At 41.9% G+C, this 144,179-nt stretch overlaps 2 protein-coding genes across 8 annotated transcripts; one reads left to right on the forward strand and one right to left on the reverse strand.

Moving 5' to 3' along the window:
- Positions 1-448: 448 nt before the first annotated feature.
- On the forward strand, positions 449-54,108 carry LOC134359833 (uncharacterized). Of its 2 annotated transcripts, none has more exons than XM_063073557.1 (3): positions 449-547; positions 36,436-36,659; positions 52,309-54,108. In XM_063073557.1, exons 2-3 carry the CDS (start codon positions 36,437-36,439, stop codon positions 52,530-52,532), a joined length of 447 nt encoding a protein of 148 aa, XP_062929627.1. In that variant the 5' UTR covers positions 449-547; position 36,436; the 3' UTR covers positions 52,533-54,108. The 2 variants fall into 2 exon arrangements, with proteins under 2 accessions (XP_062929627.1, XP_062929626.1); XM_063073556.1 differs by lacking the exon at positions 449-547 and adding an exon at positions 25,733-25,975.
- Positions 8,286-105,372, reverse strand: fubp3 (far upstream element (FUSE) binding protein 3). 6 transcript variants are annotated; one of them, XM_063073552.1, is made up of 21 exons: positions 105,216-105,350; positions 88,982-89,154; positions 69,852-69,957; positions 64,201-64,231; positions 63,289-63,338; positions 58,463-58,534; positions 57,205-57,262; positions 55,759-55,924; positions 54,135-54,233; positions 51,965-52,063; positions 50,190-50,292; positions 49,449-49,549; positions 46,768-46,912; positions 36,813-36,976; positions 35,755-35,828; positions 34,835-34,914; positions 32,569-32,685; positions 31,318-31,434; positions 27,324-27,392; positions 10,877-11,016; positions 8,286-9,948 (listed from the first exon to the last, which is right to left on the reverse strand). In XM_063073552.1, the coding sequence occupies exons 2-21, from the start codon at positions 89,009-89,011 to the stop codon at positions 9,940-9,942; spliced, it is 1,830 nt and encodes a 609-aa protein (XP_062929622.1). In that variant the 5' UTR covers positions 89,012-89,154; positions 105,216-105,350; the 3' UTR covers positions 8,286-9,939. The 6 variants fall into 6 exon arrangements, with proteins under 6 accessions (XP_062929622.1, XP_062929620.1, XP_062929624.1 ...); XM_063073550.1 differs by lacking the exon at positions 88,982-89,154 and having other exon boundaries at positions 105,216-105,372; XM_063073554.1 differs by lacking the exons at positions 88,982-89,154; positions 105,216-105,350 and adding an exon at positions 85,309-85,452.
- Positions 105,373-144,179: the final 38,807 nt, after the last annotated feature.

Genomic DNA, 144,179 nt, shown 5'->3' on the forward strand with positions numbered 1-144,179 from the left:
TTATTGTTTTACCTTGTCCTATCTCAATGCACTGTTTACTGATTGGATCTATATGAACAGTATGCAAGACTAGCTTTTTTACTGCATCTCAGTACACGTGACAATAATAAATCAATTCCAAATTATTGATACCTTATCTTTAAGAAAGCCTTCTGCTACATTCACTTCAACAAAAACTCAAATCAACACTTACTCTGAAGCTGCAGCTACTCTGGAATACAACCAATGACACGCAGTTCATGCACACAACCATTTGGAAATACTTCAACGATGAATCAGCAGGAATCAGTCCTGATGCAATATATGAGAGTTTTGCACGAGCTTTTGCCCCCTCGCTTGAAAGTCAGTACTCATGACAGCAGATTATAACCTTTCCTCGAGCCTATTTATATCTCCAAGGTACTGTGGTAATAGGTCACGCAATACAAACCAGAACGTCCTCATGTCCGTCTCTCGTTCTGTGCTTATGAACAGGTTTGCATCCTGAACTTGTACTCAAGATTGGATACGAAAACTGCCGCAATTGAAAAGACGAAGCGCCAGCACTGTAAGTAGCCATTCAGCTCAGCATGCCAATGCGAACTCCAGAAAAGACCCACCCAATTTAGTGCAACATTGCAGATTTTTCATCATCTTACAAATTATCTCATAATACGCATACTTGATGAAAGATCATACAACGTCGAATTATTAAAACTATTAAAGCTCTCTGAAAACGTTGGAGGAACTCAGCAGGTCAGGCAGCATCTAATGGAAATGAATAACCCAGTCGATGTTTCGGGACGAGACCCTTCTTCAGGATTGAGAAGGAAGAAGGAAATCGCCAGAATAAAAAAAGTGTTGGGGGGTGGGGGAAGGTGATAGGTGAAGTCGGGTGGGTGGGAAGGAGGAATCCGATGGGAGAGTGGACCACAGAAGGGAAGGAGAATGGGGTCCAAGGGGAAGTAATAGGCAGGTGAGAAGAGGTAAAAGGTCGGAGTGGAGAGTACAGGAAGGTTGGGGGTGGGGGTGGGGAGGAATTTTGGTTTTAACTGGAAGGAGAAATCGATTCACGCCATCAGTTTGCGGACTATCCAGGCGGAATATAAGGTATTGCTCCTCCGCCCCGAGGGTGGACTCATCTTGGCACAAGAGGAGGCCATGGACCGACACGCCGGAATGGGAATTAAAAAGTGCCGCTTGTGTCGGATAGAGCGGATCTTTTTTTTATCCATGTCACCCATCTTATAGCCTTTATCCTCTTCAATTCCGCTCGATACAATTGGTAGGTTTTTTTTTCGTACGTAAGGTTTTAGTTCCAACGTTGGAAATTAAAGCCAGTAAAGAATTTTAAATCTTGTAAATTTATTAACTCAAAACTGTATTCCCAATTCTCAGTTCCAGAACATTTATGTAAGCAATTGGTAGTTCCAGTAGAAAAGCCTGGAGATTCATTACGCGCTAATAACCAATCTGTGATCCACTGTACTTGATGCTCCGCAGCCTGCAGTGCAAGTTACCACCAATGATTTCATTCAAACTGTTCCCAAGAATGTCAATTGGCCTCCCAGCAGTTAAATAGGCACATCATTGTTAGGGCAATTTCCAGCAGAATAATCCACAAAATAGTTCCACCTAAGACACTCATTAGTATACATAACCCCAAAGTCAACATAGATCAGGGGTTCCCAATCTTTTTATCATGCCATGGACCCCTACTATTAACCGGAGTGTTCGTAGACCCAGGTTGGGAACCCCTGACATTGATTCATTTACTGATTATTCCTAAAGATGGAATAGCTCCCTGCTCCCGAAATTACCACTCAATAACCAAGTGATCCTTACCTTAACCTTTTCTGAGTGTTGCTCATAGTCACAAAGATACTATAAGCTAACCTCCATCTGATCCAAAACAGCAGTGCTAATAAAAAGACAACATGTGATTCATATGTAGAAGACATGTACTTTCAGTGGCTCCCCTCCCCCTACTCCACGTGAAGGAGTGACAAGCCAACTGTACATGCAAAGCCAATGCTCGCACCCAACCAAAACTCAAACGAACAATCCTTGTCCTCGCACTGGGGAAGCAAGTTCACACCGGCACAAGAGAATTATGTCGACAGTTTTGGTGAACAACACAAGTCAATTTTCAAACGTCTTTAAAGATTTCATGTCTACAAAAATCATGGCTAGAAGGGCATATTCCAATGCCAATAGAGTTATTCACCTTTTGAATAAAATGTTAAATAGAACAAGTCAGATAAATCTAATAGAGCCCAGAGCAGTATTTCAAAGGAGAAGAACCCCTCTCCAGTGTCTTGGTCAATAATCATCACGGCCATCTGTGCTGGAACTGGTCAGCAGCAGAATATTGTTTGTGGGATCTTGCTATGAAAATTGGCTGGCATTTCCAAGGAACTGCCAAGTATTGAGCTGACCTGAAGTAATTGAACAAGTGATGCAAATATAAGTACCTTATGAAGTAAAAAAGGGCATTTCAAATCACATACCCAATGACTCCCACAGCTGAGGCTTGAAAGTTAAAGGTGGAATACATACTAACCTATGATCCAAATTAACAGAAGTTTAAATGACTTTCTTCACTAGCCTGTTTCCTGATTGCAAGGCCATGGACATAGTTTATTCAACACTAATTTGGGATTACAGCCATCATCTGATAAATTGCAAGGGAACTTGGGCAGAGTCCCACTAACTGCCTAACTGCACTTGGAGAATGGTCAGTGTTAGTGATGAGAAGCAAAAAAAAACTCAAGAAACACAACTTGTACACTACCTACATAAAATCTTAAAGTAAGATAGTTCCAGGCACTTCACAGGCAGAAAAGAACATAAAATGATACTAACGTAGATCTGGGTATTAGGGAAGTTGACATAAAGCATTGCAAAAGGTAGCTTTCATGCGATATTTGATTCTGCAGATGCTGAAAATCTTATGCAAGACACACAAGATTCTGGAGGAACTGAGCAGGTCAGGCAGGATCTGTGGAGGGAAATAGACAGTGAACATTTCAGACCAAGACCTTTCATCAGGACTGACTTCATGAACCATCTTAGTTGAGGAAGGAGAAGTAGAGGATTCTGAGGAAGGAGAAGTAGAGGATTCTTAGGAAGGAAAATGAAGCAGCTGAAGGAATGGCTTTTAATAATGGAGCATTTAAATTCAGGGAGAGAGAGGAATGTTAGGAACTTCAAGGGTTCTGTGGCAAGAGAAGGGCATAGAAATAGCGAAGGCTGAGGTGAATTTATAAAGGGCTGAGAATTGTAAAGCGTTGCTTAACTGGAGCCTGTTGCCAGGAAACAAAGTTAAATCCTAAAACATGAGCAAAAAAAAAGAATGAAAAATGTTCACACTTGACAATGAAAGAAATATGTTGAATTATTATAACATTTCTCATTTCACTCTTCACCCGGTTTTACTGTAAATGAAACACTTTGGTTTCGAAATGTAGATACTTTTATTATTTGCAGGATTCAGCAGCCTTGATGATGTAAATAGCAGCCCGGTGATGTAAAAAGGCCACTTTTAGCATTGGTCAGAACACAAATGATGAGCTATTTGATTTTGATGAGCAGAGGTAAAAACACTTTACACCTGTCCCAGATATAACAGGCTAAAATTCTATAAGGGTTTGTGCTCATGACAATGCTCACTAGAAAGAATACTTGAGGACAGTGTTGGGTCCTATTGCGATGTCCCAGGTTGCTGATGCTCATACACAAATCAGTGCCACCAAGTACAAGACTATAACAGTATATAACCTGGAAAGGGAGTAAAATGAAAACGAGGGAGAGAAGAGGTTAGATGTGAGGTGGGGGGTTGCAAGGAGAGTTATAAAATTGCTTTTTATGTTATTAAAACATGCTGAGAAAATCCCTTCTGTGCCTGACCATAACAGCAAGACAGCACAGCAGACAGCCCCCAAACTGGTGCAATATCACCTCAACCAGCTGATCTTCAGTAACAATTGAATGGACAGAAGTAATCCTGCAGTAAGCACAGGTTGGAGGCGCCAGGACTATGACCCTGGCTGACAGCACAGAGAAAAGGAAAGGCAGTCTGCCTGCCACCTGCACCCGGCCACTAACTATGTCTTAAGACATATCCAATCAAAAAGAGATAAGCATCTCTTTCATGTTACAATGGGATTTCCTTCTGATAAGAGTAGCCCCTGGATAATCGGATCACCAGTCAGTACAATTATTACACTCATTGCCTAGGCTTCAAGGAAGAAATTACAAGTGGATTATTAAGTGCGGCCGTTTATCCAAAGGACACCAATGGCACAGTATCAGTTCTTCCATAAGGCAACCAAGAGTTTTCTTCTTGTCACAAAGCAGAATCTAAATGGAAAATACCTCATTGCTTCCTTGGAGAGTAGTTCACTCCTGTAAGCAGATACCCAGAATTGTCTTAAATTCAAATAAATATCCAGTTCCAGCCAAGAATTCCACAACATCCCACAACTCCACTAGGGAAAATAACTGAACAATGCAAGTAATCCAAGCATCTTACACTTATAAATAAGTGGTTTCTGGAGGAGTCACTGGTGATTTATTACCTAGCAATGATAGCAAAAAAAAAATCACAGTAATCCAATATCTTCCCTTCTTCCCTGAAAATGCTGAAAACAAGTGGACTAAAAGGGTCCCCAGACTTTCCCCGAGAACCAGTCTGTTGGCTGGGTACCTACAGACATCATGGACAATCTCCATCACAAACAAGATTCAAGATAAGTCACTGACAGTAATTAAAAGTGAGCAGGCTAGCACATTTCAGGCTTTCCCGTTAGACCATTCCATTTTGAAGGTAAGCGGGCTTATTTTTACTGCTGTGTGTCAGCAACACTTGGATCATTATTTCAGCTACTAAACTTTTGTGGAGTTTATACGCATTTAAAAAAAAACTTTCCTATAGCTAGCTCCCATCACTTTCACTTGAGTTACCTCTTGGAATGGAGATAAACTCAGTAGACCAGCCCCCTTCTCTCCAATAACATTGCATACATTTACTTACATAAACTACATGCAACCCACATACAAGTAGTCAAACTCCACTGAATTCAATCAAGACGTCCCCATCTCATCCCTCATCACTAAAGAGGTCACTCTCAGGTTCCTGTGTACAATTTGACTGTCTCCCTTCCTCAAGTACATAAATGCAAGTATTCCTTTTCTCATTACTGACAAAATTGCACTTTTAGGGTGGGTTTCTGCATAATTAAGTCCATCAGATGTCCAGAAAAATGTTGCAGTGTATTGCTGCTTCTTGAGATCGGAACTGGGAAGAATCCACTGAGACACAACTGCCTTGGAATTTCCCCTCTAGCTGGCATCACATCCAAGAAATAAACTAGATTAATAAATGAGATTTTTTCATTATTGAACACCAAACTGAAGTACATGGCCTTGAAAATTCAAATAGAGCATAACATGTATTGGATCACAGTTGTGCTCCTCATGACAAACCAGAGTCCTTTTCTGGTAAGGAAATGACACAGTGTATGTGACTATCCTCAGATGGAAAAATGTTTTAACAAGGGCAAAGTGAGAATTCAAGTTTTAAAGATTTGAAATACACAAATGCTTATTTTAAGGAATATCTTCAATATCATATCCCCATTGAGATTACTATCAACTGCTGCTTAAATAACCAACAGACATTCTGATTACTAGAAATAAACAAATTTGAGTAATTATTCCTCAATATCCAGCAGTTTCCACCAATATTGCAATATTGTGCAGTGAGGCTATTGCTCAAGGAATACTATAACATTGGGGTAAATACTAGAACATAGGACAGCACAAGAACAGGCCCTTCAGCCTACAATGCTGTGCTGAACCAAATAATAATCAAATGGCCAACTGGAACTAATCCCTTATGCCTACACAATGTCCATATCCTTCCACTTTCCTCACATTCATGTGCTTATCTAAACTTGCCCTCACATTTCTTCTCATCTTCAATGCAAGCCTTCTAGTATTTGACATTTTGACCACGGGAAAACGATATTGCCTGTCTGTCTATCTATTCTTCTCAAACTTGTGGATCTCCCTCAGATCCCCCTCAACCTCTGCCACTCCAGAGAAAACAACCCAAGTTTGTCCAACCTCTTGTTATAGCATGTGCACTCTAACCCAGGCAAAGGTTTCCTGGTAAACCTCTTCTGCACCCTCTCCAAAATTTCAACATCCTTCCTATAAAGGGTTGACCAGAACTGCATGCAGCAATCCAGATGTGGTCTAACTAGAGTTTTATAAAGTGGCCACATAACTTTGACTTTTGAACTCAAAATTGTTTAAGCTGTGCCATTACATTACTCATGCAAATTTATGCTCAACTCTAAATACAGTCCAACTCTTTCCCCGCCTATTCTCTGCCTGCTCACAATCTCCTGCCCCATTAGATCCCTTCCCCTCCACCACAGCTGCATACTGACCCTTCCCACAATTTTGAAATAATCGTTTACTTTTGGACTTGCAGTAGTGTGAGGAGCAACTCAACTGGGACTAGATCAAAAGTCAGACTATGCATCTTTCTGGAAGACACTAGTTGAGAACATTCAAGTTTTTAAAGCATTCCTTGGCAGCGGGCTGTCCAACATACAGTAGTGCTAAAATGTTTGTGACCCCTGTAGAATTTTCTCTATTTCTACATAACTTAAAATGTGATCAGATCTTCACACAACTCCTAAAACTAGACAAACTAAAACCCAATTAAATAAGCAGCATACATTATATTTGTTCATTTATTTGTTGAGAAAAATTATCTAGTATTATATGTATTACTGGAAAAAGTATGTGAACCTCTGGTGTAATGCCTTTTACAAAAGCTATTTGGAGTCAGCTGTTCCAAACAATGAGATGAGATTGGAGGTGTGGGTTGTAGGGGTGCCCTGCCCTATAAGAAAGACACAAAAGTCAGCTTACTGACAAAACCAGCTCTTCAAGAAAGATCTGTTTATGTGCACCATGCCTCGATCAAAACAACTTTGAGGACCTTCGAAGAATTGTAGAGATGCACGAAGCTGGAAAAGGCTACAAAAGCATTTCTAAAGACCCGAGTGTTCATCAGTGCAAAGAGAAATTGTCTACAAATGGAGGAAATTCAGTACTGTTGTTACTCTGCCCAAAAGTGGGCATCCTGCAAAGATCACACCAAGAGTACAACATGCAATGCTGAAGAAGGTGAAAAAGAACCCAGGGGTAACAGCAAAAACCTGCAGAAATCCTTAGAACTTGCTAAAGTCTTATACTGGACACAAGAACAAAGAAAAACACTGAACAAGAATGGTGTTCATGGAAGGACACCAGAGAGGAAACCATTGCTCCCCCCACCCCAAACAAAAACTGCTGCACATTTTAAGTTTGCAAAAGACCACCAGGATGTTCTACAACATTTCTGGGACAACGTTCTGTGTATAGATGAGACATATTGAAATTTCTGGCAGAAATGCACATTGCTATGCTTGGAGGAAGAAGGGCACTGCACACCAACACCTCATCATAACTACGAAGCACAGTGGAAGGAGCATCATGGTTTGGGCCTGCTTTGCTGCCTCAGGGGCTGGATAGCTTGCAATCATTGAGGGAACAGTGAATTCAAAATTGCAACAATACATTTTACAGGAGACTATCAGGATAGGAGTCCGTCACCTGAAGCTTAATGGAAGTTGGATAATGCAACAAGACAATGATCTGAAACACATGAGTAAATCAGCAGAATGATTTAAAAAGAAGAAATTAGTGTTTTGGAATGGCCAAGTCAATGTCCTGACCTTAATCTTATAGAAATGTTGTGGAAGGACTTGAAGCAAGCAGTTCATGCAAGGAAGCCCACCATATCCCAGAGTTGAAGCAGTTTTGTAAGGAGGAATGCATAAAATTCCTTCAAGCTGATGTGCAGGACTGATCAAAGTTACCAGAAATATTTGGTTGAAGTTATTGCTGGACAAAGGGGTTATACCAGTTACTGAAAGCAAAGGTTCACATACTTTTTCCAACAAATGCATGCAATAGTGGATCATGTTTCTGAATAAGTAAATGAAGTATAATGTTTTTTTGTGTTAATTTATTTAATTGGGTTCTCTTTTTCTAGTTTTAGGACGCATGAAGATCTGATCACATTTTAAGTCATATTTATACAGAAATAGAGAAAATTCTACAGGGTTCACAAGCTTTTTAGCATGACTGTAGCATCTGACAGATATCTGCAAAGGAAGGGATAATGTCATTTATCAGAGGGGGTTTTTGGCATCCACCAGAAAATTAATTAAGCAAAACCAAAGTCAGGCCAAATTTCCCACAAAGAAATGTTGTGGACATTTTATTATAGAGTGTAAAATGCACGTGTCAGTAAAATAAAAGGGATACATCTCTTTAACATGCTGCACAGAGCTGTTCTTTTTTTTTTAAACCTGTTGCACTTCCCAAAGTTAGATATCTCAAGCATTAATAGAAAAAAATCAGTACAATTTAAACGGAATGTCCAGTAAACTTCAGATCATTAAAAACAGAACTGGAGTTCCTGGTTATCTACACTGTTAACTGTACAAAGGCAAATACTACAAGTTAAACAGCTTCAACTTAATAACCATCCCTTTTTAATCAATGTAATTTTTGTTTCACATACGTAATTAATACTAGAATTCATTCACTTGCTAAACATAATCATACATATTAGATCACACCACTTAAGAATAAGAATTAAAAAATAGTCATTAGCATGGCTCGTGGAGACTTTGTCGAGTCCATATCTGAGAGGTGTATACCAAACACAACCAACCATTTTTGGTTTTTATTCATACTAAAAAATAAAACCTGTAGTTCCATTTATTTATCTTTTCAGGCAATTATACAGACAGGCGCAATCTAATTGCAGCACAAATCAAAGAATATGATCAAGTCTTTAACTCATTAGGGGGGCCTCTTTCAGGCCAGGATGTTCTTTTGAAGTGGGGGGGAGGGAAAACGGGGTGGAAGGCAGGCTAAAATGTGAGTGGCAGTGCTCTTCCCTTACATCCACGTACAGATGTGCATCCTGCTGCTGTTCAGTTCCATTTATCAATTACAAAATGTGCCTAAATTTGTTTTTTTTTCTTGTTTTTTTTTATATAACATTTTTTAAAATCTCGTCTTTGCCAACAGTCACCTACGTAAAACATGTATTTTGGAAAAAAGCATTAAATTATTATTCACAGTTCTCATTTTAACTCCTTATAAAAAGAAGTATTTGTGCTAACTTCCTTTTTCTTTGTTTCTCCTCCTTCCCCACATAATAGAATTAATGGACCAGTACAAAAATTTACCAGTCCAACACAGTTTTGCATTTAGTGCCCAGTCACATAGGGATGGAGGCACAGTTTCACAAAAGTGAGACATATTATAAATATATATATAATATATATTATATATATATACTGTGGTCGTTAGTACCATTCGGTCAATACTGTACAAAACTCTAGACCGATAACCTGTGACTCATTGCTTTGCCGTCACTGAGTATCAGGAATTGCAGTACCAGCACCAGTATTCCTACCCATCTATCATAGGGATGTATATATTTCAACAATGCACCACCTTTGAGCCCCACATCCACACTACAATTATACTTTCAAAACTTATCTTGTAGTGCAGATAACGTAGGGGAGTAATTAAAAAAATTAAAAACAGAACAAGTAGCCATTTGCATTTTAGCCTGTCCAAATCTGGTATGGGTTTAAGGTTCCCCGAGCGATCAATCCATAACATCTGCACCCCTCGACTTCACTATTACTCCATTAATGGTAAATCTAGAAAGTTATCGTAATAAGTATTTTTTCCTCTAGTGTTCAGAAACAAAAGTATAAGATTTTCTTCAAGGCGTCATAAATCCTTTTTAACCCTTTATTATAAAAGGCTCCACATCCATAATGATTCAAATCTCTTGACAAGGACATCGAATTATTGATCCTGCAACAGAAAGACAATGAAGGTTAATATTATGATTGCCCAGGGCAGTGTGCAACAAGTATTGTGAAGACATCAAAAGATACCCAAATTTCTTCAAAGCATTCACTATTATTTGTTCATGAAATGCTCCTTGATCTCCTACCCAGAGTAACAGAGATATCGCAATCTATTCTAATCCAAGCTCCACACATTAAACATATTCCCCAGTATGAAACACTGATCAGGAGCAGGCTGCTTTTATTTAATCTTTTGCAAAGATTAAACTCTAGTGACTCTGCAGTCAATAACAAACCAACAAGGAATTCAGGTGAAAATTCCAGAGAATGGCCAAGGTGTCTAATATATAAAGGGAAATGGAATACTTTTGTGATGCTTATATAATTAGAAGCTCATGTGGAAGAAAATCTTAATGGACAGAATGGACCATTCCTACAATACATACTTAAAAACCCTGTGAAGCATGTCAATGCTTAGATGTTTAAACAGAATGGCATTAGCCAAACACATGACCAAAATCTCAGAGATGGGTTTTAATAGCATCACAGAGAAAAAAGCAGTAGTATGCCTCAGACTGTCAGTTGTAGGCTTAAATTCAAAGCTTTCAAAAATAGTTTTACTTTGACAAAACTAATATCTGCACAAAGTTAAATTAGTGCCTCCAACCTAACATCAGCATAAACAACCAATGCAAGAATATGGAAAGCCAGCTTGCTCTAAAAAATGATGCTCAAGGGTCAAGTATTGAAGAGTTGCCTTAGCCTCAGACTGCCCCTTCCCCCAGGCAAGAACTGCACTTTGGACCACCTTTCAGTGACCCAGCCAGGATTGAGGACTCAAGGGGGCAAGTGGCAGCTGGCAGTACTCTGTCAGAGCAGACTGCAAAGGGAGCTTTCTCTTCAGCGCGATGGCGATCAGCACCAATGCATACCTGATGACCAGGGGCCTGCCCTTGTTGTGTGGCCTGTCCATAGTACGCCGCTTGCTGTCGGTAGTACTCTGCCCAGGCTGCACTATAATCTGGCTGTGAACTCTGCTGGGGAGTCCCTGGAGCAGTTCCTGTCGCCTGAGCTGGTAAAAAGCAAAACAGAAACAGTATGATTACACATAATCAGAGCACCAAAATGTTAAAAATGGAAGTGAAAATAATTTACAATGAACTGAAGCAATGAAGCAAAGATCATATTTCTATTAGGAAGGTGGAATAGAAATTAAAGGGGGAGGGTTATTGCAGGAGAAAGGAAGGTAGGTAAAGGTGCTGTGAGAAATAACCCAGTGAAGGAGAAGAGAAGCTGTCGCTAATTAGCATGCTGCAACTTTCTACTAGAATACAAATCAGCCAATTGCCCCATTAAGCTGGATTTTTTTTGCTAGTCTTCAACTTCACGTTCTATAACATAGAAACATAGAAACATAGAAAATAGGTGCAGGAGTAGGCCATTCGGCCCTTCGAGCCTGCACCGCCATTTATTATGATCATGGCTGATCATCCAACTCAGAACCCAGCCTTCCCTCCATACCCCCTGACCCCTGTAGCCACAAGGGCCATATCTAACTTCCTTTTAAACATAGCTAATGAACTGGCCTCAACAGTTTGCTGTGGCAGAGAATTCCACAGATTCACCACTCTCTGTGTGAAGAAGTTTTTCCTAACCTCGGTCCTAAAAGGCTTCCCCTCTATCCTCAAACTGTGACCCCTCGTTCTAGACCTCCCCAACATCGGGAACAATCTTCCTGCATCTAGCCTGTCCAATCCCTTTAGGATCTTATACGTTTCAATCAGATCCCCCCTCAATCTTCTAAATTCCAACGAGTACAAGCCCAGTTCATCCAGTCTTTCTTCATATGAAAGACCTGCCATCCCAGGAATCAATCTGGTGAACCTTCTTTGTACTCCCTCTATGGCAAAGATGTCTTTCCTCAGATTAGGGGACCAAAACTGCACACAATACTCCAGGTGTGGTCTCACCAAGGCCTTGTACAACTGCAGTAGTACCTCCCTGCTCCTGTACTCGAATCCTCTCGCTATAAATGCCAGCATACCGTTCGCCTTTTTCACCGCCTGCTGTACCTGCATGCCCACTTTCAATGACTGGTGTATAATGACACCCAGGTCTCGTTGCACCTCCCCTTTTCCTAATCGGCCACCATTCAGATAATAATCTGTTTTCCTATTTTTGCCACCAAAGTGGATAACTTCACATTTATCCACATTAAATTGCATCTGCCATGAGTTTGCCCACTCACCCAACCTATCCAAGTCACCCTGCATCCTCTTAGCATCCTCCTCACTGCTAACACTGCCACCCAGCTTCGTGTCATCCGCAAACTTGGAGATGCTGCATTTAATTCCCTCATCCAAGTCATTAATATATATTGTAAACAACTGGGGTCCCAGCACTGAGCCTTGCGGTACCCCACTAGTCACCGCCTGCCATTCTGAAAAGGTCCCGTTTATTTCCACTCTTTGCTTCCTGTCTGCTAACCAATTCTCCACCCACACCAATACCTTACCCCCAATACCGTGTGCTTTAAGTTTGCACACTAATCTCCTATGTGGGACCTTGTCAAAAGCCTTTTGAAAATCCAAATATACCACATCCACTGGTTCTCCCCTATCCACTCTACTAGTTACATCCTCAAAAAATTCTATGAGATTCGTCAGACATGATTTTCCTTTCACAAATCCATGCTGACTTTGTCCGATCATTTCACCGCTTTCCAAATGTGCTGTTATCACATCCTTGATAACTGACTCCAGCAGTTTCCCCACCACCGACGTTAGGCTAACCGGCCTATAATTCCCCGGTTTCTCTCTCCCTCCTTTTTTAAAAAGTGGGGTTACATTAGCCACCCTCCAATCCTCAGGAACTAGTCCAGAATCTAACGAGTTTTGAAAAATTATCACTAATGCATCCACTATTTCTTGGGCCACTTCCTTAAGCACTCTGGGATGCAGACCATCTGGCCCTGGGGATTTATCTGCCTTCAATCCCTTCAATTTACCTAACACCACTTCCCTACTAACATGTATTTCGCTCAGCTCCTCCATCTCACTGGACCCTCTGTCCCTTACTATTTCTGGAAGATTATTTATGTCCTCCTTAGTGAAGACAGAACCAAAGTAATTATTCAATTGGTCTGCCATGTCCTTGCTCCCCATAATCAATTCACCTGTTTCTGTTTGCAGGGGACCTACATTTGTCTTTATCAGTCTTTTCCTTTTTACATATCTATAAAAGCTTTTACAGTCCGTTTTTATGTTCTCTGCCAGTTTTCTCTCATAATCTTTTTTCCCCTTCCTAATTAAGCCCTTTGTCCTCCTCTGCTGAACTCTGAATTTCTCCCAGTCCTCAGGTGAGCCACTTTCTCTGGCTAATTTGTATGCTACTTCTTTGGAATTGATACTATCCCTAATTTCTCTTGTCAGCCACGGGTGCACTACCTTCCTTGATTTATTCTTTTGCCAAACTGGGATGAACAATTGTTGTAGTTCATCCATGCAACCTTTAAATGCCTGCCATTGCATATCCACCGTCAATCCTTGAAGTGTCATTTGCCAGTCTATCTTAGCTAATTCATGTCTCATACCTTCAAAGTTACCCCTCTTTAAGTTCAGAACTTTTGTTTCTGAATTAACTACGTCACTCTCAATTACAATCTTCCAATCATGACGACTTACAATTTCCCTCAACAATGATACAAAATAACCCCAAGTACTGTTTCCAGAAACTTCCCCATGGGGAGCTACGGTAGCATAGAGGTTAGCTGCAAGATGGGGTTCAATTCTCGCTGTTGTCCTTAAGGAGTTTGTATCTTCTCCCTGTGGTCATGTGCGTTTCCTTTAGGTGTTTTGGTTTACTCCAACATTCCAAAGGTGGCATTTACAATTTTCAAAGCAACTTTATTTCACTAATGATTAAGTACTCGAAGTATAATGTATTCAGCATTAAGGATGCCTTCAGACATGTGGGGCCCCACTGGGCACAGAAGGCCTCAAGCTTGCGGGTAAACTGCATACTCTGAAGGATCTCCCATCATGATTGGAAGGCGGGCTGACAGGTTTTGGGTTACATGAAGCAGTAAAGGGCTACATCATAGTTCATTATCAGTTTGCTCTTCCTACTTAACAACTCAAAAGCTCAAAGTCTGAAGTGTAACCAAAAACTTGGAACAGACCCCACAGCCTCTCTAGCCGAACCGATGTGCAAAATTGCTTCCCCCAGGATGCAGAAAAATCAGAAAAGAACAGTCTCGAAGTCTATGAACACAGTTAAGAATAAGCTGCCTGGCACTACTGTATGCATCACTCTCCAACCTAGTTACCAACATGAAAAGAGCCTTCTGCATAGACAGCTCCTCCACTGGGGAACAACCTTGCCACTAGATGTCAAAATGGATCATCATGGTGTTGCTAAGTAGCAAAGAGACAGAGAGCAGACAAGTGCTCATCCGTAATGTGGAATGGCATAAAAGAGGCTCCTAAAATACAGTTCAAGTGGCTACCATCTGCCACTGATGGTTTTGGGGGCTGGACCGAACAGGAATTCTAGCCAAGCAAGGTCAGCCCACTCAACAAGTGAAGCCTCAGCACTCAGTTCTCTGGAATCTTCGCTGTGAGCCTCAGTGTCATTAAGAACACTGTGTGCTGCATATGTTTAGTGTGATAAAAGCAATTTTGCCAACTGTTTGTTCAACATATATCAAATCAAGGTGAACCCAAATAAAGGCACAGAAGTCTGTTCTGACAGTCAAAGAGCTCTGGTTGCAGGCAACTGTTAGAAATGGAACTCCCAGAGAGTTAACTTGCCATTGAGAACAGTGTTTCTGTGAAATCATGGCTAAGCATGAGAGGAGGAAAAACATCACCAGCACACATCTTGGAGGAGGTTCTATAGACGATCTCTATAGTGTCACACTCTGGGTGCAGATGCACCACCAGTGACCAAATACCATCTTCAGTCAGCAGAATCAGAATTACATAAGTGTTTCATTGAATGAAAAATACCCTCAGGTACTGCTTCCAAAATCTTTCCCGCAATATCCTGCAGGACAACTTGGGTCAACCACACCATGAAATATACAAAATAACCATTACCCTAGTGTTCCACAGGATTAAATAGATTCTTCCTACATCAACCAAGGTGCAAATGTTTTACTCCTATTCTGGCTTCCCTTTTACCCTTCTTATCTGTTCTTCACCTCCCTCTGGTGCCCCTCCTCCTTCCCCTTCTCCATTGGTCCACTCTCCTCTATCAGATTCCTTCAGCTCTTTACAGCTCTTCCACCCATTACTTCCTAGCTTCTCACACCACCCCCATTCTCCCACCACTCAACTTCACCTCATCTATCACATCCCAGCTTGTACTCCCTTCCCCTCCCACCTTCTCACTCTGGCCTTTTCCCCCGTCCTTTCCAGCCCTGACTCAGGGTATCAGCCCGAAACATTGTCTGCTTATTCCCCTCCATAGATGCTGCCTCACTGGACAAGTTCCTCTAGCATTTCTGTGTTCTCCAGATTTCCAGCATCTGCAGAGTATCCTGTGATTTTTATTTTAAATATTTTCCATTTACTCTAGACACTACTAGATAAACTAGAAAACCCCTTTCACAAACCCATGACCTACAACAGTAATTTTTTTTAAAGTGGCTGCAGTGCAAGAAAATGTGGCAGCCAATTTGCATAACACCCATGCTTCTTCCAAATAGAGGGAGGGATTCTCAGTCTAAATTTTTCTTCATAAGGAAAGCAACTCCAACAATTTACCTGCAACACAAGTACTGGCATTTGATTATGTGCAAATTTGTCAAGTTGGTCTTAAATGCATTTACAACATTAAATTAATATTACTTACTGGTAGCTAAATTAAATATTTAATGATAATAAACTTTTTCTTGGGTCAACTTCCGAGTTAAAAGGATTGCAATATTGTTGCAAATAAAATGTAAAACCTATTCTTACTCTGATGTGCAAAGAAAATATATTAGTTATATTCTTGAACAACTTACGGTAAGTCCAGACAAAAAGGAACAGTCTTCTGTACCCTCATTTGGGTTTATCTTAATTTAATATATGTAGAACAGACAGTTGCCAAAATTGTTTTGATCACACTAAACATATGCAGCACACCATATTCTGAAAAATAGCTTGTTGGAAGATACCCTTTAAAATTGAATGTCTTGGGCTTCAATAAAACCAAAGTGAATCTAAAGAGTAGCAGCATTGGTGAAAACAGGAAGACTGCTGTCACCATTTCTTCCAGAAACTGTAAGAATTATTTTGCAATTGCTAATCTAAGCACAGGATTCCCAACAGTTAAGGTCCTTGCTAGAGCTACAGAGATAGGTTGAGGGCAAGCACTGTATTTCTGGGGGAAAACCTCAAACATATGGCTCCAGTCTTTTGTAAAGTTACATACAGACAATAACATACAGAAGTTCCCAGGTTATAACAGGATTTCATTCCTGAGGATTGCCTGTAACCAGAACCATTCGTAAGGTGTAAATGAAAATAAAATCAGCAAGTGGTAGAAGGCCACAGAGCAGCTGTCATGGGTGGCTACTAGCCACCCTACTAACCCTTGAGGGAGCAAGTCTGCTTGGTTCAAACCAGTCCAATTGTTGTAGCTCCATGAGGAAAAGGTGGTACACAGAGATGCTCCATTCACATCCAGAGATGCCTGCAGCTATACAACAGCCAGCAAATCCATCCCCATCCATCTAGCCTGTATAGACCACAAGACCATAAGATATGAGCAGAATTAGCCGTTTGGCCCTTTGAGTCTGCTCTGCCATTTCACCATGGCTGATCCATTTTTCCTCTCAGCCCCACAGGTTTCAATGAGATCACCAATCTTCTGAATTCTAGTAAATACAGGCTTACAGCCATCAGATGCTCTTCATATAACAAGCCTTTCAATCCTGGAATCATTTTTGTGAACCTCTCTTGAACCCTCTCCAGTTTCAGCACATCCTTTCAAAGATAAAGGGCCCAAACCTGCTCTCAAAGTGAGGCCTCACCAGTGCTTTATAAAGTCTCAACATTACATCCTTGTTTTTATATTCTAGTCCTCTTGAATGAATGCTAACATCTCAATTGCCTTCCTCACCACAGACTCAACCTGCAAATTAACCTTTAGGGAATCCTACACGAGGACTCCCAAGTCCCTCTGCACCTCAGTTTTTTAAAATCTTCTCTCCATTTAGAAAATAGTCAACCCTTTATTCTATCAAAGTGCATGACCATACACTTCCTGACACTATTCCACCTACCTCTTTGCCCATTCTCATAATCCAAGTCCTTCTGTAGCCTATTTCCTGAAAACTACCTGCCCTTCTACCCATCTTTGCATCATCTGAAAACTTTGCAACAAAGCTATCAATTCCATCATCCAAATCATTGACATAAAATCAGTCCCAACACAGACCCCTGTAGAATACCAGTAATCAACGACAGTCAACCAAAAAAGGCTCTGTTTATTTGCACTCTTTGCCTGCTACCAGTCAGCTACTGCTTTATCCATGCTAGAATCTTTCCTGTAATACCATGGGCTCATAACTTAAGCAGCTTCATGTGTGGCAACTTTCTGAAAATCGAAGTACACAACATTAACTGATTCTTCTTTGTGTCTCCTGCTTGTTATTTCTTCAAAGAATTCCAACAGATTTGTCTGGCAAGATTTCCCTTGAGGAAACCATGCTGACTGCAGCCTATTTTAACATGTGCCTTCATGTACCTGGAAACCACATCCTTAACAATTGACTCCAACATCTTCCCAACCATTGAGGTCAGACTAACTGGCCTATATTTTCATTTCTTCTGCATCTTTCCCTTCTTGAGCGGAGTGACATTTGCAAACTCTTGTGTGCATGCATTTTTAACTCAGGAAGGAGCTATTGTCAGGGAGGGGAACTGACCCAGATTTTTAATAACTTTCATCCTTCCACTAACTCTAAAATGTACCATAAATCTGGCAACATTCAGTATTTACAGTAATGATCACTGAGCACTAGTAAATAAAATCCCTACTCACTACATGACAACTTTGACTGATAGCAACGCCTGTAAGACCACTGAAACAAGGATATTTAGAACTGTCAATTAGATTTTAGTTAGCATATAATTCCAATCCTACACTCATACTGTAGCAGTTATCTAATTTATTTCATTAGATTTTTGCCTCTTCCTCTTACCCCTGCAGATGTCTTACATATGTGGATGTTAAAATATATCCATGGGTTGACATCAACTTTGATAGACAAGTATTTCCTACAATTAATGCTGTTTCTTTTTTTCTCCAAAATCAAAGGAAGAATAATATTCAAAAGGAAGTGTAGACACTGACCTTTCAGACATTTGCACTGTTTTGATGGTGACTTAACTGAGCTTGGTTTACACATATTGGATCATTTTGGTTCACTTGGCTAAGAGCACATGCAAGTTAATCTAAGGCAGCTCTAAGGAATGCAGGACTTAAAAATTATGCCACCACTTAATGCCACATCCTTGAGAACGGTTTTAAAGAGACTATACTTGTGAATTCAAATGACATACCAGGTACATTATGTAGAGATTTAAAATCTATTAGATCATTTAAATTAGGGTAGTAAGTCCCATATCTTGAAATAAAGCAATTATCTCAGTCTGGAACACACGGAAGCTGTTGGTGTTTCACAAAAACAAAGGGTTATGGAGAAATGAAGTGAGTTACCTGGATCTCTGGCAGTCATCACAGATTACACAACTAAGGTGTGGTAAGATTTTAAGATGCCATACTTCTAATGTAGAAAAATATCCCATGGCATAACAAGAGTGATCAGTGCCAACAAGAGAGTTTGTTGAGTACATGGTTGGAGAACTGGATTTTAAGTCACAGAGGAGTAGTAACAAATATGCAAATAGATTTAGGGCAATAACTCCAGAATGTGGAGCTTGTGTATACCACCTTGCATGTGATATGGAGAATTATACAAAAGACTGGAAGTGAACAAAGTTGTGAAGGGTAGGATACAGTATGATAAATAGACTGCAAGATGACACAGTGTCAATATTAAAAGGAAATTTACGAAATCTACTGCAAGGATTGGCATTAAATGTACATCATCAAGGATGGCTTTGTGGTAACACTTGACACAGGTGTAAGTGTTTGAATGAGTGGAAGCTTACAGATAAATCTGCTTGTAAAGTTCCACAATGGTGGCAATGTCACAGAGATGCTGTTTTTGAGATGGAGAGGATATGGACTCAGACTCTACGGTGGTAAGATTAGAAAGAGATGCAAGCTGATTTCAGCAATCCAGCAGGTGCAGCATGTTCCAGAGACTCAAATTTAGGGACAGGAGGATAAAATGAGCTGAAGGGCTTGTTTCTGTGCTGTTGTGCTCTATGACTCCAATTGAAGCTGATATTTTGGGTGCATTCACACTTCCGATTTAATTAACAGACGAAGTACCTAAATACAAACAATCACCCTTTACTAAATGAGCATTACAAATGTGAGATGACCAGCTTCCGAAGTGCCACTAACCTGATCATCAACACATTTGATGCTTGGGATTTAGCAAATCGAGTTTTCCTTGCTCAGCTGAAAGATTCAAATTGAATGTTACAGGGATGGAATTTGGAATGTGAATGAATACATTCACATACAATTGCTCCCCTCAACCTGCATCAGAACTCAGCTGGCCTTCAATATGCCTATGCAAATTGGAGTGATAAAACTTCAGGATCAGTCTGAAAGCTGCCACATCTATTCCAAATACAGAGTCCGATTCAGGACATTGCTCTCCCCCAGTATTCAATGAATACTTTCACTTAGTAATTATAAATACTTCACACTTAGAGTTGAGAAATGCAAAACTTCTCCCTGATAAAGGGTCTTTGACCTAAAGCATTAATGGCTGCTCTTTCCAGATGCTGCCCAGTTTGCTGAGTGTTTCGAGCAATTTGTTTTTATTTCAGATACATGGCATGTGTTTTTTTTAAATTTTCATTGTCTCATGCCCTCAGGGTTACTCAATATGTTTCAAAGCTAATCAATTATTTTTGAAGTGCAGTCACTGACAAATTGTCAGTGAGGTGAATGACTTTTTTGGCTGAGTGGTGCTTGCTGAAGGAAGAGGCAGAGTACGAGAAAACTCAATTTTAATGTACTGAGGGTTTCTGCAACATACAAAGAGGGCCTTAGTTTTAATACACTAGGGCTAGTTGAGATTATAGCAGAAAGGATTCGGACAACTGATTATGTCGAAAACTTTGTTGGTACCATATTTGCATCTGGTACTGTACTTCAGAAGTTCAGATGTCTCAACATCCTGTAAATGAACACTGTTAGTGCCATTCAATAAGACAACATAAAACCATCACTCGTAACCAAATGCAAAGGGATACAAGGATGATTTACCCCACATTGCTTAAGAGATATGCACTTATTCTTCAAGGGTTCAAATGTGAACAAAGCAGGAATTGAAATAGGTCTTCCAGTGTTTTAGCTGCACTACATCACATGCAAAGAATCAGCTAAAAACTTCCTAAGCTCTGCATTTAAAATTTTCCAGTAATCTATAGCCGCATTTTGTGCAAAGTTAATGGGCAAACACTGTAAAATACTATTCACATGTTATGTATTGTTTCCTTACTCTCTCCACAAGGCCTAAGATATGTGTTTGAATGTTCAGAGACACAAGTATACATTTTACCACCTCAAAGTTATACAAATTTTCACGTGTGCTTTGGTGCACGTCAGCATTTACTGCCCTTTTTTTGAGCCACTTTTTAAAACCACAGTAGTCCTTTTGATGGTACTTCTACAACGAAGATAGATAGACCAGGAGTTAAAGACTTAGATTCAGCGATGACAGAGTGGCAATGCATTCCAAGTCAGAATGGAATTCAGCTTGAAAGTGAACCTCCAGGTGGTGCATGTATCCTACTTTGGGTTGAGATCAAGGGTATCGGACATACAGATAGAATGGCCTAGGGAGGTGACTACTGTGGATTTTAGCAGACGGTACACATCAGTTGTAAGCATACCAGTGTCTGATGGATTTTGGGTGGTGTAAATACTTAGTAGTGGATGGGCTACCAATCAAGCTTTCAGCTGAACAGTGTCAAGCTCCTTGAACATTGTTGAAAATGGACTCGGGTGGACAGCATTCTAAGTTCAAGTTCATGCTTCTGACTTGTGCCATGCAATTGGTGAAAAGGCTGCTGTAACTAAGACATTTGGCAAAGGACACTCAGCTACTGACCTACTGTAATTGTCACACATATGCATCTAGTCTAGGGGTTCCTAACCTAGGGTCCATGGAGCCCTCAGTTAATAGTAGTGTCCATGGCATAAAAAAAGTTGGGAACCCTTGATCTGGTCCAAAATGTAACCTCTAGCATCTTCATGGTTGGGGATAACAGCAATACTGTTGAATGTTGAGGGTATGCCTTTAAACTATTTTTGTGGGTGATTATTGCCAGTATCTTTGTGTCACTAATCTAATTTGTCCCCTATCAACCCACACCTCAACGTAATCTAGGTCTTGCTGTATGCAGACATGGGCATTCACATCCCTCTGAACATCAACATCTTAAGTTTACATACTAATTAATCAGCTGCCTTTATTTTTCTACCATCCAGATGAAGGGTCTCAATGGAAGCCAATGACTGTTCCCCTCCATCAATACTGTCTGACCCACTGAGACACTCCAGCATTGTTATAACATCACATTTGTCTACATTACATCCCATCAGCTCTGTACTTACATTTTCACTTATCCAACTATCCCTGAAATCTCTTTGCACCTTCCTCACAGCTCGTAATACCAACTTACTTACATTAACAAACTCAGATATATAATGCTTAATCCCCTCTTCCACATATTTATGTCCAACTACAGATCCCTGCGGCATGCCAACGATCACAGGTTCCCAATGTGAAAATGGCCTATTTATTCCTCCTTTTTCTGTCCACAAACCAATCTTCAATGCACACAAGTATACTGTGTACTTGCCCTCTCATTTTGTGTCATATTCCAAGCGGCACCCAATTAAAAACCTTCTAAAAGTATAAGTGCGTGTAAATCCTGTTCTTTGATATACCAAATGCTGCTCCTAGCACATCTTTAGCCTTTGGGATTCCTCCAGCTCAGTTAGTGATGATACTGTCAGCTAATAATGATGGACATTGAGATCATTGAAGAGTATGTTGCGTCAGTGCAGCACTTCACCCCAGCATTGTTTAACACGGAGCAGCACCAATTCATTATCTAAGAGCAGAAGGTATTCAGAAGTTCTCTCGCCAGTATTCAATCTAACAAGATGAAAGGTCCGGAGTCAATGTTAAGGATTCTCAGAGTTATTATTGCCTACCTGTATATACTGTGCTACCATTTCTGATTGGTCTTTTCTGTTGATGGACCAGATACAAGTAGGGAGGATAATTGAGAAATCAAGCACATGTACTTGTGGTTATTACACTTAGTACTTATGTTTCAAATACAAATCCTTGGACGCCATTCACCAGGTTATATCCTGATCTTTGAACTAGTTTTTTGCATCAATATGATGATTTTTTAATACACTTATTCTTAAACTGGACCCTCTTCCTCGACTTATTTTTGCTGCATCTTAATCATTTTAGTTTGTTGTTCTTCAGTTTACTGCAGCAAACAACTTCTAGTAATCTATCCCAACTGGTCTCGTCTAGGGGCTAGTGCACTTGAAAATTATTTGAGAATGTTTGGCTGGGCCATTTAGCAATGAATCCTGGACAAATCGAACAAAATTTCACTTACTCATTAAACAGATACTGATTGATGTTTGCAACAGTGGAAACTTGTTTGATACACATCTGAGCCACTTGGCAGAGATGACCACGTGATAAGCTTTTCAGGGTAATAAAACATGGAGATAATTTTATGCCAGATGTTTCCATTCAGTAAAGTGTCAGTGTGACAACAGATGAAGCGTTCTGGTGATAATGAGGTCATAACCCATGATGATTCATGGGGATTACATTTATGAACATAACAGCCAAGTAGCTGTGCTAACAGCCACAATTCAACAATGCTCCCATTGTAACTGAACATACTACCCTTAAACAGTTACATGAAGTGAGAGTAGAGTGCAACAGTAAAATACTGTACTATTCATCCTGATTCCAATGAGCCACCAATACCATTTACCATAGGTGGGTTTCTAATCTGCATGCCCCATCTTCAAACATAGAAACACATGTTCTACATACTTCTCTCTATGCTGTGAAAAAGTGAGCCAACGAGGGATACTAAACAGATCAGATATAAACAGTACCTCACAGCTTTGTACTATAAATTGCTACTCAAGTTGCTTTTTCTCTCACCCAAATAAAGTAGTATTAAATGATGCACTGTTCATTGTTCTTGGGAACTCTGATGCAGCATATGCGATGAAGATGCATGCAATGCATCTCATTCTGGTCCAGATAAGTACTTTCTTGCCCTGTATTCACAATCACTTTGGGATTATATAAAAACACTGGTTATTCTGACCAACGAGTGAATTATGTACAAAGCTTAGACATAGGTTCTTGAAATGACTAGCACAAAACCCCACAAGCATGTTTAAAACTATACAATGAAATGGCTTCAAAATGCAGCACAGAATGACACTGCTGAATCACTGATTTCCAAGGGGATAAAAGTAATTTTACTTGCAATGAAAGGCAGGTGGCAGATTACCACTGCAAGATGCAGGAAACAAAACTACAGGCAAGTATTAGAACATTTCTGAACAAAGGAATATAACACACGAAATCAGAAAAAGTTAAAAAATCTGTTGAAGTACAACTCAGTAAATGAAACTAATCCATGTTTACTACAGTACAGCTCCAATTATTTGGTACCCTTGGGCCTTTGGTGTACTAAACAAGTCCCCCTCCCCCGCCCAGATTATTGGTTGTTAATACACCAACAGACCCAGTTCACTTTATGCACTATAATATTCCAGTGAACCCGATGAGCTTAAAGGGAGCAGGATATTTCAAATTACAAGTTTTAGATGGTGTTTCAGATTGTGAAGCACGTAAGTACTCCTGACCCAGGGTCTGGTCACTCACTTGGATCATACTCAAGTTACTAGCTCCAGCCACTCACCTGGCCCACTCCCCAAATCCCTGGGCTTGTACTCCAGGCTAATTAGTGAGCAAGATACTGTAACCATAGGTATTTCTGAATTATCAGATAGCTTTACTCAAAACTGTAGCAATACTACTGTTCTACTCCTCTCACTTTAAATGCCCTTGGTAGTTCTGTATGAAATTGTGTGAAGATACTCTCCAATGTTTTGGGATGAGTTTCACACAAACCAGAATTACAAGTTTCTATACACATCTTCCAGGGCAAGCAGCAGTGTGAGAATGTTTTTAATCCTTCATCTATTGAATAGATCTTCTGCAGTAACAATTTCATTCCTCACTCCCTCAGGTGCCATCTCAGATCGCAACTGTTCAAATAGCAATGTAACAACAGAAGTGATCACTCCTCACAAGGTAAAATGCAGTGCAACACGATGCAGACTGTAAACTCTAGACTTAGTTTCGACTGTGCAATGGGTGGGATTATAGAATAAGAATGATGAGTTGGAACTATAGCTGGTTGCTCGTCTCAGCAGCCATGAGGATCAAAAATTGTCAAATCCCAAATTAATTGCTTACAGGTTACAAAATGATAATTAAACAATTGACAGTTTTGCCAAGTTTGCAGACAATAGTAAATAGTAGGGTTTGAAACAGCTTTCGTAACTACCAGGCAACCCCAAATATAGCAAGTTTTTCTAAGTATTCTGAACATGCGATTTTAAACAATATTTAATAAAGCTGGAGATAAAAGCAAATCAATTTTAAAAGAGAATTTTACATAGAGCATGCTTAAAATCTGTGCAATCAATTGAAAATGCCTCAAAAACAGCTTAATTATGTCATATATTCAAACTTGTTTCACAAAGTCCATAGCTCAATTTCACAGAGCAAAGGACAAAGGTAGTGGGCACAAACATAATTCTTTCCAGCAAAGTAGCTAGCATTTGGCCTTGGGACACAGCGAAACAACCTTAAATAAGCAACAGACAATATCAGCAGCCAGAAGATGGCACAAGTCACCAGCAGGCGTGGACCCCAGTAGCATTCACAATAAACCCTCAACATGAATAGCTCAGAGTCCTTTCCCCTGTCTTTTGAAGAGCGTAGTGCTGTTTTGACCCTGAAGGACTTCTATCCCTCAGACCAGCTACAAATGGCATTAAAGTGGGGGAAGGGAGCATCGAAACATAAAAGGCTGTAGAAGGACAAGGAAAAAAAATCTGAGGGCAAGTGGTTTGGCCATAGTCATAGGACAAGACCCTACAAAAGGAAGGTTAGGACCAACTACAGGTTCCACCTGCTAGAGGCAACAAAAGATTCTTCATGAGTTTTCTGTTTCAAAACAAAACTCAAATATTTAACATTCAGAACAAGCAAAGCACTAAATGTGTGTAACAATATCTGCAGTAAAGAGGATATAGAAAATTAAAATTACTGTTTAATTGAGGTAACTAAATTCTTAGATTAGGCTCTCATATGGACACTCCTTAAGCAAGTTCTCAGGTATGGAGAACAAAGTCATCATAAAACACATCGCCTTTAACAAATTATGTTTGGCAAGTGATGGAACCACTAAGCCAATAATTTCCTAAAGGTAACGAAATGTGTTCAAATGTTCACATTCATAATTACAAGAAAGCATTTCAGATAGCAAGTGCTGACCATATGATCTGATGATCTCTGCAGGGGACAACACAGATTTTCACTCTACTGCTCCAAGCTACCCAGATCTGATGAGAATAGCCAGAAAAGGCACTACTGCTGAATCACACATTTCCAGTAATCAGATATTAATCATTAATGCAAACTTGTTCAGCAAAGTAAACCTTCAATTGCTGCAGCCGACTGGAACTTTCATTACAACAGAAAACAGATATGACTGCAAAAATCCGGACAAAACTTTCCAATCATCACCATGCTAGTAAGTAATGGCCTTAAACTCGCAAGTTGGATTGTTGGGAGAGATTAACAATTTCATAACAAAGCCTCAGAACACTTAGTCTAAGCTTGGTGTAAGCAAAACATGGAATTTATTAAAAAAGGCATGGGGGGGAAAGGAGAACTTACCAATTGTTTAGCTTTTATAAAGAGCTAGTACAGGTCATATGCACTTTACAAATGCATTCTATGGTGCAAAACTTATTTTCTCAAACTGAATGAACTGAACTACAACTCCATTCTATTGGCAATACTAAACTGGCTATAACAAGTAACACAGAAGGTAGCTAGTAATCACCCCAATCCACCCACTTCAATAAATCCCAACCAGTCACAAGGTATTGAGCTTGTGGACAAGTATGTCAGCCTTCGGATATCAAAGCAATTCCGGAAAAATATTCCCTTGGCTTATCTTGTGGCAAGTGGTGACGTTGCCACTGCCTGTGTCACTTTTGGCCACATGACAAATAAAATGCCACTGCTCAATAACCTATACATACAGTCATTCCCTGGTTGGAATAAAATAAATCATTTTCACCCATCACCTCCAAGCTTCTCACTTCATCTCTATGCTCCTTCCCCCTCATGTGGTTTCACCTATCACCTGCCAGCTCGTGCTCCTCTTGCCCTGCTTTTTCTGGCTCACCGCCCCCCCCCAACTTTGCAGTCCTGATGAAGGGTCTTGGCTTGAAACATCGATTATTTATTCCTCTCCATAGATGCTGGCCGACCTGCTGAGTTCCTCCAGCATTTTGTGTGTTTTGCTCTGGATTTCCAATATTTTGTAGAGTCTCTTGTGATTAAATTTGCATCCAGCAGGGTTTTGGAATTAGCTATCCAAAGTAAATAAAGTATACTGCACAGAAGGTGGATCCATATCCCTCCCACATAATTGATTTATTTCTAGTTGCAGTTCCGTAATAGAGACCCTATGGATTAGTCCTGGACTCCTCAACTAGAATATCTTGCACTCCTATATCGCTCAGTTTGACTGATGTACCATACTGGAGACCATTTCTGTATAATACCTTTTGCCATCCTCCAAGCAGTAGAATTCAGTGAACAAATCACAATAACCACTTACGTATTCATAATTCACTCCTTATAAAACAGCACAGAAGATATCCGCTTACTCAACTGGAAAAGCAGAAGCTCAACCAAAGCAAGATTATAAATACTTGAAGCAAGAAGGGACAGAGGTGGGGTTGGAAGAGTTAGTAAGAGGTGGGGAAGGAGGGAATTCTCTATTCCACAGTAGCTGCTTTGTGCAAATACTCTTGAGAAGGTAACTCAAAAATATTATAGAATATCAGTCCAAGAAAAGTGCATACCAAGTATTTTGTAGTAATCTTCCCAGGCTTTGGAATAATCCATCTGACCAGTTTGGCCACCATTCTGATCTGTGGGCAGGTTTAAAAAAATTACATTTCACAAATCGATAAAAAGACATTTTTCAGAAAAAGATAAGGGATTCTTTTGCAAAGAAAAAGGAGACCCAGCTTTCAGAATAGCTTCAGACCAAGGATACTTACAGTAAATAGGTGTTTTGTTACTTTGCATAATTAGCAAGTGTTACTAATAACTACACAAGATTCAATTTCAACCAAGTTTGCTCAAAGACAATTCAGAACATAGTCCAAACAGGATTAGATGATTTTTGATTGTCAAGGTTGGGAGGAGCATTTAGGTACTGGGATATAATCTCCCAACGCATCGTCCTAGACAGCTCCATTTTACCATGTGGTTCTGAACTTATTTTAATAATTTCCACACACAGGTTGTTCATAATTTAATACTTGGCCTTGTGGATCTCAGCCTTATCAAACAGGCAGTGAGCCAAGCCCAAGCATTTTCTGGAGTGAAAAAATATATTTACACAGGAACATCAGAAAAGACTTGCAATCTTAGCAGACTTTTTTCTTCTCCATAACTAAACTGTACATCTGCAATTATATTTATGCTATCTATACTTTGGGAGTGGGGTGGAGACGAAGGCAGTTAGTGCATGAAAATGAGAAACAGCAATTCTCTTTCCCAAGGAAAAAAAAAGTTATATTTGCCAAGGTAAACAGATCAAATTCCAGATGATTGCATCAACAGCTTCATCATGTAGTCAAGACACATACAAAGATCTATTGGAAGACTGGATTTTCTTGACAAATCTTACAAGATTTGGTATTGCTTTCAATGAGCCTTTAGCAGAACTAAATGTTGAAATACAGAAAATATCGCTACATAGCAATTAATGAAAGAAAACTGGGAAGGAACAGTGCTACAGTTTTGAGGGTGTTAAAAAGGAAGGCCCAGACTCAATGCAATTCGAAGTTAATAGCTCAGAAGGATCAGTGGAAACCTCACTTCGATTTCCAGACTTTCAAACCAGTTGGAATTGCAAGGAGCAGCCCACACTTTGAGGTTGGTGAATGGAAAACAATCAAGTTATACAACTGGAGGATAACCAATCAGAAAAGTGACGAAGCATTCCAGATCAGAATATAACTAATGGGTTGTGAGAAAGAAAGACACCAAGGAATTCCCTGAACTGTTACAGTGTTGGAGTAATGAGTTTCAAATTACCTTAATTTAGAACTTTTGTAGAAGTTACAAATCCCACTCTCAGTTATGGAACATTCTATTTGCAAGTAAGGCTAACTAGCAATGAAAGATTCAGCAAAACAGCTTCGTAACAAACATTTATGTACAGGTTTTCTCTATGCATCTTAAAATGACTCATTGGCTTTGGGATATTTAAAGCGGCTATAAAAATGCTACATTTCCTTCAAACCTAATACAGCACCACATATTCATAGCTTCACTGAGCTTTAGTACAAGGTCTGAAAATCAGCCTTCATTTAATGAAGAACATTCAGTTGAAGGGGTTAGCTACTATTATAGACCAAGTAAAGCATACCGAAGAAAAGCTTGTATCTGGTACCACAATGCACAACTCTTACAATAGCAGATACATTTAGTGCAAGGCTGAGAAAAAAGGGTAGCTTTTAAAATGCACATTAATAATGGCTAAATGGTGCTAATGTTAGTTATGCTACAGTACATCAATAAACAATGATCTTGACAGAAATATCTACTTCAGCATTTCTGTGAAAATGTATTTTTAAAAGCAACATTTATAACTGAAGCACAGTGCAGTTAATACTACTTGCTGGTTGAACTTCGCAGTCAAGGCTGCAATGGGATTTTCAGGATGTTATTGAGTTCTTCTGCAATTCTAACTGATGAGAGCCTCTTTGATAAAACTTAAATGGCACAGTTCAGAGTCATGATCAGTGATGTGCAGCTCAATACAATAATTAACAGAGCTTGCTGGAGCAATAGAAACCAAAACTGCTCCAGAAAAGTCTAACAGAGGTTTAAGCAACTCACCTTCTGAATAGACACCAAATTCAGCAACCAGCTTTTACAGAACTGCCCTGTTCTGATGAAAGATCAGCCTATAACATTAATTCAGTTATATTCTCTCCACAGATGCTGCCAGGCCTGCATTGTATTTCTAGTATTCTTTTGTATTTCAGATTTCCAGTGATTACTGATTTGTGTCTCATGTTTGCAGCATTTCTCGCCAATCACACCCTCCCAAATCTTCATCTATCTTCCTTTCTTTACATTTCCTCCTCCTGATACATCACCTGTGATCAATGTGGTTGAAGTACTCTCATTCAGCAGTGTTACTTGTGTCATTCAGTCACTCCCAGTTTCACTCATTCTTCTTGCTCTCTCCACTACCACCCCTTGTCCAACACTTAAAGTACTGTGCAACAGTCTCAAGCAGCCTAGCAATATATATGTGCCTAAGAATTTTGCACAGTACTGTAGTAATTTTATGTATTGTTCCCACAAAAAAAAAAATTTCATGACATAGTTGAGTGATGATAAATTTGATTCTGATATGGGTCTGTATTGTGGACTGAGAGTGGGAAGGGGACAGGGAGAGGGGAATCATGGCTGGGAATTGGGGAAGAGAGAGGGGAGGGAGCAGGATTCTGTAATGATCACTATACCAACTGTGAATTCATACGACCTTGCCTGGTGTCTCAGGGCTGGATGTATCTTCATCTGCACCCCCCTCCCAGCACTTCAATGCAAGCTACCCTCCCGCGGCGCTCCACCCTTGCATTCCAAGATCCTTTGCTCCCATCAAATTTACAAACTTGCTCTTTGCTCCAAGTACAGTATGGTGTTTATGACTTTTGCACAGTACTGTACATTTTTAAAAATCTTCGATTTCCATCATTTCTTGCTTCTTATGAAAAATATCACTGAGCTGAAACATCCTCTGGCTCTCTACAGATGCTGCTTTTATTTCGAAGCTTCTTCCTTTCTGATTATCAAGCAACCACCATGAATGACTAATTACAGAAAGTTTTAAGGGCAAGGTACCCTACAAAACTATACAGGAATCCATATAGGGCAACATACAGCATAGAAATTTTGATAGACACACGATTAACTGTATAATAACTTTTTAGCAATCTGATTTGCGATCAAGTTATAAATAACTGATGGTTTTGCTTGCAATACATTAAGATACCCATCTACATGACATGCTAGAAATGGGCTCCCATCTCCAACATTTTTCAAATGTTTTGATTTAACTGCAGATTCTTTAAGCATATAAATGCACTACAAAAACCTTGCAAAGTGAAACTGGATGTGATCCAAGCCCATTTTGCAAAGGGAAACTTTAACCTTAGATACAGAACAAATTCCATTTACCCTGACGTCACAATCCACTTTGCTTCCAATCATGAAGACAGTTTTCCCAACAATACTACTGAAACAGCAACATCAGGAAATACTGGACATTATCAACCCAGCAGGATTTTCCCCACTGTTAACAGTCCAAATAAATTGTAGGCCAAAAAAGAAAATACTGCAAAACTACAGCTATCCAGGAGCAGTGTTAGCACACTGAGTCGAGAACCCTCCTGATAAATTGTATTCAGGCAACAGAACTAAATAGCGACAGCTAAGGGGCAAAGGAAGAGAAAAACTGGAGAGAGAGATATAAAGATAGAGTTTGAGAAAGTCATTTGGGTTCTTCCATACTAAAGTGTATGAGGCTACCTTTAACTCACAGCACCCTTAGCCAACAGACAAAGAACTTAAAATCAGAATTTTGATAATGCTTAGAATCAAGTGAGAGAACAGCCTTAGAGAGCATATTCGCTGCCCCTCTCACATTAGTGAGGATAAAGGAGAGCATTAATGTTGATTCTGGAATTGCAGAGGTAGCAAGTGCTGGGCCGCAGGAAGTGGAATGCATATGCTCGCATTGTTGAAATAGTTCTCTTCACAAATACACACCTGAATTTGGTTGCGAGTTCTGCCCCATTGTTGCTTGCTGTTGCTGGCTAGGCTGCTGGTAAAACTGGGAGATGTAGGCTGACCAGGCTGCTGAACCCAAATGCTGTGCAGCTTTACCTAGACACACACAGTGTGACAGTAACGATCACTGACTAATTTTAATAGCTTTAACTCGTGTGGTAGGAATAGTTCATAATGCAGTGGGCATGACTGCTTGGATTTCAATGTCTAAGCTTTAAGGACCAACTCTGAACTATTTGAAAATAAACCCACCACCCAACCAAAAAGACAAGTGTATCCAAATGAATCAGAGTCCAAGTACCTCCCCCGTTAATGCCTTCTTGGTCGCCTCCAGTGATATTAGATTTGATCCTTCTCTTACTGAATTCTTCTTTACAGGAAAGATCACTGGCAAGGCCAATATTAATCACCTCAATACATCCACCAGTCACAAGATGTTTTAGTAAAAGCTTAAAAAAGCGATGACAGGATAAAATGTTTAGTGAGCCAAGTGACTGGGCTTTCAAATAGCTTTGTCAGAAGTAAATACATGGTTTTGGGAGGAGAGGAAGCAAAGCCTCATTGAAACCTTCCCATAGCATACATAACAGGCATGTGCTAAATGCTACTACACTGATGGAACCCAAGATAGTACAGAGCAAATTCCATTTATCCTGATGTAACAACCCATTTTACTTCCAATCACAGAAAACAGAATTGACAACCATACCACTGAAGTGACATTAGCAGAAAGTATTGGATACCATCAACCCAGGAGATTTTTCCACTGCAGACTAGCACGTAGTAAAAGCAAAACAAAGCAAACCAAAAAAAACTGAAACTACAGCCATCCTGGAGCAATGTTAGCAGAGAGTCAAGAACCCTCCTGATAAATGGTATTCAATCAACAGGGTGTAATAACGACAACTAAGAAGCGAGGAAGGAGAAAAACTGAGGGAGATATAAAGAATAAGATAGTTTGGGTTGTTCCATACTAAAGTGTATGAGGCTACATTTAACTCAACACCCTTAGCCAACAGACAAAGAATTTAAAATCAAAAGTTTGATAATGCTTAGAATCAAGCGAGAGAACAGCCTTAGAGAGCATATTCGCTGCCCCTCTCACATTAGTGAGGATAAAGGAGAGCACTAATGTTGATTCTGGAATTGCAGAGGTAGCAAGTGCTGGGCCGCAGGAAGTGGAATGCATATGCTCGCATTGTTGAAATAGTTCTCTTCACAAATACACACCTGAATTTGGTTGCGAGTTCTGCCCCATTGTTGCTTGCTGTTGCTGGCTAGGCTGCTGGTAAAACTGGGAGATGTAGGCTGACCAGGCTGCTGAACCCAAATGCTGTGCAGCTTTACCTAGACACACACAGTGTGACAGTAACGATCACTGACTAATTTTGATAGCTTTAACTCGTGTGGTAGGAATAGTTCATAATGCTGTGGCGTTACTGCTTTTGATGTCAAAGTCTTAAAGAAATAATTTTGAACCATTTGAATATAAACCCACCACCCAACCAAAAAGACAAGTGTATCCAAATGAATCAGAGTCCAAGTACCTCCCCCGTTAATGCCTTCTTGGTCGCCTCCAGTGATATTAGATTTGATCCTTCTCTTACTGAATTCTTCTTTACAGGAGGATCACCGGCAAGGCCAATATTAATCACCTCAATACATCCACCCAGTCACAAGATGACTTTGTAAAAGTAACAATAAGTGATGATAGAATAAAATGATTAGTGAGCCAAATGACTGGGCTTTCAAATGGTTTTGTCAAGTGAATGCATGGTTTTGGGAGGAGAGGAAGCAAAGCCTCATTGAAGGCTTCCTGTAACTTCCATAGGCTTCCATTCCTTTGATGGGTAAGAGCTACTACACTGAGTCTAATCCGAGATATTTCATAACTTCTACTGAAAAGGCACCCTCAGCGAGGTTAGATAAAGTGAACAAAGCAGTTAACTGCTTCTGTAATGGAATTAATCAGGGATGGAAGCACGCAAACTGAGGACAGTTTAGAATGCTCCATGTACAACTCCAGAACAGTAGTTAACTAGGGAAAAAAAGCAAACCCAGTCAGGATAGAAGAGATGCTTTCATATTCCTTGGAAGAATCCATACCCACATTACTGAATCCTGCACAGCAGTTGATTCAGTATCTTCAAGCCCCATCCAAAACCTAAGTTTGTCACATTTTGGCTTAAGACTTTTCATCACCCTTTAATCTCTATTTTCGCTTGCTGTATTTCACTAGACTACTGGCACATTAACATGCTGGAGTGATATTTAAACATTAGAGAAAACAATTTGGGGCATACAACTAAGCAAAGTTTAAAATTAGAAAGAAAATCCTGGAGAAACTTTTTTTATATATATATGTTAAAGACTATTTTTACACCCAAGATTCCCTTAAAAATAGAATGCTCTTCAGTTAATGGGAAATTGACCTCGTTCTCTGCCATAATTCTGTGACTGTAGTGATTAAACCTACTCTTCTGCTCAGTGTTGTGAGGACTGGTCTTTATTTCTTTGTTTTCCCTCTCCACACCTTGTGGTACATCCGATGGCAACCTTGCCATTTCTTTAGCACGTCTGTGTTTTTTTTAAACAAGACCAAGTTGCCAGCTCGAAGTTCAACCGAGCATGGAAGAAAAGTACGCAAGGAGCTGGTTGGATTCGAACCTGAAACCACTCGCCTCAAAGTCCAGTGTGGCATACACCACCGGCTGGCATCCCTGTCATAAAGGGTTTCCGGAGGATCATAGTGCTAACAAACAAATAAATCCAACCACAATACATTTTAAAATGTGCATTCATTCCCAGAGTATTACACAATTTCAACATTAGCCCTGGTATCTACTGTTTCACTGAGTTATTGAAGACTGATTGCCAAATTTTACAAGGTTACACTGCTGAATGAAGAGTTGGTCAGATGTTTTCTTGTCCTCCCTCTCCTCTTACGCCATTCACCAAACGCTGGGTTTGTTTGCACAAGGTCAAGTTACAATTCTGGATGCTATGCTCTTGGGGGAAGAAAATGATTTTAATAATCTACTTCTCAAAGGAGGAAAATAGGAGAAGAACATCAATATGATTGCAAGAACACAATGAATATGATTAAACTGTCCTATGGTAGGCAAGTTTACTTTAAATAGTCCAAGGTTTGCCACATATAAACCTGAGGTTGCTGGCTGTTAAATAAAAAATATACTGCAGATGGATTATAACAAACTGGTAAATAATTATACTAAATCCAACTGAGGTTACTAAAACAGGTTTTGTGGGTACCAGAACTATAGAGCAGAAAGGATGAATGAAACAACACTGATTAGTATTTGAGATTTCTATACATGCCTATGCAGTGTGTTTTTTTAATACTCCAAGGGTGATGAAAAGCCTGTTTTATCCGGCCTGTGGAGCACATGAGAAAGGAGATCAAAATGTGCTCAGCCAATACCACAATGTACAAGAAAAGCAAAGACTTTTTGCTGAAAGCAAACAAGATACTCACTTGGATCCTGCTGCCCTTGCTGCTGCCAGGGTTGGTATGCACTTCCCCATCCCTGTGTCATAAAGGCTTGTGGAGGACCACTATGTTTGGAGAAAGAATAGATTCAACCAAACTTGTATAATTTGTACATTGGCTCTGCTATCTACTTAACCTATGGGTTAAATACCGACATATGAAAATGGGGACAATTAATTCAACTCCAAACAATACAGGAAACAAAAAGCTAGAAATTCAGCTAACTTTTCATGGCAGGCTTGGCACTGACAATCAAAGTAGGCAAGGCTGCAGCCTTCGACTCTCACCAGTATGGTGCACAACATAGATTTAAAAGGGAAACATTTTGGTGCAAGTATTGTGGGATGAAGATTGGGAAGGGGGGGGGAAGAAGGGAAGGAAGTGGAGTCAAAAGGAGGAGGAAACAAGGAGAAAATTTACTACTCGCTCATGCAGGTGAGCAGTGTTGTGTTAGGTTGTAGGTTTAAAGCTGGGAGAGAGATGGATTACAGTAGCTGGAAAATTAAAGGGGACTCAAAGTAAACCGATTTTATAGGTTTTGGCTAAAACCCCTGGGAATCTCTGCTTTAGGTTGGATATTTTATAAGTCTTAACAAAGTTGTGAGATACTCGAAAGAATAGATTTTGTATGTGCATGTTATATCAGGCAAGGATTTCTCAGAAGGTAAGCAGCTTCCACTCCTATGACTAAATATGGACTCAAAATCCCAGAATAAGATACTAAGCCTCAGAAATAAATCAAGCCACATATGGTGGGACAGAAGTACATGACTAACACTGGAAATGACCTAACATCTTCCATCCCAAAACAAAAGCTTGTTAGTTCAAGAGTACAAATGTCAACTGATCAGTTCTGTTCATTAAAAGGAAACCGTGCAAGGGTAAAATACTAATACGATTCTTACTTTTGGTGGTGGCCAGGTGGTCCTTGACTGTAAGGGTTCGTGTTAAATCCTCCAGGGCCGCCAGGACCAGGACCCTAAAAGTGTACAAAGAACACTAAAGTGAAAGAGGTTGAAGTTATTTAATACTTTCCACAAATTCACATCTATTGAGCATCCAAATTGTTAGATGAAGGTAAATTTCAAGACCTGTAGGCAGGGGAGTCTCTTTAAGTGCTATCGAATTCAAGGTAAAGTTTCTTCAGGGGATTGCAGCCAGAGCCAAATCCATCATACCACACATGACTCACATACAATGGGAGGAAGAACATGTAACAAGGGCTTCACGTTACTGAGACAGATGACCTTTCCTGTAGCCACGTATACAATTCCACAGTGGCACATCACCTCCCTTAAGTCAAGGTCAAAAATGGCACGAAGTGGATGCAAAATATTCCAGGTGGAATGTGTATTACCAGATGTTGTGGTCATAATCTGTACTCATGAGGTAGATAGGAGGATTAGGCCTTGCATACAATTTAGAAGAATGACAAATTAAAAAATCAGAATATAAAGGGATAGAGCAGATGAGGAAGGAGGTTTTGCCCACTCATGGGATATTGGGACTGATTTTGATGTCCTCCTGCACCTCATTGGTGCACCGGGCGGCAAACTAACCATTTCTTTTACCATTTGTCTGTTTAGCATGATTCTGAGCCCAGCACGGATGGAAAGCATGCAAGGAGCCGGCCGGATTCCAACCTGGGATCACTCGCCCCGAAGTCTGGTGCGGATGCCACTATACCAGTGGCCGGCGCATTTGATGACAATGGAGCGTGCAAATGTTGGAGGTCATTCTGTGAATCACTGCACCAAAGGTGGATGCAAAGTGCATCAGCAGAAGAGGAAACATACAAGAATTGACATGGGTCAGTTCTGCTGAAGTTAGAAGGGTCCTGACCCTTCAACTTACAAGAACACGAGATAAGGTCCAATTTTTGGATGCAGTTTCTGTGAAGTGAATTTGAAGTGAAATGAAAAGGTTGAATGCATTTTAAATGGAAGAACTAAAGAAAGCTCACCCCGTTGATTTTTTCTTCTATTAATTGTCTAGCATGTTCAATTTGTTGTAGAGCTCCACGAATGATGAATATTCGAATATTAGGATCAGAATTTGGTGGTGGGTTTCTCTGTAATTCTACATGTGCTCCTGTTTGTTGGTTAATGCTTTTGATAGTCTCTCCACCTGAAGAACAAAATGGAAATATTAACATGCCTGAACAGATTAACTGCTTGCTGAAAATCGTAAAGCTAGTGTATTCTCATGTTCATTAGCTTAAATTTTGTTGTAATTTTAGTCACCTGCAATATACTTAAATACTGACATCCAAATATTGGGAAAGTTTGAGAAAAGTCTCAATATGAACACCAAGCCCTAAAAAGTATTAATTACTCCCTGTGAATTTTTCCTTGTGAGTATTTCAAACGATTGAATTGAAATTAGTTTTCAAGAATTCTCAGGAATTCTCTGAAGCCTAGTTTAAAAGAGAGCAGCATAACCCTTTTATTTAAGGAAAGAGGGACAAAAGCAGGAATATATAAACCAGTGATTGCAAAAATCCCTCAAACCTATCATTAGCAACATATCTATTAGATTAGTAAAGAAAATATGACCACATGGTGATATGAAAAGGGAAACTGTTTTGACAAATCAAGAATGTATTTTGGAACTATCCTGGTAAACTCGAGGACTGGATTATTTCAAAATCCAAAAAGCTTTTAATAAAGGGAATCATTCTAAAAGTTATTCCACAAAACTTGCCCAGGTAATTGGGGAAATTATAAGCACTGAATGAGTTATTCGTAAAACAGAAAATAAAGTTCAAGAATTTGTGAGTCACTTTCAAGTTAGCAGGTTGTAAATGTGGAATATCACAAGGATATGTTACAGCTATACAAGACCTTGGTCAGACCCCACTTGGAGTACTGTGTTCAGTTCTAGTCACCTCAATACAGGAAGGATGGGGATACTATAGAGAGAGTGCAGAGAAGATTTACAAGGATGTTGCCTGGATTGGAGGGCATACCTTATGAGAATAGGTTGAGTGAACTTGGCCTTTTCTCCTTGGAGCGATGGAGGATGAGAGGTGACCTGACAGAGGTGTACAAGATGATGAGAGGCATTGATTGTGTGGATAGCCAGAGGCTGCTTCCCAGGGCTGAAATGGCTAACATGAGGGGGGATAGTTTTAAGGTGTTTGAAAATAGGTACTGAGGGAATGCCAGGGGCAAGTTTTTCTAAACGGAGTGGTGGGTGCATGGAATGCACTGCCAGCGGCAGTGGAATTAGATACAATAGGGTCTTTTAAGAGCTTTCTAGATAGGCATATGGAGCTTAGAAAAATAGAGGGCTATGTGCTAGGGAAACTCTAGGCAGCTTCTAGAGTAGGTTACACGGTCAGCACAACATTGCGGGACTGTGATGTACTGTAGATTTCTATGTTCTGTGATAAGTGCTGAGATCTCAGATCTTTGCAATCTATTTCATTAAGGAGAACAGAGTCACAGTAAACCTATTACCAAAGTATACAGTAGGTGACCAAAAAATTTCAAAAACTTTTCAAAAATAATGCAGGTGAAGACAGCAGCATCCTAACAATCTTGAGATTCATTTTCTTGCAGGTGTTTACAGGAAGAAAAGTTAAAGGTAAAGCAAGTGTAGCATATTCCAGCCTGTTTGTAATATAAAGCCTGACAGGAAAACAAGCTGCAAGGATAACAGAAGTTATGCACCTTGGAGAAAATAGAAAAGAACTTTTATTAAAATAATTTAAAATAAGAAATTAAAGTATTCAGAGGGACCTGGATTTCCTTGTACAGAAAGCATGTAATAACCAGATACCATATACAATTAAGTAAAACAATGTTAAATTCTGTACAAAAGGATCAGATCGCAAAAATAATTTTACTGCAATCATGCAAGGCCTTGGCAAGACCACACGTGGAGAACTGCAAGTGTGCATAATCTTACCCAAGCAAGGATAAAGTTACTTTAGAGTGCAAACAGGCCCATTGAATAAAACCACTTTCATACGAGGAGAAATTGAGTATACATCCTTTTTTAATAACAAAATTCTTAGGGGACCTGGCAGGTTGATTTTGGCTGAGATCTCATGAACAAAAGTCTCACAGGTAGTGAGCCAATTAGGTGTAAGAGGAGAAATTTCATCTACAAGTGACAAATCTTTCGAGGGGTGTAGATGCTCACGTATTCTGCACGTTCAATACAGAGTCTTGGAAATTAGGGGAAAATGAAAGGATACGAAGTGTTGAAATGTGATCAGCTAGTCTTACTCAGCAGAGCAGAGCATTCAGAAGGACTAGATGCCCTGCTGTTGCTTCCTTTGTTCTCTATAAAAAAAACAAACACAGAACTCAAACCACACCAAAAGGTGGGAAGTTCCCATTTTTTGAACTTTAAACATGGGATATGGGCATTGCTAGCATTTCAGGACCATAACCCTAATGCAGTGAGTAAACAAGACTATTTCAAAAATAATTCAAGTGAAGACAGCAGCACCCTGACTTAATCAAGGCAATTCTTATTCACAGCAAATGCCTTTCCTTTGTTTTATAATTAAGGGTACTAAGATTTCTCACTGACCAAAACCAAAGAACTTGCTCTTAAGTTGTACACAGTAGTTTATTTACACAGAACCAGTTTTAAAAAGTTATTGCACCACATTAAAATTTTAGGTTAATTTTCCTTCTTTTTCCTTAATCAGAGGGCAAGAAATTGAGATTGAAAAGATAGAGGTGACTAACAATAGCTCTTGATGGAAACAATTTTCTTTGAAAATATTGACAGGTGAATAGCTCATTTAGACCAAAGCAGAAAATACAATATTCCCATAACAAAATGAATCACACACTGCAAAATTCATAACACAGAATAAATGGGAATAAAATGCAAGTTGAGAATATTTTAAATGAGGATAGCATTTATCATGAACAATTAAAGAATGAGCCGTCACTATAGCAAATTTATGTGACCAGAACGAGCTAACATGTTAACAATTCCTGTGACAAAAATCAGGTCAGGACTTTTGACTTATACCAACAATTGTAAAGGCCAAGCAAAAAATCTTGATGAACAATGGTGCTAACTTTATTTATGCAGTAGGTTGCAGATTTGACAACACTCTAAAATTCAGTAACATGATACCGGAATATGAAAACTATTAGCAGATTGGAACAAGCTGGAGACACTTAAGTAATACAGAGCATTGAATTGAATCCGGCTACAATCACGACAATTAAACAAAATCAAAGCGTTAAGGTGCAGAGTTTAATTTGGATTGTGCTTCATTTACTATTGCAAAACAAAAGATTAATCTGCACTGAAAACAAAATGCCTACAACAGAATTTAAGTGATCAAAAAACCCTGCTAACAATTACTACAGTGATATTAATGTAAAAGAAATTTATAAGGATTTCTCTCCATGAATTCTTATCCGCCCCCAGTTACAGTGCAGAATGCATTTAAATTGCTCCCCTTTTGTAATGTTGTTAGAAACCAGGAATAGTACCTGTTAAACATATGGAAGCCCGGGAACTTTTACAAAAAAAGGCTATTCCCCTACAAAATCAATTAAAGCATGGCCTTCCTAGATGTAGCCAATTTACGCCTTCCCTTCACAGCTTTATTCATTGAACAATCTGAACTCAAAGCCTTTTCAAACTTGCATGCTGATTAAAATCTAATGTTTATGTCCTAACATCAATTACATCTCTTGTGTGTGCTTGCTCTGGCTGCTTCACTCACTCAATTTCTCGCCCCCACCCCCTCTGCAGTGTCTCTAAAGGGATGCCCTTGGTGGTTAATGCACCCACTGGGGGGAGGTCACTCACAAGACGCTTGGTGGCCAGTCACAGACACGTTCAACAGTCAGTCTATTCTTCCGCCTGACAGGGATGCAATGTGAAACCGACTGCAATGGTACTTGATGAAAATTGTAAAGCAATTAATCAAATCACTAAAAAGACAGCAATGACACTGCCCAGCACTGGGGAATTATCCATCAATTTTTTTTTATCATGGTAATATCGTGAAGAGAAGTAACGATTTATCTTCCAGCTCCTGCCTTCACGCAACATAGAAAGCACTTGACGTTTCTATTGCCTCGATGCCTTTTCAGGATTCTTTCAGCTGGTCAGAGCCACTGAAAAGGCAATGCCGGACATCAACTTTAGAGACTGGGAGATAGAGTGATCCTGAAAAGACCCATGAAACATTGGTTATGCAGTCGGATTTCAATTGCAGTCTGTCCAAAGGAGGACAAGAGTGGGGGGTAGGGGTTGTTGGAGAGAGGAGAGATTCACACAAGATCATGAACCGAAACCTCAACCACCAACAATTAATGTCACATTAGCTTCAGTATATTGTAAGTCACATTAAGCTAAAGATGTGAACAATGAGGCACTGGGTTTTCAAAGCGTGTGCTTCTTCATCCGCCCCTGTTCTCACAACCACTATATAGTCAAATGAACTGGTCTTTTTTTATGTGGGTTTTGTAGGGTGGAGGGGAGGTAGGGAAAAGAGAACTGATTTTGGGCGATTGGAGTCACGTTTCATCTTAAAAACAGCTCCATTCAGCCATTACTAGTTTAGTTAAAACAGGTCAAGGGTTGTGTCAGAAATTTAAGCCACTTCATTATTCTCTTCATGAAAATGTAAAGGAGTCCTAACAAAGTTTAACTCTCCAAAAGAACAAACAGGCTTCAAAGATTTCACAGACTTTACCGGGGGGGGGGGGGGATGTCGTTCATATTTCTAAAACTTTTAGTCACTTTCTTTGCATTTTGCTTCTTTTTAAATTGAAGGCCAAGACTGATGTAGATCACTAACTTCATACATTGGCCACTAATAAAAAAATAACATTTTAACACAGCTAGAGCATTTGGCACCTCAGAGCAATAAAGAGAGATTTGTTAAAGACAGCATACTGAACATTTCCTGACGTTAAGAGAATAAACAGAACAAACCGAAAAAAAATTACCGGTTGACAACTATTTTCAAATTTCAAATGAGCCAGACTCATTTTCAAATTAGAGCATCAGTTCTGACTACAACTCAACCAGCGACTTTTTGTAAACCTGTCATTCAGTATACATTATTCACAGTTGTCAACAGATCTCCAGTTTACAAATCCCTAAATTCAGCAAGAATGAGCAAGTCTCATTTAGTCTATTAATAGTTGGAAAAAAAGACTCACTTTTAACCAATACGTAGAGGTATTTGGTGGAAAATACAGAACAATTAACTAATTTGGTTTTAAAATCCCTTTTACTTCCCTGCCATGTTGACATAATTTACAAAACATCTACCTTCTGGCTTCTGCCATAAAGAACTTGCTATTTTTGTTACTTCCTTAACCTTTTTGAACACAGTTTAGGATTAAGCAGCAATGCAATTGCACTTCTTTCAACATAGTAAACTTTATAATGTGCAATCTATTACAATGAAGAAATCTTTATGCACATTAGGTGACAATATGTGAAAACAAATGGTCCTAAAGTGACGTGGGATTCCACTTTAGTTCTCCGTCTGTTTCCCCACTGTGATCTGATATTTTCCCCAGACTGTTCAAATGAGACCCAAGGAACAGCAGCACCTTGGGTCTTCAGACAGTGGGATGAGAAGTGAATTTGTTTATATATTCACTTGCTGTTTGTTCAAGTAGGTGGTATGATTAGTAAGCTCAGCTAAAAATTGATGGTGCTCAGAGTGGGGTGGGTTGGGGTTGGTAGTGGTCAGGGTCCTTGGCTGCAGAATGACATTGAATTGATAAAGTGGGAATGGTAAATGAAATTTAATACTGAAAAATGTGAGACTAACACCATATAAACTGCTGGAGGAATTCAGCAGGTCTGGCACAGGAAATGGAAAGTTTCACATCAAAATCCTTTGCATTTTAGAAAAGGGCACAAAGATATACATAATGGATGTCAGGGCCCAAGGGAATACCAAGGACCTTTGATTTACATGCTCATTGTTCCCTGAATGCAAACAGATCCAATTTGTCAGATTGTCCTTGATCACCTGGGCTCTTACTGTTTGAACAACTGTCCCTTATGTGAACTAAATTTGAGTGAAATCTGCATGGACTGCATCAGTCACAGTAGACTCAAGCACTATTACAGCACTTCCCCAGCTTATGGCAGGGTTCTGCTCCTGACAACTATACATAACCTGAGCTTTGCAAGTTGGATATGTAGCTGTCCAGCAAAATATTTAAATAGGCCAACCAAGTATGAAGTTTAAACCTGAGCATTTAACTCAACTGTTCAGATACTGCCATGAACCACATCCTGACATAGCAGAAGATGCTTGCAGCAGCCAGTAAATCCAACCTGGGATGGACTCCAAATACTCCTTATAATGTGTATGCAGAGCCAGAGTGACAACAGAGTAGTAGGATTATATGTTTTTACTGAGTTATGTAAGTTGAGGTACATGCTGGACAACTTACAACATGGGAGCTTTGAACCGAGCCCACAAAGATGAAAATATGTGGACTTGGAAAAACTGGAAAGTGAGTGCTTCCCAAATACTGGAGACTCAATCAATGCACTGTATGATCAATCAATGTTTGCACACTTGCCATATTCTCACAATCGATCTGATACAGTTCAATCTGTTGCAGGTATCAGTTGTAAACAAGTCAGGTGTTTATCACCTGGCGAGGTCTTGTGCTCTCATTTCAAATGCTTCAGTGAGAGTGCTGATGGTCCACTGATACCCAATGCCTACCTGGTAATCTCATTTTGAGAGTGTGCAGGGTAATATTCATGCTTTGAGAGTCTGCTGTTGGGTGTGCAAACAATGTAATCTGCCCAAGAAAACTGAATTTAATTGGGGTAACAATTTTGGGAATGTTAGTTCATTTCTCCTTCCAGTGGATTTGGGGTGTTATATAAATCCACAACTGGGAAGAAAACAATATTCCAAGGGATCTCAAATACCACAACAATGAACATCTTCAAGAAAGCAGACAACTCTGACTGTTGTAACTAGAAGCTTGCCTCAGTCTGGCAGAGGAACAAGCATCAATGTATTAACTGCCTTCTTGCAGTAGTTAAAGAACTGCTCTCTAAATGTTGGTGTACTTTCTGCCTATCCTTGTTTTGCCAGTTCCTGCACATTGCTGGCAGGGCTGTCTATCCTAATTGCCCTTGAAGTGATATTAATGAGAGACCTTCTTGAACCACTACAGCTCTCCTGGTGATGGTGCTCCCTTGGTGTTGGGTGGGAGGTGCTGAATTTAGAAGCAGAGTTAACAAGAATATACAGTGGTTCCAGATAATCAGGCCATTGGTTAATTGGGGCAGCTGCTTATTTGGGACACAATGCCTCTTAATTGGGACAGGCCACTGCCAAAATTAGTCATGTGCATTTGTGTGGCCATTATAGACACAGCACTGTGCTTAGAATGAACAGTTTTTAAAATAGCGTCAGTTGGGTGTGTGTTTGTGTTCAAAAACCAGTGATTCTTGTCACTGATAATTGGTGAGAAATAAATAGTAAGACTATTCAGTAACAACAGGAATTCTGCAGATGCTGGAAATTCAAGCAACACACATCAAAGTTGCTGGTGAACGCAGCAGGCCAGGCAGCATCTCTAGGAAGAGGTACAGTCGACGTTTCAGGCCGAGTCAGGACTAACTGAAGGAAGAATTAGTAAGAGATTTGAAAGTGAGAGGGGGAGAGGGAGATCCAAAATGATAGGAGAAGACAGGAGGGGGAGGGATGGAGCCAAGAGTTGGACAGGTGATTGGCAAAGGGGATATGAGAGGATCATGGGACAGGAGACGGGGGGGGCAGAAACAGAGGATGGGCAAGGGGTATAGTCAGAGGGACAGAGGGAGAAAATGGAGAGTGAGAGAAAGAATGTATGTATAAAAATAAATAACGGATGGGGTACTAGGGGGAGGTGGGGCACTAGCGGAAGTTAGAGAAGTCGATGTTCATGCCATCAGGTCGGAGGCTACCCAGACGGAATATAAGGTGTTGTTCCTCCAACCTGAGTGTGGCTTCATCTTTACAGTAGAGGAGGCCGTGGAGGGACATGTCAGAATGGGAATGGGACGTGGAATTAAAATGTGTGGCCACTGGGAGATCCTGCTTTCTCTGGCGGACAGAGTGTAGGTGTTCAACAAAGCGGTCTCCCAGTCTGCGTTGGGTCTCGTCAATATATAGAAGGCCACATCAGGAGCACCGGACGCAGTATATCACCCCAGCCGACTCACAGGTGAAGTGTCGCCTCACCTGGAAGGACTGTCTGGGGCCCTGAATGGTGGTAAGGGAGGAAGTGTAGGGGCATGTGTAGCACTTGTTCCGCTTACAAGGATAAGTGCCAGGAGGGAGATCAGTGGGGAGGGATGGGGGGGACGAATGGACAAGGGAGTTGCGTAGGGAGCGATCCCTGCGGAAAGCAGGGGGGGGGAGGGAAAGATGTGCTTAGTGGTGGGATCCCGTTGGAGGTGGCGGAAGTTGCGGAGAATAATATGTTGGACCCGGAGGCTGGTGGGGTGGTAGGTGAGGACCAGGGGAACCCTATTGTTAGTGGGGCGGCAAGAGGATGGAGTGAGAGCAGATGTGCGTGAAATGGGGGAGATGCGTTTAAGAGCAGAGTTGATAGTGGAGGAAGGGAAGCCTTTCTTTAAAAAAAGAGGACATCTCCCTCGTCCTCACTACTTCACTACTTTAGCAAACTAAGAACTATGAAGAATTTGAAGTTTATTGACAATTATCTTGAATGGTGTAATGAAAATGAAGATTGGAGGGATGCAATAATCAACTGCATTGCATGAAAACAGTGTGTCTGTGCTATTTTGTTCATTTACAGTCAAAAGAACACAGCAGCACATACCAGATGAATTCCTCCATCGACAACTATTATGAACTAATACAATTTTATAGTACTGTAGAGGTTCTGATAAGTGTTCTAATTTGTTCTGTACTTCATTTACTCAGTTAAACGGTAGTTTATTATTTTTTAAAAAAATACCCTTCTAACTATTTCCATGAAACTTATGTTAATTGGGGCAGCAACTTAACTGGGCCAAAATGTACTGGTCCTGATGTGTCCCACTTAACCGAAATACACCATTCCAAGTCAAGATATTTTATGTACTGGAGGTAGATGGTGATGTTCCCATGACCTATTATCTTTGCTTTGGTGGTAGAAGTCACAGCTTTGGAAGATGCTGTTGGGGTTAGCATTGACAAGTAAATGCCAAGCATTCTCTAAATGGTACAGACACCAGGCACTGGTGGAAAGAATAGATGTTTCAGGGTGACTGATGAGGGAATGCCTTGCTCTGGATGGCACTGAGCTTGAGTGTTGCTGCAGCAGCGACACATTCCTGACTTGTAGATGGGGAGGCTCAGGAGTGTGTTCAGGCTTGGTTCTTGAGAAGAGAAAAGATAGAGTTGAACCTTAAGTCAAAAAAGCTTTCATAACTTTTCTCGCAAGTTCTCAAAGGGCTGGCCAAAGCCATCAGGAAACATAGTAACATTCCCAAATAGAATTTAAGCATTCAGTCTTTCATTGACTGAAGGCTTCCTCAGTGAGAAGCTTAAAAATTGCAGTATTTCAGCACCGCTCCCAACAACATTACTCCCACAGCTTGAAGGAATGGTATCTTCAATGGCAAGTCTTGACATGGTAGAGGATGAGATGACAGAGTTTAAATGGACACTCTGTATAGTTGGGGAAAGTGGTTTACCTCTGTATAGTTGGGGGAAGTAGTTTAAGCTGGTCTGTCCCTGAGCTACCACTGTAAAAATCTTAGAGTACACCAAGCTTTCCAACCAACATGTACCGACCATGAACAAATGCCAATGCAAGTCGCTTTACCCACCTTTATCAAAAAGGAGAGAAATGGTTTGCTATCTTTGATTTTCCTATATTCAGAAACTCCCGGTCAATGTAGTGTGAAATGTTAAGTTAATTATATTTAATTGATCATACCTCTTCCAATAACTAAGCCACATTTATCAGCGGGTATTGTGTATGTTATTTCCTGCATGCCACCTGGAGGTCCCACATTCCAGTCACTACGACCCCTACCCCGGCCTCTTCCGGGACCACCAAAGCCGGATTGACCATCTCGCTCCTGAAAGAATAAAGAGTTAAATAAAAAGTGAAGAGCAGAACTACACAGACATTTTCATTCAAATATCAAGTAGAATTTAAATGCGACATGGAGAACAAAAATATGTCCTTATCCTTAGGGCAGACAGTTAGTTTAATGGCGCAAGAGCTGACAGTATACCGACTTTACAAGACACTACTGCCTTTAATAGTTTTATTTCCTGTAGCAGTCATATGAATTGTGAAAGTACACTCCATCTAATGGAACTAAACTAGTATTACAACATTACACTTCGCAGATGCAATAGTTTGCTAACGTTTTAGTGGGTTCTACTAAGTCTATTAGAATTCACAATTGTTTAACGTAAAAACTTAGACATGATAAAGGCAAAGAAAAAAAGGAAGAGCATTTTTTTAACCAACATTTTTGCCCACTATATTGTACAAATGCTCACGTCTATAACACTTTACAAGATCTGACAAGGATTCCAGATCATATGAAGAGACATTTGACAGGAAATAATTATGCAATTACAATTCAGTTTCTACTTTCAAGATATGCATCTTGCCCTTTGATGGTATTAGTTGAAATGCAAAATGTTGGAAAATTTAAAAGCAGATCAGGTTGAAGTACAGGGATGGATGTTTCTAATCTTCTAAATAGAACATAGGTGTTTATACTACTTCCCCACCCTCCAAAGAACAGGCTGATTGGCCAACCACATCAGCATTAACATGAAATATTACATAAAATGCCAGATCCTATTAAATCAGTTTGCCTTGATGTGATTAGATACAAATATGAGCCAAAAAAAAAGTGGGGGATGTACCTATGGAACGTAGAAACAAAGTAGTCCAGGTGAAGAGGGGATAAAATCATTGATGCAAAATTAAACAAAGCTACATAAGAATACATAATCAACTGATAGTCTAAACCAGAGATGGCCAACCTATGGCGCATGTGCCAACAGTGGCGCACTGGATAATTAGAAGTGGTGCACTGCACCCCAGTGATAATAATAAAAAAGTAAGCCTACTCATGCAAAAAGTATTAACCAAAAACCGATTTGTAGAGAAAAAAATCCTAACAGGAATTCAAGTAGCTTAGAGCAAGGAATGGATTTTACTGAGAATAAATCTAAAACTTAGCAATTGTTTTTAGTGATTTTATTATTTTGTGCACATCTTTTGGCGAATGTTATCTCTGTTTTCAATTTTAAAAAAATATTCAATGAGTCAAACTAGGAATGAAGGACTTTTGTTCTGCAGTCGTTCCATAACTCTTCAATACACGTTTGATACTTGTTTGATCCTGAGGCGCCAGGCGTCTGTACCAGCGTTGCGTCACAGGTTTTTGCCAGTTTACAATTGACACGTGTGCTACGGAGTTGTGCTTTGTCCGTACTTTGTGAACATTTGTAGTTTTGTACTTTTTCGAAAATTAAGCCTTGTTTTTACCCATCACAGTGCAAAAGAAGAAAGTGACAGTAAGCGTGAATTCAATGAACAGTGGGAAAATGAGTTCTTATTTATAGTGGGTCCGTCAGGAAAACCGTTGTGCATTGTTTGTGAAAAAACTTTCTCACATAATAGAAGCCGTGATCTTAATAGACACTATAAAACACAACATCAGACTGAAATAGAAGGAAAATTGAAGCTAGTGCTTAGGTCTGAGTTACGGAAAGAATATGTAATTAAGAAAAAAGAAGAAATCAAAAAACAAAATATATTTGTTAAAAGAAGTCTTTTAAGGTAAGTAATGTTTAACTTGTTTTTATATTAAATAAATATATGTAAAAATGCTAAATATGTCTATATTAGCTTATTTTTACAAGAATTGAATGGGGGTACAAAAGTTGTATGGCACATCTGAACTCGTGTGTGAAAACATTGACGCATGGAATGTAAAAGGTTGGCCACCCCTGGTCTAAACTATAACCATTATGGGCAGTTTAAACATTGTAGCTAAAAATGTTTGAAAATTCTGATTGAATGATAATATATTATTAAAATACATGTGCTCAATGGCAAAGAAAATATTTCTTAAACCACATTACTTCACTTTTGGATAGAGTATTTTTTTGCCATTAATAGAATGCCTTCATGTATTCCAGTATGGTGACTTGATGCTGTTTTATTAACATGACTAAAATAGACTTAAGAAGTAGATTTTGCTAAGGATATTCAATCCTTCACCTGTGAGTAAACTGACCATAAATCTTGCACTGAACCATTTAATGTTCTCAGTATGCCTTAGCAAATTAAACTTTGAGATTAAGACTTTTTAAAAAACATGTCCACCAGCAGCAACATGCCTGAGAAACAAAATCCGATTGCTTCAAAAACCTAGGGACATTGGCAGTTTTGTGAAAACGTCCAGTTCGCATAAATTAGATTCCAAACACCGATCAAGGAAACCACTAGTATACTGGGCTAATTTTGAAAACACTCAACTTTGGAGTATCGAAACCTACGCGCGCCCCCCAACCCCGGATTGTACTGGAATGATAGAAACTCCAGTTTTGTGTGTACTATCAGTTAGACTATTGTTTCCTCACCTGGGCAGTGTGAATAAGTTCGTTAATCATATGAGCAGCATTTTGACACCTATCTGGAGGTCCCATCACCTGAGCAATTCTGTCTGGCATAACACCATCATCTAGAAAAAGAAACAAGTTAGTGAGAGACATACAATTCCTGGTGCCCTTTCCAAATATAATGGCTAAGCAGTTAAATGCTTCATGTCAAGAACGATAACATGCTCCAATATTATCCCAGAATGACAGTGCTAACATTTTAGACAATTATATTTCTGTTACTTTCAGCACAGTACAACATCCTTTAAATGGTGATTAACTTGGGCAACTACTGCAAACCCTCACTATCAAATAAAGCAGTGGACAAGTGCAGCACCTCAAATAAATAGCAAAACTTTTTTCCAGCGATGCCTTCACTGGGGCACTTACTGATCTGAAGAATTTTCAGGAATGTTTAGGATTACAGTTGCACCCACTTGACCAATTAACATAACCCATAGTTTTTATGTGGGAGCAAACCATGCGTTCATGGGGAAAACGTACAAATTCTTGACAATGGCAGAATCGTGCCTAGGTTGTAACAGTGTTACGCTACCATACAGACATTACCAGGCAAAGGGAAATTATGGTTAAACAACTTGTGGGCAATCTTTGTATCCTCAACTGCAGACAATTTAACAAATCTACTACGAATAGTAGCACTCAACAGGCCTCTTCAGAAAACTGCCCAACAGCCAACACAAACTGAATCTGTTGCGTTACCTGGCTTAAACTGAATCCTGACACCAGCGTCATTCTGAATCTTTTTTATCATTTCACCATTTCTTCCTATTACGATACCAACAGCAAATCTAGGTACAGCAACCTAAGAAAAAGATAAAAGTCTGAACTCCATTTATACAAGAACACAGTTGTGTGAGAGAGAGTGAGAGAGAGAGAGAGAGAGAGAGAGAGAGAGAGAGAGAGAGAGAGAGAGAGAGAGAGAGAGTGAGAGAGTGAGAGAGTGAGAGAGTGAGAGAGTGAGAGAGTGAGAGAGTGAGAGAGTGAGTGAGAGAGTGAGAGAGTGAGAGTGAGAGAGTGAGAGAGTGAGAGAGTGAGAGAGTGAGAGAGTGAGAGAGTGAGAGAGTGAGAGAGTGAGAGAGTGAGAGAGTGAGAGAGTGAGAGAGAGAGAGAGAGAGAGAGAGAGAATGTATGTATGTATGTGTGTGTACATGTATGTGTATATATATCGCTCTGGCAAAGTACAGACTACAATGCAAGTATTTTAATAAAAAAACTTTTAATCCATCAAACCAATGTGTTTGGACTACTGTAAAGACCACTAACAATAATTCAAGCAACCAAATATATATGTTAGCTTTGCATAATATGTAGATTTGTGATTTTGTCACTTTCATCACCACCCTGTAGGATCAGAGTTTTTGGTGAGTTATAGACCTCAAGATGTAGAAGAATTAGACCATTCAGCCCATTGAGTCTGCTGCCATTCCATCATGGCTGATTTATTATTTTCTCAGCCCCGTTCTCCTGACTGCTCCCTGTAACCTTTCACACCCGGACTAATCAAGAACCTATCAATCTCTTTTTTAAATGTACCCAATGACTTGGTCTCCACAGCCATCTTGTAGCAATGAATTCCACATATTCACTACCCTCTAACTAAAGAAATTACCTCTCCATCTGTTCTAAATGGACATCCCTCTACTCTGAGGCAGTGCCCCCTAGTCCCAGACTCCCCCACTACAGGAAACATCCTCTCCAAATAAATATCTAGGCCTTTCAATATTTCACAGATTTCCATGAGATTCCCTCCCACCATTCTAAAAAAATAAAACTGTAATATATAAATTTTAGTTTAATTAATTTGTCCACCTGACTGTTGGTTATGATTGCACTTTTCAATCACAGGACATAAGAACCAGGCCCAATTTGATCCCAATGTCTACTTCTGACATGGGCTACTGTTTGGGGAATAGAAAGAATTGTGTTAACTTTCAATACCACCTCTCAAGGTGGTGAAATTATGGTGCTGGTGACTATGGGTTAGTTCAGCAACCAGGAGTTACACCTGGACTCTGCTTGTTTAGCTAATTGATCCATGCTACCAAAGCCATTGTGGAGTTAGCTATATTTGCCTCTTAAACATGCAAAATCCCTTAAAAAACAATCAAGCCTTCATTAATAGGATCTGGACTTGAAGAAATAAGCACAGCACCATTTTCAGCATACTTAAATTCATATTAGTCATGATAATCTGAAGTGTTTTTCATTGAATGTTTAACATTAGCCTGGAGAGATGAATTATTTTCACCACTGCTTACACACAGACACCTCATGGTAACAAATCAGAAGTGAATGCAGTGGGTGTACCCTGGCTATTTAAAACTTGAATATATTTTCTGACACGAAAAACTACATCCATGCCACTTACTTTGTATATCCAATAAATAAGTCTTATGGTATAGATCTAATCTAATACAAAGCAAAACTGATGCATAAACTTTGTAACTTCAATTCACAATTAAAGCAGTACTTACATCTATACTATTTCCACCCAATCTGGAACCAAATTCATTCCGCCTGAAATCACCTTGATCTTTATCTCTGATTATTTCCAAGACCATCTCCTTAGCTTGCTGCAGGAATGATATTAGGGCAAGGCAGGGAGGAGGTTAAAAGCCAACATTGTTATTGGAGATAGATAAATCATTTGTGCAAGCATTTTGTATCCTGAAAAATCCACACAGCAAACATTCATTGCAAATTATAAGACAATGCTGTAAAACTGAAATGCATTACGTTAAAGGCGGGAGGAGAAGATGGCGGCGCGCCGCGCGTGTGCAGCTCTCCGGTGAAAAATGATGTTGTATCTGTTAAATAGGGGCCGTGGACAATTCTGATTTGATGGAGAATGGACGTGAAAGCACAGAGGAACATCTGGAAAAATTTCTGAAACGCTCGTTCGCTGCTGTCATTACTGCGTGGTCGGGAACCTTTCGGAGAGTAGGCCTCAAAATCCCCGGCCTTGCCTGCTTTGGGCGACCGAGAAAGAGGTCGAATCGCTCGGACAGAGATGCCGCTCAGTACTCTGTGTCGGAGAGCTGATCAGAGCTCGAAGTTTTCGGGTGACTCAGAGTCGGATTGTGGTCGGCATGGCAGGGAGAGTTTTTCTTCCTTCTCCCATCTGCGTGAGATGTGGGATATTTGAGAAACTTTGAACTTTACTGTGCTCACAGGCTGTTCTTCATCAAGTTATGGTATTGTGCACTGTTGTAACTATATGTTATAATTATGTGATTTTGTCAGTTTTTTTAGTATTGGTTTGTTCTGTGTTTTGTGATATCACACCGGAGGAAATAATGTATCATTTCTTAATGCATGCATTACTAAATGACAATAAAAGAGGACTACGTGTCTTCGTAATCTATTAATATTAAACAGCATAATTACAGAGCTACAAGTGGAACACGCATTTTCTCATCTACATTTTCACTGCTAGCAGTTGACCAGGTGCAGTATTTTCTCTGAAAAGCTAAAAATTACAGATATTGAAAATATGAAGTTAAATTGAAACCCTGGAAAGAATTACGTCAAGCAATATTGTGTTCATTTGAATGAGGAGCATTTTTTATTTGCTCCCTTTAAAGAAAGTTATAGAATCACACAGACTTATAGCACTGAAACGGGCCCTTTGGCCCATCTGGTCTGTGTCAAATTTAATTTGCCTAGCCCTCCATATCCTTCCCATCCATGTACCTTTCCACATTTCTCTTAAATGTTGAAATCTCAAAGTCTCTGAACTTTGTTGTCAGGGTTACCTCCAAGCAAAGGATTTCAAAAACAGCACCATCAACCACAATATGCTGGTGGCGGGAGGACTAAATGTTTCAAGTTGAATTTCTAAGTGTGCAACCAGCAGGCTACATTCTTTTCAGTGAGCACTGCTTCTAGGCTTCCGTCACCCAGGTAAATGTTCTAGTGCAAACCTGACTTAGATATTGAAGATGACCATCAACTTGAAATGTTAACTGCATCTCTCTGCACAAATGCAGTGACTTGCTGAATATTTCTGGCATTTGTTTTCTTAGCTCAACTAACTGCTGAAAATATGTTCCAATACAGAGCCTACTACGGCTGTTAGATTCATAAATACTAACATGTTTTTGATCTTCCAGAGAATTACTGCACCTGCAAGCATGGATATATACACACAATTCCACATAAATATACTGCAAGTACAAAGACATTTAAAGATATGGGCATTGGAGAACCTAAAGACAGCAAAAATCAGGAACGTGTACTGCAAAATAATAAAATGCACAGATTAATTTTTTGCATTTGCACTAAATTAATGTTCAACTGTTAAATGTTCGAGATCCAGCATCCTTGACGTGTTCCAAATTGTCAAAGGGTACTTTGGTATTGTTACAATGAATATTGTTACTTCCAATGTCCTAGAACTAGTAGTTTTCAATTTGCACTTTACCAATGGTCAAACAGTCAACAATGATAAGGTAACCAGCAAGTTGAAAAAGGAACTAGAGATTAAACCAAAGTTAGTGTGCTTACAAACTTAAGCACAAGAGCTTAAGTATTCACTTAGACACAATTTTAAAGCACAGTATGACAAAGTGCAGTGGGATAAATTGCAAAAAAAATGTACTAATCAGCTTTCTTAATGTTAACTGGATACATAGTTGAACTCACTTGAACTTTGTATGGATCTCCTGTAATCCTCAGTGGTTTATCTGCACCTGTGGGAAGTGGTCCATCCTGAATCATGATCATTTTTACACCTGTTCTCTCCTGTAAAAAAAAACAAAGATCACACTTCCACATGTAGACAAAACACTCCCAATGGTTTTAATGTCTAAACTTACATACTTTTCTTGTCACTGAAACACTGATGACTTTCTACATTTTTGGTTAGGATGTGAAGAATTCAAGAAACAAACAATTTTAAAGAAATTATCAGACTCAGAATTATAAAAATAAGGGTGGTCACTTATATTTGCCATAGTAGGAGATACAATTGGCGAGAGATCAATAATTAGCAAATTTCATAGAAGGTTAGTGCTGGATAGTGAAGGTTGGCATGTGAATGTCAATGAACCACATCCCAGCAACAAAAGAATTCAGTCCAATACACCAAACAACAATGCACTTGGTTCACATTAGGAAACTTTTAGAAAAATATACGTTAGATCATGTTTTGCATGTTTTTTTTACAATAGCTGATGTTATGGACAGCTTCCAATCGAGAAAAGTTCAATTCATACCATAAGACAAAGGAATAAAATTGGGTCTTTAGGCCCCCTGAGCCTGCTCTGCCATTCCACCATGGCTGATTTATTATCTCTCTTGACCCATTCTCCTGCCTTCTCCCCATAACCTTTGATGCCCTTATTAATCAAGAAGCTTCTAACCTTCACTTTAAATACTTGTGCTCAAGGAAATACTTGAAACTAAGACTGGAACCAGGTACAGTGTGCTGCTCAATATAATTAGATATTCAGATTAAAAGTGAAAAGGAGATGATTTGTTTCTTGATTTGGATTTGGCTGTGAAGTAGGAACACTGCACCACTGGACACTCATCCAGACCACCCCAGTTCATTCTTCACTACTCAGTATAGGACACTGCAACCCAAGTCTTAATTGATGACACAAGTCTCTCTGAAAGGTCACCCAAAGTGCCAAAGATATCTTTGAATGAACCAGAAACCATAGCCCATCTCAACATACTTTTCCCCCTGAAATTTCTAAATGCCACAATCCTTATTTGTACCCAGAAACTCCAAATGTAGAAAATATTGAAATGTTATCATTGCTCTGACTTAATATATTCCACTTTTAATCCTTTATGAAAGTATGACAAAAAATGACGGTGTAATTAAAATGAAAAACTAATTGAATGCAAGTGACTCTGAAGTACTTTTAATATCTGCAACAGTGTAGACTGGATGGCATAACTGAATTTTGAATGACTCAATGTTACCTTTGCCAAACTGCTATGATTGCTTATTAGGGAAACGGAATTTATTTTTAATTTCTACCAGCCTAACAGAATATAGTTAAACTATATTAAAATAAAATTTGAATTTTGATAAATGTTATTCAGAAGTTTGGTCACAATGCACAATTAACTTTATCTATACTGCACAAATGAATTCAGGTCAACACAACATTGCGTCCCCTGTGCTTCATGTCCAGATAAAGAGAATATGTCTAGCAACTCAGTAGGAATCCCATAGGATTCTTAAACTGCGAGGCGATATTTTGTTGTAATTGAAGATGTAATGACTCCACAATATTCTCAAGAGTTTTCTTACCTGCAGCTGCTTAATTGTTTCTCCTCCTTTCCCTATGACTAGACCCACTTTGCTAGCTGGAATTTGTATTTCTTGTATAGCACTGTTGGAACCATCAATGTCATTGTGAAAGCCAGGTCCATTCCGACATCGATCCACAATCTGTCCTAAGAGCCTTTTCGCTTCTCTGATTAATAAAACAATAGTTATTGGCCAGTCATGATAGTATATAGATATAACATTTAAAATATTTCACAAAGATTGAATTAAATTACTTTAAACACAATTTGAAGGAAATGTCAAAAATAGACTGATCTAACTCTTGCTGTAATTGTTCAGTTTTGCTGTTACCTAGTTTAATACCATTGAGAAAATAAGTCTTCACGGGATTGTTAGAAAGGCGATTCTAACAAAATCCAATTCACTTCAGGCAGGTACTTGTGAACTCCATTTCAATCTCATTGGGATGGATTTTTAAACATAAGAGGGTTCTACTTTGATTATGCACAGGACAAATGCACAGTTTGATTCTCAGTTTCACTTCTAATTATGTCCCGGTGCTGCCTTACATTTTGAAATGCTATGGTGAAAGAAAAATAAACACAAACCACTTAGCTACACATCTCTACACAACAATTAAATCTGTATTCGATGTCATCAGGGAATCTGAAATGGAGAACGTTTCTCAGAAACGAGAGTGAAAGATTCCAAGTCACTGGGAAATATGCAGCTGCTTTCCTACTTTTGTGTGCTAGAAATCACACATACGAGTGTGGATTAAAATTCCAACACAAGCATCATGCAATGTTGTTTTTAACCACAGACTAGAAGGTTTCCTACAAAATTAATGTCTTCTTCAAACAACTGTATAGATCCTATTGCTCTTATGTTATGGTTATTAGCAACATGTAACTACTCCATTGAACATTTGCCTGTCTTGTAGTTTTAGCCTACAAAGGAGGTCGACTGAGCTCTCCCAGGAATTGGAAACTTACAACGCATGACTTTGCAGTACCACTGTTCACCAACTCTAATTCTGTTTATATTTGGTTAATCATTGTTCAAACAAAATAGCAATGTGCTTTTGCTTGCAAGAGAGCAGATAAATGTTCTAATCCAACAAAAATAAATACTTCTCTAGTTTAAAGAGAAATTCACAGTATCCTGGCTGTTCTACATACAGCTCATCCTGGCATCATTAAGATCTATGTTCGTAAAGTGGATTTTGGCCAATATAATTGGTGACTTTCGTATTTTTTTAATAAGTAAGGTAGCACCCACAGAAGGCCACCGATTTCAGGTACCATGGTGAGGAGCCAAAACAGATGTACATGATTAATTTTAGGACTCTTGTATTTTTGAGAAAGGATGGATAGAAAGAGGGGCATATGCATGAAACTACAAATTAAATACTAGTTAATTATGCCAAACAGTCAGGTGAAGAGAAGACAAAAAAAAAAGACTTACTCAATGTTCTCTGGGGAGCCTGTTAACGTGCAGGACCTCTCTGGAAGACCTCCACTATCTTGACAGGTGCAAAACAAAAAGTCAACCCAAAAGAAATTAGGGTGCCTATTACCATAGAATTACTGCAGATCTGCTCAAGATAATTTTTTTGTGAAAAACGACAAACATGTGAAAGACGTGACTTATATTTTTTTTAAATCAGAAAATGAAGTGCTGCATCAAAGATAGCGGAATTATCAAAGCTTTCTGTCTAAGGGGCAAAGTATGGACACGGGCATAAGACTGACTAACAACAGGAAAACGAAGGCATAAATTGGGTTTTTTCTATTCAGCACAACAAGGTGCTAGGATCTCTGTTTTACAACCGATACAAATGACTTTAAGGTTAAGTAGGGGAGTCATTTGTGAAGAGGACTCAAGGCTACAAAGGGGTACTAAATGGGCAAAGATCTGGCAAATAAAATACAGAGAAATGCAGAACTGTCCATTTTGGCAGAAGTTAAAAAACACATTTTAAATAAGATTGCACAATTCTGAGATGTAAAGGGATCTAGTACATTAATCATAACAGCTAGTACACAAGCACAGCAAGTTAGCATTTGTTTCTAGAGGAAATGAAAAAGGAAGGTTAATCTTACTTTAAATTGGGCAATGGCAAACCCAAGTCTGGAGTACCTGTACTCATCTGCTTATTTAAGGACAGATGTTAATGCGTTGGACTACCTGGAATGGAAGGTCTGGCTTGAGGAAAGGATGGACAGACTAAAAGAACAGTGATTGGTGCAAAAAAGGGGCTCGATGTTCACCTCACACTCTCTACCAAAAAGCCTGCTATTCAACTTTGATTGGTCTTGCATCAACTGAAGTTTAAGACAATGACAACTTGGCTGAAATACTAGTTCCTGAAAGGTCTTGATTGGGTGAAAACATAGGATATTTCTTAATGTCAGTGTTTTAAATAAGGGTTCTCCCATTTGTGACTAATGTGAGGTGCTTTTTCTTCCCCACACTTAGAAAAGATTAAAGATCGATACTCTACGGAGCTCTCTTCCTTAAGGGTGGTTGAGGTAGTTTTTCCAGTATATTCAAAGTGGTTCAGCAGAAGGCAAAAGGTTACCAATGGTTAGGCAGGAATGTGAAGTTGAGGTTGCAAACAAACCAGCCATGATCTTTGAGTAACAGAACAGGCTTTAGAAGCTGAATAGGCTATTCTTGGTTCTAATGTGTACATTTGTAATCTAAAGAGCATAGTGCTTACCAGGTGCAATCTGTATTTTGCAGCCAGATTCCATCTGTATTCGTGATATCTGTTCTCCTCCCCTGCCAATTACTACACAGAACAAAAGCAGTAAGTCAATAGGATGCCCAGAACATTAAAGCTAACTTAGAAAACTGCTGCTGTTGTCTATGTAGATACTCTTTTTTGCAGAGTTCAGGAACAAAAGCCTTCCTTTAATAACAGCTGGTGATGGCAGGCTTCATTAGAACATAGAACATTACAACACAGTACATACAGGCCCCTCAGCCCATGATGTTGTGCCAACCTTTTAACCAACTCAGGTCAACCTAATCCTTCCTTCCTTCCCACTTCATTTTTCTATCATACACGTGCCTATCTATGAGTTTCTTAAAAGCCCCTAATGTATATGTCTCTACCACCACCCCCGACAGGGCGCCTCACACACCCACCACTGGATTAAAAAAACACTGAGCTCTGACATTCCCCTTATACTTTCTTCAAATGGCAAGTTAAAGATAGTTGATTAATAAAGTTTATGACCACACAAATTCATTAGTTAAGACGAGTGAGGGAGTCATCTACTGCAGTTGGGACTAAATCCAAGATGGGTTATTCTCTGAACGTTCTTTCTTGATGTTTTATTTTTGACATTAGCAGGCCCAAATAACATTAAAATTTATGTCAATTTGCCTTGATATTAACTGCATCTATCAAAGGCAATTGCAGCAAAACATTCTAAGCCAATATCCACTAAATAATACTCCTCCAAACCAGATACTAAATGTAATCAGACACAAGCACAAAGCTTTATACAATTCTCAGCTCCAGATTATGCAAGCAAAATGGATAGTCAAGGAAACTAAGCAACACACACAAAATGTTGGAGGAACTCAGCAGGCCAGGCAGCATCTATGGAAACAAGTACAGTCGACATTTTAGGCCGAAACTCTTCAGCAGTCATGTAAACCAAGTTGCCAAGTTGATGTTCCTCATTTGTCCCAACCACCCACCAATCCAATTAAAAGTTTCTCTTCACACAAATGGACCATCGTTATAATGCTTCTCAAAAATTGACACTGTAGTTATTAGATGTGCATGCTGGTGAAAGACCACTTTTGACTGGCCCCATGTTTCTAACGAGTAAGTACCAGCAACAACCATTGTAAATTAAGTAATCTTCTGGAGAAGAGACCAAGGTCCAACCATACAGTGCCTTGAGAAAAAATTCAGTCCCCAATCTGTTGTGCACACACAGTGGTGCTAGAAAGTTTGTGAAGCCTTCAGAATTTTTTTCTGTCTCTGCAAAAGTGTGACCTAAAATGTGGTCAGATCTTCACGCAGGTCCTAAAGAGAACCCAATTAAATAAGACAAAAACATTATACTTTTTCATTTATTTGTTGAGAAAAATAAACCAATATTACATGTATTTCAGTAACTGGTGTAACCCCCTTCTATAGCAATAACTTCACCCAAACATTTGTGGTAACTGTTGATCAGTCCCGTACATCAACTTGGAGGAATTTTAGGCCACTTCTCCTTACAAAACTGCTTCAACTCTGGGATGTTTGTGGGCTTCCTTGCATGAACTGCTTACTTCACATCCTTTCACAACTTTTCTATAGGATTAAGACTTTGCCATTCTAAAACGTGAAATTTTATCTGCTTTAACCATTCTATGGTAGACTGCCTGTGTGTTTAGGGTTGTTGTCTTGCTGCATGACTCACTTTCTCTCAAGCTTCAGTTCATGGAGTGATGCCCTGACATTTTCCAGCAGAACTTGCTAGGACAATTCAGAATTCATAGTTCCATCAATGATGAAAAACCATCCTGGTTCCAAGGCAGCAAAGCAGATCCAAACCATGACAATGCCATCACATTTCACAGGTGAGATGAGGTTCTTGTGCTGGAATGCAGTGTTTGCTTTTCACCAAACATATCGCTTCTCATTTAAGCCAAAAAGATTCTGTTTTGGACTCAATCATCCATAGAACATTCTTCCACTAGCCTTCTGGCTTAACCACGTGGTCTTTTGCAAACTTTACATGAACAGCAATGTTCTTCTTGGAGAGTAGTGGTTTTCTCCTTGCAATCCTCCCACGCACACCATTGTTATTCAGTGCTTGCCTGACAGTAGTCTCACGAACACTGACATCAGCAAAAGCAAGAGAGGCCTGTAGCTCCTTAGGTGTTACCGGGAATATTACACGCCTTGATCTTGGAGTGATTTTTGTTGGTCGACCTCTCCTGGGGAGAGTAACAGCGGTTTTTAATTTCTTCCATTTGTAGACTATCTGCCTGACTGTGGATGGGTGGAGCCCAAACTTTTTTAGAAATGGTTTTGTATCCTTTTCCAGCCTGGCGAGCATCAACTTTTTTTCTGAGGCCCTCAGAAATCTCCTTTGATCAAGGCACGGCACATTTCCAAAACCTGTGTGTTGAAGGTCAAACTGTGATCATGAAGACCCAGGTTTATGTTCTTTAAATAGGGCAGGGCCTCCCACACTCACACCTGATTGTCATCTCATTGATTGAAGCACCTGATTATTTTCCCCTTTAAATAAACTATTAACCCTAGAAGTTCACATACTTTCCCCCCAACAAATACATGCAATATTAGATCATTTTTCTCAATAAAAAAAAGCAGTATAATTTTTGTGTTATTTGTTTAATTGGGATCTCTTTATTTAGTATTACGACTTGTGAGAAGATCTGATCACATTTTAGGTCATACATATGCAGAAACAAAAAATTCTAAAAGGCTCACAAACTTTCTATCACCACTGTAAATGAGAATTACATCCAGAGATTTTGATCAATTTAATTGAGAAATTCTATTTGTGAAGCACATTCTTTTTTCAAAATAGAGGCTAAAAAAAAAACAGGGAAAACTGAAAAGCAATGAAAACTAAACATTTAGAAACTGACATGAGAAAACCTGCAGATGCTGGAAATCCAAGCAAACATGCAAACTGCTGGAGGAACTCAGTGGGGCGGGCAGCATCTGCGGAAAAGAGTAAACAGTCGACATTTCGAGCCAAGGCCCTTCATAGGATTCAGTCCGTTAAGTTGACAGTTTACTCTTTTCCATGGATGCTGCCTGGCCTGCTGAGTTCCTCCAGCATTTTGTGTGTTGTGTTAATTCAAAAACGGAAATGACAGTTCAAAAGTATTTATCCTCCTTTGCTCAGTACTAGTTAACTACCTCCCACAGCCATTAGTCATTTTGGATAAGTCCCTATTAGCTTTGAACAACGTGATGAAGCAAAATTTGCGCAGTACCCCAAGCAAAAATTGCTCAATCTGTGCCAGAGGGAACGGCAGAGATGTTGAGGGCTTGCCAGACATGTTCCTTCAGGTTAAGGTCAGGTCTCTGATGGGGCCACTCAAGGACATCAATTTTCTTCATTTGAAGCCACTCCATGGTTGCCCTGGCAGTGCACTTTGGGCTGATGTCCTGCTGAAAGATGAACTTGCTCCCCAGTTTCAGCTTTCTAGCAGAGTCTTGCAGGTTCTTATCTAGGATCTTTCTGTATTTAGCAGCATTCCCATCAATCCTGACCAGATTTCCAGTCCCTGCTGCTGAAAAGCATCCCCATAGCATGATGCTACCTCTACCAGAAGGGCTACACACGTATTGCTTAGTGTTGAGACCAAAAAGTTACACTTTAGTCTCACACAACCACAAAACCTTTTAGCACATCTTTGCAGCATCTTCTAACAGATGCTTTTGCAAAGTCGTTATGGGCAAGGAATATGTTTTATACAAGGTAGGGTTTTTCCTTCCCATTCCCTTGTTGTGCAAGACCTTAGATTATGGAGCCGTGAACTTCATCTCCAGTTGCAGCCACTAAATTCTGCATCTTACTCAAGTGACTGTTGCCATCACAGTAGCCTCTTTTACAAGTGTCATTCTTCAGCAACTAAGTTCGAGGGGCGGCCAGACCTTAACAGTGTGGCTGTGGTTTCATATTTTTTTCCACTTTTTCCAAGATGGACTGCACGGAGCTCCAAGGTATGTTCAGTGCCTTTGAGATGGTCTTGTACCCTTCCCCAGATTTGTGCTTCTCTATCATTTCCCTGACTTGTCTTGAATAATCTTGTCTTCATTTTTGTTTGGTCTGTTGAAAGGCTTCTATACTTTTTGACCTTACAGAGAGAGAAGGTACTTATTCTTATGAATTCATTGAAAACAGGCGATCTTTCAGTTTTCTACATCAAGTTGGACGAGTTGTAAGATAATATACAGTACTGCACCTGAGAAAAGTTAGCGTGGTAGTTATGTAGGGGATGAATACTATTTCAGCTTCATAATTTTGGTTTTTAATTTTCATGTTTTGGATTTTTTTTTGATTTGACATGATGCACAATGTTTTGTAGATTAGCTCAAAAATCCTACTTCAATACATTTCAGATTTAGAAAATGAGACAGTAAATAGGTGTGGTGCTGAATACTTTTTCAAGGCACTGTATAACCTGGGAAGAATCCGTCTGGAATTTGACATAGTTAAATCATGATAGTGCTGTCATGGTGCAACAATATTTTTTCTAAAGAACAAATCAATGGACTTCAGGTTTCTAATTTCACTCAATTAATTACTGATAACTAGCCTCTATCAATTTGTATTGATAACTGAATAATCCTTTTTAAAAGATGCTTATAACTTCCAACTGCACAGGGACTAAGTTTCAAAAACAAAGACGGAGAACAAGCTAGAAAGGTGGGATTCTTTGCATAATTAATGCTTCACACAAAAAGTCTATTACACTTATTTTAAAATACAATTTACTGCATTTAACTTATTACAACTTAAAACACTTACAGTCCTAAAGTTTCATACTTACTGAATCCAACCATTTTATCAGGCACTTTATATTCTTCTGACATTATAGTCCTGAAAGGAAAATTTGACAACATGGAGTTTACAAAAGACAGATTTGAATATTCTTGTTTACGTGTACATTGTTACACTGACATAACTACAGGTATGTTGAGGATATTTCAATAGGTCAATCATAAGGAAACCAACTGCCTAAATTGACGACTACTTATATTAAAAAGTTTGAAGACAGCAATATTGTTTCAACCAACACCAAAGTTAGCTCTGGCAGTCACGGTGTTGGTAATTTTGGTAGAAAAATATCCACTCCTATAAGCAACCAGATGGTCTTCTGGTCAGCTGAAAAGTGAGTTGAGCTACAGGAAAATGTCCTTAGCTCTGTATGCCGTATTAAGAATCTTCAGGATTCTAATAGAATTGCATTCACTACAAAACAAGTCACCAAAATTATATTCCATTTTGGCTATGATTAGGGGAAGATAGGTAAACTGACAAGTGCAAACCATGGTGTAAATAGGCGCTCAATCCATTCAATTCAAAAACTGTGAGCAAATATCTAGCAATCAAAGACCACATCAAGCAGGAACAATGACTAAATCTTCACTATCCAGTAATAGCATTAACATTTATCAGTAGCCACATGCAAACTAGTACAAATTTTAAAAGCAGTACAAAGCACAAGTCAATACAAAAAAATCATAACCGCAAGGTGTTTTAATACAATGGTAAACATATAACGTGTATCTCCATGTTAATTATGCATGCAGTATTGCCACTGCACTGACTCTGCAGTTCCACTTTCTACTAGGATTGTATACAATAAAAGTAAAACACCAAAAAGGTAAATTTGTTAGCATCCTAAAGCTTTATAGACAGAAAAGCCAGCTACATAATAATTACAACAAACTGTGCTTACCTTTGATGCACCATTCCAAGCTGGTTCACTACTGGAAGTAAAAGGAGAATTCAAGTTAGAAAGCACAGGTAATTGTCATTTAATCACATGCATGTTAACACACAAAATTAGTACAAAGTAATGCAAGAATGAACCTCCATGAAAATGAGACCATCCACAAGATAATTGCTTTATTACTGGAAGTTGCAAGCTGAGACAGTTCAATGGTAACTATGGTGGGAGCTTACCAAGAACAGAAATCAAGGACCATTACGTGACTGGCAGCATTTTTAAATACACAGGTTAATACAGGTTGACCTTCACTAATCCGACTACCTGTAATCCAGTTCCTTCGATAATCCGGCACTGATTATGCTTAATGTGATCCTTCTGTAATTTGGCATTTTCACTAATCCAGCATTCCTCAGGTCCCAATGGTGCCAGATTAGTGAAGGTCGACCTGTAATAGGTTCCTTGAATTCTGTTATATAGGTTAAAGATTCACTTGAAATACAGGAAGTATGTTTCAGAAGTTTGCGGATGATTTGCAACCACTTCCTAATGCAACAATGTATTTTAACTTCATACAAATCAGAAATATAGTCACCACTAACCACTTTTTGCTCACCACACAGCAAAAAAAAAACTGTCAATTCAGCCAAATACAAGGCTTTGAAATCTTGAGTTACTTGGGTTCAAAATGCCTTATTTCCACTCTAGGACTGCAGGGCTGAGGGGGCTGTTTGGTTTCTGTAGACTCTACCACAGGTGGGGCAGATGATAGGATGGGAGAAAGCATAGATTAGCAGGGATTCCCAACTTTTTTTTTAATGCCGTGGCCCCCTCCCATTAACTGAGAGGTCCACTGACCCCTGGTTGGGAACTCCTGATTTAGTGTTGTGAATTATTTTCCTTATATCTGCATGGCCTTTCCATACTCTCGCCACTGAGAAGTTTGGCGCTTTCCGGGATATGAACCATCCCCTCTTAAAAGGAGGCTCTGAAATGTTTTCTGAGATTTTCTTGCTGTGATGAAGCTCAAAATAAAGCTAATTTCCGAAGATAGTCAGGTAGATTGTCCAAGCTCATTGCTAAGCATGCTGGCCTGTGTGAGAACACTGACCTCAGCTCCCTTATCCTATGAATAGATTCAGGATATTTTGTAGATAACACATGCATCTGCAGAGCTTTGAGGTCCAGCATCCATGGCTTCTAAGTATACTAGGTGGGAATCAGTATTGTTTGGGTAATGAGCTTCATACTGTACTTGAGGTCTTTGGACGCTCCCTGAAAGTCTGTGCTGCTGCAATGGAGGCAGTGGAAGGCTTCACTATTGATGTAGTTCTTCATTGAGAAATAGTTTCCAGGATATGAAAAGTTATCTACGTTTTCCAGTTTTATCGTGGATCTTAATTGTCAGGGGGTTACTGTTATGTAGCAGGAACAGGTTGATAGAGCACATTTGTCTCCAGATGCCCAGCTTAAGGCCATCTTCTTGGGCACTTCTATTTATTCATCAACCACGAATTAGATATTCAAATAAGCGTACATCTATGTGAAGTAAATTGAGGAGTGGTATGGGAGTGGAAATGAAGGCTCGAGTTCTTGATTCATCTAAAGATCAATTCTAGTCCAAAAGAAAGCTCAAGAGTACAAGATTTTGTACTGCAGCAAGTGATCTGAATAGAGAACTGATGTGATCAGGTAGCCCTGTACCAAATGTAGATTGTTAACCAATTTCTGAGAACAGTCAATTTTGAGGATTCTTAAGTATCCTTTGTCACACTCGAATACTTTTGTAAGTTCAGTACAAAAAAAAGCAAGGCCATGTACTGCTTTTTACACTTTTCTTGGACTTACTGTTCACTGAAGGTCATGTTCATTGTAATTCTTAGACTGAATCACACTGTAATTCTAGGAAGTGCTCTTCATATACTGTGAGGAGCTAGCTAAGGAGGATGCTCATCATGACCTTCTTTATCATAGGGGAAGATTCAGCAGTGATCAATTCAATTGAACTTTTTTTTAAGGTGGTCATAATATTTAAGCATCAGTTGCCATTAAACCTCAAGATCGCATTAGATCATTTCCATTTTGTTGACATATTTGAAGATACCGCAATATCAGAAGTGAATTCTGCTGAGGCTGCATTCGCAGACGCAATAGCTCCATAAATAAAATCAACTGTTGCTATCCTATACTCAACTGGGGGGGGGGGGGGAGACTACAACTCAATGAAAACTAGGTAAACATCCATTTATGATAAATAGCTTAGTAACAACTACAATCCATCTGCTTCCATTCATGAATCTAATCATGCAGTTATATTTACTATAAAGTGTCACAAAAGCACACACAGATTCTATTTTCTTCTTTCCGCCCTAGTATTGATTGATTTATTAGTGGCAAATCAAGAAAGAGGCAATTTACTAATCAGGTAGACATCATTAAAAATTATGGTACAAGCTTGAAAATCAGATGGAAAAAGCTCCATCCACATACACCAAACCATGCTATGCTTAAGTATTACATATAAATCAATGTTTCCACTAAAAACATCAGCAAAACAGCTAGATGAAATAGAAAGCATGGTTATTAAGCATTAATCCAACTGTGTACCTGTAAATAAGGCTCCAAGAATTTTTAAAAAGCAGTACAAGGTTGAAAATATAAAGTAATTTATCTTAAACGAAATAAGGTGAAGGATAAAATCCCACTGTGCAGACATTTTCAATAATGAATTCAGCATTAACTTGAGGAAAGCTGTTAATATAGGGAAATAATGAACCAAGTCAGTGGAGAACATAATCGAGATCAATGGGGTTAACACAGCATCAACCCCAAGATCCAGCCCAACTCCAAACTACTAAGATTTGCCACTGAAGTCTGGCTGAGTCTAAGAAACCTTAACAGAGATCTTCAAAATTTGGAAGCTGTTGGGCTGATTATCTTCAAATATGACCAGGAACATCTTCCTTTCCTGTGGCCATGAGGTATGCCATCCTTGATAAAGCGATCTGTTGCGGAGTTTTGAGTCATGGCCATTATAAAAGCTTCCCCTTTTTTTAAATATTCCAGTTGACTGAACAGTTTCCAGCACAGGATGCATTTTGACTGAATCATTAGGATTTCAGTGTTGACATAGATAATCGTAGGTGACACTGACCATTCTAAAATAAGGTGAGTATGTTGCACTTTATGCAATGTGCTCTCTCCTTGATCTTCAAAGATATTGGTTAGAAAGGTGTCGCAGTTGCAATGCTATGGCGTGGTGCAAACAATTACTTCCTGTTTTAGAGCTGATTTTCTGTGAACATTGTGTGTGAGAGATTTATCTTCCATTTCATTGGAATAATAGCTTCATTGTGATAACTGTTTGAATATCCATGGACAAACTAGGATTGGTGCACCAGCATGAATTGGCCTGGTGGGGCAAATCATTTTTCCATCATAAAAGCCTCTGCCAGGTACTAAAGGGAGATTCAAGCAACACACATAAAAGTTGCTGGTGAACACAGCAGGCCAGGTAGCATCTCTAGGAAGAGGTACAGTCGACGTTTCAGGCCGAGACCCTTCGTCAGGACTAACTGAAGGAAGAATGAGTAAGGGATTTGAAAGTTGGAGGGGGAGAGGGAGATCCAAAACGATAGGAGAAGACAGGAGGGGGAGGGATGGAGCCAAGAGCTGGACAGGTGATAGGCAAAAGGGATAAGAGAGGATCATGGGACAGGAGGTCCAGGAAGAAAGACGGGGGGGGGAGAACCCAGAGGATGGGCAAAAGGTACATTCAGAGGGACAGAGGGAGAAAAAGGAGAGTGAGAGAAAGAATGTGTGTATAAAAATAAGTAACAAATGGGGTACGAGGGGGAGGTGGGGCATTAGCGGAAGTTAGAGAAATCGATGTTCATGCCATCAGGTTGGAGGCTACCCAGACGGAATATAAGGTGTTGTTCCTCCAACCTGAGTGTGGCTTCATCTTTACAGTAGAGGAGGCCGTGGATAGACATGTCAGAATGGGAATGGGATGTGGAATTAAAATGTGTGGCCACTGGGAGATCCTGCTTTCTCTGGCGGACAGAGCGTAGATGTTCAGCAAAGCGGTCTCTCAGTCTGCGTCGGGTCTCGCCAATATATAAAAGGCCACATCGGGAGCACCAGACGCAGTATATCACCCCAGTCGACTCACAGGTGAAGTGTTGTCTCACCTGGAAGGACTGTTTGGGGCCCTGAATGGTGGTAAGGGAGGAAGTGTAAGGGCATGTGTAGCACTTGTTCCGCTTACACGGATAAGTGCCAGGAGGGAGATCAGAGGGGAGGGATGGGGGGGACGAATGGACAAGGGAGTTGCGTAGGGAGTGATCCCTGCGGAATGCAGTGGGGGGGGGGGAAGGGAAAGATGTGCTTAGTGGTGGGATCCCGTTGGAGGTGGCGGAAGTTACGGAGAATAATATGTTGGACCCGGAGGCTGGTGGGGTGGTAGGTGAGGACCAGGGGAACCCTATTCCTAGTGGGGTGGTGGGAGGATGGAGTGAGAGCAGATGTATGTGAAATGGGGGACATGCGTTTAAGAGTAGAGTTGATAGTGGAGGAAGGGAAGCCCCTTTCTTTAAAAAAGGAAGACCTCTCCCTCGTCCTAGAATGAAAGGCCTCATCCTGAGAGCAGATGCGGCGGAGACGGAGGAATTGTGAGAGGGGGATGGTGTTTTTGCAAGAGACAGGGTGAGAAGAGGAATAGTCCAGATAGCTGTGAGTCAGTAGGCTTATAGTAGACATCAGTGGATAAGCTGTCTCCAGAGACAGAGACAGAAAGATCTAGAAAGGGGAGGGAGGTGTTGGAAATGGACCAGGTAAACTTGAGGACAGGGTGAAAGTTGGAGGCAAAGTTAATAAAGTCAACGAGCTCTGAATGCGTGCAGGAAGCAGCGCCAATGCAGTCGTCGATGTAGCAAAGGAAAAGTGGGGGACAGATACCAGAATAGGCACGGAACATAGATTGTTCCACAAAGCCAACAAAAAGGCAGACATAGCTAGGACCCATACGGGTGCCCATAGCTGCACCTTTAGTTTGGAGGAAGTGGGAGGAGCCAAAGGAGAAATTATTAAGAGTAAGGACTAATTCCGCTAGACGGAGCAGAGTGGTGGTAGAGGGGAACTGATTAGGTCTGGAATCCAAAAAGAAGCGTAGAGCCACAATAAATTAACAACATATATTTCAAAAGACTGACATTCTGGCTCAAAAGCAGCTACGGTGACCAAGTTGTGACATCCATAATATACACTGAGCAGATTGCAGAAACGTCTTTGTAGATCTGTCATCAGTCTGCAGCAAAGGCTGGAGATGGTCACCAAAACAGCACAACATGGAACACAATGACATGTCATTTGGTCCGTCAACCTGAAGATTTCAAAGCAATATACACCACCACGTGATGCTTTAACTTAACCATCTTAAATATCCATAGGTGCTGTACTACAACTGCATCATATAGGTCTTTATCCCAGACCAATATATTAAAGCATTAACATGATGTCTTATGCTCTATTTCTGGTGAGATTTTCATCTGTTAAATATTATGTAAATACAGTCAGAACAAGAGACCTCCAAAATCAAAAAGACTATGTCAAGCAACAAGAAATGAGTGCTGTCAGGTTTGATCAACACACTTGCTTACCCCCATCGTCCAGTGTCCGTTTCTGAGTCCCATACCCATAGACGGCAGGATCTACCACAGGAGTAGAATTGTTCAGATGTGACCCAGCATCTATTTTTGCAGCAATCTTCAAGTGGGGGGGGCGGGGGAGAGAGAAAGAGGTGGGGAAAAATAAACAGATGCATGTTAGCATTTAAAATCAAGTGCAAATTTCCATGCTTTCTTCATACTGCCAGGTAACATTAATATTAGATTATATTAATAGAATCTTCAAGATCTATTAAAGATATTTATTCTGAAAAATACACAACTGATTGAACAGAACAAATTTGTAATAACAAGGAATTACATGGTGCTCACAATGGAAGATGCACGCAAGTAGTGCAGGTAGAACTAGAGAAGTTATTCAAGATGGAGTGCATGAAGCAAGGCAGAGGTGCCGGAGCAGAGGACTCTCCAGTGTGGGGACAGAAAACAGCCTTTGCTATCAACGGAAAATACAGAGGGAAGAGGAATATAGGTATTCAGATTACATTAATTAGTTTTAAAATTAGGGAATAGGGCAGTTAATTGAAGATGTGAAAAATTTTAGATAAGAATGTTTAAGTTGGTGTGATAATGTCATAGACCAGTGTCAAATGATGGTGCATCACTGCCCAACACACTTTTCAACATTTCTCACGTCAGCACTGCACCTCACCTTCAACAAGGACCCTGCCAAAAGGGAATTCATCTTTAAAACCAATTGAGAAATAGTTTAACCTACATCACCTTCACGCCAGAAGCTAGCACGTCAAGCTGTATTGTGCATTTGATGTGTGTGCCCGCGCACAGAGGCCGATCTCCAAATTCAACATCAACTGAAACTTGACAGGATGGGCCTTCTACATGACATCCACAAAAGACAGACCCCGGGCCAAACTGACCCCACCATAAAACACCCACTAACAATAAAGACACCGAATGAGATCTTGATTAATATGGATCACCTTCCACATCTCAGCAGACTTGCCATCACCTTTAGTATAACACAACTCTCCTTTTCTTCAAACTGACAAAATGTTGTCAGAAGATCAAGACCTCAAATCCAGCACAAAATGAGCAGTTATTCCTGTCCTCTAGGATTCCAAGATTTGATTTCCTATAGAAAGTACTTTAAGCACTGGATAGATACCACCAGCATTGTCACAGCAAAATCCTTCAAATCCATTAGAAAGTGAACCACATCAAGTTCCTCTCCAGGGAAACACTCCCAGCATTGAGTTCCTAATTACACTTTGGTTATATTAGGCAGACCATACTGTTCCCTTGAGCCAGAAAATGGCAATGCAATTTCAGGTTCTGTCACAGGGAGAGATTACCAGGTGGTAGAAGAAAATATTCAAGGGTCTTTTCAAAGTATCTTCAGGGGGAAAAAGATCTTCAGCATCCTCAGTGATTTCTGGGACTCTCCAGTCCATGCCCGCTCAGTGAAGCAGCTGTATTCCCAATGGCACAAGGCTCTGAGTCTTCATACACAGAAACTCTCAGTAATTGGCAGGAACAAACCATCCATCTGCTGGTCCTATCAAATACCTGTCACATCTATGGTAGGAACTGTGGATTCTATATTGACCTCGTTAGCCATCACTTAACCATTTCATTTGCAAACAGGTTTCAAACCTGTTTAATATAAAAACTCAAAACTGCTTATGCAGGTTAGCTTGTAAGCTTTTAGATATCATGGCAAAAAGACAATTTTAAGCAGAATTCCCAGAGCCACAATTCACTACTTTGACAATTAACAATTGAGGACCCATTGTTGTAGAAAGGTGGTGATCTAAGTAAATAATGGAGAGCAGGTGATACTGTCTTGTATCAACACATCAAGTCTGCAGAAACAAAACAGGAGCCTCACACTAACAAGTGCAGTCTGTAGCCCAAGACAAAGTTGAATAAAAATAGTATGCAATTTAAAACCTTCCAAGACTGAAGTGGGATAAGATCAATTTCATTCCATGACACAGAGATTACTATGAATAACTGATGTAAGGTAGACATAGGATTTCACAAAAATTAGTTTGAGATAAACCACATAAATTAAAACCTGATTTGATCACAAGAAAATACAAGCTGTGCTGCAATACAAGTACACTGAATTAGATTCTACAGACAGCAGTGAAGACAGATTTTAGGTGGATTTTACACAAGGGAACAATCCAAACCAAGTTTGTGAAAGGAATTTTTTTTTGCCATTGTGCTTGAAAACCTATTTGTATCTGGGTATATAATATCTGGAAAATATTAGTGACAGATAATGTTTCACACTCCTTGGGCCTTTTGCTTCCTTCCCGTATCTCCTAAAGTACTATTCTGTTGGCTGTGTCCACTTCCACTGAAATTAAACTGGATTACCTCCAGTCACAAACAGGAGAAAATCTGCAGATGCTGGAAATCCAAAACACACAATGCTGGCCAGCCAGCATCTACGGAAAAATTACAGTACAGTTGACATTCTCGGCTGAGACCTTTCTCACCTCCAGGATGTTTTGCTCATATGCAAGTCTTAAGCTGTTACTATTTTGGTGGGTGACATATTAAGAAAGTGGAGTCCACCACTGTCATAAGAATGCAAAGACTCTCCTTAGGAAATCACTAGCTCACGATCATGTGATCGATTTTTCCAGTCGGAACAACAAAAAGTACAGCACAGAAAAAGGTTATACCAACCACAATGCCAGTTTGACCTACAGCTCCTCCCCTGATCATGCAGGGAACTATTCATAACCCTAACAACTTACACGTCAGAAATGAGTGCCTACAGTTCTGCCATAGGTAAACCAATCCCACTGGTCTCCAAATGTTAACTTGTATGTATGGGCTGTATGCAAATTGGGAAGGACCTGAAATCCTGGCTGTCTGTTCACATGGCTGTCTAAATGCCTTTTAAACACTTGCTATTGTATCTGCTTCCACCACATCCCCTGATAACACGTTCTAGTCATCTTCCACTATACAAAAACAACTTGCTTCATAAATCTCTTTAAACTTTACACACCACATTCTAAAACTACACTGTCTAGTACTTGACATTTCCACCCAAGGAAAGATGCAATCTACCCTTTCTGTGCCTCCCAGTTTTATATACTTCTATCAGATCAGTCCACAACCTCTGACACATATCCAATTTTCTCTGACCTCTCCTGATAGAGAAACTTCCCTAATCCAGACAACATCATGGTGAACCACGTCTGTACCTTCTCCAAAGACTCCACATCCGCCCTGCAATCAGAAGGGCACCTAAAACTCCAGATGTGGCCTAACCAAATTTTATACAGCTACATCATGACTGGCTTTTATACTCAGCACCCTGGATCGACGAAGGCCAAGATACGGCACATGACCTCTTTAGCACCCTATCTGCTACATTGCCACTTTGAGGCATTCCCAGGATACTGCCATTTACTGTACACTTTCCTCTTAGATTTGACCTCACAAAGTGCAACACTATATACTTGTCCAGATCAACACCTATCTGTTGTTTCTTTATCCACGTTTTCAATTGCTGAAATACAAAATGTGGACAGAAAATTTGCTGACTCCTTTGTCAACTTTCCTTACTAACAATAACTCCACCAAATTTCATGATGCCTGCAAACTTATTAATCATTCCACCTATACCTTCATCCAAGTCGTTCCTCCTCTCCCACCCCCCGCCCCCAACATATCACAGCATCAATCCTTGGAGATCACTGACCTCCAGTCAGAACACCACCCCTTCTTGGAACACTGAACACGAGGCCCTTTGACTCATGTTCACCAAACTAATTTAATTGGTACTCAGATGGCCAATTACACTAATCTCCTTTACCTACAGATCCCCTCTGTCCTGCATATTCATGTGCCCAAGAGCCTATTAACTATTGGTTAGGTCCTACTGTATTTACCTCCATTAAATAAAACTTGTCCCAGGCATAAGACTTCTTCCCTGACTGAAGAGAATTCATAGTCCTGATGAAGGGTCAAGCCCAAAACATTGACTCTACTCCTTTCCATAGATGCTGCCTGACCTTCTGAGGTCCCCCAGCATGAGCAGTAGTTAGTGGTAAGCTTGACGTCTGGGAATCTTATAACTATCAGAAGCAAGAGACTAAGATGTTAATGAGGAGAGAGCTAGATCTCTGCAAATTATTAAAGTGGAAACTAATAACTTTTTGAAGGATTAGGACTTTGAAGAACTGGCACAGAAGAGAAGCCTGGAACAGATCAGTCACAATCATATTGATTGTAGGGCTGGCTAGGGGACCACATGCCTTCTCCTATTTCTAACATTGAGCAAGATGCACTTTGAGTAAAATGACACCAGAATAGGCTACCCGTAAATAGTTAAAACATTTGCTTCAGTGTTAGAAGTCCCATTTCATAGGCTTGAGAATTAATATCTCAGCTGATGTTTTTAAACAAGTACTGTTGAGTGTTCACCATTCTTCTGGAGGAGATCAAAGTTCTTCAACTGTTTTTTCAAGAGGACAAAGATCTCAAAAGATTTTTGAAGATTGGGAACATTTTGTGGTATCCTGGCAAATATTTCTGTCAATCAACATTATGAGCAAATTGTCCTGTTATTACCAGTGCTGGATGTGGGAACTTAATTTATGTAAATTGGCACTTCCTACATTATAACAGTAATCACTGAAGTATTTAATAGGGTACTCTGAAGTAGGGAAAGATGCTGTTTAAATGCAAGGAGATAGAAACCCAACCTTGCTGTCTATGCAATTTACTTCAATTCCTTATTGGGTGCTAAAGCAAAACATAAAATGCACCATACTTGAAACAGGCTTCAATCAAAAGTCACAATAACTAAAAATTCTTGGTTAAAGTACCAGTTAAATAAAACATGCTCAGTCACACAAAAAGACCACTGCTGGTATTGTCCAGATGATAGCAACGGTGGTTTAAAGAAAAGTCACGAATACCAGAACTTGCAAAGATCACTACAGCAATAAATTAACTGCTCATTAGTTTTGCTGCAGGTAGGACCATAATTTGGTCAACAGATTTGTTTACATAGCTGCAATTACTTTTCAAATATAATTAGCATTGTTAACTGTTTTGGATCAACTGAGACTTGATATGAAACAGAAATAAATGTTTATTTGTTCAGCAATACACTTGCACTACATTAATTCTTCCCAAAATAACTCCTTGTATAACAAAATAACAACCTTGTAATTACATTGTAATACAATTATGTACCTCTTCACACAATCTGTTTTTAAATACAAAATTCATAAAATGCACTATGTGCATTGCTATTGCCCAAGTGAACCCATTGTGAAACTGCACCTTAGTTTAGCTGCAGCAATCTTCCACGAGTCAGGGAGGTTGTGGTTGTTTTTCCGATAAAGTGAATGCATAAGTGACATTTCAGTAACCGCCTTGAGGTTTTCTAGCATTCTGAGTCATCAAGTTTATTGTCAATTACCTACAAACATGTATACAACATTTATAACCATATAATGTGTATAGAAACAAGACAACATTTCTCCAAACCAGGGTGTAAAACACAGTAGTACACATAACACATTAACTTATGAAGACAAGGACAAAATGTACAGATGTTATAAAGACAGAGGATGTGGATAAACTATTATACTCAGGGACACAGTGGTCATTGTGTCTGAATGTGCCATCTTGAAAATATCATTTTTACATTATGTTCAGTACTACTCAAAACAGCTACCAGGTGCATCCCTAACGTTCTGACTGAAACCAGCATCACCAATGACTAGTCACATGCGTTTCAAGTTTGTGGGATTTTATTGCACAAACTGGCCACACAAATGGGGTGCATTAACATTCAAAAGGTACCTGAATAGGAAAGGTTATAGAGGCATTATGGGCCAAATGTGACAAGTGATCATATTTCATTGCTTAAAAAGTAGTGGTATTTTGTGGGCAATACAAGATGTTTCAAGCATTCACATTTACGCATTACTGAAATTCTAGGTTATCAGGAGTAAACCTGATTTCATAAAGACAAGAAACTAAGGATTCCCAAGTGGATTTCTTAGTCTCTTTGCAGGAATATTTTGTTCAATGAAAAAAAATTAGATTTTATATATGTCCATTCATAATAAGTTGGCACAGTTATAACTGGTCTCTGCCAACTAATGAATTCTGATAATACCTTGGGTCCTGCAAGTTAACCTTTAGGAAATCTTGCACGAGAACTCCCAAGTCCCTGTGCACCTCCAATTTCTGAATTTGCTCTCAGCAATGATCAATTTTGGGATGGTATCAGAAAAGCTAAAGGATTTTACTCTTCTTCCTACACCTCCCCCATCAATTATCCTGGGATGCAGGCTCATGTCAAATATGACTTGAACAACATTGGGTGCCACCAAGAATATCAATATGTCTTGTTTAACACTTCAAGACAGCAAATATCAAATGAACTGAATAGCAGAAATTACCAGGAGAACCTCATTCTCACAACTCAATCTCCATAGAGGTTTTGTTTTTGAAAATCCACTAGAGTTGAGTAATCAAGGGCAGCAACCCAAACAATGCAATATCATTTTCTTCAGGTTTATTGGCACAGCAGAACATAGTGTCAGGGCCACAAGTTTAAGCAAATCTTGCCACTCTCCTGCCGACCTCACCCACACAGAATCACTCTGCATCGTAAGTTTACTCATATTTTGCTAGCTGTAAAAGCCAATATGGAACGTTACAGTACAGGAACAGGTCCTTTTCTCATGACATTGTGTCAAACTAATTAAATTAGTAATCAAATGCCTGACTAAACTAATTCCTTCAGCCTACAAAATGTTCATTTACTTTCATTTAATGCACATTCATGTGCCTATTAATAACCTCTTGAACACCTCTATGGTATGTCTTCACCACCAACCTTGGCAGCCCATTCCTCTGTAAAAACTTGTCCCAGGTATCTCCTTTGAACTTTTCCTCTCAACTTAAATGCATGCCCTCTGGTATTGGGCGTTTCAACCCTGGGAAAAAGATACAGGCCATCTACTCTATGCTTCTCAATCTTAACCCTATCAGAACTCCCTCAACCCTCCAGAGGAAATAACCCAAATATGACCTCTGATCTAGACAGCATCCTGGTAAGCATCTTCTGCACCTTTTCCAAAGTCTTAACATTCTTCCTATAATAGGATAAGCAGAAATGAATGCAATACTCTAAATGTAACCTGACCAATGTTTTATAAAGTTGTAATATAACTCTCCAGATTTTTAAACTCAGTTCCTTGACTAATAAAGACAAGCATGCTATACATTGTGATCACTTTATTAAGTAAAGGAGTGGAACCCTGTGTGGTCTACTGCTGGTGTAGCCCTCCACTTCAAGGTTCAGCATGTTGTGTGGAGATGCTCTTCTGCATACCAGTTGTATTGCATGGTTGTTTGAGTTACTGTCAATTTCCTGTCAGCATGAACCTATCCGGTTAGTTTCCTCTGACCTCTCTCATTAACAAGGCATTTTTGCCCACAGAACAGCCACGCAATGGATTTTTTTTTTTTTGCACGATTCTCTGTAAACTCTAGAGACTGTTGTGTGTGAAAATCCCAAGAGATCAGCAGTTTAAGATACTCAAACCATCCTGTCTGGCATTAACAACCATTCCACAGTCAATCATTTCTTCCTCATTTTGATGTTTCATCTCAACAACAGCTGAACCTCTTGGCCATGCCCACATGCTTTTATGCATTGAGTTGCTGCCAGGTGATTGGCTGATTAGATAAAATTGCATTAACAAGGTATACAGGTGTATTTAATAAAGTGGCCACTGGGTATATGCTTTCTTTAGCACCACATTAACCTGCGCAGTCATTACAGACTTGGACCCCAAGATGCCTCTGCACATCACTGTAAGGGTCTTCTTATTAAGTGTACTGTTCTTCCACATTTGATCTCCCAAAATGTAACACTTCATATTTTCCAAATGCTTATTTACTTGTTTTTAAAAAAGCTACAACTTAAAGCTAATTTTTCTTCATTTTTAAAGTTAATCAAAAACAAACTCAAACTATTCCAAAACAGTACTTTAAAAAAATAACTTGCTTGCCAGTTTGTCAAATCCAAAACCCTACAATCCTTATCGAAACCACTGCGGTCTCTAACATGACATAGTTTTCAAAAGGCAATACCCCATCTTAATGCTGAAGAATCTCAGCACGACTGGGTGCCACCAGAGGTCCAATGTGGAGTTCAGTGGCAGAGTTCAATGACAAACTTTGAGCCCTATGTCATTTAATTCCTGGACTATGCTTTGACAGAACATTCCTGGATGTATGGGCCTTACCTCCAATTGCAAAACAACTCCAATAATCCATTATTCAAATATACAGAATTCCTGATGGTTTGACAGGTAGCTTCCTTTCTGCTCACCAGGGCTCTAGTATGCATGTTCTTTATACTGATCAGTTCACTGCATGATAATAATGTACAAGATCGAAAAGTAGTGAACTGAAATTGAATTGGGGCATTAAAAGAATAATAACATTCAACTATCTGCAAAATCCATTTGTCCAGCCAAACTATGCCAGATTATCGGTTTTATGTCTAAATGCCATTAGATCCCAAAGGCCAACATTCTTCCGAGGAGTAAAGAAGGCTGGGATATTGAAATCTGAAATGCAACAGACAACAACTGTGCATCTATAGCTATCTGGCAGGACTGAAGTTAGATAATGAAGGATGAGATCAAGGAGGAATTTGACAAGAAAGTTAATTATAAAATCAAGGCATTGCTTCAATGAAAGCAAATGTAAAATTAATGAGAACAGGAATAACGGGTGCTGGAATAGATTCTCCCTTGGTAATGCTCTCAAGTGCTTTCACAGCGTGCTACTTAAATCCACAACCACCTGACAGAGGACAGTATTGTTATTAAGCCATTGTTGACATTCCCAAGGCATACGAAAAACTAGATATCATATCACAAAAATGGATTAAAGCCTAAACAACTGCATGAAAGCAAGGCTAAGGATAAAACAACTAGCTTCCTTTCGATTCTCCAGTCAAATCATTAACGGCTAGTTTAAATCTTATTGAGATAACCAAAACTATATCATAAAATCGGCACCAAATTCATTTTCCTGAACTTGGGAGATTCCCTACTAATCATAATTACAGTATTACATGGGTTAAAAACACAAGTAACTATCGAAATACTCATGGGTCAAGCAGTATTTGTGGATGGGAAGGGTTGAGGAAAGATGACATGAAAGGTTAACTCAGTTCTTCCAAAATTTTCTATTTTAGTGCAGATGCTGTTATCTATCTCAAAATCCTACTGATGTGGAGGGGACAAAGTTAAAATTAGGAGCACTATGTGTGTATCACCAAATATTTTCCTTTAAATTCTTAACGTTGAGGAGTTATAGATGCTTTAAATGCATTATCAGCTCCAGCGGCTAAATCTAATAACGCCTGCCTCTACCTGGATTTATCGACACCCACCCTAAATACTAGAGGTACCAGTCGAATTGATAATCTGTACTATAATTAGTTTCACAAAGTTCAACACATTTTAGACATTTCACTGAATATTGTACAACACATATCAGGAAAATGTTGGGTTGTTCAAGGGGTTAACTTGAAATCAACAATACTTAGCATATAAAAATGTATAAGGCACATTGAAGTATGAAAATTACTTCAGTTTGGACACACCAAAATCACAATTGCCATCTCCCAACAACCAAGCCATTTAAATTTGGTTCAAGGCAACTAGGCATTTTTGCTCGAGTTTCTATCAGTCACTGAGCCAAATATTCATTCTAACTGTGTGACTCAAAGGAATTTACACAGTAAGGTCACCCTGGAAATTCATCTAATCTCATTAGTCAGATTTAAGATTGTCAGTAACACTCTGACAGCATTGCACCAAACAGAATGTTAATGGTCTCTGTGTTCCTGCAAGAACTATAAAACTGAACTTGCATTTTCCAATCATATGCAAAAGAATAAACACCAGTTTTATTTCAGATTTTTTTTAATATATTGGAACATTATACAGTGATGCTTCTTCACATCCAATGAGGCTTTTGGCAAAACAAAAGATATAGTAAATTGTTCTTACGCAAAGACAATTCAGATGGAACTAGTTAACAGAAACCAAGGAAGATCATCATGTCACCATGGTCCCTTTGTGACTTTTCACCTTTTCTTCTTACGGTTCTCCTTCAGGCGCAGACTGAACTGAAGCCACAACTTACTCCAATTCACTTCTAAAAATATCAAGTTCAGTATCAAAGAAATATCAATCCAGTTTTGTGGTGGAATAGTGTTCTCAGCTCCATACAATCTATTAGCCACCATACTAGTGGAGAATTACCCTAGGAAGCTGGAAAATTATACCTTGTACTATGTTGAAAGAGTTAAGAGTAACATTTCTATAGAAAGATCAAAGTTTGTTGGACATTTGAATGAATACCTAAATTTTGAAGGCTATGAAATGTATACAAATACTTTCACCAGTAAAAACAATACCCACGTGTGGATGTTAGCATCAATACAACAGACCCATCCTCCCAGACACTTGGATCCATGTCAACAAATCAACGTGATCACTGAAATAAGATCTTGTCCTTTACAAGCCCATGTAATTACTGAGAGTGCCACATCAGATTAAAGGCTGTCACACCCAGTCAACTTCAATCCTCAATAAGAATTCCAGGACCTGAAGCATATGGATCCTCACGGCCACAACGTCAAGACACGCCTCATGGCCAACTCAAACGTCAAGACACGTCTGAAAGAGGAATGCCATCTTCATGTGTTGTTTTCCATCACGAGAAATTTGTGACTCGCCCGTGATAAGTGAATGTCTCATGATCCTCTTCATTCATTACGTGACGCGTCTATGATCCACTAGCTCCTTCAATGCACAAGTTACAGGCATCAGCTCACATGCTTCAACCCTGGAAGCTACAAATTTTACAAAAGAAAGATTTCATCTTTGACCCTTGGACAAAATGAAACAGGCACATATCACAGGTATGCTAATCCTTCCGTGGCTTCAATGCCAGTACTTGTTAGGTAGAAAGAGGTCCCAAAGCTGTTCCCCATAATCCAGTCATTGGCACTTGTATGGTATGTTAAAAGGCCTTAACAGATTAGATATGACAAAGTTATTTCCCATGATAGGGGATTCTAGGCCAAGACGGCACGTCTTCAGGATTGAAGGACGTCCTTTTAGAACTGAGATGTGGTGAAATTACTTCTAGTCAGTGGGTGGTAAATTTGTGGAATTTGTTGCCACGAGCGGCTGTGGAGGCCTAGTTATTGAGTGTATTTAAGGCAGAGATAGATAGGTTCTGATTACCCGAGATAGATATAGATAGGGTGAAGGCAGGGGCGTGGGGATTACTGGAAGAATAGGATCCGCCCATGATTGAATAGCGGAGCAAACACGATGGGCCAAATAGCCTACTTCTGCTCCTATATCTTATGGTCTTATCATCCAAGACAGAAAGAGCATCAGTCACACAATGTTAAATATTATTGAACTAACAATTACCCAATTTTGTTATTTCATCCAGCTGGCCCCCCAACAGCAAAAAAAACCCTGAAAATCTCAAGAACCCCATATAGTCAGCACAGATAGACCTTCACAAATATGACAACCAGCAGGAACAAAACAAAAAATCAGTGTCTAGATTGTCCCAAATTTCACCCTATTATCACCTACACAGAGACCTTTGGTTGGTCTACCAGGACTTGGGGTGATGCAAATGACAAAATTCAGGACAGATTTACCTAGATATGCAAGATTCAAATCCATGTCTAAAGGGAAGTAAACAACTTTACAGGCTTGGTATTCATCAGAAAATGATATAAAAATAACAAATGGCTGGCAGAAGGCCCAGTAACTCAGTGATAACCAGAAGTATGCTGTTTCTTCAGGACTTTTTGGCCTAAACTGACATCCTGCTGAGGGTCAAGAACAGAGGTAAAGCAAGAATGGAAGGGGCAAGATAACTTTACAAGAATCAGCAGTCTGAAGACTTTAGCAATTACCATCAGTGACACAAATATCCTTAAACTGATCCCACAAATCCTGCTTTGCTGCTGTCTCTAGACTTGCAGATCATTAAAATACCATATGCCAACAGAAAAATAACAAACTCAGAAGCCCGTGAAGTTGTAAAAGTTGTCAGAATGAATCTCCTGTTACAAAAAAATTTCACCAACCACGTCAGAGAAGGACATGCCGGAGACTTGGATCATAATCATTTTGCAATGCAGGCACTACACCAGGACCTCCCCATTTCCACAGTTTATTCATTGCCAGGGTTTTCCTTCCAGAGACCCAAGAGCTGTTCCACACATTACAGTGTGGTTTCCACCCATCTACAGGCAGACTGCACGTCAACTTTACTATGTGTCAGGTCCAAGAACAACACACCAACCACCATGCATAACCACTATCCTCAAAGACTTTTGACTCATTAGCCAAGAGGGCCAGTAGATCATCCTTCTCAAAGTTGGTTGCCCACAGAAATTCTACCTCTATGTTGCATCTACTAAAACCTCACCATAGACTGGTATCAAGGAAGGATACACAATGGCTTTTGCTGTTATACTGCAATTCAATTCCAACAAAATGGCTTATCTCCATCATACCGAGTAGAACAAGTGGAAACTACAGTACTGTGCAAAAGCTTTAGGCACATGTATAGCTAGGGTGCCCAAGACTTTTGCACAGTACTGTATTTGTCAACATGGAACAGAAAGCGAGTTTGTAAATGTGACGGGAGCAAAGGATGTTGGGAATGGCAAGGGAGAGTGCCGCAGGAAGAGAGTGGCAGAAATGGAGTGCCGGGTGAAGCTGTGCAGACACACCCAGTCCTGAGTCACCAGGCAAGGAAAATTAGATTCCAAACAATTGGTTCATTGATTACAATTGGTTCTGGTGCTTCCCGCTCACTCCCGTCTCCCTTCCCCCTTTCTTAGCCATGATTCCTCACTCCCCGCCTCATTCCTACTCTCAGCCCACAAAACAGACCCACATCAGAATCATGTTTATCATCACTCACACGTCAAAGTTGCTTTTCTGCAGGAGTACACTGCAATACATAAAATTACTACAGTACTGTGGAAATGTCTGAGGCACCTTAGCTATATATGAATGTGCCCAAGGCTTTTGCATAGCACTGTATTTAACTTCCATAAGCCCTATCCCAGAACCAAGACCACCCCTCCTAAACTGACATTTCTGTATGCATACAGAGGGCAATCTGCAAATCACGGTCAGAGGAGCAACTAAAGGTCAGGACAGAATACTCCTTGCAGTTAACATGTGCAATCAGGTCATCTATAAAGTGCTTTTGCCGTACAATGTGTGCCTTTGATAATAAAAGATCCACAACAAAATCCTGGAAACTACAGAGCTACCCATCATCACTTTCAGTGTGCCATTGTAGCACTTTGCCTGTCTGAGGAAAAGTGCTGATGATCAAGACCTCAAGCCTGACCTGACAGAAAGCACGTGGGTCAGAGTGCAGCAATCCTAGTTTTCGTATTTCTGATACATGAATTAACCAGGCAGGTGCCACCAAGTTCTTGAAAGATACACCTTCATTTCTTAATAAATTTGACAAATACCCCAGCAGGATCAATATCAACAGCCTACTTCAGACCAACTTCCCCAACAACCAATTCCTAAACACACTCATCAGCTCCAACAACTAGGTGACATCTAGAGTGACAAACCTGTGTTGGATCCTGATGCTCTTGCAATCTAGGGGTTTTTCAGAAGTTCAGAATGAGGCACAAAGCTTGCTAATTTATTTTATTAAGTGATACAAAAACAAAGAACAGACAGACACCCCAAGAGAACAAGACAGACAAGAGTCTTGTACTCAGACTAGAGATAACAGCATTCCAGTGATAACAATTAACCTATAAAATAACCAGATTCAGGTGGCGTGACATCTGCCACAGAAAATTAAGATGGGCAAGTTAAGCTACAAGAAAAATGCAAACTCAGGATTGGACGCAAGTATATATTTATTTTACTTAATTCTATATCTCATGCTACAGAAAGATCTGAGTGTTAAATTTGGGATTCATTCACTTCACTAATTGTTTCAGACTCAGATTTTCCATTGTTCAGGCTTATGCTCACAATAATAAAATACACCATCAGACGATATAATCAGGGAAAATTATTTGTCAGAACCTAGCACCCAAGGCAAATTAGTAAAACTGGTTAACTGAATAAATTAAAATGACTAATTAATGAGATACAACTTTTCCACAATATATCACTATCTGATCATAGTACATATAGCAACCAAACAAAATATTAATTATCAGCAGGTGCAACTATACAATCCACAAATTTTGGCAGGTTCCATTCTTGTCAACATGTAGCTTAAACAACTTTAGTGACTGCCACATTTTAAAGATACAACCTAATGAACATGATTCCTTAATACATATAATGACAGAATATTAGAGTCCACAACATATTTAGCTATAAATTAATGGGTTGAATGGCCTAATTCTGCTCTTGTATGTACAGGCAATCCCCGAGTTACGAACGTCCGACTTACAAACAACTCGTACTTACGAACGGTCTGCCATAAAGCCTATTAAAAATTCATCGGCTCGAGGAAGGAGAACGCCGTCTGCCATTTTAAGTCAGATCACGTTGTCGTTAACACTGTGTTATTTGTACTTGGCTTAAATTTTTCTTAGCAAGATTCACCCTGACCCCCCCCCCCTTTCCTGTCAGCACCTAAAACACTTGTCCCATTTAACCTGCCTCATTGCGGGTGGACTTTAGGACCCAGAGGAGCTCAGGACCCACTGCCCGCAGCTGCTGCTGAATCCGCAGTGTTTCTGTTCCATTGACAGAAAACGGTCACGATTGAAAAGAAAGTGGAAATAATAAAGCGATTAGAAAGAGGTGAAACGTCATCGGTCACTGGAAAAGCATTAGGCTACAGTCGGTCAACGATCAGAACAATTTTAAAGGATAAAGTAAGAATAATGGGGCACATGAAAGGCCCTGCCCCGATGAAAGCTGCAATTATTACTAAGCAACGCAGTGGTTTAATTATTGAAATACATACGTTTCTTAAGTGTTTTATATGCATTGAAAGATAAAATATATACTATATGCTAAGACAAACGCTCAACTAACTGACGCTAAATAATACCAGATGTACCTGTTCCAACTTACGTACAAATCCAACTTAAAGACAGACTCAGGAACGGAACTCGTTCGTAACCTGGAGACTGCCTGTACCTACAATATTAATATATATAGTCAACCATAAGTATTCAATGTTACACAATACTGTGCTCTCAACAATCAATCACATTGAAAATAGGGAAAATATTACCTTCTAAAATGTAACTAAATTGCATGCAAGATACAAGCTCATTGTCCAACAACTAATGGTACAACATTAAACATTTCAGAATTTTGGACAGAAACGTGATAACTACCTTTGAACAGCCATCACAATATTAAGCGATTGTCTTCAAACAAACAAATGACCAATTTAGCAGCAAAACCATCAGAAAAACATTTTTTCTATTGGGTCTTCACTACTCTAAACAGCTGTCCTACTCATTACTGGAAGCCAGCAGCAATAAACAGGAACAGAACAACCCAGTAAAGTAACTACGTAAATAATGTATCAGCTTACAGGGCACGTGACATATGTCTACAAGCTGAAGCTTTACTAAATTCCAACTGAGCAAAGCACAAAACTATGTCAACAAAATATTTCTGCAGCCTGAAATTAAACAACTTTGCTTTCAGTTCATACAGACTTCACCAGGGGAGAAGTACAACAATGTGCTGGGCCGAAAACAGAGAGCAGGAAAAGATTTTCCAAATGGAGATCTTAGATAACAGTAAATAAAACAGGTGAAACAATCTAGAAAATGGCTAGAGTTAGCAGAGACAGATAGTAAGCTTCTTATCTGCATTCATGACAATACAATTCCAACACTTTCTCCACAAATGAAAATATTACTGGATCAACAATTTAACCAGTGTGTTAATTCATTCTGCCAGAGGAGTAAAGGGATCAAAAAGATATTACTTAGGGCAGCAAGCAAATACATTAAATCATTGGCCTTTTGTAAATCAATTAAGTGCATTTAGAACAGAGATGAAGAGAAATTTCTTGAGCCAGAGACTGGTGAATCTGTGGAATTCTCTGCCAACAAATCATGCAAACAATTGAAGCAAACACAACAGCATTCCGAGCTAAAATTGAGTCCTCAGATCTGAACCCCGGAGCAGCCCAGAGGAGGCCCAAAGCTTCACTATCAGTTCATCGTGTCAGTGGGCAAGGAGCACAGCAGCCGGGCCAATCTTCATAGACAGAGTGCCATGGAAATCATCACTGTGGAGAACAGGCGAAATCGGCTCACGTCCTGACTGACACCGTCTTTTCAGTCTATCTGGGCCAGCATTTAAATTGGAATCTCCAGCCCCCTGGAGGGAGGAGTGAAGATCGTGGAGAGCAAGCAAAATGGCCTCTCGCCTTCGACTGGGCTGGTGTTTAAATTATCCAAGCATTGGATCGTACCTTGCACTGAGACCCGGGTACCACGAAGGACTTGGGACCTAGACCACAATGCCCAGCGATTCACTCCAGGCCCAGCCCGAAGCTGCCCTCAAGCTCTTCAGATCAGCTCGGTACCCAGATTTCCATCTGCAACAATTTTGCAACATGTTATCTCGGCTCATCCTTCGAAATTTGCCTCGATAATTTAACAATTTACTCCAGAAAAGGTATGTTTAGTGACGTTTTTAGTCAGATTTCTTAGCTTTTTGACTACCATAGGCTGTTGCACACGTTGGGAGGCACTAACCTAACCAGCCTTTTAAGGCAGAGGTTGATTAGTCAGGGCATGAAGGGATGGTGGGAGAAGGCTGGAGATTGGGGCTGACAGGAAAATGGATCAGCCATGGTGAAATGGTGGAGCAGACTCGATGGGCCAAATGACCTAACCCTACTCCTACATCTTATGGAGTTGTCTCTCTTCATGGGCAGGTAACTACTTGACCTCCCCAGGTACTCTGGATGGAATTCAATAGCGCACTATGAGAGAAATCAACGATGCAGTGTGGTACAGAACAGTGAAAGATTACGTTCACCTTTGAACTATGTGTTTTCCATCTCTCCCGTTCTAACTACAGACACACCAAGCAATTTCTTTTCCCTTCTCTCCAATTATTGTTAAATATATTATAAAAATTTAGCTGAAGCAAGATTATAAAGCGCCAGGAAACTGGAAACGAGCACATTTGAAGGAATAAGTAATAAATCTTTAAGCTACAGATAGATATATCTTAAGCCCCTCAGTATGAAAATGCCACAATCTTTCCTTGTAAAGTAAGCATGCATTATATAAAGACACATGCCATCTTCACCTAACAATTTGCAAAACACATCGTAACCTATTACTTTATCAGGTACTAAAAATTATTTTCAGACAAATATATTTCGGCTGCTATAGCTCCCAGACTGTGCCAAGGAATCTTTAACGTCATTCAGAATAATATGAACTAGCAATGAAACAAAGGTTCATATCATATTTGAGATACAGGACGTTTGATATTGAAGTACTCATCAAAAATGCACATATTCAATTCTGTACATGAGCTGACTCTGGACTGTAACTGTAACCCCAACCATGCAACTTGTAAATATATAAAAAAAGAAACTACAACTGTTATAACTCCTTATCATCACTTTATCAAAAGTATTTTCAGGCAGTTTGAACATAGTAACTTTTCTCCTTATATTTTCAACTATAATAGCCTTGAATGTAAAACTGCATGGTGCTCAGATCAGTACATAAAAGAAACATAACACTTTTGATATGATACTTTGCCATACATACGAAGAGGGCGATAAGGGAAATATTCCAGTCGATAACTTGCATTTAAACAGCACCTCTAAACAACAGCTATGAAAACACACAGTAGTGCGTTGCTGAAGTATTATAGGGTGGTACACTTAACCCTGGCAAGTTGGTCCTGTCAGATTGTGGCTGATGTGCCCCTCAATTTAACTTTTACCTTATCATCCACTCATTTACTTAATTTTGTTTTTGATTTTCAGTTCATTTAGCTTCAATATTTTAAGAAAGGCAGATTGCTGACAGATCAGAAACGCCTGAAGAGGGACATGAAGACTAATAGGAAATTTGAAGCTATCCACTAAATATTATAAATGACATTTTCTATAATGCAATAAACATCCACAGGGTTGCAAGTGGCTCATACTTTAAATTTACATTTGATTCACCCAACAGTTTTGTATGGTAGTTTCTGCAGGTTTCATAACCATACATTTATCATTACACATTTAAGATATATTTATCTTCCACCAATGTGAAACAAGTCGAAATAGAAGAATTTCAGTTCAACATCCATCAGGACACCTCAAATTACAATCCTGTAGGTCAGTCAGGACATTTGCTTTTCCCAAAGTTCTCACTAGGCGCAAACACAGCAAAGCAAATAACCTTCCTTGCATAAAAACACTGGGACACACTGCAGCCACAGGAAAAATAAAAAAAATGTTTCAATTGGGCAGCTGGTAAACTGAAGAAAATCTTCAGGATCTATTTGGACTCTGACATCATCAGTTCCCATCAGCAATCCTCTCAGTATCTAGTTCAGAAATAAAGTTGCCTCTTGAACCCATTTACAGAATTTTGAGAAGTTTTGCCTGGGGCTGACTGTTACACTTACTTGTTGCTTGCTTGCTAATTTTTAAATCTCAAAGTTTTTTGGATCAATTTTAAGGTAATTAGTTCAATGCTTCCTTCAGTAACAACTTTCCACAAGAACAGGAATGATCGCAAACTTTGAAATTAGATGGGTGCTAATGAAAAATAGCAAGAGCAGCCAAATTGCCGATGTAAACACGAGAGGAAATACAGAATGCGTGACACCAAAACACAAATACAAGTGCAGCAATTTCCACTTTAATCCAGAGATTTCATTGTTTAATCAGTAAGCTTCAATGTGGAAAAATTAAAACAGGAAATTTGGATGGGGCAAGGTTCACAGCACTAATAATTAAAAGTACCATCCAAAGGATAAAATGTTTTAGAAATATTCCCACTTTTATGCTCAAAACACACCTACCAGAAATTCACCCTTGTCTCTTCCTGCCATTTGACTTTGTGCTAACCATTCGCCATCATTCCTGGTCTTGGATGGTTTGATGTCCAGGACTGAATTGTTCAGTGGTTCAATGGAAGAACCAGGATTGATACTTTCCTTCAGTCAGTGTATGCCAGCAGCTGAAGAAAGCCCTCCTAATAAATTATACCAGAGAATATATTTAACTTGATTGGCCTTGGATAGGCTTCAATTTTACAAAAGGACACCATGACCACCTTTAGTACGACAAACTCCACTTTAACCAAATTGTTGAATAAAGCATTAATGAAAGACACTAACTGAGGAACCATGCACAAGATTAAGCTGTTATTTCATCTTCAATAACCAAGATCTAACTGGCCACAGGCAAGTTGACAAGTATTTCTATTCAAGCTTCTGCAAATAACATAAAATGACACACAACACCAACCAATTTTATAGTCTCATTGAAGAGAAATCTTAAAACAATGATATGGAGAATGGTAAATAAAATAATCCTGTAGTGTAAAGATTTTAGACATTCATGCATTGATACACATCTATACTATAAACCACTTAGCTCTGCTGATCTGTACCAACTTACACCCAAGCTAGCTTCTCATGTGACTTATCAACCACATCCATAGGGATTCCTTACCACCTTAATTTCAAGGTAACATGAATGCAGAAAAGGCTGGGCTTCTTGGCTTGAAGCTGAGTGTCCAGAGCACTCTGGCTCATTCAGTACATGACCAGAAAGTGGGCGGATACTACTGGGAGCAAAAAAGGAAAACATTTGGTTCCACAGCACTAGCATGCCATATTGCAACAAGCAAAAACCACCAACAATAGCCGATTTTCTTTAAGTAATGGAAACAACACACAGTAAATCAAGTAATCATAAATGAGCTAATAATGGTCTTCTGATTTGGCATGATTACCATTTACAGAAAGAAATGTTGCCTCTTTTTCACTACTAAAGACCATGTTTTGGTAAGGAACAAATCCACTGGAATCAATTGACCCTGTCCAAGTAGCAAATATTCAAGAGAACACTGACATGAAGAGCTGGTCATCCCTGGCCCCAGATAATACACCTCCTCTTCGTGTGGTATGAAAACCACCACAATGTATTCCTCTTGCAGGGATCAGTGCTTAACAAATGGTGGCGGCTTCACTGTTCCCACCGGTTGCTTCCCTAATCCAAGATACTAAAGCCTACATTAACTAAGATGATAAATGTGACAAGACATTGAAGTCTAGGGCTGATGCTAGATGTCATAACACAAAAGCTGATCTAGAAAAGATGGCTTTTTCCTTCTGGTTACTAAAATTTAACTAGACACAATTTTGACAAAGTTCTTTCGGGCATAAATACTTAAGGCAAAATAACATGGTTGCAAACAAATGACTGAATTTGTATGAAATCACAAGTTATGAAAACCCACTAAAGCCACTAGAAGTCATCCAAAAAGATTACAGGCTTGATATAATTCATATTTTTAAAGCTTGTAATATTCCAGGAAGATCAATAGATGTTCAGCCTGAAAGCAGAAAGAAAATATTGCACCTAATTCTGCCTATACTGCCAGACATGAGTACTACAGGCCCAAGGTTGGTTGCAATCCTTTAGTTTAAGTTAACTGAACTTCAAATCTGCTGTAAGACCACAAGACACTGCAGTAGAATTAATCATGCCTGATCCAGTTCCCTCTCAACCCCATTCTCCTGCCTTCTCCCAATAACCTTTTACTTGCTAGCTTGTCAAGAAACTATCAACTTTAAATACACTAAAATATCCTGGCCTCCACAGCCACCTATGGCTGAACTCCATAAATTCACTACCCCTCTGGCTAAAGAAATTCCTCATCTATTCTAAATGGATGTCCCTCTATGCTGAGGTTGTGCCCTCTGGTCCTAGTCTCCACCACTATAAGAAATATCCCTTCCACATCTACACCATCTAGGCCTTTCAGCATTCAACAGGTCTCAATGAAAATACCCCCAATACTCCCTCATTCTTCTAAATTTCAGTATGTACAGGCCCAGAGCCAAATACTGATAATCAAACGCGGAATCACTTTTAGGAATCTCCTTTGAACTCCTCTCCAATGTCAGCACATCCTTTCTTAGATAGGAAGCTCAAAACTGCTCACAATACTTCAAGTAGCAAAAGTAAATGGGAAGTTGGATGATCGGGAAAGCTTTTAAAATCCAACAAAAGGCAACTAAAAAAGCTGTAAGGTAAAAGATGAAATACGAGGGTAACTAGCTGATAATATAAAGCCAGATACTATTTTTTTCATATAAATAAAAAGGTGGTGAGAGTTGATATTGGACCACTGCAAAATGATGCTGGAGAGGTAGTAATGGGGGTCAAGGAAATGGCAGATGAACTTAAGTACTTTCCTTCAATCTTCACAGTGGAAGACACTAGCAGTGTGCCAGAGGTCTGTGAGTGCCAAGGAGCAGGAGTGAGTGCCATTGCTATTACAAAGGAAAGAAGTGTTAGGCAAACTCAAAAGGTCTTAAGGTAGGTAAGTCACCTGGACCAGATGGATTGCATCCCAGAGTCCTAAAAGAGGTTGCTGAAGAGATAATGAATGCATTGGTCATAATCTTTCAAGAATCTCTTGATTTTGGCATGGTCCCGGAGGACTGGAAGATTGCAAATGTCACTTCAATCTAAGAAGGGAGGAAGGCAAAAGAGGAAATTATAGGCCAGTTAGCCTAATCTCAGTGGTTGGGGAAGTACTGGCATTCATTATTAAGGATAAGGTTTTGGGGCACTTGGAGACCAATGATAAAATAAGTTAAAGTCAGCATGGTTTCTGTAAAGGGAAATCTTGCCTGACAAATCTGTTAGGCAAGTAACAAGCAGGGGTGGACAAAGGAGAAGCAGTGGATGTCATTTACTTGGATTTTCAGAAGGTGTTTGCTAAATGCCACACGAGGCTACTTGGCTGCTTAACAAGATAAAATCCCATGGCATTGCAGGAAAGATACTGGCATGGATAGAAGAATGGCTGAGAGGCAGGAGGCAGCAAGTGGGAATAAAGGGGGCCTTCGCTCAGTGCCTGCCAGGGACTAGTGGAATTGTTACTTTTCACATTGTCCGTCAATGATTTAGATAGTGGAATTGATGACTGTTTGCAGACGATACAAAGATAGGTAGGGGGTAGGTAGTGCTGAGGAAGAAATGCAACTACAGCAGGTCATAGACAAATCGGAAGAATGGGCAAAAAGTGGCAGATGGAATACAGGGTTGGGAAATGTACGATAATGCATTTTGGTAAAAAGGAGCTTAGGAGTCCTCGTGCTGGACTCCAAGGTGGTTAATTCACAGGCTGAGTATGTGGAAAAGATGACAAATGAAATGTTGGCATTCAAGGGGAATAGAATATGAAAACAAGGAGGCAATGCTGAAGCTTTATAAAACACTGGTCAGGCTGCACTTGGAGTATTGTCCCCATACCTAAGATGCCCCAGTAGTTTGGGGCATCAAGTGAGATCGCGAGAGGACAGGTGTATGGGGTTGAATGGGATCCGGGATCAGCCATTATGAAATGGTGAAGCAGACTCAATGGGCTGAATGGCCCAATTCTGCTTCTATGTCTTAAGGTCTAAGTGAGGCCTCATCAGTGCCTTATAAAACCTCAACATTACATCCCTGTTTTTATAGTTCTAATCCTCTTGAAATGAATACTAACATTGCTTTCCACACCACTGACTCAACCTACAAGTTAACCTTTCGGGAATCCTGCACAAGGACTCTCAAGTCCCTTTGCACCTCCGATTTTTGGATTTTCTCCCCATTTAGAAAATGGTCTACATTTTTCTGCATTCCACCAAAGTGCATGACCATACACCTCCAGACTCTATTCCACCTGCCACTTATTTGTCCATTCTCCTCATCTAAGTCCTTCTACAGCTTGCCTGCTTCCTCAACACTACTTGCCCCTCCACTTGTCTTCGTTTCATCTGCAAACTTGGCCAAAAAGCCATCAATTCCATCATCCAAATAACTGACATCCTGTGGCGACCCACTCTCTACGCAGGCGAACCGGCTCACAAAATGGCGCGCGCATCGGCAGAGGTCAGCCCCAAAATAGCACTGGGTCGCCTTCTTCACCAACAAGGGGAGAAAGCCCGCGCGTGGGAAGAGACTTTTGTAATGCACCTCTGATGTCATTTCCGCCCGGAGAGGGCGGGAACGGAACTGCATAAAAGCCAGTGCCGCGAAGTTTGAATAAACTAGTCTCAAGTGCAACTTACAGACTGCGTGTTGTTATTTCTAGCTTTGTGTGTACAACATCACTACATTGGTGACCCTGATGATCCAAACAGGATCTGGACCAAAGATGATCGACTCTTCATCTGTTCATGCAGTTTCGCTAAAACTGCCAACTTTCTGGACGTTGCCACCAACGCATGTGGTTTGACCAAGCAGAAGCCCAGTTCCAGATTCGGCAGATACCTCCCGATTCCACGCGTTACTACTACAGGGTGAGCTCCCTTGACCAGGAGACAGCCGCCCAGGTTGAGGATTTCATACAGTCACCCCTGGAAGAAGGCAAATATGCAGCATTCAAAGCGTTGCTCATAGGGACCTTTGGCCTCTCACAGCGTGAGCGAGGTGCCCGCTTGCTGCAGCTGGACGGTTTGGGAGACAGGCCGCCATCAGCATTAATGAACGAGATACTGGCCCTGGCTGAAGGACACAAGCCCTGCCTCATGTTTGAGGTGTTCCTAGAGCAACTGCTCAAGGACATACATCTGCTGCTTGCTGACGCAGATTTCAGTGACCCCCAGAAGGTGGCGGCCCGGGCAGACGTGCTGTGGAAAGCCAAGAGGGACAGCGAGGTGTCCGTCAGACAGATTACCAAGCCATGCACCCAACAGCAGGCCAGGCCAGACCAGGCCGGCAACGGAGCTCACACAACCCAGAGGCAGGAGTGAGGAGGCCAATGAACAGTGGTGTTTCTACCACCAGCGGTGGGGCACAGAAACCCACCATTGTCGCCCGCCCTGCAAGTTCCTGGAAAACACCAGGGCCAACCACTGCTAATGGCTGTGGCAGCTGGCCACCAGGACAGCCTCTTGTACGTCTGGGACAAACAGTCGGGACACCGCTTCTTGGTCAACACCAGAGCGGAAATCAGCGTCTTACCCCCGACGGGGTACGACACCCGCAACAGGGAGCTGGGACCCACCCTGAGGGCCGCAAACGGCAGCACGATACGGTCCTACAGCACCCACACAGAGCAGCTGCAGTTCAGTACCAGCCGGTTCACGTGGGACTTTACACTGGCCGCCGTGGCTCAACCACTCCTGGGGGCGGACTTCTTGCAAGCTCACAGCCTGCTGGTTGACTTGCAAGGGAAAAGACTGGTCCACGCCAAGAGTTTCCAGACGTTCTCCCTGGGTGAAGCCAAGTTGCCGGCCCCATACCTGGACTCCATCACGCTGTCTGATAACGAATTCACCAGAATCCTGGCGGCCTTTCCATCGGTTCTGGCACCGCAGTTCATGGCAGCCATGCCCAGACACGGAGTACAGCACCACATTCCAACCCAGGGCTCACCCCTCCACGCCCACGCACAAAGGCTCCCCCGGCAAAGGAGGAGTTCAAGAGGAATTGGGGATCATACGGCGGTCCGACAACCCGTGGGCCTCCCCCCTGCACATGGTGCCCAAAGCAGCTGGAGACTGGAGACCGTGCGGCGACTACCGCAGACTGAACAAGGCTACAACTCCAGACCACTACCCCGCGCCGCACATACAGGACTTTGCAGCAAATCTGCACGGGGCAAGCATCTTTTCCAAAGTAGACCTCGTCCGGGGATACCATCAAATCCCGGTACACCCTGAAGACATTCCCAAAACAGCACTCATCACCCTGCTCGGCGTGTTCGAATTCCTCCGAAAGCCGTTCGGCCTGAAGAATGCCACACAGACGTTCCAGCAGCTAATGGATGCGGTAGGACGCAACCTGGACTTTGCGTTCATCTATTTAGACGACATCCTCATAGCCAGCAGTAGTCGTCAAGAGCATCTGTCCCAGCTCCACTCCCGCCTGAGTGATTTCAGCCTCACGATCAACCCGGCCAAATGTCAGTTCAGACTCGACACCATCGACTTCCTGGGCCACAGGATTACCAAAGATGAGGCAACACCTCTGCCCGCCAAGGCAGACGCGATCTGCCACTTCGCCTGGCCCAACACAGTCAAAGGCCTGCAGGAGTTTGTTGGTATGGTGAACTTCTACCACCGCTTCCTCCCCTCAGCAGCCCGTATCATGCGCCCTTTGTTCACCCTGATGTCGGGTAAAGGCAAGGACATTACTTGGGATGAAGAGGCCGCGGCCACTTTCATTAAAGCCAAGGAAGCCTTGGCAGACGCCGCGACCCTGGTGCACCCCAGAATGGACGTTCCAACTGCCCTCACAGTGCACGCATCCAACACAGCAGTCGGTGGGGCACTGGAGCAACTCATCGAGGGGCGCTGGCAACCCCTGGCGTTCTTCAGTAGGCACCTACGGCCACCCGAACTCAAGTACAGTGCCTTCGACCGGGAGCTGTTGGCACTATATCTGGCAATCCGGCATTTCAGGTACTTCTTAGAAGGCAGGCCGTTCACCGCGTTCACGGACCACAAACCGTTGACCTTTGCGTTCACAAAGGTGTCCAACCCCTGGTCGTCCTGCCAGCAGCGACATCTGTCCTACATCTTCGAGTACATGATGGACATCCAGCATGTCTCGGGAAAGGACAACGTCGTGGCGGACGCACTCTCCAGACCAGCCATCCAGGCCCTGTCCCAGGGGGTGGACTATGCAGCACTGGCAGAGGCACAGCAGGCAGACGATGAGATGCCCAGCTACAGGACTGCAGTCTCGGGTTTGCAGTTGCAAAACTTTCTTGTAAGCCCAGGTGAGAGGACCCTCCTGTGTGACGTGGCTACTGGCCAATCTCGCCCCATTGTCCTGGCAGCGGCAAGTTTTTGACTCCATACACGGCTTGGCACACCCATCTATCAGGACAACCGTCCGGAAGGTCTCCAGCAAGTTCGTGTGGCACAGACTTCGCAAACAGGTCAGCGAATGGGCCAAAATGTGCACGCAGTGCCAAACAGCCAAGGTGCAGTGGCACACCAAAGCCCCGCTGCAGCAGTTCAAACCCATCCGCTAGAGGTTCGACCATATTCATGTGGATATCGTGGGGCCCCTGCCAGTGTTGCGAGGAGCACAGTACCCAACTATGGTAGACCGGTTCACAAGATGGCCAGAGGCGGTCCCGCTCAGCGACATCACCGCCGATTCCTGCGCCTGAGCGCTGATTGCAACCTGGGTAGCATGCTTCGGGTTACCAGCCCACATTACCTCCAAAAGAGGCGCCCAGTTCGCCTCCAGGCTGTGGTCAGCCTGTTGGGAACACAGCTACACCACACAACTGCCTACCACCCACAGTCGAACGGACTAGTGGAGCGCTTCCACCGTCACTTGAAGTCAGCTCCATGGCCCGCCTGAAAGGGCCTAACTTGGTGGATGAGCTTTCCTGGGTCCTGCTTGGAATCCGCACAGCACCCAAAGAGCACACCTCGTTGGCCAAGTTGGTGTATGGTGCACCCATGGTCGTCCCAGGAGAGTTCATACCAGCCCCAAGGGGGCAAGAGGAAGAACCCGCAGCAGTCCTGGACAGATGACGCAAAAGGCTCGGCAACCTGGCCCCCATACCGACTTCACAGCATGGACAGATCCCGACCTGCGTACCCAAAGACCAGCAGAACTGTAAGTTTGTATTTATACGAAGGGGCACACATCGGACACCGCTACAGCGGCCGTACAAGGTGATCAGGAACAACGGGTCCACGTACGTGCTGGACATTGGGGGAAAGAGGAGGTTTTCATGGTGGACCGACTCAAACTGGCCCATGTGGACTTGGCGCAGCCGGTCGAGGTTCAGGCACCGCCGCGCAGAGGCAGACTGCCCAAACAGAGACTGGGGGGGGGGGGTGTATCGCCAGTTCTGGGGGGGGGGGGTTATGTGGCGACCCACTCTCTATGCAGGCGAACCGGCTCACAAAATGGCGTGTGCGTCGGCAGAGAGGTCAGCCCCAAAATGGCGCTGGGCCTTCTTCACCAGCAAGGGGAGAAAGCCCACGCGTGGGAAGAGACTTTTGTAATGCACCTTTGATGTCATTTACGCCCAGAGAGGGCGGGAACGGAACTTCATAAAAGCCAGTGCCGCGAAGTTTGAATAAACTAGTCTCGAGTGCAACTTACAGACTGGGTGTCGTTATTTCTAGCTCTGTGTGTAGCACATCGCTATAATACAACATACCAACCTCTGCGAACACTGCGAGACAGCAGGCAATCAGAAAAGGCTCCATTTATTTCCACTCTCTTCCTCCTGCCAATGAGCCTCTTATTCATACTAATATCTTTCCTGGAATAACACCATGGGCTCTTATTTTGCTAAGCAGCCTCATGTGGCACTTGTCAACCGCCTTGGAAATCCAAATACACAACATTCTCCTTTGTCTACCCTACTTGTTATTTCTTTAAAGAATTCCAACAGATTGGTCAAGCAAGATTTTCCCTTAAGGAAACCGTGGTGACCTTGGCACATTTTATCATGTGCCTCCAAGTACCCAAAACCTCATTTAACAATCGACTCCAACATCTTCCCAATCACTGAGGTTAGGCTAATTGCCTATAATTTCCTTTCTTCTACCTCCCTCACTTCTTAAAGAGTGGAGTGACATTTGCAATTTTCCAGTCCTTTGGAGCCTCGCCAGAATCTAGTGATTCTTGAGAGATCATTACAATTGCCTCCACAATCTCTTCAGCGACCTTCTTTGAAACCCTGAAGTGTAGTCCACGTGGTCTGGGTGACTTGTCCACCTTCAGACCTTTCAACTTCCCAAGCACCTTCTCCTTCGTAATTGCAACTTCACTCACTTCTGGCCCGACACTCCTGAACATCCTGTATATTGCTAGTGTCTTCCACGGTGAAGCCTGGTGCAAAATTCTTATTCAGCTCATCCGACATTTCCTTATCCCACATTACTATCTCTCCAGCATCATTTTTCAGTAGTCCAATATCTACTCTCACCTCTTTTCATGTATCTGAAGCTTTTCATATCCCCTTTGATATTAATTGCTCGCTTACCTTCATATTTCATCTTTTTGTTCCTTATGGACCTTTTTAGTTGCCTTGTTGTTCTTTTAAAAGCTTACCAATCATTTTTGCTCTACTATACACCCTCTCGTTTGCTTTTATGTTGACTTTGATTCCCTCGTCAGCCACGGTCGTGTCATTCTGCCTAGGGAATACTTCTTTGGAGTGTACCTATCCTGCATCTTCCAAATTACTCCCAGAAACTTCAGCCATTAGTGCTCTGCTGTCATCCCTGCTAATGCCCCTTCCAATGAACTTTGGGCAGCTCCTCTCTCATTCACCATAATTCCCTTTCCTTCACTGCATTACTGATACATCTGACTTTAGCTTCTCCCTCTCAAATTGCAGGGTGAATTCTATATTACGATCACCTCCCCAAGGGTTCCTTTACCTTAAGCTCCCTAATCAAATCTGGTTCATTACAAAATACCCAATCACAACTTTGTTTCATTGCCCTGCAACTCATCCCACTGATCGCAATTTTGCCTCATCATCTGCCCCTCCTTCCCGACAGTTTCATTATACATTGCCTATGCTTGTATACCAACAGCCCCATCCTCAGCCCTATCACGCAGTCTCTCATCCCCTGCCAAATCAGTTTCAGCAAGCTTGCCTGCAAGGAAATTGATCCCCCTCAGGTTCAGGTGCACCCCTTTTGTACAGGTCATACCTAATAATCCAGTAACTTGAGACCCTGTCCCAGTTCCTCAGCCACGCATTCATCTGCTAAATCATCCTGTTCTTGTCCTCACTGGCACATGGCACAGGCAGCAATCCAGAGATTATTTTAAGCGAAAGGTTTAATTTTGTCATCTGCTTCTCAGTACTCTGCCCTTTCCAAACTCTGCAATTTTAGAAATCTTGTTCTGAACCTCTCACCAAGTAGAAAAAATGCATTTACAAGTACTTTAAAGTGCACAGAGCTAACCACTGTAGCTGCCTTTACATTATTTTTTCAAATTTTATTTCTAGAAAATTTTTTAACCCTGAACTCTTGAGTCACCATTAGAATTACAGTAAACAAAATTATCCATAAAATAAAAACAAACATGGCAGAAATAAATCTCAATACAATAACAATGTGTGTCTATTTAGACCTCTAATAACAGAAAAGGCTGCCATTCAGCAATATGCTTCACCACTATCCACCCCGCCCCAAGGAAACCTAAATATTTGCTCCATTCTTGTGTATAAATGTCCAGTCTATCAAACTGTTTGTCAGACATGCATTCAAAAGCTGCTACTTTGGCTATTTCTGTGACCCACTCCTGAAATGATGGTCCCTCCAAGTTCCTCCAACCTCTAAGTATAATTTGTCTTCCTACCATTATATTTGTCTGGATCCAATTTTGAGAGTGTTTATCCCCAAGTGTGTCTCCCAAGACAAAAAGTCTAGGGCAGAAAGGGAGTTGAATACCCGAAACTTCACCAATATACTTATGTATCATAATCCAGAATTCTTGAATTCTGGGACAGGACCAGAGCGCATGTATTAAGTCCCCTTTATCCGCCTCACAGTGCCAGCATTCAGGGGTGGTTTTCAACCCTGATCTACGTAACCTTGCTGGAGTCCAATAGAAACGGTGTACGATCTTAAACTAAATAAGGCGCACCCTCAGGTCTCTTGACATTGTTTTGACATTTTTGCAAATTTTGTCCCATTCTTTTGTCTCAAAAGTCACACTCAGGTCTTTCTCCCATGCTCTTTTAAGACCCAAAAGAATTTTCTCCCCGGAGATTTGTGTTAAAGCTGAATAGTAAGTTGAAGCTTTGTGACCTTTACCATATGCAGCCAGTACAGTAGACAGTATCGTAGCAACTTGTGGGGGTTGCGGTGTAGAACCAAAAGTTGTATGTAGCAAATGATGTAGTTCAAGATATCTCCAAATTTTTTGTGTCAAACGGAACTCTCATTTGGAGATAATATGGAAAGACAAATTTGGTCAACAACATATAGTCATGGGGGTATTTGAAACTGGCATTAATCTTATATTTAAACCTCCCAAGGTTTGGTCAGTGCTGAATTAACTAGTTTTAGCCAAGATGTCACAACTGGACCCTGGTCCTACAGAAGAAGCAGCAATTAGATACCCCATAATCACTAACCGATGATCATATCACACGGATATCAGAAAAAGGGGAATTTGGCAGAGTTTGATATGCTGAACAATGCGGTAACATCACAAAGCTATTTAGGCCAACACGCAAACTGTGTCAACTTGATTAGTTTTACAGTAATGCTCAGCATTTAATTTACATCATAATCTAGGTCTGACAGGAATGGGAAACACAGATAGATTCCCAATACCTGAATCTGAGATGTTTAAAAGTTCAACTCCATTGATGTGACAGTCGAATACTTGCTGGGTGCCTGACCATTGTTGACCTCAATGCTGAATTGCAAATCAAAGTTGTATGATACTTGTATAAGACTGAGTACGCAAAATATAATTCACAAAAATAGTCTTATGGAGTTACAATAGTTACATACAAGGTCAAGCTGTGATTGGACTAAAACATATCTTACTATATACGAGCAACACACATCAAAGTTGCTGATGAACGCAGCAGGCTAGGCAGCATCTCTAGGAAGAGGTACAGTCGACGTTTCGGGCCGAGACCCTTCATCAGGACTAACTGAAGGAAGAGCTAGTAAGAGATTTGAAAGTGGGAGGGGGAGGGGGAGATCCAAAATGATAGGCAAGACAGAAGGGGGAGGGATAGAGCCAAGAGCTGGACAGGTGATTGGCAAAAGGGATATGAGAGGATCATGGGACAGGAGGCCCAGGGAGAAGGAAAAGGGGGAGGGGGGAACCCAGAGGATGGGCAAGGGGGATAGTCAGAGGGACAGAGGGAGAAAAAGAGAGTGACAGAAAGAATGTGTGTATATAAATAAATAACAGATGGGGTACGGGGGGAGGTGGGGCATTAGCGGAAGTTAGAGAAGTCAATGTTCATGCTATCAGGTTGGAGGCTACCCAGACGGAATATAAGGTGCTGTTCCTCCAACCTGAGTGTGGCTTCATCTTTACAGTAGAGGAGGCCGTGGATAGACCTATCAGAATGGGAATGGGATATGGAATTAACATGTGTGGCCACTATATACGAGTTGGTTGAAAGGAATGTATAACAAGTGCCTTTTAAGTAAAAGTTAAATATATAGCAAATAGAACTTTCCCTCATTTGCACTTCTTGAAATTATGTTAAACCTAATCATGTCAATATTGGTATTGGTTTATTATTGTCATGTGTACCAAGATGAAGTGAAAAGCTTGCCTTGCATATTGTGCACACAGATCATTACATGCAGGACAGCTGGAGAAAGAGCAGGATCATAAGGTAGATTGTGAGGTCAAGAGTCCATCTTATTGTACACGGTCCATTCAAGAGTCTGATAACAGCAGGATAGAAGTTGTCCTTGAGCCTGGTAGCACAAGAATTCCGGCTTTTGTTATCTTCTGCCCAATGGGAGAGGGGAGAAGAGAGTGGGGTCTTTAATGATGCTGGCTGCTTTAACGAGGCAGTAAGATAGAGTCCGTAGAGGGAAGGCTGGTTTTCGTGATGTGCTGTATCCACAACTCTGTAGTTTCTTGTGGCCATATACAAAGAAATTGGTATACCGAGCCGTTACGCATCCTTCTTATGGTGCAATGATTTTTTAAAAAAAAGGTAAGGCTGATGTGCACATGCCAAATTACTTTTGCCTCAAGGAAGTAGAGGGTTTGGCGAACTTTCTTGGCTGTACTACAGATTCAGGTCCCTTTCTTGATACGCATATGCAATCATCAAGTCAGCTGGGAAGTGTGGAAATGTCAGAATCAGCAATATCCACAACTTCACTTTATGGACAAGTCTTCTTATAGAAATTGTTTAGATTCTGCCTTATGAGCACATTTTACAAACTCAGCAAATTAAATAACTGTACACCCATCAGAACTAGTATGTGCCATTTAAATAACACATACTATCTGTGCATTTGGCACCAATGTCACTTGCATAAAGTTTCCTATATTCATTAGAATCTGAACATGAAATAAAGCTGTATCAACATGTGAAAATTGGTGCTATATAAAGCTCAAATATTACTTACAATATGTCTCCAACAATAACTCTCCAAGTTAACAAGCGGCAAGGACAAGAGAGATGCAATACATACACAAAATATACTGACAGCAACAGACAAATAGTTAATGGCTATTATGAATGTTAATGATTGTCGTAAGGTTGAGAACAGTCAGAGGATATTAGACATTATTTTTGATTACAACCTTCCCTCTGAAGTCTGCATAATTATCCCACTTAATTACTAGAAGAAATATATTTCCTCTCAGAATAAGGCTTGAGATCTTATTAAAGTTTTCTACATTGCAATGACTGATGACTTGTGTGCTCCATAAAATGCAACATTAGTGATCAAAACCAGATGCCAGAGTTTGCAAATATATTTAATAGAGGGTCTCAATAGAACAGATTATCAGGAAAGAATATGAAAAAAAAAACAAGATGCTGGAGGAATTCAGCAGGTTGGGCAGCATTGGTGAAGGAAAATGTACAGTTGACATTTCAGGCCTTCAACCAAAACATTTCCCTCCACATATTCTGCCTAACCTACTGATTTATTCCAGCCTCTTGTTTGTTGCCCTAGATACCAGGATCTAGTCTCTAATGTCCTCAAGAATTACAAGACAACTGTCAGGCAACATTTTTACCAATCAAGTAACAATACACTAAAGGAGAATGGCATCTACACAACAGTTACTTGCTGAACTTGCAGATCACTTATAACACACGACCTCTCTTGTGACTGCAATATAAAAGGTGGTAAATCGTATTATGTTACACCATAAATCTTGAAGAAGTCTTGATTTACAAATTTCTTCCCAAGAAGAAAAAAGGGAGGCAAAAAGAGAGACTGGACAAGTTTTTTAAAAAACTGAAGTTTCAACATACATCATGGATAAGATTGAGAGCACATCAAAGCAGGAAAATAATCAAACTTCATATTCACTGCATAATATTTCCCTTCAAAGCTTTCCTGGTTTACTCCCAGTAATTAATGCCAGATTCAAGCAAAATAAAGTCAGAACCTTCTGATCACTCTCCAGTAATTTGTTAAATGCACTAAAAAAGCTTTCTCTGTGGATTTATTTAACCAATGTTGCTCACTAGGATAATGGATGTTGCTGCTTTGATGAAGTCCATAATAAGTGACCTATTGTTTAATATGGGGTAGGGGCACAAGTTGTTGTTGAAAAACACATTTCAACAAATTAATAACTTCCACACATACTCTAAGTTGTTAGAGAGTCTATGTGGAAGTTATTGACTTACTCAAATGTATTTTCAATCTGGTCCCTCACCAGGATTTTTAGTTTTGTTTACATTTTTCTTTTCTTATACATTGGGTGATGGGATGGAGATACATCTCTACCAAAGGAAACGCAAGGCTCTCCTGCCCTCCACTAGCCTACTAGCCTGCAAGTCACCCTCTGGCACCTGCACCGGCTCTCTCCCCCTCACCCCAGGTCAGGGTCACATGAAGCCATGGGAGCAGGAGGTGGACGGTCATATGAGCAGCTGGTGCACATCACAAGTCCTGGTTATTGACCATTAATGCCAGGCTGACAATCTCTAAAGAGCATTGATTAACGGCCGGGGTCACCCGTCTTGTAAAGGTACTGCCCAGGAGGTAACGGCAAACCTGTAGAGAAATTTGCCAAGAACAACCACGGTCATGCAAACCATGATTGCCCACGTCATACGAAACAGCACACAATGATTCTCACACAATTTGACAACTTCCATGTTACTAATGCTCCTTTTTATACCAGCATCAATAACATTCTCCTGGTTCCCTTCTCAAATTTTCAAAAGTTAGAGCTGGAATTTCAAAGTTTTCAGCAATTTACTGAAATCTAAAATTTGAGAATGTTCTGAACCTTCAAACTTCATATCCTTGCAAAAGAGCACAAAACATTTATCTACAGCAACTTGGCAAATATTTGACTACATGTATCCAGGCTTAGTCTTCCCATTATTTTAAGTTCGCCAAAAAAAATTGTTTTATAAACTAAAGACCCTTTATCTGATAGTCCAATAAGATCATAAGAGAAAGGAGCAAAATTAAGCCATTCAGCCCATCAAGTCAGCTCCATCATCCAATCTTGCAACAGAATATCAGCTCTGAAAATGATAAATATGCTAAGATTACCATTCAGCTTAACTCAATCACCGCATTATTTAAACTCACAGTCTCGGAGACCCATAGGTGTTCAGCAGACTTGACCCAACCCTTACATAGCTCAGTTTTCAGGTAATATTTTCTCAATTTACACAATTCTTAATGCACAAATTCAACAAGCTTTCAGTGATTCCACAACTGAAAACCAGAGAAAAATCTCAACACTATAGGACATGCAAACACAAACACTGTGAAACACCATTCTCTGGAACGTAAAGGAAGACAAAACATGGGGTGAAGGAGACAAGATGTTAGATACTAATTTGTTGAAATGTGTTTTTAATCTGGTCCCTCGCCAGGATTTGTCGGCATAATGTGCAGCAATAATTGCTTAACTACTACATTCTACAGTATTATAAACTGTAGATACAGACATGCTTGCAAGGGCTATATATATTGGAGAACTAGAAGACCTGGAACAATCAGCAGGTATGGCACAGTAAATCTAAAACACGATATTAGGTTGTAGATCCTAAAGCAGGTGCCTGATAATGCAGTGCAGTGGGTAGGAAGGAATTGGGGTCCCGGGTTGGTTCAGATTAATCCAAGAGTAAAGCTGCTCTCTGATATCCAACTCAGAACTGGGGCGTGGGGGGTGTCTGGGGATCCAGACAACCGGAATGTTCAGATGATCACGGGACAGCCAAGGGGCCATGTGCCTTACCCCCTCCCGAGGATGGGACGGGGAAGAGGGGGCGGGGGGGCTGCAAATGGAGGCGGTTCCGGCCCTCCAGAAGAGGCTGGCCCAGAACCATCGCCTCCACTCCGCACCTCTCCTACAGGCGAGCGAAGGAAGCCGGGCTCTCTCTTTTACCTGCCGCGCCCTCTGCAGCGCGTCGGCGAAAGCTTCCACTTTGGGTCCGGGCGAGTGTCCGGCGTTGAGGCCGAGTGCCGCCGGGGTGAGGATGCTACCATACTCCGCCATTCCCGTCTCTCAGAGAGAGCATACTGGGAAAGGGAAGCGGAATGTGCGTCACCTCAAATCCGCGCTCGTGCCACCGCAAATCTCGCGAGATCCTTGGGCCGTTACAGCACATAGACCGCTTTGTGATTGCGTCATCTCATCACCCAACTCACACACTTCCGGGAAGCTAATTTTTGTCTAACGCGTTTCGGGACACGTGATTTAGAAAGAAATAGTTACTGTATGTAAAAACTTTTGGGATTAACAACCCCAACAACGCTACAAATTTAAAAATAAACTAATTGATATCTTTGATGATATTGCCGATTTTTCACTAATACATCGATTCGAAGTTAGTAGATGACAATTGCGATCATTTAGTAGACAGTTCGGAACGCTGTAGAAGGATGAAGGTAGTAAGTCTGGCTTTAGAGAAAGATATACAATAAATAGTGTGATTGGCTGCTGGTTGGCCTATAAAGTAGACGGTCATATCTGAAATTAAGTCAAAGAAGTAGTACAAAAAAGAGGAGAAAATGGATCGAATAATTTTAGAGATGTATCGCCTGGAAATTCATTTGCGGATTTGTGGAATTGAGTTTGAATCGAGTGTTTGCGCTGGTAATAACAATACACATAACGAATCATATGAACTTCGAAAGCCAACTTCAAGTGTATGTGACAAACCGAGAGATGAAATAAAAGTGTGAGAGTTCGTGTCAGTTCAGGTACCGTTTTCGTTTAGCTGCGCCGCTCTGTTAGAGTCACGTAAACGTAATTATTACTCAGTGTGTACGCGCTGAGTAGACTGGTACTTTAAGCAGACTTTTAACAACGTGAACTGCCTGCGAGCTGGTCCATTTAAAGGGATCGTCAACCAGTTGTAGACTTGTTGTGAAGTAACGAGCAAGGGGGGAATGTGTTGTCAGAACATGAAGTTATTAAACCTTTTCTGGCACCGGAGCCTGGTCTTTGGGACATGGCATTAGGCTCGGGTTGTTCGCTTGCTCCTGCGCTTCATTTCGGCCCCTGGGGATTTCTCGATTGGAATTCTGGCATTGGTGACGAGGACTTCAGGTTCCTCTTCCAATCATTTTCCCACCACCTCCAGTGGAACCAGGAGCCGAGAAAGCAATATCTGATAGTTAGGACAGTAAATAAATCTTTGGAAATCTCAGCCTCAGGACTGAAATGGACAGGTTTTCTTAAACACTGAGGAAACTGTAAGCTGTGTGGTACAAGGGTCGAAGTGAATGAGGCTCGGGTTAGGCTGAACTCATTGAGCAGTCCCAGGGGGTTATTGGTACCTCCTGTACCTAATAAAGAGAGTAAGTTCTTGGTTTTCTGCTGCTGTACCCATCCACTTCAGGGTACAATGTGCTGTGCGTTCAGAGATGCTCTTCTGCACACCACTGCTGTAACGCATGGTTATTTGAGCTACTGTCACCTTCCTGTCAGCTTGAACCAGTCTGGCCATTCTCCTCCGACCTCTTTCATTAACAAGGCGCTTTCGGCCGCAGAACTGCCGCCCGCTGGATGTTCATTTTGTTTTTCACACCATTCTCTGTAAACTCCTAGAGACTGTTGTGCATATAAATCCCAGATCAGCAGTTTCTGAGATAGTCAAACAACAATCGTTCCATGGTCAAAGATTCAAGAATTGAGACTGTTTAATGTCATTTCCTGTACACAAGGGGGAAAAAAACAATTGTTACTCTGTATTCAGTGCAGTACAAACTTACACAAAAGATAAAGAACACAATAATAATAAAAAAGCACAATAAATATAGCTGCATTCGATAGCTTATATACAAAGATTGATTGTATGCCCATAAAGTGACACAACTGACAGGAAATGATGAAGTAGTGGCGGAGTTAGTGGGTAGAGGTGTGAATCGGCCTTATTGCTCGAGGAAAAATTGCCTTTCTTCCCCTTTCTGAACAACAACTGAACCTCTTGACCATGTCTGCATGCTTTTGTGCATTGACTTGCTGCCAGGTGATTGGCTGATTAGATATTTCCATTCCCTCATAAAGTGGCCACTGAGTGCACATATTCCTGCTTCCGTTTCTTGTGCTTCCAGATAGATGAGCTCAGGATCAGTCTCAATTGTATTTCCAGCCAAAGATAAATAATTTGCAGGCAGAGCTACTCAGAGGGAGTTGAGCCCCTCACCCTTACTGGGACATGGGCCACCAATAGCAGCTCACCAGAGTCCCCTGTCCTGGGCCACTTCAGGTTGTCCCAGGAATAGACCATCTTCTCCTTCCTCGCCCAGGGATGAGGTCTTTGGGAATTCTACTGGGATTTGACAGGATGGGGTCGCTAACCCCACGCCCAACCCTCCTCCTTTCGCAGGCGAGCTTGGGACCATCCGCGGGCACAGCTGCTGAGACCGCAGATGAGAAGCAGCCACCTCTGTGACGTAACACGCGCACACAAAATGCTGGAGGAACGCAACGGGTCAGGCAGCATCTGTGGAAATGAATTAACAATCGATGTTTCAGGCTGAGACCCTTCATCAGGGCTGAAAAGGAAGGGGGAAGATGTCAGAATAAAAAAGGTGGGGGGAAGGGAAGGAGGGTAGCTGGATGGTGATAGGTGAAGCCAGGTGGGTGGGAAAGATCAAGGGCTGGAGAGGAAGGAATCTGATAGGACAGGAGAGTGAGCCATAGGAGACAGGGAAGGAAGAGAGGACCCGGGGAGAGGTGATAGGCAGGTGAAAAGAGGTAAGTCAAGTCAAGTCACTTTTTATTGTCATTTCGACCATAACTGCTGGTACAGTACACAGTAAAAAACGAGACAACGTTTTTCAGGACCATGGTGCTACATGAACAATACAAAAACTACTCTGAACTACGTAAAACAACACAAAAACTACACTAGACTACAGGCCTACCCAGGACTGCATAAAGTGCACAAAACAGTGCAGGCATTACAATAAATAATAAACAAGACAATAGGCACAGTAGAGGGCAGTAGGTTGGTGTCAGTCCAGGCTCTGGGTATCGAGGAGTCTGATGGCTTGGGGGAAGAAACTGTTACATAGTCTGGTCGTGAGAGCCCGAATGCTTCGGTGCCTTTTTCCAGATGGCAGGAGGGAGAAGAGTTTGTACAAGGGGTGCGTGGGGTCCTTCATAATGCTGTTTGCTTTACGGATGCAGCGTGTGGTGTAAATGTCTGTGATGGCGGGAAGAGAGACCCCGATGATCTTCTCAGCTGACCTCACTATCCGCTGCAGGGTCTTGCGATCCGAGATGGTGCAATTTCCAAACCAGGCAGTGATGCAGCTGCTCAGGATGCTCTCAATACAACCTCTGTAGAATGTGGTGAGGATGGGGGGTGGGAGATGGACTTTTCTCAGCCTTCGCAGAAAGTAGAGATGCTGCTGGGCCTTCTTTGCTATGGAGCTGGTGTTAAGGGACCAGGTGAGGCCAGAGTGGGAAGAGAAGAGGAGGGCAGGGAGAGGGAATTTCTTTTACTGAAAGGAGAAATCCATATTCATGCCTTTATAGAGGCTATCCATACAGAATATAAGGTGTTATTCCTCCACCCTGAGGGTGGTCTCATCTTGGCACATGAGGAGGCTATGGACTGACGTGTCACAACGGGAACGGGAATCGGAAATAAAATGTTTGGCCACTGGGATGTTCCACTTTTGGCGGATGGAGCGGAGGTGCTCGACGAAGCGGTCCCACAATTTACAATGAGTCTACCCAGAGGAGGCAGCATTGGGAGCACCAGACACAATAGACGACCCCAGCAGATTCACAGGTGAAACATCTGTTTGGGGCCCTGAATGGAGGTGAGGGAGGAGGTGAATGGGCAGGTGTAGCAGTCTGGCTGCTTGCAGGGGTAAGTGCTGGGTGGTGAGGAGATTGGCGGGGTGGGATAAATAAACCAGGGAATCATGGAGGGAGTGATCCCTGCAGAAAGCGGAGAGAAGGGGGTATGTTCAGGGGTAGAATCCCTCTGGAGATGGCAGAAGTTGCGGAAGATGATGCGTTGGATGCAGAGACTCATGCTGCGGTGGGTAAGGAGGAGAGGAACTCGGTCACTGTTAAGCGGAGTGAAGATGGGGTGAGCACAGATGTTCTGGAAATGGAGGAGATGCGAGTGAGGGCAGCGTCAGTGGTGAAGGAAGGGAAACCCCTTTAGTTGAAGAAGGAGGACGAGCCCCATCCTGGGAACAGATGCGATGAAGGCGAAGAAACTGAAAAAAAAGAATAGTGTTTTACAGGAGACAGTTTGGAAAGAGGTATAGTCAAGATAACAGTGGAAGTCGGTAGGTTTATAAAACCGCTTGGAATATCAGTCAGTTTTGAATCGTGGAATGGAAATCCAGCTGTTTCCTTGGAAGAGAGTGAAATAAATTGGAACAATATATTCTCCTGAAGATGTTATACTATGCGAGAATATAGTTTCACAAATCTCTTGTGCACTGTTTGTCAATTAACGGACGAGGCTGGAGATACAGGAGCTTTAGATGCCACACCACCAGGTTCAGGAACAATTATTACCCTCCAACTGTCAGGCTCCTGAGCCAGAGTGGATAACTTCACTCACCCCAACTCTGAACCCATTCCACAACCAACAGACTCACTTTCAAGGACTCTACAACTCGTATTCAAATGCTAATTAAATTTTTTTATGTGCCCAATTTGTTTTCTTTTGTCTAGTTTTTCATGTCTAAGACAATTGCACTGCTCCAAAGAGCACTATATGAGGTCATTTTTACCCTCGGCCATTAGGCTCCATAATGAGTCAATCTATAGCTGGGGAAGTGATGACCCTCCTGTTTGACTGTTTGTGTTAAGGTCGTTTTTATTCTTTCTACTTCTCTTCTAATAATTATATTTGTGCACTTGTAATGCTACTGTGACACAGTCGCGTGTGCAGCTCTCCGGTGAAAATGATATTGTATCTGTTAAATAGGGGCTGTGGACAATTCTGATTTGTTGGAGATAGACGTGAAAGCACAGAGGAACATCTGCAGAAATTTCTGAAATGCCCATTCGTTGCTGTCGTTACTGCGTGGTCGGGAATCTTTCGGAGGGTAGGCCTCAAAATCCCCGGCCTTGCCTGCTTTTGGTGACCGAGAAGGAGGTCGAATCGTTCGGACAGAGATGGCGCTCAGTACTCGGTGTCGGAGAGCTGATCAGAGCTCGAAGTTTTCGGATGATTCAGAGTCGGACTGTGGTCGGGTATGGCAGGGAGAGTTTTTCTTCCTTCTCCCATCTGCGTGAGATGTGGGACATTTGAGAGACTTTGAACTTTACTGTGCTCACGGACTTCTTCATCAAGTTATGGTATTGGTACACCGTTGTAACTATATGTTATAATTATGTAGTTTTGTCAGTTCTTTTAGTTTTGGTTTGTCCTGTGTTTTGTGATATCACACCGGAGGAAATAATGTATCATTTCTTAATGCATGCATTACTAAATGACAATAAAAGAGGATTACGTGTCTTCATAATCATAAAAAATCATCATAATTTCCTTTGGGATCAATATTATCTAAATTTTATTATATTCCTTTTTTTTCCCATAACTGCCTGCAAAATTGGGGGTATAATTTGTCCATCAGTGCTGATCACCCCATCCTTGACTAAGCTGTTCCACCGTGAACAAGATCTGTTATGAGTCAACGTGATGCTTTCAGATCAGGTCATGCATAGCACATACCTCTGCCGTACTGCTCAGGTGTGTTTCTGGGGTACAGGGGCTAATGACCCTTGTGCCTGTTCTGTGTACTAGCTATGAGCTATCGCTGAGCAGCAGTGAACCATCTGATTGGCTTATCAGAGCTCTCTTTGGGAACTAGTTGACCTGATCAGCATTTCTGATCTGGCTATTGTTCACGAATTGCACTTAAATTTAAAAAAAAATATGATTCTCGGGCTAGTATATGGTGACATAGTATATACTTCGATAATAACATTTACTTTGAACTTGGCCTTGAAGGTATACCTTTCAATGGTCCACCCACCAGCGATTACTGTCATACCCGTTTTTCCTATACAAATTTCCATATGTGCCAGTTTCTATCAACCTGCTGATCGATCAGGATCTCCCCATAGTGCTGTACGGCCCTCGCTTCGACAGGCAAGTTCTACAAATGGTGATCCTGGCAGTGTAGGCCAGAGTTGGCACACCCGGACTGCTGAAGCAGCAGAAAATGCATCCTGGCCTTCTGGCCGTCTGAACCAGGCTGCCCTGGCCTGAGCCATGAGTGATCTCAAAGCCTTGGAATCATATGATTATTATATGCCAAAGCCCAGGGATAGAAGCAGTGAACTTTAACTGTAAATCAAAGTAGATTTAAAAGGCTAGTGCCCTTTTCGCAGGGTAAGATAGCTGAGAGGGCATATTTTAATGAGATAGAAGGAAAATATTAGTCTTAGCCTCGAGTGGTCAGAGTAACCTGACAACTTTGGAATCACTGATTTATTATATGCTAAATCCTAAAGATTAAGCACTGAACTGGAATTGGAAATGAAAGTAAGTTTAAACGGATAATGCCTCGTTGCCATGGCGACAATGGATAGTGGCAGGAATCGAACCCCGATCTTGCAACTGGCATGTTATCAGGCTACACCACGCTGCTGTGCAGCTCCATTCTCTGACTGGTGTAAATTCTTTGGCAACAAGCAGAAAACCTAGAACATATACAGTAACTGCGACATTGGCCGTCGGGAAACGGGGAGTGTTGTAGGATGATGAAGTGGTCAACCGAGTACGGTCGAGGTGAACCGGAAAGAGAGGGGTCACCACATTGAAAACCACACAGGATTTCACTCAACTCTGATAAGAGCTACCTCAGTATCGTGACACCAGCAGTAACTTAATATTCTGATCCGAACATGAGGTTGAAAGGTTGATAGGATTTGGAAGTGAGGTCAAAGCCAAGTTTATTGTCCATGTGTGCGCAGGGAAAATATTTCTGTCACAGCATCACAGGCACACAGCATCAGACAAGCAGCAGTCACAAGAAAAACATGCATTATACCAAGATTTTACAATTAGAGCAAGAAAAACATGAAGTCCATTTCAGTGCAAAATGATCAAAGTGGTCTTATTGAATCAGAATCAGAATCAGGTTTAATATCACTGGCATATGTCATGAAGTTTGTTAACATTTTTCAGCAGCAGTACAATGCAATACATAATAATAGAGAAAAAACTGAATTTCAGTGTAAATATATATATATATTTAATAGTTATATTAAATAAACAGTACAAAAAATGGAAATAAAAATGTAGTAAGGTAGTGTTCGTAGGTTCAATGCCCATTCAGAAATCGGATGGCAGAGGGGAAGAAGCTGTTTCTGAATTGCTGAGTGTGTGCTTTCAGGCTTCTGTACCTCCTTCCTGATGGTAACAGTGAGAACAAGGCATGCCCTGGGTGATGGGAGTCCTTAATGATAGACACTGCCTTTTTGAAGCATCATTCCGTGAAGGTGTCCTGGATACTCTGGAGGCTAGTGCCCATGATGGAGCCTGAATTGTAGTGGTTCTTCTTGTGCTGGTTGGTTCAAGAACCAAATAGTTGGAGGGAAGATTCTTGAACCGGGTGCTGAGGGACTTCGGACTTCTGTACCCAACGGCAGCTGCACGGCCCCTGTGGTGGGGAGCTCTGGTTATGATGGCACCCTCTTGGGGCAGTGCTTCCAGTAGATGGTACTGATGGTAGGGAGGGGAGTGCTTGTGAGGTACTTGGCCAAATCCTGCAGCTTCTACAATGTTCAGGTATTTAGGAAGTAAAGGGAAACTTTGTGCCAAAGTTGGAATTCTAGAGAAAATAGGCGATGGTGGCCGGACATTTGAACAATGGGGGTGGGAAGAGGCTGCTGGGGCAAAGGCTGAGGAGAGGAAATTATTTATACCAACTATCAGCTGCTGTTGGGGAAGGGGGAAGTTGGAACGTAGGTTGCATGGCCAGCAGCTGAGAGCAAACAGGAGGCTGATTAAATAAGAGAGATTGTGCAGGTACTGGAAATCCAGAGCAACAAACACAAAATGTTGGGGGGACTCAGCAGTCAGGCAGAATAAGTAAGAATAAGCAGAATATGTTTCGGCCCGAGACCCTTCATCAGGACTAGAAAGGAAAGGGGAAGAAGCCCGAATAAGAAAGTTGAGGGAGGGGGAGGAGTTAACAGGTTGGCAGATGAAGAAGAAGAAGAATTTATATCCATCCCACAACGTGAGGGGGTAAAAATCTTTACATTATGACTCCATCGCAATGTACAGACATGTGAATTTAAAAGTCTAATGGCTTGTAGAAAGAAGCTGTCCGTAGTCTGCTGGTCATGGCTTTAATGCTGCGGTACCGTTTGCCAGACGGAAGCAGCTGAAACAGTTTGTGGTCAGCGTGACTGGTGTCCCCAATGATCTTCCTGGCCTTCTTTCTGCACCTGCTGCTGTAAATGTCCTCAGTGGAGGGAATTTCACAACCACAGATGCGCTGGTCAGTCCGTACCACTCTCTGCAGGGCCCAGCGATCAAGGTTGGTGCAGTTCCCGTACCAGGCGGTTCTACAGCCAGTCAGGAAGTTCTCAATGGTGCCCCTGTAGAAGGTCTTGAGGATCAGGGGGCCCATGCCAAACTTCTTCAGTCACCTGAGGTGGAAGAGATGCTGTTGTGCTTTTTTGCCACGAAGCCGGTGTGTACAGTCCAGGTGAGATCATCGATGATGTGTGCACCGAGGAACGTGAAACTACTCGCCCTCTCAACTGCAGACCCATTGATGTTGATCGGGATGAGCCTGGCTCCGTTCCTCCTGTAGTCCACAATCAGCTCTTTTGTTGTTTGGACATTGAGGTTATCCTGCCACCACTGTGTCAGGGTGTTAACCTCTCCTCTGTAGGCTGCCTCGTCACCACTAGGAATAAGGCCGATCTAAGTCGTGTCAAGTGAATCCAAGTGAGGGGGAAGGTAGATGGGTGGGGGAGGGGAGCTGAAGTGAGAAGCTGGGAGGTGATACATGGAAGAGGGATGGAAAGGAAGAAATCTGACAGGAGAGGAGAGTGGACCATGGGAGAAAGGGAAGGAGAAGGGGCACCAGGCGGAGGTGGTGGTTAGGTGAGAAGAAGAGAAGGGGTAAGAAAGGAGCCGGAATGGGGAGTGGAAAAAGAGGGAAGGATGGAGGGGGGAAAATACCAGAAGTTAAAGAAATTAATATTTATGTTGTCAGGTAGGAGGCTACCCAGATGGAATATGAGGTGATGCACCACCAACTTCAGAGTAGCCTCATCGTGACAGTAGAAGAGGCCATGGACCGACATGACAGAATGGGAGTGAGAAGTAGAGTTAGAATGGTTCCCACCAGAAAAGCTCTCCTTTTGTGGTGGTTGGTGTGAAGATGCCCAACAAAATGGTCCAACAATCGACATTGGGTCTACCGTTGTAGAGGAGGCCACACCAAGGTGAGTCGTGCAGGCAGAAAGCATAGAGGAAAGGTGCAAGATCATGGACAATACAGGGAGGAAAGATCTTAGCAGGTGCTTGGCCTGATGAAAAGGGAAGAAATAGCGGAACCTTATCAAGAACGAAGGCCACAAGCTCTTGGTATTCTTGATGGAGCAGCAGGATTTTAAAATCACAGTTTCTAATGCAGAACATAGGAAAACAGGAGCAGTAGTAGGCCATTCAGCCCCTCAAGCCTTTCCTGTCACCCAAACAATTGTGGCTTATTTGCTCCACTCCTCAACTGTGCCAGTTCACTACAACTTTCAACTCCATTGGTCTTTCAAAAAATTATCAAACTCATGAAATGCTTCCAGTCAGGGACAGCACGGTAGTGTAGTGGGAAGCACAGTGGTTTACAGGGCCAGCAACCTGGTTCAATTCGCCACTGCCTGTAAGAAATTTATACAATCCCCCTGTAACCACACGGGTTTCCTCCGGGTGCTCCGGTTTCCTTCCACAGTCCAAAGACATACCAGTTGATAGGTTAATTGGTCAGTGTAAATTGTCCTGTGAATAGGCTAGGGTTAAACCAGGGGTTGCCAGGCAACGCGGCTCAGACAGCCAGAAAGGTCTATTCCATACTGTATCTCAATAAATAAATAAAATTAAAAATCTGACCTCTGCGATGAGGAATTCTGAGCTTCAGCACCCTCTGTGAGAAAAAGATTTTATGCAGCCCAGTTCTAAATGATTGCCCCCTTACCTTGTAACTACGTCTCTGCATTTGGCACTCCCATTAATGAAGAAAAGAAGCTTGGGCTCCCCTTGCATTCCAAAATGCTGGAATAGGGAACGATTTTGACCTGAAGAGAGCAGGCCTCAATAATGCTAATCCAAACAGACAGATCTGGTTAAACTATTTGACTGCAAGAAACAGCCAAGCAAGCCTGCATTTCTTGGATTTAAGGAAGCCGGAATGAGGGGTAGGCCAAGGGGAATGTCCAGTGAAGGACAGGGGAAGAGTTTTAATGGGGAACAGGTCGTGGAAGCTGGGCTGACAGTGTGATGAGCAGTCAGAAAAATGGTGTGTTGAAAGTAGGAGTTTGAATGTGCAGCGGGAATTGACTGGGGAAGATGTCAGGAGTTGTGGAGGTTCAGGAAAGGCAGTGGTGAGGTAAAAAGGAGGTCAAAGAAGGGCATGTTGAACGTGACATGTTGTACCGGTGTGACGTCAGGGGGTGATGGCATACAGATGAGGAAAAGCTACTTTTTCCAATTCGGCGGAGCAAACCATTTAATCCCAGCTGATTCCGGACCATTTTCAATGTCAACACTCCCAGAAGAGGTCACAAACTATTGACCAATAATGAGAACTTGAAATGTTTGCTCTTGCTTTAATCCCAAGGGAAACGAGGCTATTGGTGTGAGTGAGGTGGCTGTTCACACTGATGACTCAGGCACTGGCTGTGAGAGGATCAGTAGATGCTGTCGTTCCCTCGGGGTGCTGCTTGAGCATACATCCTTCGAAGCATTGCCAAAACACCTCCACATCACCTCACCCTCGGCATTATACTAAAGGTAGGTTTTCCAATAACACTGGCAAAGTAAATCGCCCAACTGTTACAGAATTCACTTAATTTCATTCCAGTTGGACCAGTATCTAAACCGGGGCTAATTCAGGCTATTATACAGACACCAGAACTTTTCAAGCACCAATCAGTGAAAAATACATTCCTAATTTAATAACAATTTAGTACAAGTGTAACCTTAAAATCATAAAACATAGGAGCAGAATGAGGCCATTCGGCCCATCGAGTCTGCTCCAGCATTTCATCAAGGCTAATTTGTTTTCCCTCTCAACCTAATTCTCCTGCCTTCTCCCCATAACCTTTGATGGCCTTCCTGAACAAGGACTTATCAAGCTCCATTTTAACTATACTCAATGACTTGGCCTCCACAGCCATCCACAGCAATGAATTCCAATGATTCACTACCCTCTCTCTAAAGAAATACCTCCTCATTTCTGTTCGAAAGGGACATGTATTCCGATGCTGTGCCATCTGGTCCTAGACTCTCTCACTATTAGGAACATTCTCACCGTGTCCACCCTATCTAAGCTTTTCAATACTTGATAAGTTTCATTGAGATCCCCTCCCGCCCCTCATTCTTCCAAACCTCAGCAAGTACGGGCCCAGAGCTATCAAATAGTCCTCGTATGTTAACCCTTACATTCCTGGGAGAATTTTAGTAAACCTCCTTAGGACTCTCTCCAATGTCAGCAGAATTCTGTAACCGAATGGGCAGCTGAGCTCATTTGTGTGATACGTTGTTAATGTTGTGCAGTCTGGCGAGGATCTGCCGAGCAGGCCAGAAGGTACAGAAGAAATAAAAAAGTGGGGAGAGGAATGAAGTGCAAAACACATAAAAGATGCTGGTGAACGCAGCAGGGCAGGCAGCATCTCTAGGAAGAGGTACAGTTGACGTTTCGGGCCGAGATCCTTCGGCAGGACTAACTGAAAGAAGAGATAGTAAGAGATTTGAAAGTGGGAGGGGGAGATCCAAAATGATAGGAGAAGACAGGAGGGGGAGGGATGGAGCCAAGAGCTGGACAGGTGATTGGCAAAGGGGATATGAGGGGATCATCGGACAGGAGGAAGAAAAGGGGGGGGAAGCCCAGAGGATGGGCGAGGGGTATAGTCAGAGGGACAGAGGGAGAAAAAGGAGAGTGAGAGAAAGAATGTGTGTATAAAAATAAATAACAGATGGGGTACGAGGGGGAGGTGGGGCATTAGCGGAAATCGATGTTCATGCCATCAGGTTGGAGGCTACCCAGACGGAATATAAGGTGTTGTTCCTCCAACCTGAGTGTGGCTGAGGAACGACATGTTTTTTATTTATATTTGCTGAAGGGACATGGGTTCCATATTCTGAGACAGCGTTTAATCGCTCATGCCCTGCTGCAGGGTTTTAACCTGAAACATTGACAATTGCTCACATCCCCCCACTTCCCCCACCACCCCACCCCTGAGAGGCTGCTCAGACTGCTGACTTCCTCCAGCAGATTGTTTGTTGTGTTTATCTTTATTTGCTTTTCAATTGCTCGTTCCTAGTAGCCCTTGAGAAGGATGTGCTGAGCTGCCTTCTTGGGCCACTGCGGTCCCTGAGGTGTGGGCACGTTGTTCGGCAGATATTGTACATGTGACCATACTGACCCGTGACCAGAGACACCCTGTCACAAAGTGTAGGTTCAGCTTTTCCGAAATATTCCAGGGGAATCCCCCAGCTCCTCTTGGTGTAGACTGGCAGCTGGGAATTGCATGAACATTTACAGCAGGGTGTACCTGGAACTGTTCCCCCAGAGACCTTACTGAAGTGTATGAAATTATGAAAAACACAGAAGCAGAGAGTCACAGTCATTGCCACGGACAGCTGTGGGGGCCAAGTCATTGGGAATATTTAAAGAGGAGGTTGATAAGTTCCTGTTTAGCAGTGGTTGGGCACGTGGCCAAGTGGTTAAGGTGTTCATCTAGTTATCTCAAGGTTGCTAGTTAAACCTCAGCTGTGGCAGTGTGTTTGTGTCCTTGAGCAAGGCACTTAATCACACATTGCTCTAGTGTCTGTGTGAGGAGTGGCGCCCCACACAGACTTCCAACCTGCGCCTTGTAAGGCATGAAAATGCCCAACGCAGGCCTCTCACGGTCTGAGTCGACGTTCCCCCCCTTAGCAGGGTGTCGAAGGTTATGAGGAGAAGACAGGAGAATGGGGCTGAGAAAGAAAATCAGTCAGCCATGATCGAATGGAAGAGACTTGATGGGCCAAATAAAATTAAATTGATCTTATTACTTACATCTTTCATATACATGAGGAGTAAAAAACTTTATGTTACGTCTCTGTCTAAATGTGCAATGTGCAATTTATAGTAATTTATAAAAAATAGTATGTACAACAGGACAGTCAATATAGCAGAAATACAGTTGTCGGCATGAATTAATCAGTTTGATGGCCTGCTGTCCCAGAGCTTGTTGGTTCTAGCTTTTATGCTACTGTACCATTTCCTGGATGGTAGCAGCTGGAACACTTTGTGGTTGGGGTGACTCAGGTCCCCAATGATCCTTCGGGCCCTTTTTACACACCTGTCTTTGTAGATGTCCTGAATATTGGGAAGTTCACATCTACTGATGCGCTGGGCTGTCCGCACCACTCTCTGCAGAATTCCGCGATTGATGATCCCATACCAGGTTGTGATGCAGCCAGTCAGGATGCTCTCAATTGTGCCCCTGTAGAAAGTTCGTAGGATTTAGGGGCCCACACCAAACTTCTTCAACCGTCTAAGGTGAAAGAGGCGCTGTTGTGCCTTTTTCACCGACAGCCGGTACGTACAAACCACATGAGATCCTCGGTGATGTTTATGCCGAGGAACTTAAAGCTATTCAACCTCTCAACCCCAGATCCATTGATGTCTATAGGAGTTAGCCTGTCTCCGTTCCTCCTGTAGTCCACAACCTCAATGTTTTTGCAGCATTGAGGGAGAGGTTGTTTTCTTGGCACCTCTATGCCAGGGTGATGACTTCTTCTCTGTAGGCTGCTTCGTTATTATTTGAGATAAGGCCAATCAATGTAGAGGAGTCAGCAAATTTAATTAGCAGATTGGAGCTGAGGGTGGTGACACAATCATGGGTATACAGAGAGTAAAGGAGGGGGCTTAGGACACAGCCCTGAGGGGCACCTGTGTTGAGAGTCAGAGGGGTGGAGGTGAGGGAGCTCACTCTTACCACCTGCCAGTGATCTGACAGGAAGTCCAGGATCCGGCTGCACAAAGCAGGGTGAAGGCCGAGGTCTCTGAGCTTCTTGTCGAGCCTGGAGGGAATTATGGTATTAAATACCGAACTGTAGTCCAAGAACAGCATTCTCACATAAGCATCCCTCTTCTCCAGGTGTGTAAGGACAGTGTGTAGATCTGTGGCTATTGCGTCGTCTGTTGATCGGTTGTGTCGGTAGGCGAATTGTAGGGGGTCCAGTTTTAGGTGGTAGCAACTGCAGATGTAATCCTTGACCAGCCTCTCAAAGCATTTGCTTATTATTGAGGTGAGTGCGACAGGACGCCAGTCGTTCAGACATGTTACCTTGATCTTTTTGGGTACAGGACAAATGGTGGATGTTTTGAAGCAGGAAGGCACTCTACACTGGGAGAGGGAGAGATTAGAAATGTCTGTAACCACACCTGCCAGTTGCACCACGCACATCCTGAGTACCCGCCCTGGGGTGCCACCCGGTCCCGCAGCCTTACGACTGTCCACTCGTTGGAAGCACCTGCGTACCTCAGCCTCAGAGATGTCACCAAGGTGCCGGTCGCATCAGTGGCTCTCCTCAGGGGCTCAGTGTTGGCAACATCCAATCGAGCATAAAAGAGATTTAGCTCATCTGGGAGAGAGGCAGCAATGTTGGAACCACCATTGCATTTAGCTTTGAAGTCTGTGATGGAGTGCAGACCTTGCCATGAGCTGCGTGTATTGCTGGTGAAGAGTTGTGTCTGACTCTTGTCCCTAGATTGTAAATGGCCTAATTCTGAATTACATCTTGTGGTCTTATAAACTAATAGTGGCCCATCATTTCACCAATTACTGACATTCCCTTTGTCCACCCATTGCCCTCTATCACCGTCTCTGTTACTTAGAAGACAAAAAAAGATCACAGATACTGCAAAAAAAGGCCAACAGAACACTAGAAGATCTCAGTAGGTCAAGCAGCGTCTGTGGAGGCAAAAGATGTAGATCAATGTTTCAGCCTGGGACCCTGCATCAGGATTAACAGAGAACAGGAACAGAGAGCGAGATCAGTTTAGCCTGGTCTCAAAACATGGACTGCCCTTTTCCCTCCACAGATGCTACCTAACCCGCTGAATTCCTCCAGCATCTTGTTCGTTGCTCTGTGCTACTCGGACCAACTTGCCCTCTCCCTTCCTTGGTTCTCATAAAGGGTTTTCAATCTGAAACATTAACCCGTTTTCTCCCCCCACAGACGCTGCCTGACCCACTGAGTACTTCTGGCTTTTCAGCTTTCGTTTCAGATTTCAGCATTTGCAGCCTTATCTTATTCGCCATTCTCTCCCAGCCCGTGAAGGAGCTGACTGCTTGGCAGTGAGATTGTCACAAGTGAAAAGGTATTAACCTGAAATGCTAAATTTGTGTCTCCTTTTGCAGATGCTGCCCGCGGTTCCAACGATTCCTGTTTCATTTCCGATTTCTAGCATTGCCCTTGAATCTAATTCTGCCTTCACCACAGTTCTAACAGCATCAGACATAGAAGCAGAATTAGGCCATTCAGCCCATCGACTCTGCTCTGCCACTCCATCATGGCTGATTTATTATCACTCTCAACCCCTGTCGTCTCCTCATAACTTTTGACACAACTTACTAATCAAGAACCTATAAACTTGTGCTTTAAGTATACCCAATGACTTTTCCTCCACCACCATCTTATGCCAATGAATTCCACAAATTCACCGTCCTCTGGTTAAAGAAATTCCTTCTCATCTCTGTTCTAAGAGTTGAGAGTGCACCAACGGAGATGCCTGCATGGTCCAACAGCAGCCCCTCAATCCTAGCTTTGGATAATTGATGGTGCTCCTTCAAAGGGGTAATATCTGTGCAGAGGTGCCTCTGTGCAAATAGGATTAATGAGAAGGGAAGGAACTTAGAGAGAGAGTGAGCATTAGATATTGGGGTGGTGTAGTAACAAAATAATCATCAGAAGTAAAAGTTACCACCTTGTCTTCTTTTCAGTCGGTCAAAATGCACGCCTCTCACCTTCCAGCCTCCTTTCAGAGGTATGTTCATCTTACGACCGCTGTTGCTCGACCGCTCACTTTGCCCTCACATCTCTGGCCGCAGGAAATACACTGATTGACTTGTAATTGAAAAGGTATTTAGTCACACAGCCATGCTCATTGAGCTGTGGGAGGATAGCTTGCACCTGGCCGCCCCGCACCGACTGAAATCCTACCCCGCAAGCCTTCCGTTCCTCTGATTCTGTCCTTTGTCCGCTGGCACAGGTCAGCGAGTCCTGCAGCCACCTGAAGATCTCCCGTTATTTTATCCCACCCTCCCATCGCAGGTTCCCAGAGGAATGAATGTCTATGCGGTCTTGTCACTGCAGCCATGCTCCATTTCAGTCACCTGCCTGACTTTGGCTTCCTGCTGCGTTTTTATGAATGGAAGAATGAAGACAATGGCACTTGGGAGTGCTGTAAGTGGAAATGAATGTCAGCCAGGGAATAAAGAGCTAAAACCCAAGGCCACATACCACTAATAACAAGAAATATATTTCTGTCCTAATGCCCAAGCATAATTGTACCTTTGTAAGAAAAAGTAACATTTCCAACAATACAAAGCTCCATCAGAGTCAGAATCAGGTATATTATCATTGACAAATGTTGTGAAACTTGTTGTTTTCTGGCAGCAGTACAGTGCAATACGTAAAAGAAGCCATGAATTGCATTACAAAATAAGCAGTATATTACAAAATTAAAAGAAGTAGCACAAAAATAGTGTTCATGCATTCATTGTCCATTTAGAAATCTGATGGCAGAAGGGAAGAAGCTGTTCTTATACACCGAGTGTGTGTCTCCAGGCTCCTGTACCTCCTCCCTGATGGTAGTAATGAGAAGAGGACATAGAACATAGAACATAAGATATAGGAACAGAAGTAGGCCATTCAGCCCACCGAGTCTGCTCCACTATTCAATCATGGGCTGATCCGATTCTTCCGGTCATCCCCATTCCCCTGCCTTCTTCCCATACGCTGGCTGAAGAGTACGTCCCGGGTAAAGGGGGACCTTAATGATGAATTCCGCCTTTTTGGGGCACTGCCTTTTGAAGATGTCCTCGATGGTGGGCAGTCTAGTGCCTATGGTGGAGCTGACTAAGTCTACAACCATCTGTAGCTTTTTCCAATCCCGTGTAGACCATCCAGACCAGTGTGTGTTCCATCTTCTTCCAGCTTTATAAACCATATCCATAACTGCTCTTTCAACATTGCTATTCTTGGTCCTGCCAAGTCAGGACTCACCCATACTAACTCTTGCCATCATGGTAAATTATTGGACTAGTATTCAGAAGCCTTGAAGGGCCCAGGTCCCTGAGGAATAGTTTAAATCCCAGAGAATTCAAGTTTGAATATTTCAATAAATCTGAAATAAAATGCCAAACACCGTAATGAATCATGAAGCTATCAGATTGTCATTTTTAAAAAAAAAACATGTCTGGCTTACAAGTAACCTTTAGGGAAAAAAGCTGTCATCCTTACCCAGTCTTGTCCATCCATTAATATGGTTGACTCTCATTTGCCCTTCAAAATAGCCTGATGAAACATTCAGGGAAGGGGGCAAAAACAGATGTGCAATAAATGCAAACCTTGCTATCCTTTGAATGAATATATTTGAAATATTGCTTCCATGACAGCCAATTTCCACCAATGGTTTATGGTCCACTTGCTCTCCCTCTCCCAGTTTATACCTAATCCATGCCTTTATCGTCCCCACCACTGTCTTCCAGCAACCTCTTCACATGTTTCACCTGACAGGAGGAATATTCACCAATCCTTCTCAATCTCCACTTAATTCCCCTCCTGTTCCAGACGGCTAAGTGAAAACAATCCTCAATCTGAAATCGTAAGCAACAGATTCAAGCAGCAGTCCAGCATTCAAGCCATTGTTTCAGCTCAGTGCAGAGGTAGCGCTGTAGGACTGACGGTACCCTTTCTGAAAGGCAAACGGGTGGCTTTTCATGGTGACGTGAGCGTCTTCTGACAAATTGGCAAAGTATGCTGAATTCTCCCACCTCTCCCACCTAATACGACCAAAGACAAATGGTGTGATCTTACTGTGCACTAGTTCACCACCTAAGATGGAGGGATAGGACCTATACCCTCCTTCGTCTGTCAGCTAACAGAGCTGACCTCTCACAGAGTGGGTATTAGCTGATTCTCCACTTTTCTGGCCAACGGACATTAAATTCCTCAAGATGCCCATTCTTCATGTCCTGCCATCTGCAGGCCATGGTCAGTCAGTCGTTACAGCTCTCTTCTTTACAGTTTTGCCCAATATCCTTGGACTTTATGTTCACTTGCACTTTTTAAAGATGCCCCAACACTTTCCACATCAGCCCTTCTCCCCAGTCAGCTTTCTCACCCCGCTGCCTGCATCCGTCCTCTCACTTGGCAATGCTCTGCTACATCAGGACATTTCATGAGTGCAAACGACTGTCTTGGAAGCAGTAAGTATTTTATTCAAGAAGAATCGAAGCCACTCAGTGTAGATGACAGAGAATTCTCAGTCAAAACATTGTACTTATATAAACCTACTGCAAAGGAAGATAGAATGCCTGTGTAACACACAAGGTGCTGGAGGGTCTTGGCCAGAAATGTCGACTGTACTCTTTTCCATAGATGCTGCGTGGCCTGCTGAGTTCCTCCAGCATTTTGTGTGTGTCGCTCGGATTTCCAGCATCTGTAGATTTTCTCTTGCTTGTGATTGGAAGGCCTGTGTGGAGGTTCTGAAAGATTAACTCACAGCTAACCTCCCATTATACAACTACGTTCTGAGAGTGACCCTTTCCAATACAAGTGTAAAGAAAAACACCACCTCATCTCCGGGTCCATCAATCTATCTCCTCTGGTTACTGTCCTTCCTGGAATTGTCTACTCATTTACTGCATCAAGCCCCTTCCTTGGAGGAACGTCACCTTGTCGTAGTGGAGAGGTTTGTGAGTTCCTGAGATGCCAAGAGTGACGCTGTCCGGCGCTTAGCTGCGGGTACGGTCACCCATGGCTGTAAGGTCAAGGGGGAGCTTGCTGAAGAGGATGATACATTGCTGCAGCAGAGAAGGGGGAGGAAGGCTACAGCAGTGAAGGTCCTCAGTTGTCTTGCACTCCACCCCACTGGACCCTGACCCCGATCTGTCAAGGACCGCGTGGTGGCTGCCCATCCACCAGCCTCTTCACACGCTGGTGTTCTCCGTTGCGGGAATCCACCATAACATCATGGATAGCAATCCCTTAGGAGAGCATAATGCTCAACTTGAGTGATCCTAGTATCAATAATAATAACTTTATTTATATAATGCATTTTATACATTAAGATGCAGGCTCAAAGTGATTTACGAAGTTAAATCAATGCAGTCATAAAAATACGAGACAACATTTAAAATCATCAACTAAGACAAATATTATATAGAATAAAATGTAATTGAATATACCAAATAGTATAAATGTAATCAAAATCAACAGGCATTAAGTAATCCTATAAGTAGGCAAAATTATAAAAGTAGGTTTTTAGAAGCGTTTTGAAACATTCCATAGTACTATCCCTGACATACCTCAGTAAGTAGAGTATTCCAGATTTTTGGTGCATAAGAGCAAAAGGCCACATCAACAGTTCTTCTATGCTTGGTTCTAGGAACACTAAACAAACCTGTATTCATGGATCTAAGCTTATGGCTAGGGATGTAAGGGGATAGACACTCCAAAATTTATGGAGGAACCAGATTATTCAGAACCTTATATACAAGTAATAGTATTTTAATTGTATTACTACTAATACTACTGAGACTGTTATTACTATCAAACCCCTTTAATCTCTCTTTGGATTTTCCCTACTGTGAGCACAATTTCTCACCTCTCCATTGGAGCATAGGAGAGTGAAGCATTTAAAATTACGAGGGGCGTAGATAGAGTGAAAGCAAACAGCCTTTTTCCCAGGGTTGTGGAACCAAGAACCAGAGGGTGCTGGTTTAAGGTGAGAGGGAGGAGAATGAATCGGATCCTGAGGGACAGTATTTTCACCCAGAAGTTGGTCCGTATGTGGAACGAGCTGCCAGAGGAGGTGCTTGTGATGTGTATGTTAACAATGCTTAAAAGACACCTGGACAGGTACACTGTGTGGATAGGAAAAGTGTGAGAGGTATGCATGATGTAAATGGGATTATTTTAGATGTGCACACAGGAGATTGTGCAGAGGCTGGAAATCCAGGGTAGCATACACAAAATTCTGGCAGAACTCAGCAGGTCAGGAAGTGTCTATGGACAGGAAGCATGAGCATCCGGATTAGCAAGGACTGCTTGGGCTGGAGGGCCTGTTTCTATGCTGCATGACCCTGTGGAACTGAAATGCCTGATCCGGCTCTTACCCAGTTCCAATATTCCATAGTGATCTTTATCCTTAATATCTTCCTTCCCACGTCTACTTTGCTAAGTTGGGTATCTCTGGCATCTAGAGGAATGTGACAACCATTCTCTTGTACCGTGAGGAAAGGACCTGATCTGCTGGAGGAGTGGATCAAGAGGCAAGTAACTGCTCATTTCTCCTGATCTCCCAACACTGAGCTCATCCATCACCACCCTGGAGAAGCAGTAAGTACAACACAGATATTCGTAGGACCTTCAGCACAATTTGTTCATGCTGACCAAGACCATAAGCTATAGGAGCAGAACTCGGCCATTTGGCCCATCGAGTCTGTTCCACCATTTCATCATATCTGATCCATTTCCATCTCAGCCCCAATCTCCTGCCTTTTCCCTGTATCCCCTCATGCCCTGACCAATCAAGAATCTATCAACCTCTGCCTTAAATATACCCAATGGATTGGCTTCCACATCCACCTGTGGCAACAAATTTCACAGATTCATCACTCTCTAGCTAAAGAAATTCCACCTCAACTCTGTTCTAAAAGGACATCCCTCTATTTTGAGGCTGTGTCCTCTGGTCTTAGACACCCCCACCATAGGAAACATCCTCTCCACATCACACAAGATGCCCACTTAAGCCCAGTTACCCATATTCGACCCATGATATCCCCTAAACCTTTCCTATCCATGTACCTGTCCAAACGTTGAACTGTTATTATTGTACCTGCCTCAGCCGCTTCCTCTGGCAGCTCATTCCACAGAAGGACCACCATCTGTGTGGAAAAGTTCCTTCCAATTCTTTCCCCTCTCACCTTAAACCCAAGCCCTCGAGCTCACCCCTCGGTCCCCTACCTTCCGAGAAATGAAGTTCAAGCTTGCCCAACCTAGCCCTCGAGCCCCGGCAACATTACTGCAAATACTTTCTGCGCTCTTTCCAACCCAATGGCATCTTTCCAATTGCAGGGTGACCAAAACTGAACATATCACTTTAATATCCGACGTCTTCCCCCCTCCTTTCCTGTCCTGATGAAGGGTCTCGGCCCAAATAAACATCGACTGTTTAGTTACTCCCAGAGATGCTGCCTGACCTGCTGAGTTCCTCCTGCATTTGTTGAGTGTGTTGCTTTGGATTTCCAGCTTCTGCAGACTTTCTCCTGTTTATATTACTTTAATAATTGAACGAAATGACCATGGAACAACTTTATTTGACATATACATTTTGATGTATTAGGAATCTGCTGTGGTGTGTTCAACAATTCAACAATTACAAAGAATTACATGAAAAATAAAGTTTGAGGTTCAAAATGGAAATGGAATAAAATGTGGATAAAAAGCAGCAGGTACTTACAGCATTACAAAAAGTGGTTTAAGGTGTTTGCAGGGCAGTGCAGTGACTGGGGTAATAACTGAACACAATTAGGGGCTGCAACATAACATCCCGACTTCTATACTTGGGCGGAACCCAGTGTCCCTTCGCAATAAGTTTGTTTTAGTTAAAGACGGTAGTGACAAAGCCAGGCACCTTGAAGAGGAAAAGGATATAAGAATATTGCAAAAGATGATATAGGGGCAGGAGACAGAGCAGCACTTAACACCCTTCCCAGAGTCAAAATATTTATAGAATGAACAGGCAGGGAGGACAGAATTAAAGAGTGAAAAACAAGTTGTTCTAACTACACACGAATTGCATTTATATTGCCATTTTTAACTTAGTGGAACACAATGAGATCTTTGACAGGTTATTTGCCTAAATACATGTGATTCTGAGCCATCGAAGACAATAGAACAGGTACATAAAATCTTGTTTTCAAAAGTTGTCTTTTGGGGAGCGTCTTATGGGAGAATAATGGAGGAGGGAAGTTAAGGAGAAATGGGACAGGCAGGATAAGATTGTTACTGACTCCATCCATCCCTTGACCTCGTTTTAATTTGCTGCCTGGTGCCAGTCTATTTAAGCAGCTGGAGAGTGGAGAATAAATTGACAATTCATTCATTCCGATGTGACTTAAAAATTACCTTGCTAACTTCAATCAATCACCGGTCCTCATGTCACCTTCTCAGCCTGGATGCCTTTTTCGTGGCTGGTTGCAGTTCAGTGAGGTGCCATCAGGTGCTTTCGGTGCCCGGAGAGCTATACTAATGCAAGTTGCTGTTGTTATCAAAATTCACCCCCAACACAGCAGCAGAGTGATCATAATGCTGAAATCTGCCCAGGGAGAGCTCGGCAGATAAATACCCCACTCCGTGCCTCATAAACAGGTAGTGTAGAGGTTTAGTGCGTCCCTTTACAGTGCCAGCGACCACCAAGCAAGGCACACCACAGTTGTAATATGTTGTTATTTGAGTTTCTGTCATCTTCCTGTCAGCTTGAACCAGTCTGGCCATTCTCCTCTGACCCCTCTCATTAAGAAGACGTTTTCACCCACAGGACTGCCGCTCACCGGATGCCTTTTTGTTTATCGCACCATTCCCTGCAAACTCTAGACCAGGGGTTCTCAACCGGGGAACCACGGACTCTTACTTCAATGGTATAGGGTCCATAGCATTAAAAAGGCTGTGAACTCCTGCTCTAGAGACTGTTGTGCATGAAAATCCCTGGAGATCAGCAGTTTTTTGAGATACTCAAACCACCCCATCTGGCGCCAACAAGGAAGTCATTTGGATCACACTTCTTCCCCATTCTGACGTTTAGTCAACAGCTGAACCTCTCGGCCATGTCTGCATGTTTTTAAGCATGGAGTTGCTGCCACATGATTGGCTGATAGATACTGGCATTAACAAGCAGGTGTACCTAATAAAGTGGCCACTGTGTGTATGAGCATGGAATATCGTATCAAAGCGATGTCCTGTACAGAACAGCGGAGGCCCTTCGGCCCATGATGTTGTACTGATCCTTTAACCTACTCCAAGTTCGATCCAACCCTTCCCTCCATTTTACTTTCATTCAAGTGCCTATCAAAGAGTCTCTTAAAATTCCCCCATGTGCTTATTACTACCTCGGGCAGTGCTCTCCACGTGCCCAACATTCTCTGTGTAAGAAATCGACCTCTGACATTCTCTGTGATGTAAAGGTCTTTCCTCTGACGCCCCTGTATGTGTGGGTTTCGGCGCGGAGTTTGTTGACGGGGCCAGGAGTGCGCAGAAGAGCCGTCGGAGGGATAGGGAGCAGGAGGCCACGACGGAATCAGAGGCTGGTTTGACAATGGAGATTGAGCCTGGAGCAACGTGCACAGATGCGATCTCTCCACCAGGGGTCTCTGCGCCTCAGCCAGGCGCGTCCGGGAGTTTACACCTCGCTTCTCCGGGGTCCTGAGGCTAATGGTGCCGTCCTTCAGTTGTCCCAGATAATCCAGGGGGCAAAGCTTGGCAGTTTGCATCTGCTCTGCTAATCTAAAATTGGATCGCCTCAATTAGTTGGATCTTTAATCTGAGACGAGGAGCATTTTAATTAACATTTTTTTCCCCCTCAAAAGTGGAAAGGAGATTGCATCAGATTTCTGGATCCCAGCAGGTCTCTGTTACATTGCCAGCAGATAAGAGGAGAATTAACTCCTTAACTCTGATCAAAGTGGCTAGTACTAACTGTGGGCTCAAGTGTTTTTCTTGAGGGGGGACGTTTCTAAGTGCTTAGCGTTGCACATCTAAATGAGGTAGGCCGAAGGGCTGAGAGAAAGGTAACCCTATAGGCGCTCTGACCAGCTGTGTGCTGCTTAGCTGCTGTAATGTCCAGGTGTCTGTGTAATGCATTCTCCCATGGAGGGATGCCCCGAAGCAATATACCAAGCCTTTGCTTTCGCAGACTTTTAACTCCTTCCTGCCTTCTCGGCATTCTCCCAAAGCACGACCCTGAAGCCCAGAGTGGAGCATTCTGGGACGGGGTGAAGTCCGAATGGGGCCAGAGGGGTACCTAGCTTGGAAAGCACTCGGCCCGTTATGGAGGCAGAAGGGATGGCGGCTACTGGAACCCGGAGCAGCGCATGCAACGCCAGAGAAACTCGACAGTTCAGGAAGCATCTGCGAAGGGAAGTGTTCTATCAGCAGTCTGGGTTGAGATCCTCTCCACACCCGACTGGAGCCAGGAGGGCAGGAAGAATCTCTGACCTGCGGAGTGCATGCCAGGCACACGGATGAAGGGAAAATGGAGGACCATGTGGGAGGGAAGGGCTAGGTTGAGCTTGGAATAGGCCAAAAGGTTGTGGATCGAAGGGTCTGCACTGTGCTGTAATGTTCAATGCTCCATGTTCTAGTTAGATTGACACAGAAATCAGAGTTCCTCATTATGCCCCTGCCCGTTCTAGATACCCCAGCCTGGGCACGGCCAACAAAAGCAATGTCTGACCATCTGTTATTCCACCAAAGTCCTGGTGGTGTGGCCCACTCCACTAGGTTTCACTTTCCATCCCAGGAACCAATGAGGCTGAGCACCAGCGAACGGCCGTGTTGCAGGATAGAGCGACAGGGTAGTTTCATTCCCTCTTGACGAGCCTTGCGCTCAGGCTAGTTTGGTGATTGAGGGGTCCCAGACAGCTCTAAACCTTCTCCTCCTTTAACCTCGCAAGAGAATGAGCCTTTCCCCATGTGCGTTTCCTCATGAAGGACCACTGGCCTTTCACTGCAGCTGAAACAGTGCACAGCCGTCTTCAACTAGGAAATTCACGACTCTGTCAGGTCCATGGGACTGGCAGATTGATGGTTCAGCAGGGACTAGAAGGGCCGAAGAGCCTGTTTCTGTACTGAAGTGTTCCGTGACTTTAAGGAGAGCTGCACAATCATGATGTGGCCTGACCTGCTGAGTTCCTCCCCTGTTTTGTGTACGTTGCCCTGGATTTCTAGCATCTGCACTGTCTCTTGTGTGCATTGCAATCCAGTCCATTTGCTGGTTAATCAGATATTTGTCCAGACGTTCTGGGTGGTGGGGCAGGGGTACATCTCCACTGAAGGAGGTGTGGGACGCTGCTTCCCTCCGCTAGCCCGCAGGTCACCCTGGGGCAAGGTGTACCACCTGCCTGGCCTCCCCCCACCCCTGATCAGAATCATGTGAAACCATGGGCAGCCGTGCACGTCCCAGGTCTTGGTTGTGCGACTACTGACAGAGGCAGACAGTCTCTGAAGAGTACTGATAGTGTGGGGGGGTCACCCGTCTTGTGAAGGCACCGCCCAGAAGGAGGCGATGGCAAACCACTTCTGTAGAAAAATCTGCCAAGAACAACCATGGTCACGCAAGCATGATTGCCTTTGTCATACGACACGGCACGTTACGACGATGATGACCGAGAAATGATTTTACAGCCGGAACCTGGCTTTTACCCTGACCTGATGCTGTTTACCCCATCCCCTCAATAAATGAGGCGACAGAAGCGTGGGGAGAGATCCCCCGTGCACTCTGTGTGTTACCTTTAAACTCTTCTTAATAGGCAGATTTACAGACTGCTGCAACTCGAGATCGCTTATTGTCATTCGTCAGTACACAAGTGTAAAGGAGAATGGAATGATTGTTACTCCAGATCTTATTTTTTGAAAATTTATTCATTTACGGGATGTGGGCATCACCAGCTAAACCAGCATTTATTGCCCATCCCTAGTTGCCCTTGAGAAGGTGAGGATGAGTTGCTTTCTTGAACCTCTGCAGTCCCTGATGTGTAGGGTACACCCACAGTGCTGCTAGGGAGGGAATTCCATGATCTTGACCCCGTGACAATCAAGGAATGACGATGTTTCCTAGTCAGGATGGTGAGTGACTTGGAGGGGGATTTCCAAGTGATGGTGTTCCCAGGTATCTGCTGTTCTCGTCCTTCTAGATGGTAGGGGTCGTGAGTCTGGAAGGTGCTGCCTTCGGAACATTGGTGTGTTGTTGCAGTGCATCTTGTAGATAGTACACACTGCCGCAAATGTTATTTATGATGCAGCATAAATAAATATAACACAACACATTAGCTTATATACATGGACTGATTGTATGTAGATAAAGGTTTGCTAGGTACAGGAGTGTCTGTAGATAAGGAGACTCCGATAAAGTAGTGGCAGTGGGTGGAGGTGTGGCTCAGCCTGGGGGCTTGGGGGAAGTAACCGTTTCTGAGTCTGCTGATTCTGGTGTGGATGCCTCTTCTCTGATGGGAGTGGGACAAACAGTCCATTTTTGTTGGTTAAAAGAATCGGAATTAGGTTTGATATCACCGACAAATGTGGCTTAGGAGGGAGGAGAAGATGGTGGCGCGACACAGCGCGCACGGCCGCTCCGAAATGATATCGTATTTGTTAAGTAGGTACCGTGCACAATCCTGATTTGATGGAGACAGACGTGAGAAGCACAGAGGAACTTCTGGAGAAACTTCTGAAATGCCCGCTTCGCTGCCGCTGCTACTGTGCGATCGAGAATATCCGGAGGGGAAGGCCCCAGATCCTCGGCTTTGCCTATTACCTGTTGCTTGGCGGCCAGGGCCGGGGTCGAAGCGCTCGGCAGAGATGGTGCTCGGTGCTCGGTGTTGGAGAGCTGGTCAGAGGCTTGAAGTTTTCAGATGGACTCAGAGTCGGCTGTGGTCAGGTGCTTCCAGGGTGCTGCATCAGCAAGTTTGCGGCGCTGGAGGTTCATGGCAGGGAGAGTTTTTCTTCCTTCTACCATCTGTGTGAGATGATGGGACTTTCGAGAGACTTTGAGACTTTTTTTTGCTGTGCCCATGGTCTGTTCTTTATCAAATTACGGTATTACTTTGCACTGTTGTAACTATATGTTATAATTATGTGGTTTTTGTCAGTTTTTTTTAGTCTTGGTTTGTCTCGTGTTTCTGTGATAGCATACTGGAGGAACGTTGTATCATTTCTTAATGCATGCATTACTAAATGACAATAGAAGAGGACTGCGCGTCCTCATAATCTAATCGAAACTAAATGTCATGAAATTTGTTAATTTAGCAGCAGCAGTACAAAGCAATACATAATAATAGAAAGAAAAATGTGAATTACAGTAAATATATACTTAAATTAATTAAGTAGTGCAAAAATATGAAGTAGTGGGGTAGAGTTCGTGGGTTCAAAGTCCATTCAGAAATTGGACGGCAGAGGGGAAGAAGCTGTTCCTGAATCGCCGAGTGTGTGCCTTCAGGCTTCTGTACCTCCTTCCTGACAGTAACAGTGAGAAAAGGACATGTTGTCTGTCTAACACTGAAAGTTTCACTGAAACAGTAATATTCAAACTCGCCTGATATAGAAGCCAGGGAAAGTGCAAACCTCCCAGACACCACACAACTAGTTAGCGTATTGTCCTGACAGCTCAGGCAATAACCCGCTCCTTGTTTAGGGAGAGGACATGAAACCAGGGCCCTTAAACACTTCCAGAAACAAATTTGTGATGTATAACAGAAAGGGGGAAATCTGTCTCCGTGAGGTAAGGGCTGGAGAAATTGAAAGACCTTAATCAGTTTTGACAATTCAGAAATTGAATTGAGCTTGTCAAAACCAGGAAGGGCATTGGGGGAAAAAAATGATTTCATGTCCTGCTGGGCCTGAAGTGTCAGCACAGGCCTCAATTTGCCCTTCTTAGGTTTCAGGTTTCTTTATGTGAGGGCCTGCTGATAGTTTCTTTCTCTCTTTTTTTCATTTTTTTTTAACAAAATAGCCCAATTACAGCCATCACCATGGTGATAATCACAGTTGTTTCCCCGTATTTTCTGGCTTGCTTTTTTTTTGGACAACAGCAACTTCATTTCAAACATAAAGCCATCAGCTTTCAAATCCATAAAGATTATGCCACGTCTCGCTGGGCCAGTGAGTAATAGGTAAATTGGTTCTTTCTGTGTGAGCATTAGGGTATCACCCGACAGAGTGATAACTTTGCTTCCTGCTGAAATCGCACCTCACGATGTTTGTATATTTAAGTGAGGGAGAGAGGGGAATAAAGGGGATTTGTCAAGGTAGTTGCAAAGCCAAGGGTGAAAAAAATCAGCGAATTTTATGAAAACTCTTAGGCACTAGGTTGCTTTGAAATTCCTGTCCGCCCAATGTACTGGGAGAGGGAAAATGAGTGTGACTCATGGAGTGGCAATAGTGTCCAGTTACATCAGCCGAGGTGTATTTTCTAAACAAAATAATTTTTATTCATAATGAAAAATATGAACAAGGATAATTTGTGCAATGCCTTTTCATAGTCAATACTTTCCGTATCATTCAATTACATTCCTCCACATCAATAACACTCTGGCTACTTAGGTGACACTCTGAGGTGGTATACCGTCTTTATAATTGAGGGGTTTCCTCACCCAGCCCAGCACCTTCCTCACCGGTAGCTGAGGTACCTAACGTCGATCAAGATCAAAATCAAATTCAAGTTTAATTATCATGAACGCAGCCTAGCGAAACAGTGTTCTTCTGGGGCCAAGCTGCAAAACATACACTGCGTGTTCAAGATGGTGAGCGCCCATACAGTCACACAAATACATACACAGCCCAAGTCCCTGAGTGACATGTTCACAAATTGATGGTGCAGTTCCTGGCAGTCCGCAAATGAAAGCACGCATGCAATCCAGTTTGTCGTTCCGTCGATTGGACTCTGGGGGCAAGGCCAGCCCCCCCCCCAAACAAGCATGGATGCCACGCTACACCGGCCCCGGTGTCTCCTCTCCTGTACTGCAGCAGCAGGCAAGCCCGTGGCTCGAGGCCTAGTCCTCGCTACGACCGAGGCCACGCAGCTCCCACGCCGCCTGTCGTGTCACCAGACAAGGAAAACAGGCCTGTGTCATCTTACATTATCAGTGTCCAACAGGGACGTGATCACAGGAGAAACGTCCAAGGTAATCACCCACGGTGACACTGCACACCACCTTTGCGCACCATCTCCGATGCCTTCGATGCTTTCCTGTAGCGAGCAACAACATGGTCTGCACCAAGCAGTTTAATGATTGGATAGATCTGAATAATGTTATTTGGGCAAGTGCGGTAATCAGTAAACCCGTGTAAAACCATGTTCAACTCTCACGGACAACTAGAATATAGAAGCATTTTGAGGATGTCAGAATGTTGGCATTCATTTCAAGAGGAATAGTGTATAAGAGGAAGGAGGTGTTGATGAGGCCACTGGTGAGACTTCATTTGGAATACTGTCTGCAGTTTTGGGCCCCCTATCCTAGAAGTTATGCTCTGATGTAGGAGAGAGTTCAGAGAAGATTTACGAGGATGATTCCTGGAATGTAGGGGCTAACATATGAGGAGCGTTTGTCGGCTCTTGGACTGTATTCATTAGAGTATAGAAGAATGAGAGGGGCTCTCATAGAAACATTTCGAATGTTGAAAGGGTTGGACAGAGTAGATGTGGAAAGGCTGTTTCCCTTAGTGGGTGAGTTCAGGACAAGAGGCCACAGTCTTAGAATTAGAAGGTACCCATTTAAAACTGAGATGAGGAGAAATTTTTTTAGCCAGAGGATCGTGGATTTATGGAATTTGTTGCCACATACAGCTGTGGAGGCCTGATCATTGAGGGTGTTTAAGGAGGAGATTGATAGGTATCTAATTAGTCAGGGTATCAAGGGATACGGGGAAAAAGCTGGAAATTGGAACTAGATGGAAGAATAGTTTAGCTCATGGTGGAGTGGCTGGGAGATTCGATGGGCCGAATGGCCTACTTCTGCTCCTTTGTCTTGTGATCTTGTGAATGAGGCCTGACATCAAATTCCCCTTCCAATCCACTGACGGACATGCAGTCAAACAATCAGCCACTATTTCCCTTGTGTTGTCCCTCCGTTCCCGTCTTCCCACTTCCAAGTGGTTTTGCCAGTCATTGGCTGTGAAATGGAGCAAGACTTGCTTCTCCAGTTAGTGGGTCTTGAGGTGACTGAACATTCTAACATAAGATGAACTCAGCACATCGGGCAGCATCAGTTAGAAACGATGAGTCGATGTTCTGGCCCGAAACGTCGACTCATTGTTTCTAACTGATGCTGCCTGACCTGCTGAGTTCATCCAGCGTACTGAAAGTGTTGCTTTGATCACAGCATCTGCAGATTATTTTGTGTTTACGTTTCTAACATAAGAACTAGGATCAGGAGTCAGCCCCAAGTTCTAGTCTGACTTACTAGTGGAAACAGTTTTCCTGCCTCTATTTTACCTATCCCTTCCATAATTTAATGCTTTATCCATATTTTACCTTTCTTTCAGATCCCCTCTCATTCTTCAGAATTCCAGCGAGTATAAGTAAACCATCTTATCTCTGGAATCAACCTCCTCATCATGTCCAAAGTTGATGAGGCTAACGAGGGAAGTGCGGCCTCTACCTCAAGCGGGGAGGAAAAGCCTGTCGGCTTGCGATGGTGTTTTCCCACAAACACAAGGCTTCTCTCCAATACAAGGCCTTCTTTGTGCTCCTGATTCAAAGGCCTCCAGGTTCTCAGTGCCAAGCTGAACATTCCGGAACCACAGGCGCAGGCAGTGGACTTCAAACTGGAAAGGGCTATCGGGGGACGATCCCAAGGAGTTCCGGCGAGAGAGGACTAGCTGTGGACTGCAGCATCAGGCAGGGCCAGCAGAAGTCAGTGAACCTGGGAGGAAGCAAGAGGTTACTCCTCCACAGCGCCAAACGTCACTCTGCCATCACTCACGGGAGGGTGCACTGTTGCAGTAAAGGTGATGTGCTCAGTGGCCCCTTTGGCAACCCGTGATGCCAGCAGCCTGAGTTGGCACACCAGGTACATCGAGGTCCCACTGCAGCACCTGGGGAAGGGCATTTTGCTCATTCTGCAGCGACGCTGAGGTGCTGGCATTTGGAGCTGCACCCTGGCGGGGTCCGCAAGGGTGAAAATGGAGCTGGCCGCCACGTCCACTCTGAAAAGCTGGACCTCAAGCAATAGGTGAAACTCCTGCTGGGGGGTCTCGGCCCAAAACGTCGACTGTACTTTTTTTCCATAGATGCTGAGTTCCTCAAGCATTTTGTGTGTGATGCAAAACTCTACCTGGCTTAGAGCTGGTTCTGAGAGAGAGAGAATGAGAAATGAGAGAGAGAGCGAGAAAGAGAAAGAAAAAGACAGAGAGAGAGAGGGGGGGAGAGAGAGGGAGAGAGAGGGAGGGGGGGAAGGTAAGGTGATGAGGGAGGTACAGTGTGTCAGGATTTTACGCCTACCATGTGTGCAGGCTGTCAGTGGTGGGTTTCAGGTAAGTGAGTGCAGGTGTGGTGGAGTAAAGGTAAGTGAGGCCTGACCCCTGATTGACAGAGTTGGATAGCCCGTGTGTGTTTGGGGTGAGGGCGGCAGTTGGAGAAGGGTTGGCAGGTATAATTGTTGATAGTGACCAGCGAGATCATTTCCCCAGCACAACACTCTTCACGCGGACGTTAACAGCATCTCCTCACACCGCTGCCCGAGAGCCTGAGTGGTCCGCTGACTGTCCTGTTGAGGCGAGAACGTTCTCTCGACTCTCTGTCGTGTCGATCAAGCTGTGCAGAGAAATGCTTGAAAATCTGGTGTCCCTTCTCCACGTTCAGCAGAGAATTGGGGAGCGATGTTCCCCACCGGCTCCTGCCAAAAGGCAGTTCTGCTGTTTCCGAACCTGCATTTGCCCAGATTTGCTTCGTATGCTTCTGCCTGAGTGTCTTACTGCCATTAGGTAGGGGCAGTGTTTAATCAGTGCCACCCAGTTAGAACGTGTCCTGACTCACGGCAGAGGGCCCCGTGCTGACATTCGTGTCATAAACAGTGGGGAGATCTCACCAGCCTCTGAAATGAGCCAAGGGCATGACTCTTGTGTGCCACCTGCATATCGCAAACCCAGTTTCAGGATCGGTTAACTCCTGGAGTCGTTTGCCAACATCCTGCATTAAAGTACTGACTGCTCTTCAGAAGCCCTTCACGGGCCGCAGTGCACTGCGGGATATCTTGAGGTGGATTGAAGGACGTTGTGAGAATGAAAGCCTTAACTTAATTGTTCTGCTCACTGAAGAAACAACAGGCCCGTGTACACAGAGAAAAGAACTCTTGATGTTCAGGTACTCCCAGCTGTGACCCGGGGGTGGGAGCATTTGGGTGGGGATTGTGGCACTATGAAAATAGGCATAGGATTCTTTTTCCACTCTGAAGTGACTGAAGTGAGTAGAATCTCGCCGATGCCCTCAATCCTCCTGTGTGCACATGCTTGAACAGATTCAGGAACAGTTATTACCCCTCAACCATCAGGCTCTTGAACCAGCGCGGATAACTTCACTCACCTCAACTCTGAATTGATTCCACAACCTACAGACTCACCCGTAAGGACACTACAACTCACATTCTCAGTGTTATTTATCTGTCATTATTTTTTTTTGTATTTGCACAGATTGTCATCTTTTGCACTTTGGTTGTCAGTCTTTATGTGTAGATCTTCTATTGTATTCCTTTGTTCTACTGTGAATGCCTGCAAGAAAACTGAATCTCAGGGTAGTAGATGGTCACATATATGTACTTTGATAGTAAATGTACTTTGAACTTTGAACGATGAAGGTGATAATTACTGAGGCAAAGCCAGAATTTACAGTCCTTCTCTGGTTACCTTTGTTGGTCATGTCTGTGGAGTGGGAGATTGCAGAGCAAGTTGGGAACAGTTCCTTGTTGGCTTTGCACGCCAGTTTTAAAAAGCGAGCAGGTCTGTCGGGACTTGTCTGCGGAGCGAGTGATTGCTTGCGTTAATAGTAACCAGGGTTAATTAGCAAGGGCCAATAAAAAGAAGTGGGGGTTTGAACAGAGCGGCCATTGTGTGAGTGGGCAGTGTTAGAGTGGTCAGGCTTGGGTGAGATCAGGTGCAAGCTGGTACTTAAGTTAGGGAAGTTGGAGGCATGACGAGTGTAGCAGAATGGTGGTTCAGGCAGTGGAATGCCCCTCTTGTGAGGTATGGGATTTCAGGGTACTTCATGGACTCCCTGATGACTACACCTACAGGAAATGCACCCAAATTCAGCTCCTGACGGACAAGGTCAAGAAACCGGAGCAGGAGCTGGATGCACTCAGAACCATCCGGGAGGCTGACAAGAGGTTTTGTGGCTGCAAAAGATGAGCCAGGATTGTGCTTTGCCTCCCAGGAGCTAGGGTCCAGGATGTCTCAGAACAGCTGCAGAAGATTCTAAAGAGGGAGGATGAGCAGCCAGAGGCCAAGGTGGGCATTGGCACCAATGACACCGGTAGGAAGGGGCAAGAGGTCCTGCACTGTGAGTACAGGGAGCTACAGAAAAGACTGGAGAGCAGGATCTCCAAGGTATAATCTCTGAATCACTCCCACTGTCACGTGCGAGTCAGGGCAGGATTAAGGTGAATGAAAACTGAAGTGGTGCAGGGGGCAGCGGTTCAGATTTCTGGATCATTGAGGTTGCTTTTGAGGAGGATATGACCTACAAAAAGTTCAGGTTACACCTGAAACCAAGGGGGACCAATATCCTTGTGAGCAGGTTTGCCAGAGTTGTTGGGGAAGGCCTAAACGACGTTGGCGGGGGAATGGGAACCAGAGTGATAGGTCTGAGGGTGCAGCAGTTGGTATACAAGTCAATGCAGAGTATAGTGAGACTCTGAGGAGGGACAGGCAGATGATAGGGCAAAATTGCAGTCAGTGGGATGAGTTGAAGTATAACGTGGGGGCAAAATTAAGAAGCGTGATGAGCACAGGACTGAAGGTGTTATATTTGAATGCACGTGGTACTCAGAGTAAGATAAATGATCTTGTTGTGCAGCTAGAGATTTGCAGGTCTGACGTTGTGGGCATCACTGAGACGTGACTGAAAGAAGATCATAGGGAATTGTGGAGGCATTGGAGCTGAATATCCAAGGATATCGAAAGGATAGGCAGGTGGACAGAAGGGGTGGGTTGGCTCTGTTGGTTAAAAAAATGAAATCAAATCCTTAGAAAAAGGTGACATAAGATTGGAAGATGTAGAATTCCTGTGGGTAGAGTTAAGAAACTGGAAGGGTAAAAAGACCCTGATGGGAGTTATATACAGTCCCCTGAACAGTAGCCAGGATGTAGGATATGAATTACAATGGGGAATAGAAAAGGCTTGTCAAAAGGAAATGTTATGATAGTCATAGGACAATTCAATATCCAGGTAGATTGGGAAAATCAGGTTGGTGCCGAATCGCAAGAGAGGGAATTTGTAGAATGCCTACAAGATGGCTTTTTAGATGAGCTTGAGGTTGAGCCGACTAGAGGAAATAGAATTCTGGAATGGGAACCAAATTTAATTATGGAACTTAAGGTACGCTTGGGAGACAGTGATCTTAATATGATGGAGTTTGCCTGCATTTTGAGAGGGAGAAAACAAAGTCAGATGTATTTGTATTACAGTAGAGTAAAGGGAATCACAGAGGCATGGAGAAGAGCTTGCTGAAGTTGATTGGAAGGGGACAGCAGTAGAGATGATGGCAAGAAAGCAATGGGTGGAGTGTCTGGGGGCAATTCAGAAGGTACAGGATAGATACATCCCAAAGATGAAGAAGTATTCTAAAGGGAGAATGGGTAACCCTGGCTGACAAGGGAAGTCAAAGATGACATAAAATCAAAAGAAGGGGCGTATAATACAGCAAAAATGAGTGGGAAGCTTTCTTAAAATCAACAAAAGGCAACTAAATAAACCACTAGAAGAAAAAAGGTGATTTAACCAAAAATATTAAAGAGGATACCAAATGTTTTTGCAGGTATATAAAGAGTAAAAGTGTGGCGAGGGTGGATATTGGACCGTCGGAAAATGATGCTGGAGAGAAATGGCAGGCAAACTTAATCAGTATTTTGTGTCAGTCTTCGCTGTAGAAGACAGCAGCAGTATGCTAGAAATTTGAGTGTGTCAGAGGGCAGAGTGTAGTTGCTATTACTAAGCAGAAGGTGCTTGGGAAGCTGAAAGGTCTGAAGATAGATAAGTCACCTGGATTAGATGGACTACACCCCAGGGTTCTGAAAGAGGTAGCTAAAGAGATTGTGGGAGCATTAGTAATGTTCTTTCAGGAATCACTAGTTTTTGGAATGGTTCCAAAGGACTAGAAAATTGCAATGTCACTCCACACTTTAAGAAGGGAGGGAGGCAGAAGAAAGGAAATTGTAGGCCACTTGACTTCAGTGGTTGGAAAGATGTTGGAGTCTATTATTAAGTATGAGGATTTGGGATACTTGGAGACATATGACAAAATAGGCCAAAGTCAGCATGGTTTTCCAAGGGGAAAATCTTACCTGACAAACCTGTTGGAATTCCTTGAGGAAACAACAGGCAGGATAGACAAAGAAGAGTCAGCGGATGTTGTTTACTTGGATTTTCAGACAGCTTTTGACAAGGTGCCGCACATGAGGCTGCTTAACAAAATCAGAGCCTGTGATATTACAAGAAAGATACTAGCATGGATAGAAGATTGGCTGACCAGCAGAATGCAGAGAGGTATAAAGGGGGCCAATTCTGGTTGGATACCGGTGACTAGTAGTGTTCTGCAGAAGTCAGTATTGGTGTTATGTTTTGTAACTCCAAAAGCTAGTTGAAAGAAAAACATAGGACCAGGGATAAACATGTCTACTTCATTTTAATTTGTTTTATTTTCATGAGGCACGCACATATGATGTGGTGGTGTAATAACGTATGCCATTCACGTACTTTTACGTATAATTATGTAATGACTTATTTTAACAAGCAAAGAATGCTTAATCAAACAATATATATGCATATTACTCAAATATTACTGAAATACTAACTACACACAATTGGGTCAGCTTCTTTATGCACGTTATATGTCAATGATTTGAATGATAGGGTTGATGGCCTTATGGTCAATTTTGTAGATGATACAAAGATAGGTGGAGGGGCAGGGAATCTGGAGAAGGACTTGGACAGATTGGGAGAATGGGTAAGGAAGAGGCAGATGGAACATAGAACAAGGAAGTCTATGATCATGCACTTTAGTAGAAGGAATAAAGATGTAGACTATTTTCTAAATGGGGAGAAATTTCTTTTTTTTAAAATTTTATTTTTATTTGGATAAGGAGTTCACAATTATCATGTACTTTTTTCACACATATAACCTTTTCCATTTTTTTATATGTATAAAACTACAATTATTTATACATTCTTAAGTACACATTGAGATGATATAAAAGCAAAATAAACATTTAAATAGATAATTATGTACTGTGGTAAATCTAACCTATTAGGAAAATCTGAGGTGCAAAGGGAGTTGAGAGTCCTTGTGCAGGATTCCCTAAAGGTTAACTTACAGATTGGGTCGGTGGTAAGGAAGACAAATCTAGTGTTAGCATTCATTTCAAGAGGACCAGAATACAAAAGCAAATATGTAGTGCTGAGGCTTTATAAGGCATTAGTCAGACCTTACTTGGAGTATTGTGAGCAGTTTTGGGCCCCTTGTCTAAGAAAAGCGGTGCTGGCGATAGGGAGGGTCCAGAGGAAGTTCACAAGAATGATTCTGGGAATGAAAGGGTTAAGGTATTAGGAGCATTTGATGGCTCTGGGCCTGTACTCACTGGAGTTTAGAGGCCTGTGGAGGGATCTCAATGAAAACTATTGAATATTGAAAAGCTTAGACAGAGTGGATGTGGAGTGGGGGAGTCCAGGACCAGAGGACAACCTCAGAATAGAGGGTTATCCATCTAGAACAGAGATAAGAAGGGATTTCTTCAGCCAGAGGGTGGTGAATCTGTGTCACAGGCGGCTATGGAGGCAAAGTCATTGAGTATATTTAAAATAGAGATTGATAGGTTCTTGGTTAGTCAGGGTGTCAAAGGTTACGGGGAGAAGGCAGGAGAATGGGGTTGAGAGGGATAATAAATCAGCCATGATGGGATGGGAGCAGATCAATGGGCCGAGTGGCCTAATTCTGCTCCTGTGTGTTACAGTTTTATGAACTGCTCCAGTCCATGTACACCTACTGTAGTCGGTAGCCGTATAGGTGTTTATCTTGCAGCTCTACATATCAGAGCTTGTGGAACAGTGACCAGCCTAGCCATGGCACTGATGGTAGAGGAAATGGACAGGGTACTGACCCAGTGGGCCCTGCCTTGGCCCACTGGTGTCGCCAGGCAACACTAGATGTCTGCTGATTTACGGTTTGGACAGGCGGTGTGTCTGTCACCTCGTCAGCGGTGACCTCCTCTTCGAGGCTGCCTGCAGATTTTGTCCAGTCCAACCTCTCATCAACCTGTCACTGTCTGAATTAAAGCAGCATCTGTAAATATCCGCACTGTGTCATTAAATAATCCACAGGGAAAAGGTCACAGCAGGGTTAATACCAGACATCCTCTGAGAAAGCTCGCTATCCGCCGTCGGAACCACAGTCTGATTATCAGTTTCTTCATGGACGAGTCCCTTATAACCACAGTTTCTGTTCATTCCTGTGGGGACTCCAAATGCCTTGTAAAAGTGATCTTGTCCCACTCATCCCTGATCCCTAGGCCTCTGATATCTTCTCTGCTCCCACTGTGGAGTTAGCTTTATTCTGTAAATACGTTCCTTCCCGGTCAGGGAGCCCGCATCGCATTCCCACTGCGGGCATTCAGTGCTGCCGCCTCCAAATCAGCAGTGAATGGGTTAATTGTAGTTCCGACATTTCATGTACAGAGGCACCAATGCGCAAGACTGGGTGAAGAAAAAAGCCGCAAGGGTTTGTAAGCTCAGCCAGCTCCATCATGGGCGCGAGGGCATCTTCGCCAGGCAATGCCTTAAGAAGGTGGCATCCATCGTTAAGATCCCTCACCGTCCAGGGCATGCTCTCCTCTCATTACTCCCATCGGGGAGGCTGGAGACACACGCTCAACGTTGCAGGAGCAGTTTCTACCCTTCCACCATCAGAGTTCTGAAAGGTCCATGAACCCATGAACACTATCTTGTTCTCATTTATTTTAGTACATGTTTCTTATACAAGTATTCTCTCTAAATTACAATAAGGAAAGGTACGTCACATCCAGAGTTTCTCTTGTTAGCAGACGATTTCCCTCCACGCCTCTCTGACGTAGTGGGGATTCGCACGAGGCAAGTTACAGCAGTGGTTTGCCACTGCCTTCTGCCGGGTGAGTTTCCAAAGAGATCACCAGCTCGTAACCCAGCACGGATGAAAAGCGTGCAGGGGTGCCGGCTGGATTCGAACTCAGGACCTTTCGTCCCGAAGTCCGACACTGATGCCACTACGCCACCAGTGCAAAACAGAAACAAAGTAATGGCTGATTTATCACCCCTCTCAATCCCTTTCTCCCCACAACCTTTGACACCCTGACTGATCAACCTCTGCTTTCAATAATAAATGAAATAGATGGATATAATCAATATGTATTTGGTTTGTGTGAACTCCTTTCAAAGTGTTTAT

The sequence above is a fragment of the Mobula hypostoma genome, chromosome 21 (genome assembly GCF_963921235.1).
Source record: "Mobula hypostoma chromosome 21, sMobHyp1.1, whole genome shotgun sequence".
Taxonomy (NCBI): Eukaryota; Metazoa; Chordata; class Chondrichthyes; order Myliobatiformes; family Myliobatidae; genus Mobula; species Mobula hypostoma.

What these genes read in the sequence shown, in the direction of transcription:
- LOC134359833 (XM_063073556.1), top strand. Translation starts at nt 25,788, where the DNA reads ATGAGAATAGCCAGAAAAGGCACTACTGCTGAATCACACATTTCCAGT. An exon ending in TTCCAATCATCACCATGCTA is followed by an intron (nt 25,976 to 36,435) that starts GTAAGTAATGGC and finishes TTGTCTGTTTAG; the next exon opens with CATGATTCTGAGCCCAGCAC. An exon ending in ACATACAAGAATTGACATGG is followed by an intron (nt 36,660 to 52,308) that starts GTCAGTTCTGCT and finishes TCTGTTAAATAG; the next exon opens with GGGCCGTGGACAATTCTGAT.
- fubp3 (XM_063073550.1), bottom strand. Translation starts at nt 105,326, where the DNA reads ATGGCGGAGTATGGTAGCATCCTCACCCCGGCGGCACTCGGCCTCAAC. An exon ending in CTTGGAATGGTGCATCAAAG is followed by an intron (nt 63,339 to 64,200) that starts GTAAGCACAGTT and finishes TTTTCCTTTCAG; the next exon opens with GACTATAATGTCAGAAGAAT. An exon ending in TGGCTTAGTTATTGGAAGAG is followed by an intron (nt 36,977 to 46,767) that starts GTATGATCAATT and finishes TTTGTTCTTCAG; the next exon opens with GTGGAGAGACTATCAAAAGC.